At 52.3% G+C, this 139,750-nt stretch overlaps 6 protein-coding genes and 1 long non-coding RNA gene across 12 annotated transcripts; 5 read left to right on the forward strand and 2 right to left on the reverse strand.

Annotated features, from left to right (window-relative positions):
* Window positions 1-16,196: 16,196 nt before the first annotated feature.
* VAV1 (vav guanine nucleotide exchange factor 1) lies at window positions 16,197-57,784 on the reverse strand. 3 transcript variants are annotated; one of them, XM_057489727.1, is made up of 27 exons: window positions 57,251-57,614; window positions 35,674-35,790; window positions 35,129-35,187; window positions 34,954-35,022; window positions 34,691-34,799; window positions 34,508-34,603; window positions 33,962-34,030; window positions 33,704-33,807; window positions 33,190-33,289; window positions 32,478-32,573; window positions 32,170-32,238; window positions 31,808-31,894; window positions 31,622-31,707; window positions 31,118-31,250; window positions 30,771-30,880; window positions 30,093-30,194; window positions 29,751-29,848; window positions 29,646-29,668; window positions 29,439-29,484; window positions 27,713-27,849; window positions 27,320-27,385; window positions 25,391-25,422; window positions 21,925-22,041; window positions 20,523-20,610; window positions 18,417-18,531; window positions 16,922-17,070; window positions 16,197-16,473 (listed from the first exon to the last, which is right to left on the reverse strand). In XM_057489727.1, the coding sequence occupies exons 1-27, from the start codon at window positions 57,452-57,454 to the stop codon at window positions 16,420-16,422; spliced, it is 2,535 nt and encodes an 844-aa protein (XP_057345710.1). In that variant the 5' UTR covers window positions 57,455-57,614; the 3' UTR covers window positions 16,197-16,419. The 3 variants fall into 3 exon arrangements, 2 of the variants coding, with proteins under 2 accessions (XP_057345710.1, XP_057345709.1); XM_057489726.1 differs by having other exon boundaries at window positions 16,922-17,073; window positions 57,251-57,607; XR_008992993.1 differs by lacking the exons at window positions 16,197-16,473; window positions 16,922-17,070; window positions 18,417-18,531; window positions 20,523-20,610 and adding an exon at window positions 24,673-24,832 and having other exon boundaries at window positions 57,251-57,784.
* Window positions 57,785-59,913: 2,129 nt separating this feature from the next.
* LOC118915165 (uncharacterized) lies at window positions 59,914-66,610 on the forward strand. The gene is made up of 3 exons (XR_008992994.1): window positions 59,914-60,095; window positions 64,384-64,518; window positions 65,576-66,610. It is a non-coding gene; the product is annotated as an uncharacterized LOC118915165 (long non-coding RNA).
* Window positions 66,611-67,449: 839 nt separating this feature from the next.
* On the forward strand, window positions 67,450-68,087 carry SH2D3A (SH2 domain containing 3A; the record flags this gene model as incomplete). Its single annotated transcript, XM_057489543.1, is given in 4 exon segments — window positions 67,450-67,801; window positions 67,804-67,842; window positions 67,845-67,869; window positions 67,971-68,087. Coding segments are annotated over 4 exon segments (438 nt in total), but the record flags the coding sequence as incomplete, so codon positions are not given.
* A 2,481-nt stretch (window positions 68,088-70,568) lies between these two features.
* TRIP10 (thyroid hormone receptor interactor 10) lies at window positions 70,569-79,124 on the reverse strand. Of its 4 annotated transcripts, none has more exons than XM_036890641.2 (15): window positions 78,976-79,124; window positions 77,703-77,818; window positions 77,562-77,618; window positions 76,567-76,714; window positions 76,433-76,495; window positions 76,118-76,222; window positions 75,903-76,031; window positions 75,225-75,371; window positions 74,924-75,118; window positions 73,707-73,874; window positions 73,321-73,430; window positions 71,638-71,770; window positions 71,299-71,441; window positions 71,101-71,222; window positions 70,569-70,980 (listed from the first exon to the last, which is right to left on the reverse strand). In XM_036890641.2, exons 1-15 carry the CDS (start codon window positions 78,997-78,999, stop codon window positions 70,832-70,834), a joined length of 1,809 nt encoding a protein of 602 aa, XP_036746536.1. In that variant the 5' UTR covers window positions 79,000-79,124; the 3' UTR covers window positions 70,569-70,831. The 4 variants fall into 4 exon arrangements, with proteins under 4 accessions (XP_036746536.1, XP_036746535.1, XP_036746538.1 ...); XM_036890640.2 differs by having other exon boundaries at window positions 75,207-75,371; XM_036890643.2 differs by lacking the exon at window positions 73,707-73,874.
* A 119-nt stretch (window positions 79,125-79,243) lies between these two features.
* GPR108 (G protein-coupled receptor 108) lies at window positions 79,244-86,396 on the forward strand. The gene is given in 19 exon segments (XM_057489729.1): window positions 79,244-81,252; window positions 81,987-82,091; window positions 82,684-82,734; window positions 82,820-82,902; window positions 83,661-83,731; window positions 83,847-83,908; window positions 83,997-84,065; window positions 84,153-84,270; window positions 84,273-84,357; window positions 84,452-84,527; window positions 84,888-84,961; window positions 85,060-85,174; window positions 85,269-85,344; window positions 85,347-85,398; window positions 85,500-85,543; window positions 85,803-85,852; window positions 85,983-86,093; window positions 86,096-86,196; window positions 86,324-86,396. Coding segments are annotated over 19 exon segments (1,536 nt in total). The 5' UTR covers window positions 79,244-81,132.
* A 5,416-nt stretch (window positions 86,397-91,812) lies between these two features.
* On the forward strand, window positions 91,813-120,471 carry C3 (complement C3). Its single transcript, XM_036890846.2, has 41 exons — window positions 91,813-91,970; window positions 92,596-92,788; window positions 93,120-93,282; window positions 93,383-93,453; window positions 95,093-95,187; window positions 95,265-95,347; window positions 95,435-95,525; window positions 95,645-95,747; window positions 95,833-95,959; window positions 96,161-96,276; window positions 96,377-96,523; window positions 96,776-96,985; window positions 97,113-97,319; window positions 97,470-97,628; window positions 97,949-98,078; window positions 98,280-98,351; window positions 98,487-98,684; window positions 101,521-101,629; window positions 101,876-101,961; window positions 106,106-106,248; window positions 106,337-106,549; window positions 108,628-108,694; window positions 108,778-108,864; window positions 109,493-109,696; window positions 110,254-110,329; window positions 110,566-110,725; window positions 111,746-111,844; window positions 113,366-113,522; window positions 114,873-115,036; window positions 115,944-116,102; window positions 116,232-116,291; window positions 116,414-116,504; window positions 116,610-116,661; window positions 117,105-117,192; window positions 117,299-117,388; window positions 118,897-119,002; window positions 119,197-119,286; window positions 119,418-119,501; window positions 119,860-119,943; window positions 120,061-120,196; window positions 120,296-120,471. Exons 1-41 carry the CDS (start codon window positions 91,900-91,902, stop codon window positions 120,435-120,437), a joined length of 4,983 nt encoding a protein of 1,660 aa, XP_036746741.1. The 5' UTR covers window positions 91,813-91,899; the 3' UTR covers window positions 120,438-120,471.
* Window positions 120,472-124,517: 4,046 nt separating this feature from the next.
* Window positions 124,518-128,766, forward strand: TNFSF14 (TNF superfamily member 14). Its single transcript, XM_036890847.2, has 4 exons — window positions 124,518-125,099; window positions 126,387-126,423; window positions 126,663-126,704; window positions 127,184-128,766. Exons 1-4 carry the CDS (start codon window positions 124,884-124,886, stop codon window positions 127,609-127,611), a joined length of 723 nt encoding a protein of 240 aa, XP_036746742.2. The 5' UTR covers window positions 124,518-124,883; the 3' UTR covers window positions 127,612-128,766.
* Window positions 128,767-139,750: the final 10,984 nt, after the last annotated feature.

Here is a 139,750-nt window from a genome sequence, read left to right on the forward strand (position 1 = left end):
GGAGCTTTCACCACCTGCCCACAGTGAAGCAAGCCCTGGACTCAAAGGTCTCTCCCAAGCTTGCCCCGTAAAAATAACCATCACAGCCACATGGACCAGGCACTATACAGATGCACTGATGACAGCATTTAATTTCAACTCCCACATGTTTTACAAAAAAAGTTAAAGAGGAAATGGAGGCTTGGAGCACGGATGTAACTTGCCCAAGATTACTTGGACCTGAGCTTTGAATCCAGGACCTCCTGACGCCAGGGCTACAGCTTTGTCTGTTCCCTCTTCTGCCTTCGGCTTTCCACTGTATCTGATCACCGCCCTGCAAAACTCCCAGCCATCCCCAGCCCCCAGCCCACCCCAACACACGCACACAGGCCCTCTCAAACACGGAGGCCTCATGATACCTCAGTTAGGGTGCCCCAGAAGCCGACACTGAGACTAGGATGCCAGCAAAACTCATTTATCGGGGAGGTGACCCCAGAAAACTCTCACCTGGGAGGAGGAAGTGAGACAGAATGGAAAGAGCCCACCATGGGTGTGTTATCAAGAAAGTTGAGAAACCAGAGCTTAATCTCACCTGGGACTTCTGGAAAGCAGCCCAGAGCGCACACTCTATGCCAACCGAGGGGCAAGGGACCTGGGGTATTTATCCACCAGCTCCCATCAGTCGTGGATTGAGAACTGCATCAGCCCACGACACCCCGGGCCCGGCCTCAAAGCAGGCAGAATGGCTCCAGAACATACTCTGCCGATGGACACGCGGCGGCCGGCGGAAGTTTCGTCTAGTGTGTCCTGAGGGGTTGACTCGTGGGTGTGAACGGGCAGCAAAGGCATCTGCCACAGGCCAAAAATGACACGCAAAGACCAGACCCAAGTTCTTGGGGAGATCGGCCCCACTTGGTTTTACGCGCCCCTTTTTGCTCCAGGCACAGTGGAATGCTGCTCCCCTTGGGGTTGCGGTTCCTGAAGAAGACTCATCAATGGTTCCCCGTTTGGGCATTAGGGGGCCTGCCCAGTAAGGCTGCGGGCTAGCGCCAGAGTGAAAACACAGCAAATTCCACCAAGGAGGATAAACAGAATTGACCAGAACGCCACGGCTTCAAATCCCATCTCCTCAGCGCTCGGCATGTGTGGTCCCAGGCAAATTCTTGACTTCTCTGTGCCTCAACATTGCCGCATGTAAAATGGGCCGAAGAACAGCAGGATTTACTTCATGGGGCTGATGCGAGCATCCGAGGGGTGGGTGTACGCCACATTCCCAGAACAGGGCCTGGCACCCTGGAAAAACCCCACGGGTTGAGTCTCACAGTGATGGGAACGGAGATCATATCCCGACTCTGGCACGTCTTCCCAAAGTGACCTCGGGAAGTGACTTTCCTCTCTGTGACTCGGTTTCTTCGTCCAGAGAAGGGGGATAGCAACAGACCCTGTCCCAGGGCATCATGGTGGAGGGGCTGTGGTGATGTGGGGTGATATTGCCACCTGCAAGTGACCTCTGGACCTGCCCTTTCTTCTCTAACCCTTGCTCAGAGCATCCAGGAGTGTGGACCCCAGAGCCTGGGGGCAGCAAGACCAAGGTGGTGGCTTTAATATACATCCACACATTCTCTGATACTCCTCCCTTCAAAGAGGGTCCTAATTCCTCTGTCCTTGAGTGTTCGCTGTACTTACTGTCTTCCTTCCAATGTACAGAAAAAGGAGGATGTGACCTTATGTGACATCAGATACTGTGGCATCTGAGACAGCTGAGGCCGAGAGTCACTGTGGCTTCCTCCTCACTCCGTCTATCCAGGATCATTTGCTGGAGAGAAGCCGGTCACCGTGTCACGTGGCAACATGGAGACGTCCCCACCGAGAGGTCAGAAAGTCTCCAGCCCACTTGACTGTGACCTCATATGAGACCCTGATGTATAGAACCACCCAGCCAAGCCACCTGCAGACCCTCAGAAGCCATAAGAAAATAAAAATGTGTTGTTTAAAGCTGTGAATTTTGGGACTCACGTGTTACACAGCAAGCGATAGCTGGTACCTCTGGAAGCAATTTTGCCCATCGGTCAGATCAAGACCGCATCACATCATAGGGTTGGTGGGTTAAGGTAATAAAAATCACAAAATCTTGCCTGGCACAGATTTGGTGCTCCATAATATGAGCCATTATTGTCACATTCTTATTATCCTGCTGGGCTGAATGGTCACGGCTACTCTTCGGAGGTCTGGAACCAGCGATGACTGAATTGGGGAGTCAGCAAAGGTCTTTTCGTGCAGGAGTTTCTAACGTGTGTGAGTGTAGATTTTACCCTCAGGGCAATAGCTAGGATTTCAGCAAGGGAGTAACGGTCAGGCTGGTATTTTACAACATATGCCCCGTGTAGAATGGGTAACAGGATGTGGCTGTGGGTGGGGAGACAGGGAGGAGCTGGGGCCTCATCCAGCACAGAGAAAAGAGTGGATGTCTGGTCTCAGGCAGGGGCTCTGAACACAGAGAGAATTAGGGACAGGATGGAGGGGAAGTGTGGGTGTCGGTCGGCGGCTGGGGGGGGCCTCTCTGAGACAGAAAGAGGAGGTGACCTTTGGAGGCTGAGCTGAGGAGCTGGGAAGTTTTCCCAGCAAGCCCAGATTCCTCCTGGCGATGAGGACAGGATGAGAGGTGTGTGAGCTTCCGGCGGCTGCTGTAACGAACTGCCATGCGCTTAGTGGCTTGAAGTGACACAAATGTTTCCTGGTACAGGTCTGGAAGCAGAGTCCCAGATGAGTCTTATGAGACTGAGTTAAGATGTCAACGGGGCTGCATCCTCCTGGGGGCTGGAGGGCGAAAGCCATACATTCCTTGCCTTTTCCGGCTTCTGGAGGTACCACCTTCCCTGGCGCAAGGCCTCTTCCTTCAACTTCAAGGCCAGGAGGGTAGCATCTTCCATCTTCTGTCTGTCTGTCTCTCTCTCTCAGATGGTACAGGTAGGTAGACAGAGAGAGAGAGAGAGAGAGATGATAGAAAAATCTCAATCTCTCTCCATAGGTAGATTAACCTCAATCTCTCCTTCATATACTCTCTCTCTATATATATATTTGTAATTTTTTTACTTTATTATATGTATATTTATATAATTTTTTGTTCTCTCCCTGACTCTCCTTTCCCCCTCTTAAAAGGACCCCTATGATTACATGAGACCCACCCAGATAATCCAGAATAAACTTCCATCTCAAGATCCTTAACTTAACCACATCTGCAAAGTCCTTTTTGCCAAGTAGGGCCACATATTCACAGGTTCCAGTGACTAAGATGGGGACAACCTGGTGTGTGTGTGTGGTCATGATTCTACCTCCTACAGATGGGGTCTGGGGTCCTGGTCAATGATTGAGTGACTTTTTAAACCCAAAAGAGGTGACCAGGGCTATAAAACCTGAGCTTCAGAGACCCTGCAGGCATGGGGGAGAAGAAGGGGAAGCCCAGCGCAGAGGAAATACACAGTTCTGGTCAAGTGGCTTGCATAAACCTAACTCCTTATGACTTTCCCGGCAAAGGGGAAATCAGGGGACACTCAAGATTAAAGAAATCAGCCTGAAAGTGACCCCCGAGACATCACTTATCCTCACACTGAATGTGGGTGGGGGGCTCTGGTGCAGCCCACCCTACCTTGACCATGTTCCTTCTAGCCTCTAAACCCCCCCATGGCTCCCTATTACCTCCAGGGTAAAGTCCAGGCTCATTGATATGGCACTTAAGCCCCTGTATGGACACAGCTGGCACCCCGCCCAGCCACCCTTTGTAGCTGGAGCACCCATCCCCCAGCTGCTGCAGGGCTGCCTGCTGACAGCTTCCCCTTCCGCAGCGCCTGCACAAACCCTGGCACCCAGCTGGTGGTCAGTGATCGGTAGTCACAGACACGCAAAGGGCCAGCCCTTGCGCCCGGATGACATGGCCCCGTGGTGTTACTCAGGCCCCAGGGACCCCCATGGGATGAGGCTGACACTAGAGTCCAGCTGAGCCACCTCCTTGCCCAGCAATTTCCCTCTTTCCGAACCTGCTTCCCTTGCTCCTCTGCTAACCCCCATCCCTTCATAAACCCAGGATGCAAGAATCCTCGAGGCGGGGGCCTGGCTCCCACACCCCACCCAGGGCCAACTAGTTAACACTTCTCTGCACTTTTCCAGCAACATCCAAAGAATAGGATCCCTGGACTAGCCAATCAGAATGGACACTGACTGTGGGCCTAGGACAAGGTCCCAGGGGCCACCCCTGGCTCCAGCCACAAACCCCTCAGCAGCTGGGCCACGGGACGCCTTATAGTAAAGGCTAGATATGATATGCAGCCGGCTTGGAGTCCTGACTACTACCATCTACAAAGGAAATATTTACCTTTTTTGAAGCTGAAAGTATACAAGGTGTTGATTTGATACTGTTATATCATGAGTTAGAAGAAATGCAGATTTGGTCATTCAGGTGACCAAATACGTATTTCCCAGGTATCTCTGGTCTTCATCCACAGTTCCTGAAAACACTGCAGTCTTAAATGGGAAGCAGGTGTTTTGTGACGTGAATGAGAGACTTTTTGGACCCCACCACCCAAGGGCGGGGGCTGGAGGCTGAATCAGCCAATAATTTAGTCAATCATGACTGTGCAATGAAACCCTCACAAAACCCCTGAGAAGAGCTCACCCCCTTTCTTGCTCTCTCTGCTGGGCCTGCTCTGCTCAGTGGGATCCTGCTCCTTGGAGGGAGAGGGCTTCCACGCTTGGGGAGCCACAACGCCTCCCTGTGCCCCCGAGCCAGGCCCCCAGCTCCACGAGGAGAGAAGCTCCTTTATTTGGGACCTCGCCCTGTGTCTCTCTTCATCTGGCTGTTAACTTGTATCCTTTACGGTATCCTTTGTTAAACTGGTAAACATTAAGTGCCTTCCTGAGTTCTGGGAGCGACGCTAGCAAATTGATGGAACCCAAGGGGGAGGTCGTGGGAACCTCCAACCTGTAACAAATCGATCAGAAGCACAGGGAACAGTCTGGGGCTTGCGACTGGCGTCTGGAGTGGGGGGTGGAGGGCAGTCCTGTAGGACGGAGCCCTTCACCTGGGGATCTGGTGCTGTCTCTGGGCAGAGAGCATCAGAATTGAGTTCTCAGACACCCTGCTGGTGTTTGAGAATTGTTTGGTGTATGTGTGGGAAGACCCCCTCCCACATATTTACACACATCGGAATGGAGTCTGAGTACCTGAATGAAGTTATACGCTATTACTGCTGGGTATACTACTGTTCCTGTTGCACATAGAAATATATACCATGGAATTTGGTGTCAGAGATGTTGCAGATACATTTAATATTATTGCCATATGATCACCTGACACCTCCATCATGTCACATGATTACCATTTCTTTTCCTGCTGAGAACATTTAAGATTTACTCTCTTTGCAACTTTCAAGTATCTGATACAGTATCTGTAATCATGATGCTAAGCTTTAAATCCCCAGAATTTTTACTCACTTCCTAACTGCAAGTTTATGTCCTTTGACCAACATTTTCCCTTTCCCCCAGACCCAAGCCCTGGTGGTCGCATTCTGTTGTCCGTTTCTGCAAGCCCAGTGTTTTTCAATTCCACATACGAAATCATACAGCATTTATCTTTCTCTGTCCAGTTTATATCACTGAGCATAATACCCTCAGGGTCCATCCATGTTGTTGCAAATGGTAGGATTGCCACCTTTCTAGAGGATGAATAGTATTCCATTGTGTGTGTGTATATCTATATATAAGATATATGTATACACATGCACATCACATCTTCTTTATCCATTCATCTGTTGAGACACTTAAGAGTTTCCATGTCTTGACTATCGTAAACAATGCTTCAGTGAGCATGAGAGTACAGCTATCTTTTCAAGACCCTGTTCTGATTTCTTCTGGATATATATATATACCCAGAAGTGGGATTATTGGACCCTATGGTGCTTTTCTAAGAGAAATAAAAATGAATACCCACAGAATGACTCCTACACAGATGTTCACAGCATCTTTATTCACCATTGCCAAACAGTGGAAGAATCCGAACATGCATCGACAGGTGATACACCTACGTGAGATGAACACCTGATAACTCAACATCACGGATGAATCCCAAAGACATTACATCGAGGAAAAGAAGCCAGACATAAACGACACAAAAGAGCACATGCTGAGAGAGTTCTGTATGAATCAGGGCTCTCTAGAGAAACCAAACCATAGGAGAGCGAGAGATTTTAAGGGATTGGTTCAAGTGGTTGTTGAGAAAGGAGTTTGCCAAGACCAAAACCAGCAGGACAAGCCAGCAGTCTGGAGACCCAGGTAAATCTTGAGTCCAGAGGCTGGAAACTTGGGTAGAATTTCCCTACTTCTGTTACGGTATGGAAGCAGAACTCCTTCTTCCTTGGGAAACCCCAGCTTTTGTTCTGGAGGCCTTCAGCTGATCAGATAAGGCCCACCCACTTTACAGAGGGTCACCTGCTTTTCTCAAAAGTCTGTGGATGTAAATGTTAACCGCATCTTAAAAACACCTTTCCAGCAATGTCTAGATGGGTGTTTGACCACTCAGTTGGTCACCGGAGTCCACCCAAGTTGCCCCATAAAACTAACCATCCCGAAGTCCAACAATAGAGATTCCAGAAAATGCAAACCCTATATAGTTGGGGGGAGGGAGACGAATCAGTGGTTGCCTAGGGCCAGAACTGGAGGCAGAGAGGGATGACAAAAGCGCTCAAGGAGGCCCAGGGTGATGATGAAAGAATTCTGTGATGTGCTGGTGGCAGAGGCTGTCAGACTCACCAGATTGTACACTGCGAAAAGAAGTGGCGAGCTGGACATAAACCGCCTTTCATAAAGTTGGTAAGACTGGCTTCAAGATGAAGAGTGCCCACTCTTCTGCCAAATTATTTTCTTGTGCAAGCTATTTAAGTGAGCCAGATTATTTTATGCCATATAAAGGGACCGAAAGACATGCATTCTGAGTCTCTCCAGTGCACTGCAGCCTATTAGATTTGTTTTCATATAGAATTGATCTCATTTCACAATGACAAGCACATGTGACCCTGGAGAACTAAAAATAAACAATCTAAGTCGTTAGTTCCTTAAAAATTAAAATGAAAACAACAAGTACTGGTAGAGTTTCTATTTCCTAACTGCATCTTGCCTGATAAGAAATCTTTCTTAGAAATGCTTCCTCCTTGATTGTCAGGGCTCGGTCACGCCCTGGAGTAACGCACCGGGCCGTTGGGCGAGTGTGGGACCCTTCGCTCTCCCGGTCCTGTTGGGGGGAAGACCTGGTGTGTGCGAGCGTCGCTGTTCACGTCTCTCCCTCTGCGAACCGCAGCAGAATCTCAGGCTGTTAAATGGCTCCAGTCATCCCTCCACCTCGCAAGAGGCAGAAGAGACAGTTAGAGGAAGTGGTCCCGGACCTCCTTCGGACGCTATCAGGAACCGAACCACAAGAGGATGTGGAAACGCAGAGGCTTTGAGGAGAAAATAATAAATCATCAAATTTGCTCCCCGAACACAGGGCCCCCAGAGCCCAGACAAACAGGGGCCAGAATTTGCAGGAAGTAGATACCCAGCAACGTGAGAAGGAAGACCATGGGCCTCCAGGCCTAAGCCCGTGAGAGGCAAGGAAGGTTCTATAAGGACAGAGGCCTCAGAAAAAGTGCAGATAAGGGACGATATATTCTGAGAATTTAGAAGACTGGTTTTCCTGGCAGAAGGAACTAGTTCTGTTGGGGGTTTAGTTTGATCTCCTCGGTTCTTGTCCCCACCGTGGTGAAGAACTGAAGGGCTGAGACACGGTAGAGAAGCAAAAGCAAAAGTTTTATTTGAATCCACTCCAAAAAAAGAGCGGGCCAGAGTCAAGGAAGACAAAGGCAGGTTTTCCTGAGTAGAGCAGAGAGCAGGGCAGGACAGGAGGAGGGAAGGGCAGCTCACTGAACTCCTGCTCGGCACAGGGCAGATCCCCTGCCAACTCCTGAAGCCAGGGGCACCCGGCGTGCAGTGTGTGCTTGCATCTGCACGGCGTGGGGACGAAGCCCCCCACCACCCCAGGACCTGGGGAAGCCGCCGAGCGCTGGATGGAGTGAAGTGATGTTCTGAGAACTTCCCAAAGGCAAAGAAAGGAGAATCTCAGGCAGGTTATTAAAGAGCACCATTACACAGCCGCAATTCTGCAGGGTCACCAAGTCAACGGGAACTTACAACAGAGCCCTCAGCAGCCCCTCCCTACTTACCTGGAGTAGGGCAAAGAGGGGCACGCTCAAAGAAAGGGGGGCGTGGGAAGCCTCAGAGAGGAGGCGCGTAAGGGCGCAGAGTCTGGGGTTTTACAGGTCCTCTGGGGTAAGGGTCAGCATAAGGCATGACGTAGACAGGTGGCCCCTAATTCCTTGGAAGCTTTGTCTTAAGAATAGGGTTATTTATGTGGCTGCGTTGGCCTGGACCTCAGCTTTCTTTGTCCACACAGGTTTATTCACCCTTCTGACATCTGTCTCCTGCCCTCGTTATAAAGTTAACTGATTAAGGGGCTGGAAGAAGAGGGAAAAAACAGCATATAGGTTAATTTAAAGAGTAAGCTGGGTCTCTTTGCAGGCTAAGTAGATTTTACAATGGCGTGATCTAATCGGCACAATGAAGACGGGCTGCGCTCGGATACTTTATCTGGGGACTACCCGGACATTCTAAGCAACTCCCGGCCTTCGGAGCTTCAGCCGATTCACTCATCAACTCTGTGAATCCTTTCGGGCTCCCTGGTTTCATGCGGTTAACTCTTTGAGTCCTTTTAGCGGCTTTACTGCCGTCATTCTCCTGCCACCCCTCTCATGTCCATCTTTCTGCCTAACGGTTTCACTGAACCACGGGTTCTTGGATGATACGGGCTTGAGCTGCGTCGGTCTACTTATAAGCCAGAGTCCCTGAACAACCAGTGGAAGACACCCACCCAACCAAGAATGCCCCGTTTGGCCACTTTTCACCTTTGTCACAGAGAACGGACAGCAAGGGACAGAGCATCAGGACGTGTTAATGCTCTAGAGAACTAGCAGCACAATCAGAACGAAGCTTCGTGGTTCTTTTCAGAGCCCTGGGGGGGGGACAGAAAAGGGGCAGTGCGGGAGTCGAGCTCCAGCCTAGGGGTGGGATGCCCGAAGGTGCAGGACGGAGTCGGCGCGTGGAGAGACAGGACACGGAGTCAGATGCAGGTGGTCTCTCGACGAAGTGCCGATGACGGCTTTATTTATACTATTTTGCACAAGCATATGATTATTTTTTATTATTTTGATGATTAACTAGAATACACAGGTGGTTAATAAGTATAGGCAAGCTTTTTTCTTTCTTTTACTTTCTAATCTATTCATGGTTGGTCAAGCGTTCGACAGGTGATTGTTTTTCTGTTCTTTGACCAAAACTTTTCCCATCAACATGGACTCTATTGTGTTTTACGTTTCTATGCAACACAGTTTCTAAGATGTGCATGTGACCATAGGAGCGTGCAGTATGTAGCAGCGACTATGGAGTCTATCAGCTCAGGGTGTAATACAGGTCACCTAGTGCCACAGTTAGCTAGGATTCTTTCCCACAAAAATATTCTTAGAGGCTTTAATAAATTTATAATCAATCTAAAATCATAAACTCATATCTTCACCTTATATCCCTTTATAGGGCACAGTAGGCAGCAAACTAAATTTCCCCTTCTTATCTACATTTCTCTCTCTCCTGTGTGGATACTAAAATCTCCCTGACATATGCTACCCAGGTCTCCATGACTCCACTACTGCAGGGACTAAACAAGTTCTTACATGGTGAACAATGCAAGGGCATTCATATCATAGAAACTGTTTCTGTTTTAACTACAAACTTTAAACTATAAACAATCACGTCAAATATAATGTATGATTATTCATTTGATTTTTATACTTTATATGTGAATCTAATAAAATGTTAATGTAGTAGGTAAATGCAAGATATAGATAGAAAGCATGATTTAGAACTGTAAGAAGGCAGGTGTAGATGATCAGGTGTGTGCCTACAGACCAGGTCTTCTTAATCCAAGCTGAACAAGGGCAACAAAACATCCACAGGTGTAGAAGATTTCTCTCAAAACAGTGGGGGTGAGGTTCTAAGCCTCACCTCTGTTGGCCCCCTTTTTCTCACCTGATGGCCCCCCTGCGACTGTGCCTGTCTTAGGTTGTTCCTCCCTTGAGCAATCTTACCCGTCTCTGGCTAACCAGCCATCTTACGGGGCCATACAGGGAGATGTAAAGCTGGTAAGTGAGAGAGAAGTAATATTCTTTGAAAAGGTTAGTTTTTCACTTCTTTGCAGATTTATGCTTCATGGCTTCTATGCCCAGTACTTGTTTTTGAGGTATCTTTACTTCCTGGAATATGGTACTTGGTAATTTCACGTATGAGGCACAAATTCTAGTAAAGGGCTGTGATTAGGAAAGAAGAAAAACAAACTATAGAAGTAGTAGAGGGAAGAAAACATGAGATGATTAATTGTCAACAGGGTTACTCTATTCAATATATTCTCATGACTCTATTTCTATAAAACTTCCCATCACTAGTTTCACTAGCATTGTAAACAAGGGGGGCATTCTCAGTGGAAGTGGGGTGGTCAATGTTTGACTAACTAACAGCAGGTTTCAGTACTTTATGCCAAGATCGCCATTTGGCCCCTGCGTGTTCCATTCTCCAGGAGCACCGTCCTGAGAAGCTTTTGGGAAGTTTATGTTCTCCTCCTTTTCACACTGCTCAGCAAAGGTTAGCTTAGCTCTTGGCAATAATGCAAGCAAAAAACAAAACCAACAGTATAATGGAGAAAAACAAAATCAAGGTGGGTGGTAGGGGGAGCCGGCTGCGAAGGCCCCTGCCTGGTGGGGGTCTTCCTCCAGCCTGAGCTTCACTACACAGCTTGAGTAGCATGGCTCCCGGCAGGGCAGGAATCCATGACTGTAAAGACTTGGCCCCCAATCTTCAAAGGTCACCTCTGAAAGCCACAGGCCAGACAGCGGATAGGAATTCCAAACCAACCGCTTTTCTTCTCAAATCTGAATTCTCTCTCAAAAGCCTCCAATCCCCAAAGAGGGGCTCGACATCACCGATCATCAGGGAAAGGCAAATCAAAGCCACACGAGGTGGCATTTCACACCATGGGGGTGGCCATTACTTTTTAAAAAATGACATAAAATAGCAAGTGTTGGTGAGGATGTGGAGAAACTGGAACCCTCCTTGTTGCTGATGGGAATGGAAAACCATACAGCTGCTGTGGAACATACAGAACGGCAGTTCACCAGGAAACCAAGCATAGATTTATCATGTGATTCAGCAATTCCACTTCCGGGTATATACCCAAAAGAATTGAAAACACGTCTCAGACAGAAATCTGTACACCAAGCGTTCAAAGCAGCATTATTCACAATAGCCCAAAGGCAGAAACAACCCAAATGTCCTTCAACAGATGAATGGATAAAGATGTGATATATACATACAGTGGCGTGTATTCAGCCTTAAAAAGGAAGGACGGTCTGACACCTGCTGCAAGGTGGCTGGACCTTGAGGACGTGGTGATCAGTGAAATAAGCCAGACACAGAACGGCTGACCCCATCTGATCCCACTCCTAGGAGGTCCCTAAAGAAGCCATATCCACAGAGACAGAAAGTGGGCGGAGGGGCTGGTGCTGGGGAAGGGGGTGGGGCATAGTGTTCCCAGGGACAGAGCTTCAGTTTGGGAAGATGGAAACTACTGGAGATGAACAGCGGGGCTGGTATAACTTAGCTCAGGATGACTTTCCCCATAGCCATAAGGGTATAAAAACACTGGCTTCCCGTGAAGGTCAGAAAGAAATCCCAAGTTTCACCAAGGTCTGTCTGGGTCAATCTTACCTCTCTCTTTGCTTCTGGCTTTATTGCCATTTTTTTTTTTTTATCTCACCCAGCTCATTCATCAGAACTCAATAAAAAAAAAAAAGGAAGAAAAAAAGAGAATCTGTTCCATACCTAACTTCATTGCCTGAAATTCCACTATTAGAGAGTCATTCCTTTGAATAACGCATTTCTCTTCCAGAAAATACAGGGAACTTACTCAACAGGTTCCTCAGACTTTTTTGCTTGCTGTTCCTGCTCCCGCTTGCCATGGCATTCTCTCCATTCACTGGGGTCTCAGCTCTGCTGTCCGAGAGGCCGTCCCTGGCCAACCCCCCCCACCCCCACCCCCACCCCGCATCATCATCAAGACCGCCTCTGCAGTCTTACTCTCCACGGAGCCGATCCCGAAATAAACTCAAGCTGAGGCTCAGCTTTTTCTTCGGCCCCTCCCTGCTCTCAGAGGTCAGTATGGGCCGAGCAGGAAGGCAGATGCAAATTATATAAAGCCCTGTGGGTTATCCTAAGGATTCGGCCCGGGGCCTTGACTGTCTGATGTTGGTTGTGCTTTTCCTGAGTGTCTTGGAAACGACGGAGGCCCAAGGCCAAGCAGGTGATGCTACTGACTTAAAATCATCCACCGCAGGTGTGTATCTTCATTATAGAAATTGGCAAATGTTGTGCTGACATCCACTGATTAAATCCCCTTCCTCTGTGGCTCCCCACCTCCCGCGCCTTATTAAGCCTGACCTCAAGTCTCTGCGTAAGTGTAAGAACTGGTCTTTTGGGAGCCCTCTAAGCAGAAAGCTTTGGGTGTGGAGGCCACATCAGCGGAGGCCACCAGAGGGCAGCACACAGCTTGAGATTGGTGTGTGGAGACAATAAGGTTAGACCTTTTGGGAGCTGGGACCCCGGATCCCCAACACCAGGGAAACACAGCGTGCTTGGTCCCTGTGGACAGACAGGCTTGCCTCCAGTCAAAGTCCCCGGGGAAAACCACGGGACCCTTCGTGAAAATCTGCCACAGGAGGAAACTTTGAGAGGTAATGGATGTGTTGATGGTTTCATGGGTGGATACGTATCCCCCAACTCATTGTAATGTAGACATTCAATTTGGACAGCTTTTTATATCAATCATACCTCAATAAACTAGTTTTAGAAAGAAAGAAAGAAAATCTGCCCCATGCCTGACTTCAGTGAAATTCCACCATTAGAGAGTCATTCCTTTGACATGACACTTCCAGAAGATACTGAGCACTGACTCAACAGCCCAAGCAGATGCCCCTGGAAGGGACTGAAGAAACGGGAAGAGGCTTCAGACCACAGCAAAAGACTGGGTAGAGCCCTCTCCACCTACAATATGTTTATTTGCTTTCTCAACAGTATCCCTCAAAGACCCAGATCCAACCTCCCCTTCCAGGAAAACTCTTGTTCCCCCTAGGCTCCTCCAACGTGGTGTTTCTCTTACCCCATCCTGGCCTCATGAGGCTGGGAGTGTTTGTATCCAGCAAGATTCTGAAATAAGACCAGTCTGGGTCCCTTTGGGTGGGTCCTTACCTGGGGTTTGAGGTTATCATCTGAAAGTGTGATGACAACCAGTTGCAAAGTCAAAAGCAACAGAAGCCCTTTCTGATGCCAAACCTGGGCTCATATAGGCTGGCTTGTGAATAAATGCATGCACATGTGCATACACACACACACACATCTTTCTCTGTTCTCCTTTCCCCGGGTATCAGCAGAGGGGCACTATTGGTACTGTCACTGGGGTGGGGGAGGGGGGCTTGGCTTTAATCTGGGGCTACCTGCAGTGGGAAGGTCCATGTGTGTGTGTGTGTGTGTGTGTGTCTATTTTGGCGACTGCCTATTGCATGCAGGTTGCATTGCCAGTGTTGGGGGCGTATCTCCGTGCCTGGCTGAGGTGACAGATGTGTGCCTCCATGTCCACTTAACTCAGGTTTACATGTGCACATATGCATGCCACTGCCTGTGGAGACTGTTGGTATTTTTGCATCTGTGTGTGTCTATTTATTTTTCTATCTGTTTTTGATGGTTTTGTGGGGAAGGGGTATTTGGGTCTGGGGTCTGTTAGCCTCTTGCCCCAGGAGGAATATCTGTGTCTTGCATCTCCAGAGCTGCTGGCCTCCGGTTGGATGGGGCAGACACTCCAGTCTGCGTCTGTCTGTACGGCAGCGTGCCAGTCTCAAATCTGTACTTGCCCATTCGTGCGTATTTGGCCTGCTGGGTGTGGGGACATGTGCATGAGGGCCTTTACATACACGTTCATTATGTGTGTGTTATGGATGGAATTGCCTGCCCCCCTTCACCCAATTTGCATGTTGAAGTCCAACCCCCAGGACTTCAGAAAGTGACTTTATTTGGAAATAGGGTCTTTGAGGATATAATGAGGTAAGTTGAGGTCATCCTGGAATTGGGTGAGCCTTAATCCAGTGTGACTGGTGTCCATGTAAGAAGGAGAAACTTGGACACAGACACACACACACACACACACACACACACAGACACACACACACACACACACACACACACACACACACACACACACACACACACACACACACACACACACACACACACACACACACAAACATGGGGGACGCAGTGTGACCAGCATCCCGCTTGTGTTGAGCTCGGACTGACGCCTGGACCAGCTTTTCTCTTGCATCTTCGGAGGAAGCACAGCCCTGCTGACACCTTGATTTGGACCCTCAGCTTCCAGAACTGTGAGACAGCACTTTTCTGTTAAGTAATTAAGTGTTGCTGTACTGCAAAACGAACGCTCCTGGAGATGGGTTGCACAACTGTGTGAATATACGTCACACGACAGAACTGTTCGTGTAACACTGGTTAGCATGGTAAATGTAATGTTATGTGTATTCTGCCACAATTTTTAAAATGAAGCCTATTAACAAGTAGTAATTCTCTAGCAATGCTGATGGACAGTGACTGTAATGGGGTATGTGGGGGGGACTTGATAATGGGGGTAATCTAGTAATCACAATGTTGCTCATGTAAATGTATATTAATGATACCAAAATAAATAAATAAAATTAAGTCTATTAAGTAAAGAAAAAAAAAAACCTGGCTATCTATGTAGAAGAGCATTCATTAGGCTGAGTCAACTTCTCTTGCAATAAGGCGGATCATGGTTCCCTGATGGGAAGGAGAAGAGTTGGGTGGGAAAGAAGAAAGGCAAACTCAGAGATGGGTCTGGGGATACACCCTGTATCCTACCAGCCCACCCCCAGTCTGGATGGCTTCGGGGTGATATGAGAAAAAGAAAGCTCCTTGCATCCCTCAGACGCCAAGCGATAGCAAGTTCTACAGAGCATGCCCACAGCCTGCATATGACAGCATCTATTGGGTAGCCATGGCTGCAAAGGGGTGTGCATGCAGTTTCTCTGCGCTGGGGGGGGAGTGCAGCAGGTCTTGTGGGCACCCACTCAGTGCTCCTCAGTTCCAACAATATCCATTCAGGTCAGTGGCTCCCCAAAACGCCTGTAGTTCTCTGGCCAACAGAGCAGGTACCACCGTGCATAAGCGGCGCTCAAGCAATGGCTGTTGGAGTTGAATACATACTGAGACCCCTTGACCCTAACTCCAAGCCATGGTCTACACTGACTCAGGAACAGGGCTCACGGCCGTCAGCTGCTCGTCAATGCTCCTTGTATTGGATATCCTTCCCCCACTCCCTTCTGGCTGCCTCCTGGGATCACCTCCCAGATACATTCTGCAGGCCCAAACTCTTGTCTCAGGCTCTGGTTCTGAAGAAGCCCAACTTAAGACAGTGACCCTATACTTTATCATCCAAACCAGGACTCCTTGGAGAATGAAAAGGATCATGATTAATAACTAACCAGGGCAAGAGCCAGGCTGGTCCTGGGTCAACTGAGATGTACCGTTATTCCACTTGGCATTTAAGGGGAAAAAAATAAAGCAGCTGTCTCCCCGACACCCCAGGGCCACAGTCCCTGGAATTCAAACATGACCTTTAGGAGAACTGGCTAAGAAGACACATACTCCCCTGAGAAGAAGTTTTGACCGCTTGGCAGAATTGGAATGTGGTGGGGTGGGGGCCCCAAATAGGAATGAAACCCTCTTAAAGAAAAAACGAGTTCCATTTTTGTGATCCGAAATCCGTGACTGTAAAAATCTTGCCTGCTGTTTGGCGGTTGTGCGGTGGCGATGTGCGGGTGGGGGGCATTTCCTTCTTTGGGTCTTATTTCAAATGGCAGAGTAAGGTGGTAAAGCTGGGTGAGGGGGCTTTTGGGTGTGCCTCCGCGCCCTTGCTGCTCTTTCCCCATCCGGGTCCTGCAGAACAACACCAGTCCTTCCATCATTTTATTAAAAGCTGTTGCTTGGGCCCCAGTCTTCTCAAGGGGCCCCAAGAGGAAGTCAGTGTGTCATAAATTAACCGTGGCGGGACGCTGGCCCTCCACAGTCCGTGCTGGATTCTCAGCCCGCTGGGACCTGTCACAGCCCCTGGCCCCGCTGCCTGCCCGTCCTGGGCTCAGAGCCTGGCGTTTCTCGTCTCTCTGCCAGTGCCAAACCTCAGCAGTATTCAGAATAATCCTCCTCCACATAGTTGGAGGGGAACCAACCGACCTGGAAAGAGACAAGGAAGTGACCGGGGCAGCCTCTGCACGTTCTCCCGCGGTTCCCCCACTGCTTGGGGCCTTTGCACCTGCTACACTTTCTACCCCAGAAAGTACATCTTCCAGATACACGCTTGGCTGACCTCAACATTATACCTGCTTGGTTACAGGTCTGCCCTCTTCCCTGGACAATGCGTTTCCTGAGGGCAGTAATTGTACGAAACCCATTTTTGTCTCCTGGGCGCGCAGCAGAATGCCCAGCCCACAGCAGTGCTTGATAAATAAATGCCGGTTGTGTGAATGAGTGAACTCTCTAGGTGTCTTCCTCCCCTCCAACCGGGAAGGACCTCCGCATGAGCCACTCCCACCATCTCCATTCCAGAATCCGGTACAGCCCCAGTACGGCCAGGTCACCCCCTCACCCTCTCCCTGGGCTGCCAACCTCTGCCCCGGCTCACCCGGCCGTAGATCTCTCCCCGCCACCAGCCTTGCTGCCCCTTCTTGTTAAGGATCTTGATGATGTCACCCTCCTTGAGAGAAAGCTCCGATCGGTCCCGAGCGCAGAAGTCGTAACGGGCTTTGGCTGTGCCAAAATATTTGGTGCTTCCTGCTGTGTAGGGAAAGCAGAGGGGCATAAAACGCTTGGAGCAGACACCCGCGCACTGTCTGGGGGCAGAAGGGGCAGCAATACTCTCGGGAAGGTAACACCAGGATGAAGGATCCCTCGGTGCTCCTGTGTGTGACTGGCGGGGGGTGCTCCGTGCTCTGAGCCGACACAGTTCTACCCCCAGAGTCATCCTCCCAGCCCAACTAGCATCCAAATTTAGAAAATAATACCATTTAGGAATTTTTAAAAAATGCTTTGCATATGTTCATAGTAAAAGGAATAGAGGAAAGATGTGGAGAAATTCATTCTAGGCTGTTAATATTAATTATCTTTAGGAGGACCAGAGGTCAAAAAAGAGAGGGAATGGGTGAGAGGTAAACAGAGTAAAAAAAAGATGTGGATAGCTTTTCATAGTACAATATTAAACAACATTGTAGAATAGAAAATTAATGTTCTGCAAATCTGTAGAGATTTGTAGTATTTCTGCCAATAGGCTAAGATTGAATGTCCATATATATATACATACCAGGAAAAATAAGGAATACACACACATTTGTTTGATTGGGTAAAGCGGATAGAGGCAATTTTTGTCTCAGATCCTGATGTTATATTGATAATGCTTTTTCAAAAATGGAGCATTTTAATAATGATTAACTTTTGAATCTCTCTTTAAAATTTTTGGACATTGAAAAATTCAGAAACTACACCACCCGTATGACTTTTCTGAAAAATGTGCTTCAGAACGCACTCCTGCGAAATGAAATCTGAATCAAAATAAGGAATTTTTTTAATATAGAAAAACATGGAAAAACAACAAATACAGATGGAGTCTAAATAATGCTGGATACTGTATTTGATACGTTAAATAGAATTGTTAAGAAAGGATTTCTTCTGTTATATGTCACAATTGTTTTACTTCACAGCAAACTGTACCCAACATTCCAGATTATTTAAACAAACCTGGTGGGTGAGAAATGAAAAGGAAAAGGGAAGTTAAGAGTGCATTAAAGGTCTTGCCTTTCTGTGGGAGAAGGTTATAGGTAATGATTAATCCTTGATATTGATACAAAAATACAGGCTTAAAAGGTGCAGGTGAGGACCTTTCTTGTTCCTGGTGTCCTCACCTTCCCCAGTAAAAAGGTAACCCTTGCCCCACCTCCCAGCCACACAAATGAATATGCAAACCACTCGAGAGCAAAGGGACAGACTGGAGCAAGGAGAAATTCCTGCAGTTTCACAGATGACCTTTGCCTGCCCACTGGAAAGAATGTCCAGGGCAACCCCAAACCTTCTGTCCACAATGGGAAGGGGCTGGGGCTGTATGCTCCCGGCCTGAGACCACCTACCTGGTGGTTTGCTAATGGCTCTCCTCTCGGGCTCCTTGAAGGGGAACTGCAGGGAGGTGTCCAGAGATTTGAAGCAATCCTTTAGGGAGTTCTGCTGGTAAAACTCCACCAGTTCCTGGAAGGACAGTAAGACAGATGCCATCCCAGTGGGCCAGCCTGCCAGGGGGCAGAGCTGGAAGGAGCCATATCCAACTCCTCAAGAGCAAAGCAAGTCCTCCTTCTGGCCTCCCTGGCAAGTGACTCCTTATCCTTGCCCATGACGGGGAGCTCACTTCCTAGGCAGCCAGAACCATATCCTGGGGAAGAGACCATATTGCCTAACGCTGGTTCTCCTAATAGCCAGTTCACTACATGATAAATTTACCCAAATCTACTTGTCTGATAATCAGCTCACCAAAATCAACCCCTGTGTGGGTGTCAAGAGCCTTGCTTTTACAATTAAGTATAATAATAATAAGCGCTGTTTATTAAGCACCAACTATATGCTGGTCACTTTGCAATCATACTTTATCTAAATCTCCCAATAATGCCGATACCTGAATAAATGTATGAGTCCCCCATTTTATAAATTGAGGAACTGAGTCACAGAGAAGCCAAGTTCCTGTTCCTGGATCCCTCAGCTGGAAGAGGGCAGATCTGGGACTCTGCCCCGGGGAGGGGAGTAGAGCGCAGTAGCTAAGAGCTGCCTTCTGTATCTGTGTATTGCACACGGATCTGAATTCGAGCCCTCGATGTGTGGCACCTGGGAATACTTCTACCGCGGATGCTCAGGCTGATTCGAATAGCACGGGAACAATCAGGTGAGTCAAAATTAAGGAACATGCTTCAAAACCCCCAACACCTGTGTTTTGGAGTTCTAGACTCCAAAAGTGCCAGTATCGTGAAAGACCCAGAAAAAGATTTTTAAAAGACTAGAAAATCATTACAAACTGAAAGAGACTGAGATAAAAACCAAACACAATGTGTGATCCTTGAGTATATCGTGGGGGACAAAAATAGCTACATGAGACGGAACTGCAGCAATCGTGCTGAAAATGGACCATATATTAGATAATAATTTTGCATCAGTGTTCAACTTCCTGAGTGTGATAACGATACTGTGGTGAGGTAAAAAAAATGTCTTGGCTTTTTCAATATTCATACCAAAGTATTTTTGGGTGAAGGATCTTAATGTCTGCAACTTCTCTACAGTGCCGATAAATGTGTGCATGTGTGTGTGTGCGTGTGTGTGTGCATGTGTGTGTGCGTGAGGGGTTGAGAGAGTATATGTGTGTGTGCAAAAGAGGCAAAATAGTAACAATTAGTAAATCTACATGAAAGATTTACAGATTTTCAGTACATTATTCCAGTAACTTTTGGAAACTTCAGAAATAGAAAATGAAGGGAACATTTTTCAGAATAAAAACTTTGGGGGAGAAAAATATTTGTGGAATGAATTAACAGTTCCTAATCTTTCAGACAAACAAAGAGGATTTGTTGAAACACTGAGGATTAAGTGAAATCTGACACACTCGCCTTCAAAAAAAATATGCAGCTATGTGCAAAATTCTGGACTTTCTTTTGGAGGGCTCGAAGTTCCTTAAGGAGCCACAGACCGTGGGTAAGCTCCATGTTTAGACCAATGGGTGTAAAATGTCTAGAAGACAGCCCCAAATTACAGGGCACCAAATAGAAGCAAACACCCTTGAAAGGCATTTGGATTCTCAGTGAAATGATCATGACACAGGTTAGGCAGAGTCACGTCTTGAAGTTGGAGAGAAATAGGGTCTCTGCTAACCTGTGATACGGGGTGAGGATTGAACCTCAGTTTACCCACTCTTGAAATGGGAGCTCAGAGAGGGAGCTGAGGGGATTCACTGGAGTCCTATCTCTAACATGTCTCAAGAAATGCTCAGTAAATGCTCACTGCTGTTACTTTATTATACTAATAATTACTGTTATTCTCACTGTTTTGGCCATTAGGGGGATGGGTTTAAGGCCACTTGTTCTGTAGTATTTTTGGAGGGGCCCCTCTGAATGTGGGAAATGGAGGTCTGAACATGGAGCTTCAGGTAGGATCCTGCCTAGGTTCTGGAAGCCTGGGGCTCAGGGTAGAGAGGCGCTTACCGTAAGCCCCCGGAAAGCCTTCTTCTCTGTAATCCGGTACAGTCCTTCTGCAGTCATGATTTTAATGTGCTTGACCTCAACATTATACCTGGAAGCAGCAAGAGAGAGGGACAGGCGGTCACTGGGCCCTGAGCCTGGGGACCGAGGCCCATCCCCCACCATGTGTCTCAGCCCCAGGCTATATATCCACAACCAGGGAAGATGCAATCTCGACTACTTCAGGGAAGCAGTGACCACTAACACCCAAAAAAACTGAACCAGTTGCTTCCTGCTGCCCCAACGGGGTTCCCCTCCCTGGGGCCTTTGCTGCTCGAAGCCTTAATCTCTTCCTCTGTGTAACAGGAATCATCTTCCTTGGTTTACAGGCTTGTTGAAATAAAAAAGACCTTGTAAAGGAAGCCATGTTCTAGGATAGAGAGCATGAGTTCTTCACTCCCACCAATAGGACAGACCACAAGCTGAGAGTCACTTCTAGCAATACAGAGAACTAGGCAACCAAAAAAAATCTCCGGCTACAAAAAAACTCCTAGAGATGCTGAGCCCTCAAAAAAGTAAGAGAAATCCCCAGAGCCCCAAAATGATGATGAAACTCAAAACCAAGCTTGCAGCATGAACTGCTCCCCTACCCAGTCTGCTGATCCTGGTAACCAGGGAGCTCATGTCTTGAAGATGGCACAGAAACAAGAGATGAGCTACTGGTTCCATACACACTGGAGGGTGAGCACAGAGACCCACCCGCACTCCGTACGTCTGGCATGTCAAAAAGCCACCTCCTCTAGGAAAAGAGGTGGTCTAGAAAAACCCCACCCATCCGTGGGAATAATGAAAAAGCTTGTCTGTCTCAGACCCAAAACAGAAAAGTCACCCTTGAGAATGTATAACCTCAGTCGGTTTGGGGTTTGAGCTACCTGGGTAGCCTGGAAAACTAAGGAACTAAGGAATTAAGCAACTGGAATCTGAAAAAAAAAAACAAATGTAACAGGTTGCTGATCCTGGGAGAAGCCAATGCAAAATCTCTGCAGACCCAGGCAGCAACAGATGCACACAGGGGAAGCGCCACTCCGGACCACAAGACAAAATCACAGAACCAACAAGGAAACCAGTCACCATGTGGGAGAAGCTGCGCACAACAAACGAAGAGGCAGGAGAGACAGGTCTGCAAACTGGGTTTGAATTGCACTTTCGCCACTTCGTCGAGGATGCTCGACGCCTTTGGCGCCTTCCTAAGAAGCAGATCTCTTTCTTGGGTGATCAATTAAAAGAAATAAGAAAGACCAAAACGGCTAGGACCCTGAAGGTGGGGCTCGATAAAGGTGGCTGTCACAATTGCATATTCCCTTCCTCCAGACACCTGCCAGCGTCCAGGTCACCCGGGGAGTTGGGTCAGGGAGGGAGGAGTTACTTAATGCTGATGGCAAATTCGGCAGTGTCCTTCACCCTCTGCCGCACCAAGAAAGTGCCGTCCGAGCGGTTGGTGAGGATGCTTTCTGCTCCGCAACGCTCCATGGGGCCAGCGTACCTGTCGAGACACACCAGGGAGAAAGGTCTGCACAGCCCCCGTGCCTGGCCCCCCATACTGCCATTTTGAGGCAGTTTTCCTTCTAATCTCTAATTTTTTTTTTTTTTTTTTTTTGTGGTGGCAGCCTGGGTCCAACAGCCCCTAGACACCAGGGTAAACCCCAGGGAGGTAGGGGCCAGAATCCCAAACTGGGCAGTGGCCACCAGTCTTCTGTAAGTCACACCCAAGGTTTGACAGGTGGTTTGCAGGAGAGAACTCGGTCCTTCGGGTCTGACTGTGTCTGTGTGACACAATAGGAAAGATGTACTTGGTTTCTGTCCCCTTCCCTTCCTTCACTTACTAGAACAGAGGTCCTAAAACCTTGGGTATCTCCACAGCGGTGTACTGATGAGATGGCTGGGGGCTGCGGGCTCCTGGGCAGCCTCAGGATGGAGGCTGGTGGTCACAGAAGCCACGCGAGTGACTAGAGGTCTGGAGCTTCCGGCCCCATCCCCAGACCTCCAGGGAAAAGGGAGGGGGGAGGGGCGGGAGGCTGTTATTGTTAATCACCGATGGCCTATGTCTTGATCCCTGTCAAAAACCCCAAGCCAAGGGGTGGAGAGCTTCTGGGCTGATGAGCGCAGGGAGGTGGAAGGAGGGGCCGCACCTGGAGAGGGTGTGGACGCCCCAGCCCCAGGTCTTGCCCTGTGTGTCTCTCTTCCTTCCACGGTGACCTGAGTTGCATCCATTTTTAGTAAACCAGTGATCTAGTAAGTAAACCGCTTTCCTGAGTTCTGTGAGTTGGTGTTAGCAAATTACCACAACCGAGGAAGGGTTTGTGGGGAACCCCCAATATATAGCCGCTGGTGGGTCAGGGTGACGAGATTGATTGGCACCTGAAGGGGGGGCAGTTCCCTGAGCCTCCTGTAGATGGCGCCATAGGCCACCCAGCCGCTGTCGGGTTGCTGGGGAACTGAAATACACTTGGTTTCAGAAGCTCTGACAGTGATGGACAGCAGCTGGGTTTTTTTTTTTGGCTTTGGCACTGGAGTCCGGCACTGCGTGGCCAGGCTTTCCCTGAGCATCGCTGTCTGCCCGTCTCCTTGGCCACCTGGGCGGGAACTAGGTGAGGAACATGAGGCCTCAAGATGTAAAGGGGGGCCAAACCCCTCTGTTGAATAATAGTAAATAAAATAAGTAGCATTTTCGTGCGAGACTTTTAAAAGTCAAAGCGGCTGGAAAAGCAGCCATGAAAAGGAGCAGAGCCCTCACACATGCTACACGTGAACGGGCCCTGAACACGCGGCGCTCAGTGAGACGTCAGATACGCAAGGCCACAGGGTGTGTGACCCCATTTCTGTGACACGTCCACAACAGGCGGATCCACAGACAGAACGTGGGCGCATGGGTGCCGGGGGCTGGGGTGGGGGTACTGCTCATGCGGTTCTGTTTGAGATGATGGAAGTGTTTCAGAATTAGAGGTGATGGTTGCACAATATTGAGAAGGTACTAAATAGCACTCGATATAAATATATTTATGCTGCAAATGTAAATATGTAACATAAATAATATACATCAACTATAGATGATATAGAAATGTGAATAAGAATATATTCCTTATAAATTTAAACACACATAATTATAGATTACACATAATTATAAGTGATTAATGAGATACAATGTGAATATGAATCTATTCTGTGAATATGAATCTATTGTTATATAAATAATATATAACTTCAGGTAATATATAATTATAGATATAAATGTGAAGAATATATGCTATTGATGTAAATACAGAACATAAATAACATATGCTCATTTTAGATCACATACAATTATATGATCTATGCATGTAAATATGTACTATCAATATGATTAATGTAAATGCCACTGACAATGGTTAATTTTATGGTATGTGAATTTCACCTCAAGTTAAAAATAATGCAGAAAACTTCCACGGTAAATAAAACATCCAGATTTTAAATACAGACAAAATATGAGTCCACCGTTGCCTGATTCGCCGCTTTCCCTTCTGGCTGCCCCAAGCTCTGTCATATCCTGTCTTTATTTATAATTTTGATATTTTGCTCATCACGGATTTTTTTTTTTTTACTTTGTTCTTCACTGTTTTTTTTTAGAATATTGCATTAAAATATTATGGATCTGGATGTCTGAGCATTTTGGCCTCCCGTTAAATTCTGCGCCCCAAAGGAGTGCCCCCCTGTCCTCACCCAGGAACCCCCACACCCCTGTGGCCACACCCCACAGGAGAGGACAGAGTGGGGGCGGCCTCAAGGGACCCCGGTCTGAATCCTGCCTCTGCTGCTTAGTTGCTCTGTGACCTCGGGTTTTGCCACCCTGAGCCCCCATTTCCTCTTCTGGACAGAGGGAGCCGAAACTACCCATCACGGCGGTATTTTTGACTGAGTCGCAGTAGTACACGGTCAGCACTAGGCATCCGTGGGGGTCATTGTGCCCCCAGGGTTACTGTGGCTTTCAAGAGTCCATAAGGTCAGGCACAGTTGGGTTCCAAGCCCGCGAGCCGTCACTTCCTCACTTTGTGACATTAAACAAATCACTTCCCCTCGCTGGGCCTCGGTTTCCTCCTTTGCAAAGGAAGGGCAGCGGCTTCCCCCAAAGGGTCATTACCAGAAGTAAACGAGCTGACACGCAGCCGTAAAAGCAGTACTGCGTGAGGTCAGGCCTAGGATGCCGAGCACTGGGAAATGCTCTGTTCTTTTATGGGCCTTCACGAAATGCAAATTACTACCCAAAACGGTAGGCAGAAGACCCACCGAGATTCCATTGACTGGCAGAGCCGTTCCAACGTCAGAAATGTTGAAACATGAAAAAAAAAGTGCACTTTAGAATGAGGGAAACGTGGTCCTACCAGCTAATGCTAATAATAAAGTGCTTACGTGTGCCGGGCACAGGCCTGAGCTCTGAGCTACGTGTAGTAGTGCAGTACAGCCTTCTAACAACCCTACGAAGGAGACGTTGGTATGAATCTGTGTCCCAGAAAGAACCCCTGAAGCACAGACAGGTTGAGTTCCTGGCCCCAGCTGGGAAACCCGGTCAGTGGGCTCCAGAAGCCCCCCTCCAGCCGTCCCTGCATTACACACAGTGGGGGTCCCACAAAACAGGAGGGGGCTGCCATTACCACCACCACCATCACCTTCCTTCCAGTGACACTAAAGTCACCCGAAGTTGGGAGGCTTCCTTCGTCTGCACGTTCCTCAGAAGCCCCAGTAACGCCCCAGGTTTGAAGAATGAATAACAGACTGACCTGGAGGCCCCTCCCATGCTCAGCCCAGGTCCCCACTCCAGGGGACCCCAAGCTGAAAATAATCAAGGTGGTTCTACTCACCAGAGATGAACAGATAGGTCTTGAGGGGGACCCTGGGGAAAAAGACAGAGACTGAGACTTAGCACAGACAGCCAAGCTTGGCAACAGACTATAGGGCACGTCATTCATTCATTCATTCGTTCGTTCATTCATGCATTCATTCCACCATCGTGTACTGAGCGCCTGTCACGCGCTAGGCCTTGTGCTATTCTCTGGGAACACAGCCCCAGGATCTGGCAGGACAGAGCGGTGCATGATCCAATCAGCAGTTGTCCAGCCACCTGCATTAGCACGAGTCTCAAGCTAAGAATGGTTTTTACATTTTCAAGTGGTTGACAAAAATGCAAGGAAGACTATTTCCTGGCATGCGAAGATTACAGGAAATTCACATGTCGGGGTCCCTAAATTCAGTTTATTGGAACACGGTCACCTCCACTCCCGTACACATTGCCTGTAGCCACTATTGCACTACTATGGCCGTGCTAGGGAGGCTCAAAACAGAGCACCTGACCCGCGAAGCTGAAAAGATTGGCTAGTTAGTTACCAAAAAGTTTGCCAACCCCTGATCGAAATAAAACTGTCAAAGGGATCACTTCCAGCATGTTAGGACGGCTACTGGAAAAAAACGAAAACAGAAAACAAGTGTTGGAAAGGATGTGGAGACATTGGAAATCTTCATGCATTACTGGCAGAATTGAAAAATGGCACAGCTGCCGTGGAGAACAGATGGCGGTTCCTCAAAAAATTAAAAATAGAATTACCATATGACCCAGCAATTCCTCTTCTGGGTCCATACCCAAAAGAATTAAAAACAGCTACTCAACGAGATGTTTGCACACCCACGTTCATAGAGGCGTGATTCACAATAGCCAAAAGGTGAAATCAGCCCAAGTGCCCATGAACAGCTGACTGGATCAACACAATGTGCTGTATACATACGGTGGAATATTATTCAGCCTTTCAAAGAAGAAGAAAATGCATTTTTATTCCCACACCCATTATGTATGACACAGCTGGTCCCCAAGTCCAGGATCTGAAAACCACCCATTTTCTTCCCACCCTTGCAGATTCATTTATTTTAGATATGTCATATCAATGGAAACATTGCAAAATGCACTAAATGCCAAGGAAGTGTACGCTTTATTTTAAATGGTTAATTTTACATTATGCAAAGTTCCCCTCCATTTTTTAAAAAGGGGTAAGAAGAAGGAAATGTTTTCTGTACTGAGATATGGGAAGACCCCCACCCCCCGCCCCAAGATATATTAAGTGGGTGGCGGGGAGGCGAGCTGCAACATAATGAGAGTGAAATCTTTTCCATAAATCACGGGGAAATGGGGATCGGTATTGGTGTCTATTTGTATTCTCATCCAGAAATGCCAGACAGACACATAATAAATGAGTAATAGTAGTTATCTTGTAAGGTAGGTGGCGCCGAGAGATATAGTGTCCTGGAGGACAAACGAGAATTGTCATTTTTTTCTTTCTTTTTCCAGAGCCTTCATTGTCATGAGAGAGGAGGAGGCTAGGATGGGTGGAGCTTCAAAGTGGCAGTTACGTTTGGAGGCAGAAATTGGAGAGATGCCCGGACCTGGCCTCTGAATTCTGCATCCCACTGAAAGGACCAGAGCTCCCTGGGAAAATGATTGATTCCAAGATCAGGGCAGGGCAAGTACAAGATAAGTCTGACATTATGCTGGAAAATAAGGGAAGGTTCAAAGAATGATGGGGACCCGCCAAAGGGAAAGGCCAGCCAGCCTGAAGGGGGCTCCGCTGGCCAAAGCTGGGACAATCGTAGAACAAGAATCCACTAGCCTTTCCCGAGATAGACATATACATACACACAGGATGACTGATGGATACCTGGACACGTAGATGATTGACAGACACATAGATACAGAGATGGGTGGATGACATTAGCTACACCGACGGTTGCCTGATGGCACTCACATGCACGTAGGGCTTGACCCTGTTACAGGGAAACCAGCCAGCTTCATTGGTAGCCGTATTCCTGCCCTAAAAAGCCAGTAGGGAAAGATGTAGACAGAGGTTACGGGCATCTGCGCACTGTGCGTCCATCTTTCTACCCAAAGGCCACTTTGCTGTCCATCTATCGCTCTGTGGCCTGGAGGACCCAGAGACAAACCAAGCAGAATCAACTTCCTGGGCCAGACAGACAAGGCCAGCCCCAAAGATCGGCATTACACCACCATCCCCAGGTGCCGGCTCCAGACGTGCCTCAGGCAAGCCAGGGTCCAGCGGGGCCATGACCCTGCTTCCCAGGGTACCCACACCCATGACCCCACACCCAGGCTCCATCACTCCCACAGCCCCAGGCCGTACCTCCCACCAGTTCTGCTCGGCCTCAGCCTTGGTGAGCTCCACAATGTCTCCGGGGCTGAGCCTTAGAAATGGTCCAAAGGCCCCGGGCGGTGGAGGAAGCCCGTAGTACTCCTGACACACTTCCATCTTGGGCAGCCCTGGATGGGACAAAGCGGGTGGCATGGTGCACTAGGCAGCCGGGGTTTCCAAACCTGGGTCTTGCCACAAGCCGGGATGGCAGCAATTAAGAAGACTGACAATGCCAAGTGGTGGCAAGGATGGGGAGCATCTGGAATGCTCCTACCTCGCTGGTGGGAATCCACTTTGGAAAACCGGCAGTGTTTAGTCAGGCTAAATGGATGTCTGTCTACCTTGCCATCCAGCCGTTTCACTCCAGGATGAGTAACCAGGAGAAATGAAAACACACATCTATGCAAAGCCAAGAGAAGAGTGTTGATAGCAGCTCAATTCACCATAGTCAAGAACTGGCAGCAAAGCAAATATCCTCAACGAAATGGATAAACAGTGTGATGGAGTCATTACAGACAGACAGACGAAAACCCCTTCCATGGAGGAAATTTCCCCAGCTTCAAGTTTTACTATTGCAAATAAAGCTGATACATCTGTGTTGATCTATAGACATCTGTATATTGATAGAGATACAGACAGACACACAGATAGATATGAAATCTCCTCACAGTGATTCTGCATGATTATGAACAAAGGGCTTATTTCTCCCACTGCGCCAAACTGCTTTCGGTTTTCATAATGCCTTCTTTTATATCAATTATTACTATATCATTAGTAATATTTAATGTCATATAATTAATATATTAATGTTAACAACTAATGTAATCATTTGATTTAATTTGACTTAATTTAATTGTAGGGATAGCAGTAATTAATATGTTAATAAAGGGCCCTTCTGCCTCCTAGCCTTTGGACATGCTGTTCCCCTCTGCCTGGAACACTCCTGCCCTCATCCTCACCTAACTGCCCCGCATCCCTCGTGTCCACTTAAATGTTTCCTCCTCTGAGAAAACTTCCCCAAATGCTCCAAGTCACCAGGTTTATGCTCTGGAAAGCCCTCTACTTCGCCCACCACAAATACTGTGACTTCACCACAGTCTGTCTCACGCTCTCAGCCTGGGTGCCTTCGGAGGGTGAGAAGCACCCTGATGTAGCCACCATCTGCCCTAGACGGTATACACACAGTTGATGCTGAATAAAAATCATCCATCCTGCTGTGATTCCACAGAAGCCCTTAACTCGTGGATGAAGCCAGGCTTCTCCCCCTGCCACGGGGCTGAAAAGAATTCCAACTTGGCCAAACTGTGTTCCGCGTTCCCGACCTACAGGTGGGGACCCTTTGGTGAAACCACATGACGTAGTGAGATTTTGTGATGCAGAATCAATAGCACAGGGGGCGAGGACTGGCAGAGGTGTGCCAGGCTGGCTGAGAGTAGAGAAGGGGCTTGTCAGAGAGGAAGAGAAAAGCGGCTGCCCCAAAGGCAGGAGGGTGGTAGAGAAAGAGCATCTTCATGGGAACGCTCCGCTCCGTGCTGACGCCAAGCAAGTGAAAGCGTGAGTTATTTTTCTATTCCCTTTGGGTTTCTAGGACTAAGACAAATGGATCACGGCTTTATAAGAAGGACATTATGTGGTTGTCCATCTAATGGGTTAAGACTGTCACTGAGGCAAAGACCAGATTTCATCCTGCCCCACGCAGCCTCCGCTGCGGACTCACCCAGTTCATTCCTCTTCTTGTCCTGAGCTCGGCGATGGGGCTTATCCTGGAGGGAGAGACCAAGAAAGCAAGCATGGCTAGCTATGCCCACCAGCCCATGGGCTCTTTAGCCCCCATCAGAGCAGCCAGCATTGAGGGGTCTCCTGAACCCACTCCTCCTTACCCGCCATGGTTTGCCATGCACCGAAAGGAACATGAGGGTCTTACCTTCCTCATAGTTCCTGCAAAATCTAAGGGAGGGAAGAAGAAATCCTTAGGATGGGACTCCCCCTTGCAGAACCGCGCGCATCCCACCCTCTCTCTGGCTGGTACCTTGCCCGTGTCGCCCGCACGAGGGAACCCTCCCCAGACACTCCTTGTGCGCAGGCGCCCGGCACCGGTGACAGCGGTAGCCTTGATAGAAGGTGCCTCTGGGGTGCAGCAGGAGATAAAGAGAGTCAGTGATGTCGAACAGACACAGTCAACCATTTTGCCAACAAGGTGAAGGGTCCCCGTGGGTTTTCTTGAGAGCAGGAGAGAGAGAGAGGGAAGTTGAAGCTCATAGGAGAACCTCCCACCTCCCACCTCCCAGCTCAGGGGACAGATGGCTGGAGGAGCCCTTTAAAGAAAAGTCGACCATGCCCAAGACCCCGGCACATCCTCCCAGACCCCCACCTTAGCAGCATCTGGCAAGCCTTGCAGGACGTGGTCTCCTCAAAGGAGAACATCTGGAAATCATGGCCATTGGCAGTGGCGTTCTCTGGGTAGATGTTGGAGCTGAAGAGGGAAGACAATTCCAGGCAATGGAACAGTATTTGGCATCAAAAGAAGGAAGAACGTGCTTTGTTCTTTTTAACAGCTGAATACTATTCCACTGCGTGGATATACTGGCTTGTGTCTGTCCATCCATCCATTGGTGGACACTTGGGTAGTTGTTGCCCTTTGGCTATTGTGAAGAGCGCTGCTCTGAAGAGGGGTGGGCAACTGGGAGCATATAAATGGGCGGTGAGGAATGGGCACAGTCTCCTTCTGGAGGGATGACCGTGTTTTGGAACCAGACAGGGGTGACCCCTGCACCACATGGTGACGTACTGAATGCCACTGCACTGAATTGTACACTTGAAAATGGTGACTTTTTTGTTTTGTGAATTTCACCTCAAAAAGAAGGAGGAGGAGGAAAAGGAAGAGGAGAAGAGAATTCCAGGCTGGTGGCCAAAGCTGATGCAGACAGCCCTCCCATCTCCCAGATGAAGAAACTGAGGTTCAGAGTGGTCCCGCAGAATTGCTTCCCAGCCCCTGCACCTGACTGCAGAGAGCCCTCTGAGGAGGGAGAGATGGAAGAGGGGGTCTCACATGGCCATTTCAAACTGCTCCATCCACTTCTTCTTCAGTTCTCGGGTCTTGAAGAACAGCTCATAGCCCTGAACACCTTGGTCCTCGATCAGGAGAAACATGTGCGTCCACTACAGGGAGACAGGGCTCCGAATGCAGACACCTCGCAGTGGGCGGGACCACACACCCCGACCCCTACCCCTGTTGGAGGGGCGGTCAGCCAAGAATAGCCTCTCTCTGCCCCCAGGACAACCACGCATGGTGCCCTTGCCCAGGAACCAAACACACACACACACACACACACACACACATGCCAAGTGGAGAGCTCGGGCTGCCCTGGGTCCCCAGTTCTGGCCTCAAAGCCCCACCTTCTTGTTTTCTCGCTCTCCAGAGGAGTCGTCTCGAACCTGGAAGCTTTGCAGGTTCACAAAGTCCTTGAGATCGTAGGAGTCCCCGCGTCGCTTACAGATGAGCAGAGCCTTGTCCAGCAGGAAGGCGTATCTGGGAGCAGCGGGGTCACGGGCCCTGTCTGGCTCCTCCCAACAGCCCCCACCAGCTCTCGGCCAGATGCCCTCCAACATCCTGGCCCAGCCCTGCTACCCAGCTAGGACTCCTTGCCTTCCCTGTGGCCGGCTTGGCCACACCCAGCTGCACACTTTGACCTCACCCAGAAGATCCAGACAATCCCTGCCCCAGGTGATCTTGGCTCCGCCCACATGTCGGCCTGTCCATCTATTCTCCACCCACTGGTCCATCTGGAAATCTGGCCCTGCCCCTGCCCAGAGCCGTATTGGCTCCCCAACCTGCTTCTCCAGGAGCCTGGCCCCACCCCTGTCCACGCTCCGCCCCAGGTCTGTGTTGGCCCCGCCCACCTGTCCATCTTGGAGCGCCGCTCCACCGAGGTGATCTTGAGCTCCCCGTCGATCTTTGGCCGGCCGAAGTGGGCCAGAGACTGGTCCTACACAGCAGGCAGGGGGTCTGGCTAGGGGACCGCTAAGGAGGAGAGCAGCTCCCCTCCCCCACGGCAGCACCCCCAGCCTCCCTGGCCCGCCCCTCACCAGGTTCTCAATGGACAGCTGGAAGTTGGTGATCTGCCGCAGCGTCTCGTTGTCCCGCTTGACCTCGTTCACGCACTGCGCCAGGTCCTAGGGGTGTGCAGGGGTGAGCCTGGAACTCCCACCCGGCCCAGACCCCTATCTGGCCAGGGATGGGGGTCCGCCCCCACCAGGGTCTGGCAGGAGGCTGGAGGGGGGTGTCCACAGCACGTCCTGTCCCCAAGGGCTCACTCATCCTATGTCGCTGAGTGCTGAGAGGAGGGGTTGCCTGTGGGAGTGACGTGTGCTTGGGTGGCACCTCGTGGCCCTGCTTTGGACGTGTATGTGCCCGTGTGTGACCATCTCCCTGGTGTGTGACCACTCACGCGCATGGCATCCAGGGCCAGCCGCAGGTTCTCCTTGTCCATGGCGTCTTGCGTGTGTTTCACCAGCTCCTGCGTGACCCACAGGGACAGACGTCAGCCAGGCCTCATTCTCCTCCTGGGGGGCCTTTCAAAGAAGCCTGGCCCGCCAGCTCCTTCCTCCTCTTCCTGCTGTCCCCAGAGCCTGGGGCCTGGCCCCAAGGACCCCTCCCACAGGCTCCTAGAGCCCAGCCCCCAGAAGCCAGCTCTGCGCCCTCCGGTGACCCAGGAGGTAGCCGTGCCACGCCCGGGCCTGGAGCCCCCGTGTGCACCTGGAGAAGGAGGTGGTACTTGAGCACCCGTTGCATAGGCACCATCAGCAGGTCCCGCAAGGTGAACCTGCCATTGTTCGCTCGCTGAGAACACTCCTGCAGAGGGGAAGAGCGGGGGGCCAGTGAGGGGGTGGCAGGTGTGCGTTCTCCCACAGCCCCGAGCGTCAATCTCCCCAGGGCGAATAAGGAGAAAGAAGGTCCTGGGGTGCAGGGTGGCTGGAGACCCAGATGGAAGGCAGGCAAACACTGCCCAGGTGGCGCCCCGGACTCTGCCATCCGGGGTGCGGCTGCGGAAGGAGAGAGCGACACGTCTGCAGGGTCCCCTCCATGGAGAACAAAGAGGCCGGGTGCACACTGCACCAAGGTGGCTCCTCATCATCTCCACCCCATCTGTGCTTCCACCAGACACACAGGTTGGGGTTCAGTCCAGGGTCAGGACTCAGTGTTGGAGCTCAGCCCAGACTTGGGGCACAGCCAGGGCTGCAGTTCAGTTTGGAGTGAGGGTTCAGTTCAGCATCAGGACCTCAGCCTGGCATCTGGGCTCCAGCCCATCGCCCCTGCTGTTTCTCCCTCCCCAAACCTCCAGCGGGTAGGTCCCTGGCTGGGCTGCAGCAGTGAGCGGTGCCGTGTCCAGCTCGGCCCCCTCCCTGCCCCCCAGGGGGCCTGGGAAGGAGGGACAGAGCCCCCCGCCTTGCTGTGGCCTGGCCCCCACCTCCAGCTTCATCTGCACGTCCTCTCGGGCTGTGGCTACACGGTCCAGGTGCTTGCTGGCCGACTCCACCTGGCTACAGTAGCGGCCGTAGACGAGGAACCTGCAGGGGACACAGGCAGCCAGGTTATGGAGGTTGGCACCATGGTCAGGTGGACCTGGGCATCAGTCCTGGCACTGCCTCGCCTCTGCCCGGCTGGGTGATGCTGAGCCTCAGTCTCCCCGTCTGTAAAATGGGTGTAAAGACAAGCCTCCCACATGGAATCATACATTAAACGAGATAATGCTCGAGAAGCTCTTAGCGCACAGGGTGTATCGCCTCTGCTCAGTGTCACATTTCCCAGTGCCCGAAAGAGGCAGAGCTTGGGAGGGAGCCAGAGATGGGAGCCCCTTGCCCACAAGCAAAGAAGGAACAGCTGTCCCTGTGTGGTGGCCTCCAAGGGCAAGGACGGCCCAACGCCCAGCCTGGGCAGGGCAGGGGGCCTGGAGGGCTCCAGGCTGCCCAGGTGGGTCTCACCTCTCCTTGTATTTGATGAAGACCTGGTAGAGGGTGGGAGCGCTGGGGGTGGCCAGGGCTTCCTTCATGTCCTTCAGGAAGTGGGTGTGCACACGTAGCAGGTCCTACTCGGAGGGAGGGGGGGCTGGGGCTGCAGCCTGGGGCTCAGGAGGCCGGGGCAGGAGACTGGTTATCTGCACCCCCCCAACACACACCCACACACACTCCAAGGGCAGCCGACTGTCCCCACAGGGCAGAGGCCCAGGAGGGCTGGCTCACCTCGATGTTGATGAAGATGATCTCTATGTCTTGAGGCTTCAGGAACCGCTGCAGGGGCTTCATGAAATGCTGTGGGAGTGGGGGAAGGATGAAAGAGGACAGCCTGGGGACGTGGGGCCGGGGTGACGGCTAAGGGGTGCAGGGTTCCTCCAGGGGATGCCTAAAATTAAACAGGTGATGGCTGCGCCATCTCGCCAACACAGAGAAAGCCTTCGAATTGTCTACGTTAAACAGATACATTGCCTGGTAGAGTAATTAAATCTCAATGAAGCCGTTAAAAATGCAATGGCCAAAGGAAAGAGAGACTAGAACGTCAGAGAGACAATAGTAGAGAGACCACGATAGAGAAAAGATATAAAAATACAGGGATAAAGGGACAGAGGGAGGGACATGGGGAAAGGCAGGTAAAGAGCGAGATAAAGCGAGGAGATAGGACGAGCTACAGAGAATCGGAGACCAAGAAACACAAAGCCGAGGACAAAGAAGAGCCCCAGGCCCGCCCCCGCCCGCCCCCTGCATCTCGGGGATGCCGTCGGGGCCTCGCACCTGCTGGACAGAGCCCAGCGTGTCCGTGTACTTCTCCTCCGTCTGCTGGATCTCCCGCAGGCAGCAGCACCGCTTGTCATACTCGGTCATCTTGGGCTGCCAGCGGGGAGGAGAGGCCGGTGCTGGGGGTCCGGGGCTGCCCCTCCCTGTGCCCGCCCAGGCCCGCCACCCCGCGCCACGCACCGGCATGGGCCCGGGCTCTGTGCGCATGAGGTCCTCGTAGATCTCATCGCCCTCGGCCTCTTCGTTCTCCACACAGTCATACAGGTCCTCGTCCTCGTCCACTGTGTCGCTGTGGGGCACGGAGTCAGGGAGGGCCGCTGGGGCCCCCAGGCCAGGGACCCCTCAGACCCAGGGCAGGGCCATGTCCCCTCAGACGCACCCCCAGGGCATGGCGCTGTGCCCCTTAGATCCCCCAGGGCAGGACTGTGACCCCAGACACTCACTCTATCTGGTCGGACAGGCCACTGTAGATGTCTTCATCACCCACACTCTCCTCCTCAGTGGGGAAGGGCCTGGGGGAGCAGCGATGGCGTGAGCTTGGTGGCCAGGTGGGGCGGGGACTTCGAGGAGGGAAAGGAGACACGCTGGACAGCCCAAGGCTTCTGCTCAGTTACTCACATGATCCCCTTGTTCTGGGCAATCGGGGTCCAGGACAGAGCGGACAGGGTGTAGATGACCTGTGCGAGGGTCGTGGCTGCTCAGCGGGCCCCTTCCCCACCCACGGCACCAGAATGCAGCCTCAGATCCCAGGCACCTGAGGCTAGATCTTGAGGTTAGATCCCATGCTCCTGGGAGCAGAACCCAGGATTTTCTCCGCCTTCCCGTGCCCTGGCATCAGCCGAGCACCCACCACCTGATCTCCTTGTTCTATTTCATAACCACTCAGAAAGGATGGGATGATACTGATATTATCCCTCTGCTACAAAGGAGGGACCTAGGACTCAGAGGTACAGATGCAAATCCGAGGTCACACAGCAAGTGGCAGAGCAGGGACTGCACCCCAGTTCTGCATGTCCTAACCATGCTCTTTGTAGCTGGTGTACCCTGATCTGACTCATCTGTCCTTCTGCTGACAGCCCCTAGCTCTCCCGGTGCAGAGATTCACAGAAGTGGATTGCAATCCCATCTTCTGGCTCTATGTGCCCAGCGGCCAGGCAGCTCACCTTCCCGAAATCCTGCACATCAAAGAGATCAAAGGCCTCAAAGAGCTCACTCCTCTTGAGGCCAAACTTCTCACAGCAGGTAGATAAGAAGGTGCGGATGTTCTTAAGGCACAGGAACTGTGGAGAGAAAGGGAAACGAGAGTGGAGAAAACACAGTGGGACGGGGGAGAAGCTGAGCCCCAGGCAGTCTCACTTGGGCGCTGGCATGGGAGGGGAAAAAGAGGGCACAGCCCCCCTCTCAGTAAACCACACCGTCTTCCGATAAAGATCGAGCTGTACCTGAAGCTAGATCTACCCCTGGATTTTTTTAATTGTTATATACACATAGCAGAATACTACGCTGCCATAAATAGGAATGAAATTTTGATTGATGTTGCAACATGAATGAACCTTGAAAACAGCATGCCAAGTGAAATAAGCCAGACTCAGAAGTAGAAATATTGTCTGATTCTGCTCATAAAAGGTCCCTAGAGGAGTCCCATCCATAGAGACAGAAAGTGGATGGTGGGGGCCCGGGGCTCGGGGAGGAGATGGGGAGTTAGTGCTGAATGCGGGCAGCGTTTCTGTGGGGGATGATGAGAAAGCTTTGGATATTGCAGTAATGGACACACAATGTTGTGAGTGTACTTAGTGCCACTAAATTCTATATTTACAAATGGTTAAAATGGTATCACTCATTTATTTATATATGTGATTCATGCATTTTATATAAATTATATTTATAAAGTATATGTATGTCACTATACTTATATATAAAATGATAAATATTATGTCTATTTGACTGTAATAAAAAAATTAACCATTAGCCGTTTTAAAGTGCACCCTTCAGGGACATTTAGTACATGCATGATGCTGTGCAACCATCATATCATCTCATTGTAAGGCTTTTTTTTCACCCCAAAAGGGGATCCCGTACCCACTCAGGCAGTAACCATTCCTCACTGTCCTCACTTCCCCTTGGGGGCCACTGCCTGCTTCTGGTCTCTCTGCATCTACCTACATCCATCGCAATGAATGGACGAACACAGTGAGATCTAGGCACGCAGTGAAATACTATTAAGCCCTCAAAAGGAGGGAAGTCCGGATCCCTGCTGCAAAGTGGATAATCCTCAGGAACAGGATGCTAAGTGAACAAAGTCAGACACAATGGTCACATATTGCATGGTTCCACTCATACGAAATATCCCTGCACTTTTCAATTTCATGAGCCGCCAACACATAAGCCAGTTTGGGTTGGGTGGGCTATAACTTTGCAACCAGAAGATAGTAACTGACGCAGCCATCAGACATACAAGATGTCACTCTGGGTATTTGGCTCTGCCATAAACAAGCCCTCACGGCCTCGTACATGCCCAGTACCAGCTCATCCGAGCATCCCAATGGGCTCAGCTCTCTCTCAGGTCCTTCAAAGCCTTAAGAAGTCTAGCCAAGCCCTCAATCTGGGAGACAACACATTCCTGGTATTTCAGCCCCTGGTCTGTGAAGCTTTGTTACGGCGGCAATGGGTAAACTCATACGCCTGGTGTCCACAGGTTTTTACTATACCGTCTCCAGGAATCTTTCCAAGGAACACCTTCTCAATGAGGCCTCCTCTGACCACCCTGTTCTAAATTGCAACCTTACTACTGCCATTTTCTATCTCCCCAACTGTGCTTCACTTGCTTCTTTACTGCTCGTCTCCTCCAAATAACAAGTCAGTTTCAGCAGGGTGGGGCCGTGGCTTTGTGGATGTCCAGCCTCTAAATTAGTGCACTTGACCCTCCCGTACATGCAGTTGACCCTTGAACAGCATGGGTTGGAGCCCACACAGGTCAATTTACATGAATAGTTATTTCAATAAATACACTGGAAAACTTTTTGGAGATTTGCAGCCATCTGGAGATTTGCAACAATTTTCTCTAACTTACTTTGTCAGAACACAGTACCTAATACTGAGAACATACTAAATATGTGTTCCTCAGCTGTTTATATTATCGGTGAGCTTCCGGTCAGCAGTAGGCTAGTAGTAGTTAAGTTTGGGGGAGTCAAAAGTTATATGTGGGTTTTTGTGCAGGGGGTTGAAGCCCCTGAACCCCACATTGCTCAAGGGTCAGCTGTATTTATTGAATGGGTGTGGATGGTGAAGAAGTCTGGGGATCTGCATTTTTACTGAGCTCTCCAAGTGATTCCTATGTAGTTGCTGACCCCTGTGATTCTATAATGACAGTATTTGCATGTAGGAGGTGCCCACTGCACACGGTAGGTCACTCAGATTGAGTGCATTCTCATGAGAACCCTGTGAGTTCGTAACAGCTATTTTCCCTACAGGGAAGCAGGCTCAGGGACAGAAAAAGGCCGCCAAAGGTCATTAACTCCAGGATGGTGCGACTCTATGGCCGACTCCCATGACCCTGGCTTCACCTTCTTGCCTTGTGTGAGTGCCCGGTCATCAGCATTCCCTCTTACTAATGCATACATACATTTAAAACAGTATTTATTTAAGGTGTAGTGGACGATGATTTGATATACATATTCATAGCGAAAATGATGACTACAGTCACGCTCACGGATCATGTCACATAGTCACCATTCGTGCGTTGTGATGAATGCATCTGAAATCTGCTCTCCCAGTGTATTCCAGGGTTCGATGCAAGATTATTAAGGAGGGCTGCCATGCCTGTACATTAGACTCTGGCAGACTTACCCTACCTGACTGCAGTTTTGGACCCTTTGACAACCATCTCCCCATTTCCTCCATCTGCCAGCTCCTGGCAGTCACCTTTCTACTCTCTGCTCTGTGAGTTTCTCTCTCTCTCAGATTCCTCACAATAATTCCACAAGGTAGGTACTATTATTATCCACATTTTACAGATAAGGAAACTGAGGCAGGGGTGGCCAGCTGGAAATACCAGCCCTGGCAGCAGCGTTTTGAGCACTTTGCCAGCACAGCAAATATGAATCAATTCAATAAGCAGTTCAATACACAAGGCCACTCATTGTATCCGTGGGTCTCACGTTCCCATCTTCAGATTGTATCTTCATTATTGCCACATCCACCGTCCCCTAACCCGTTACATGTGGAACACGGACTTTGAATTCACTTTAACTCAAATAAATGTATTTAAGAAGAGAACTTTACATCCTACTATCAATGGAACACTAGGATCATTTGCTATACACAGAAACCGGTGTAAAATAACCAGGGTATAAACCACATCATTAAATTCTAGCTGGATCCTGACACCTGCCCAAGGCTTGCTGTCTCCCTCTGTCCAGTTAGAGATGCACGGAAGCCTCGGTAGCAATCTCAACACGCATCTGTGATAAAAGAGGGAGAGGAAAAGAAGAAACCCTTGGCAGAGCAGGGACGGAAAGGCATTTCTGAAACCTGATGACCAGCATCTTCAAAAAACCTTGAATCTTTGTTTTAAATAAGAAGCAAGACGTTATAGTTAACGGTGAAATGTTTAAATGACTCCCTTTGAAATCAGAAGACAAGAGTGCCCACTATTACGGTTTCTTTCAACACCTTAACAAAGATCTTAGCTTGTACCGCAAGGAAAGACAAAGAAATAAAAGGGAAGAGAGAAATACCACCCATTATCAACACTGAAAGCCCAAGGAATATACAGATAAACAGCTAGAATTAACACAACATAGCAATGGTAGTGAGCCCGGAATCAATATGCAAAGATTGCTGCGAGTTGGTGCGGTGGCAGCCATCAATCAGAAAATGTTATTTTTTTGTAAAAAGATAACGTTTGTGAAATCCTAGAATAAGCAAAACTAACCTATGGCGATAGAAATCTGATCAGTGGTGGTTACGGGGCGGGGAGGGCGGTGGAGATTGATTCAGAAAGCCCACAAGCGATGGAACTGTTCTGGGTCTTGATAAGGGTGTGGATTGCGCAGCGGGCTTGTTTCCCACACCAAGTGAATGTACACTGAAGAATGGAGTGTTTCATCAGATGAAAACTGGACTTTGATTTTCAAAGGAAACCATATACCATAGCCTAAAAGACGTAAAACAAACATACAGAGAGGCTGGTAATAGAATCAATAGGTTGCGGCCATGGCACCCAGCGGAGTACTATACAGCGTTACAGAAGGAAAAACCACAGCCACGTATGTAGACATGGATAGATTTCAAAACCATAATGTTGGATAAAAAAAGTGACTCATACGGATATTCTAATTCCATTTATATCAAGTATAGAAATTGGCAATAGTTAAGCAACACAATACTTAGGAATACGTATCTAGCAAAGCTCCAGAGAATATAGAATATTACCAAAAAGTTCAAGATAGTGGCTGCCTCTGGGAGGCTGGGGAAGGGGAGGCTGGGTGATCCCAGGGGCACTCAGAGAGGGCTGCTAAGTCTATGTTTTCCAAACTGTGGGGAGTGACCCATTAGTAGGTCATGGATCAGCTTAGCAGATTCCACTGGAATGGAATAAAATGCATTGCGATGTTTCCGATATCGAAAAGTAGAAATGAATCCATAAAAGTTTCAGTTACATGAGTCCACATGCTACTGTGGAGGTGGGCTGGGGATTTGTGTAAAAAACATGTATCTTATCACGCTTAGGGTCAAAAAACCTTGAGAAACACTGTTTTAAGCATTCCTAAGAAATGGGAATGTTTTCATTCTTAACCTGTGTATTAGGTACACTGTTCATTTTATTATTCTTTCTAGGTTTCATATAATATGCTTTAAACACCTTTGCGCATATGATATACTTCACATTAGGAGAAGTATCTATATAAGATAATAGACTTACACAGAGACTCTGGTGAAACTGGAGGCCCTGAGAACGAATCAAGGAGAGAATAACCTTTATCACTGTGTGATTTGATGCTCTTTGTGGCGGATTCCATCTGCCTAAAACCATCTCATGTGCCACCTCTAGTAATTTGTGCCACATTGTGATTAGAATTACATGCATGACACTCCATTCATTCTTTATCTAATAGGTTACAATTGTCTGGGGTATTTCTTCTGTTAAAAACTGAGCAGCATAGTAAGATTGGATCCGCATTTAGGATTGGGTCCCTGGAAGCAGCCCCTTCAGAAAAGGATTTGGGTAAAAGGAGTTGATCTGGGAGGTGGTCCCAAGGAGTACTCATAGGGCAGCAGGGAAGAGAAGGAGGTCAGTGCCAGAAGTCTTCATCAGGACCTGCTGAGTGACCTGGGGCACAACCTCCCGGGGACCCCTGAAAGGCCGGGGGGACACTGCCCAGAGTTGTCCCATCTGAGAAATGGGCAACTGAGAATGCTGTATATTTATCCATCAACTTCCATCCATCGATGAGCGTGGCTGCCTCCAAGGGCATTAACTTTCAAGCACCTCCAGGCTGTGCTATGCGAAACGAGCACTTCCTACAACCAAGCAGACATTCTCAGCCAGATATTCAAGGAGCAACTGGGAATCTGTAGGGAACTCCAGCCCCCCACCCTCTAACCTTCCAGGGCTCCCCATTATGTTCCCTGCAGGAACAACTGCCACGCAGATGCTGGAAGACAGGAAATTTCAGCCAGAGTCCCGGTGAGGAACGTGGGATCAGGAAGAAGCTCCCAGAGGCGCTGGGTCGGGCCGGCAAGGGGGAGGAGATGCAAACGCCTCTCTCTCCTTGGCAAACTCACTCCTGAGCAAGGTCGGAGCACCTTCGGTGGGGACAGCACTGAACTCCAGGGCTTTCTCTCGGACCAACTATCCTCCCGGCCCCAGGAGTTGGGAGGCTGAGCCTGGGATGGTCAGCTACGAAACGTGGGGAATAAATGCCCACCTCCAAATCCAGAAGGATTTGGGAAGAGCCTCCTACCTGTAACGTGTCTTTGGGCAAGTCACCTCCGCTCTCTGGACTCGTCTGATCACCTACAAAACGGGGACCCTCATCGTGCCCACTGCGCCATGCTGTGGCAGTTCAGTGAGATAGTACACAGAGAGGGCTTGGCATGCTGTGCAGCCTCAATACCTGGAAATGGTCATTATCATCATCACCAGCACCATAACTATCAACACCAGCAGCAGCACCAATAATGCCATTGTAGTCACCACCCCCACCCCCACCCCCACCCCCACCACCACCACCATCACCATCACCGCCATCACCACCAGCAGCAGCAGCACCACCACTACCATCACCACCACCACCACCACCATCACCACTATCACCTCCACCACCACTGTCACCACCACCACTACCAAACTCCCCTCCTACTCAGATTCAAACCCAAGTCCTCCCGGCTCACCACACCCCACACAAGCCACCCCTCCCACCCTGCCGTGCCCCCTCCCCCCCACTCTGCTCCCTGCCGTTCCACCCACATGCCAAACGCGTGAGGCCAAGCCCTTCCCTTCTACCTAATATCCATCCCCCAAGTAACCCGGAGCCTCGCTTCCTTATTTCTCTCAGGCCTTTGATGAAATGAAACCTCTCAGTAAGACCTTCTCAACCACTGTACTTAAAATTACAACACACTCCCACTCACACCTAGCGCTCACACTCACACACACACACTCACGCCCATCACTCCCTGTCTTCCCTTCCTGATTTTTTTTCCCATAGAACTTATTACCTGGGGCACTGTGTAGTTCGCTCCCTGATCTTGTTTGTCTGTCTTCCCCCCGCCGCCCTGACACACTAGAATATCAGCCCCCCAAAGGCAAGATTCCCCCTGTATTCTGTTCACTGCGGTGGACCCAACACCTCGTACAATGCCTGTCACAGAGGAGATACTCAATGAAAGTTGGTAAATGAATGAATCCCCATTTTACAGATGGGACACCTGCAGCTCAGAGAGCAGCTACCACCTGCCCGAGGCCACACAGGAAGGAATGGAGAGGCAGATACCCTAACCACTGCCCCACCCTACCTGTCTGAGCCACACCAGGCAGTCTCCTGGTGCCCCGTAGCAGGTGACATAATGGGGGCTTCCGCACATGCCAGGAACCACATGTACCACGCTCCGGCCCAGAAGTCTTTGCGGGGTTGTGGGCTGCCTCCACATGACGCTCAGAGGTCACCAGGGCAACAGAACAGATGGCCGCATCTAGCCTGTGGGAGGAAGTTCCATCTTGACCTCAGAGAGATCAGCTGAGCCTTGGAATTGCTTCTCCCCCAGTCATGTGATGCCTCAAAGGGGGAAAGGTGATGTGACTCATCAGACCTCCAGGCAGAAGTAGGGCCAGCTGAGGAAAGGGGCTCCCTCAGACAGCAGGAGTGACTGCGGTCAGGCCACCAGGAGGACTTCCCGGTAGCCGGAGGTGTGGGAGAGGGTGGCCAAGGACAGGAGGCCCTTTAAATAAGTGTAGGAGGGGCGTGTGAGAACATCTCCTTCCTGCTGGGGGACTAACGCTGAGCCCTCCTCTTTCCACCAGAATATCAGAGTCAGGCTGGCATCTTTCCTGTATGCAAAGCAGCGCCCAGAGCCCTCCCCATGCATCTCTGCCCAAGACAAAAGGCCAGAAAGGCTGGCTACCTCACCACCCTCCTCCAGGGGTGCAGGCACAGAGGCCCCTTCTGGTGGCTGGGGACCAGGAGCAGAGAGGGGGCTGCACAGCTGCACAAGACTGCTGCAGTCATCCCCCCACCCGAGCCCCAGCCCAGGGAGCAGCCGGAAACAGGAAACGCCTGTTACCAGGGCTTGATCAGAGAGACAAAGAGCAGGGAGGGCCCTCTGCGTTCAGCCCTGTAGCCCCTTAATCATGGGGCTGTGAGAAGTCATCTTGCAGGCCAGAGAGGGTGGGCATGCTGTGCACCCTTTCTGAAGCCTGGAAGCAGAGGCGCAGAGCACAAACTCCCCACCCTGGCCTGCAGACCCTCCCCGCGCCAGCCTGTCTCTCCTCTCTCCTCTGGCCCCCTATCCCAGCACACACTCAACAGCTCAGAGCCCGGTCAAAGGGGGCCAGACGAACATGGTCCGGCTCCCAGCCCATGCACTGAAAGCTGAGGGACCTTGGGTGGCTCACAGCATCTTCTGCTACCTCGGTTTTCTCATCTTCACATTGGGATTGAAAACACTAACCGGATCTGCACTGTGGCACCTGGCCTGCCAGGCAGGGTCATCCATCCATTCAGGGAGCATATATTGAATGCCTGTTGGACGCCAAGGCCTGGGACCTGGTGGTGGCCAAGAAAGACAGAACCCTGTGCCCAGAGCCGAGCGGGGACAGGCACCGAGCAGACAGGAGTGTCGATAATTGATTGATTACATTCTGTGGGGACAGGATCGCCAATAATTGATCAATTACAACGTGGTAAGCGAGTGTGGGTGAAAGCAGGGGCTGGTTACATGGGGCAGGTGTCTGATAACAAGGACCAAGAGAGGGAGAAGCCATGAGGAGAGGTGTTCCAGGCGAGCCTCGCACCCTGCAGGTGGGGATGGCCAGCAGTGCCACCCCTTTGGATAAAACAGTTTGGCAGTTTCTTAAAAAGTTAAGCATGCGCCTGCCACAGAATGTCTTCCACCCGCAGGAGTTTACACAAGGAAATGAAAGCAAATGCTCACCAGGAGACTTGCAGACAAATGTTCATGGCAGCTTTATCTGCAATAGCCGAACACGGCCACAGCTCCAATGGACAAGCACACTGAGGTCCGTCCCTACCACGGACTACTACTCAGTAATGAGGTGTGAAGGGCTGATACACACAGCAGGATGAATCACAAAATAATTACGCAGAATGAACAAACCATAGCGTATGACCCCATTTACATAAAACTCTAGAAGATGCAAACTGATGTACAGCGACCAAAGGCAGATCTGCGGTTGTCTAAGGACAGGGAGGATTCGCAGCAGAGATTACAGAAGGGTAAGCAGGAAACTTTGGGGTAGGAGATAGGTCTCGATGGTGGGCTGGTTTCATAGGTCACGTAGGTCAACATTGTTCAAATCATGTGTTTTAAATATGTCATTTCTTGTAAAAGATCCTGTAACTGTTTTGGAAAGTGCCAGAATTCTACCAGCTATTAACTGTCTCTCCTAACGCTGTGATCTTTAGGGCAGCTAGCTGGGGGGCGGGGAGGTGGAGAGAAGGAAATGATGGAAGCCGTCGCTGGTCAATATTGTAAAACATGCTCCCCTGTCACATTTGTGTCCTACCCTGGACAAAACATAATAAAAATGAGACACAAATCGTTGCTATTTCTGTCTGCATAAATATTACTTTGGAGTGTAAGGGGGCAAAAAAAGTGTTCCAGGCAGAGGGAACAGCATGTAAGAGGGCCACGGTCCTTCAACCACCCCTCCACTGATTCCATAAACATTTATTGAGCAGCTGCTATGCTCCGAGTTCTGATCCACGAATGAGGACCCTGCCTAAACGAGGCTAACATTCTGGCAAAAGAAGACAAACACCAAATGCGTTACGTGACTATGTATATAGCTCATTAGAGGGTAGTACATATTAAGGCAGAAGTAGGTCAAGGGGATGGGAGTCCCAGGAGGGGGTGCAATTTTAAATAAGGAATCAGGGAAGCCTCATTGAGAAAGTGACATTTGAGTAAAAGCTTGAAGGAGGGAATGACCCAGGTGGGTGCCTGGAGGAAAAGTATTCCAGGCAGAGGAAACAGCCAGTGCAAAGGCCCTGAGGCTGGACCCTGCCTGGTGCTGTTAGAGGAAGAGGCTGGCGGTCAGTGTGGCTGGAGCGTAACGCGGAGTTGGAGGGAGTGAACCATGGGTGGTATCAGACGCTGATTGACCGACCGGGGCCATGTGGTCAAAACGGGGCAAGTGGTTGTCACAGGAGCATCCCATCATCCCACTGTATCTCCCAGAGTCCCCGAGAGGGAAGCACAAATGCTTGATGCCTTTCGAAGTATTGTCCCCAAGTGCCCCCGCACCGACGCTCAACCACAGCTCAGGCTGAAGGCAGCAGTCCCACATCCTTGAGGTGCTCGGGTGTTGTACCCATCTGCGGGCCCTTCAGGGTCTCCCAGGCAGACAGGCAGAGGACAGACACCCCAAGGTGGAGCTCCGGAAATGCTGCCCGTGGAGGGGCCATGAAGTGGCCATCATGTTCCACCTGGAAGGGGTAACTTTGGAGAAGTCGGGGACAGAATCACGCTAGGCAGATCTGACGGGCTGTCTGCAGGAAGGCTGATTAGCTGTGTGCTAGTGGCCTGTGACAAGAACACTCATAATAAAGATATGGGTTTGACTGAAAAGTGGTCAAAACGCCAAAGCCAGCAGAGCCATTAGAGCCGAGGACAGCCCTGCCACAGGAAGTGAAACCATTGCCTGTCACTGATTCTTAAACAGCAGCAACTGCTGCTCCCGTTAATTGAGATAATACCCAGAGCTCACAGAAGCAGTTGCTTGCTCAAGGTCTACGAGGGTCATGGGCCTGCTCTCGGATACATTCCCTGCCCTTCCTTTGCTTTGCTCTATATCCAAGGGAACTGCATTTCCCAGGCTCCTTTGCACGCTGGCTCCCAGGTAGGTAGAGCCAATGGGGAGCCCAGGCAGGAGACCAGAGGGCGGGAGGAAGAGAGAAGCCAGGGTATTTCCCCCTCTCTTGCTCTGCCTCTCGAACAGCATCTACGCCTCCTCTGTGGTCTCAGCAACCTGAAGGCAGCTCCTGCCCAAGTTTCTAGTCTCAGTGAATGGTTCTGGCCACTGGGGCCTGGTGACACCACCTCCTCCTGCTGTTTCTCCAGCCTAGTGGTTACTCTCTGGTTCTCTCTGGCAACCCCCCTCTGTCTGCTCAGCAACCCCATCACCCATTCGCCAGTTCTCTGAATTAAATTCTCTGTTTGAAAGACCTAAGAGGATTGCTGCTTTCCTGGCTAAACCCTGACTGAAAAAAAAAACAGACATTTGAATCTAACCACCTAAAGGCTCATACACCCCCTCAAAGAGGCACTATTCATAGAGTGCAAATGGTCACAGGTTTGGGGGCCTGGCCAGGCGGGTTCAAATCCCAGCCTCGCTATTTGTTCACTTGGGCAACTTATTTAAACTTTCCGTGCTTCTGTTTCCTCATCTGTGGAATTAGGATAATAACAGGTAACAAGTCGTGCTTTCCAAAGATGGTCACAAACACATCACCCATCCCGTGAGCTCTTCTCTGTCACACCCTCATCGAGGAGTGGAGTCTGCTTCCCCTCCCTGGAATCTAGGCTGGTCTTAGTGACTCGTGTGTCACTAAGAATGCAGCAAAGTGATACCACATAATCTCTAAGTAGGCCAGAAGCAGTCTTGCAGCCTCTGCCTCGGTCTCTTGAGGAATACTTGCTTTCTCTCTGCATCCTTCTCAAAACCCAGCCACCACATTGTGAGGAAGCCCAAGCCACACGGAGAGGCCACGTGCCACTGCCCCAGTCAGTAGCCCCCACTGAGCACAGCCCAGAGTCACGCCAGCCCAGATTCCCACCACGCAAGTGAAGAACCCTCCAGGGGATTCCCACCCCTGGCTAGCCAAGGCTCCTCCTCACGGAGCTCACAAACCATCCCCTCCATGCCCCTTCTGAATTCCTGACTCAGAGAATCTGTGAAGATTATAAAACGGTGGTTGTCTTAAGTCACTGAGTTTCGGGTGGTTCAGTTCACAGTGAAAGATAACCTACACTTACCGGCACCTGCTCCAGGGGTTTGTCAGGAACATCAAATGAGTTAATAAGTGCTAAGTGCATAGAACAACACTTGCACATAGTAGGTGCTCAATAAAGGGGACCTGGTTCTGTTGTCATATTCGCTGCGCTTTCTGAACCGATTCCCATCCACTTCGGGAAACTTGTTCATTTCGAAGGACCCACACTTCCGTGGGGACATGGACACACTCTCTTTGGCCTCTGGACACTACCCACTTCTGGTTTTCTTCCTGAGTCACTGGGTTCTCTTCTGCCTTCTTTGCCCTCCCTCCTCCTCTTCCTGACCTCTCCATGTGGCTCAACCCTCAACCTTTCCATTCTCTCTCCTCCCTCCCAAAATGATGTCACGTACCCCCACGGAGCTGCTCACCATGGCTGACACATACTGCTCACAGCACTTGACAACTATTAAGTCATCCGATTCTTCTAACAGCCCTATAAGGTGGGGACTACCCTTGCCCACACTTGAAAGATGGGGAAACTGAGTCACAGACCAATCAAGAGTAACTCGTCCAAGATCCCACAGTCAGGACTGGAACCGAACCCACACTCCCATGCAAGCAGAGTCTGTGGCCCTCACACGGGGTTTCCCAGCCCCAGCTCTATGGATATCTGGGCAGCTGTCCTGGGCAGGATGGGACATTTAGCAGCATCCCTGGTCTCTACCCGCTGGATGCTTCTAGCACATTCCCTCGCAGTAGTGACAACCAAAAATATCTCCAGGCATTGCCAAATGTCCCCTGGGAGGACAGTCACTCCCCCCACCCCAGCTTGAGACCCAGCGCACTAACTGCTATGTAGTGTGGCCTTCCACCCCAAGGGTAATGGGGCCCAATCAAGACTTCCCAAAATCTGTTTGACGGCAGCTTTGCTTTCCTGTCTTAGCAAATAATACCTCCACTCGCACAGGTCTCTAACCCACCAATCTGCTTAAACCCTGCAAGGACTTGCCATCCTGTTTAAATTCTGCACGCATCCCCACAGCCGGTCTAGCGAAGTACCTGCTTCCCAAACCCCCTTCCCCACCACACTCCCTTCACGCACTCACTTTCTGCCAGCACATCCTCCATTTGATCCTGCAGGCCACAAGCCCTTTGCACGCCTTTGCTCCCTGCCTCACTCCTCCCAGAGCTAGCTCCTCATCAGCTTTCCTTGCCCACCCTCGAGAAGCATGCTCCTTGTCGTCTTCCCCATCTCGACCCCTGGTTTATTTTATCCGCAGCATTCATTATAATGTCTCCTTGACTCTCCTGTTGACTGTCTGCGGTGGTCCCCCAAAAAAGATATGATGACACTGGATCGTTAGAATTCGTGAATGGGAAGTTATTTTGTGGGGTGCGGACTTTGCAAGATGTCATTAAGGATCTTGAGATCATTCTGAGTGACCCACGGGGGCCCCAAGGACAAGTGTCCCTGTGAGACACACACACAGAAAAAACAGCACATGAAGATGGAGACAGAGGCTGAAGTGACACAGGCACAAGCCAAGGACTGCCTGGACCCACAGGAGCGGGAAGAGGCAGAAAATGGATTCTCTCCAGAGCTTCCAGGTGGAGCGCAGCCCCACCCTGACCTCACCCCTCTGGCCTCCAGAACCGTAAGCAGATGTGTTTCCATTGTTTTAAGCCACCTGGTTGGTGGTGCTTCGTTACCGCTGCCCCAGGAGACAAACACGGCCCTCTCCCCCCCATAAGACCATGGACTCGGAACAGCAAAGACTATCTGTTGTGTTCCTTCCCGTGAGCCTGGCAATCGGTGCAGCTGCTGCCGATGACATTAGTGAATATTTTAACTCGGAGAAGCTCTTGTTCACCGTCCCCAGCCAGTAAATGTTCATTTCTCTTTGGATCATCCCCAAGATAGGAAGTTCACTCCCTCCAAAACAGGGGTTCCCTCACCCAGGAGTGATTCTGCACCCCCGGGGACCTTGGCAATGTCCAGAGACAGTTTGTCGTCACAATTCCTGGGAAGGTGGGTGCCACCAGCATCGAGTGGGTGAAGGTCAGAGAGGCCACCGAACACCCTCTGGGTACAGAGGACAGAGAAACACGCAGCTCCAAATGTTAACAGTGCTGACGTTGAGAGGATGCACTACATTTAGTTCTTGATGCCAAGATAAACCCCGATTGCACCCTGACATCTATCGCCCCTTCATCTGATAACAGTGCCTCAGTCTCCCCTGTGGAACCGCCCCTCCCTCACTATCAGTCCAGCTCCTTTGCGCTGAGTACACTTGAACTCCAGGAATGGGTATGTGACTTCCACCTGGCCAATCCAAGCACTGTATTCTCCTGCCCACAACAACTGGCTCAGGAATTGACACATGACCCAATATAATCATGTCCACTGAAAGACAGATTTTGGCTTGGGTGGCCATTTTCTACTGGACACAGAATTGTGGGAATATAAATTCAGAGCAGCTGGGCCCCTTGTCTGCCCCTGTAAGGGGAAAGAATGCCTGAGAACAGAGGAAAGCGCTCAAAAGAAAACAGTTAAGAGATGGAGGGTGGTGGGGATGCAGGAGGAGAGGTTTCTAAAATGTCTGAGCCCCTAGATCCAGCCAGACCTGAAGGCATTTTCTCCTAAGCTTTTCTGTTTTGTGAGCTAATAAATATCATTTTTAACTCAGCCGCTTTTGATTGGATTTCTGTCATGAGATCTAAGAATCTTGGTTGGAATTTCTGCAGACTGAGCTCAGAATTTCCTCTCACCTTGAACTTCTCCAACTGAATATCCCTTATGTCTTCCCCAAGGGACTTGACCTCCAAATTCCTCCTAAAGCCCAGATCTCAAATCACCATCCTTGATATCAAAGGGGGACAGCCCATCTCTGCAATGTGGTGACATTTTAAGAAGCCCAGCTATGCCCATGCAACACAACCTAGGGTCCGCCCATCTCCTGGCAGCATTTGTATTAGCAGGGAAGACAAACAGTGCTTTTGGATCCTCAAATATGCCCCAACCTCCAGGCTCAACTGGCATGTCGCCTCCTCCAGGAAGCCTGCCCTGATTGCCTTCTGGAGGTTCCCTCCTCTCTGCTCCCACAATGCCCTGGGCTCCGCCCTCCCATCACCGATGCGTCCTGCTGTGCTGTAACTGCCGATTTCCGCATCTGTTTCCCTGAGCCGCAGGGGGGGTCTCTCTCATTCACCGTGGAAGTCTCCTCCACCCAGTCCCCAGCCCAGGACAAAGAAATATCCCCGAACTGAGTGGCATTGCGTCACTATTAGTACTATAAGCATCGTCATCTCCCCCGTTTTACAAAAGAGAAAACCAAAGGTGAGAAAGCCTAGCCACTTGCCCCCAAATCACATAACTAGCAACTAGTAGAGGCAGGCAGTCCATATTCAACCACCACTAACCGGTGACCGCTAACCAATAATAAATAAGCACTTGACAAATATCCACTGGATCAGGGATCGATGAGCAAATTCTTTCTCTAAAGAACTAGATAGTAATTGTTGTTTGTTTGTTTGGCTTTTCAGGTCCTGGGGTCTCTGTCCTGACTGGTCCTGCCGGGAAAGAAGCTCTGGGCAATGTATCAACAAATGGGTATGACTGTGTATCAGTTATGTTTTGCTCACAAAAAGAGGCAGCCACCCCACGAGGTACAGTTTGCTGACTCCTGTGTTAAATGAATAATGAATGAATGAATGAAGTGCATATTTCACAAATTCTTACGGAGCATCTACTCTGTGCTGGGTGCTGTTCTAGGTACTGGGATGCCATTATGAGCCAAAGAGATAAAAAGCCTTGCCCTGATGCTCCAGTGGGAAAGCAAATAATAAACAAATAAGTAAAACAAATATAGTAGATCAGTAGTGATAAGTGCAATGGAGAAAAATAAAATAGGAGGAGAATGGAAAATGAGTGGGAGAGGGTGACTTTACAGAAACCAGGGTAGGTCTCTAATAAGAAACCTACAGGAGACAAGAGAATGCTGGGAGAAGTGAGATCCTTGGAGAACCAGCAGCATATGCAAAGGCCCTTCACAGCTGGTGCATTGTAGGAACAGCAAGGGAGCTCCTGCAGCTGGAGTAGAGTGAGTGAGCGGGAGAGGGAGGTGGGGAGGGCAGGGAGGTGAGCAGAGGCCGAATGAATAGGCTTTCCTGCACCATGACGAGGATTCCATCTTCTGCTGCAAAGGCAATAGGGAGCCATGGGAGGAAAGCTAGGAGGAAGGGAGGGGCAGGACTGTGCAGCATCCTCTGTGAAACCTCTGAAGAGTGATATTTCCCAACACTGGGACCAGAGAGGTCAGTGGACAGAACAGAATGTAATGGGGAAAAAAAGGCAGAGCTCAAATGTTGGTTCCCCCAGACTTCTGTCCCCATCAGCTGTAGTGGACATGTTGAGATGAGGTCTTCCAATGAACCCAACCCAACCCACTTCAGCCATTCGCACCCCTCCCAGGCACCCCCCCCCAGGCACCCCCATGGCTTTGGTTCAAGCCCCCCTCTAGCCTTACCTCACCGAGGCTTCCTCCAAGCCAGCCCCCTGCAGACCTGTACCTCTAAAGCCAGCTAGGCATCATGCTGGCGTCCTCAGGCACTGACTTGTCTGTGTCCACCCAACCCATTTTTTTTGCCCTCTCTGGCTCCCAGTAAATGACACTCCAAGTCTCTCTTGCAGTTGGATGGGACCGTGTGACCAAGTTCTGGCCAATGGAACCAGAATGGAGGTGACGGTACCACTTCCAGGCCAAGGAAGCCTCCCATGCCCTTCCCCCTCACGCTTCTTTCCCACCTTCTGGGTGAACGCAGAGGACTCCAAGGGCTTTAGGGAGGGTGGGGCCACGGGATGGAGGAAGCCTGGGTCCTGTAGGGACTTTGCAAAGAAGGGCCACCCCCTTAACCGTCAGTTGACTCAAACAGAATTGCAATGTGAGCAAGGAGTAAACTCTTATTGTCCCTGAAGCAATGCAGGTTGTTAGAGAGGCTGACATTGCACACTCTGACTTATACCATGTCCTATAGCCACCGGGCACCAACTGAAATCAAGGTAACAAAAAGAGTGCCTCCCGTATTATGCTCAGTGAAATAAGCCAGGCGGAGAAAGACAAGCACCAAATGAGTTCCCTCATTTGTGGAGTGTAACAACGAAGTAAAACTGAAGGAACAAACAGCAGCAGACTCACAGACTCCAAGAAGGAACTAGCGGTTACCAAAGGGGAGGGGTGGGGGAGGGTAGGTGGGGAGGGAGGGACAAGGGGATTGTGGGGTATCATGATTAGTACACATGGTGTTGGGGGGTCACAGGGAAGACAGTGTAGCACAGAGAAGACAAGTAGTGACTGTGGCATCTTACTACACTAATGGATTGTGACTGCAATGGGGTATGGGGGGGACTTGATAATATGGGTGAATGTAGTAACCACAGTGTTTTTCATGTGAAACCTTCGTAAGAGTGTATATCAATGATACCTTAATAAAAAGAAAAAAAAAAGTCTTCCCATTAATTTAGCACTTGCTATATGTCATTCATCATGACAGGAATTTAACTTACTGATCAGGTTTAACCCTCCCATAATCCTGAGAGAAGGGGTGTTATCCACACCCCCATTTTATAGATAAGACAACCAGGACTCAGATAGGAAATATAAGGGGAATAATCCATATGGGACATTCCCATGTGTGGAGAACGGTTTGGCAACATCTGTCAAAAACACAAGGCTCGTACACTGCAAGCCAGCAAACCCATCTGAGAATTAATCCCGTGGATATACTTGCTCATGTGAATAGCAGTGATGGCAACATTTCTGTGTGGCCAGGGACTCCTCTAGGTTCTTTGTCGCGAACTCATATATCCCTTATAACAATGCTTTAAAGATAGGGATTTATTATCGCTATTTTTATAGTTGAAGAAACTGAAGCACAGAGTGGGTAAGTAACGTGACCAAGGTCACACAGCGGAGGAGCCAAAATCTCATAGACAAGGTTATTTGTTGCTATTAACGCGTCACAACAAAAACCTGGCACAATACAAGCATCCGTGGGTGGGGCAATGGTAAAATAAATGATCATCTAGCTGTGCAATGGAATAGTTAGTTTAGAGGAACTGTTCAGAATAAGGCTCCTGGGACCAGGCTGCCTGGGTTCAAACCCCCAACTCTGTAGTGCACACCTGAAATTAATTCAATAGTGCATGTCAACTATACTTAAATTTTTGTAAAAATACTTGCAACTCTGCCACTTCCAAATTGGGTGCCCTGGGCAAATTCGGTGTCTCTGTGTCTCTGTTTCCCCACATGAAAAATTAGGATAATGGTACTGCCTACCTTATAGATTGCTACAGGGGTTAAACGAGTTCATGTATAGAAAGCATTTAGACCAGGGATCCGTTTTTCTACAAATATCTCCAGCTCTACCGGCCAGACAGTCTCTGTGGCGATCACAATTCTATCGCTGTCCCTGGAAGGCAGCCGTAGACAAGTAGAAAAGAGTGGGCATGGCTGCGTGCCAATAAAGCTTTATTAAAACATGCTTTGGTCCAGATTCGGCCCTTGGACTGTAGCTTCCCGGTCCTTGGTTTAGACTAATGCCTGGCACACGGTACCGTATAAGCATATTGTTAAACGAATGGGCTACCTGGGCTACCATGCTGCCGTTTAAAAAAAAAATGAGGCCAATCTCTATGTATTGATTTGGAAAGACTCCCAAGACGGTTATTAAAATGAGGAAGGACGAAGGCAACATAGAAAGCAGCTGGTTTCACATTAAGGGAAGAGCGTAGGAAATAGGAACCTTAATCCCTATTTGCTTATGTTTGCATGAAGAAACCCCGGAAGGATAGTCAACTTATAAAAACAAAAAAGTAGTTACTCATGGCGGCCGGTGGGAACTGGGTTATCCGAGGGACAGGATCAGAGGTTAAATTTCCCCCATGTGTACTTTGCCATGTCCTTTAATATCTGAGCCCTACGAATGTACGATTTAACCAAATGGTTACATATTTTTTAATTCTTTCAGGCTCCCTCTGCCTCCTGCAGGGTTCCTCACCCTCAGCAGCGAGGTTGAGCTGTCTGGGGCAGGACGATTCTCCGCTGCACGAGGCATTGCAGCATTTGAGCAGCATCTCTGGTGTTGTTGCTAGATGCTGGTGGCATCTCCCAGACGTGATAAAACCAAAACTGTCTCTAGACTTTGCCAGCTGTCCCCTGAGGGGCAGTATCTCCCCAGGTGAGAACTACAGCCCTAACCTAAACTCTTACCAGCTGTGCTATGCTGCCCACCCTCCCACTACCCCACATCCTCCCACTACCCCACATCCTCCCTAAGAAGACTTTTTCGGAAGGGAGACTTTTTTCCTAGCTGCTGATGGCACCAGCATACAGGGGTGGGGACCCTGACATCGTCTGGGCCCCAGCGTCTGCCCCCACCCCTGGTCTAATCAGCTCCGGCGTCCTGATGGCTCTTCCCACAATGACTCACATTCGTCCCTTCCTCTCCACTCCCTTGGCCTTCAAGTTTCATCGCTGCACCCGGAATTTGGACTCCCAGAGGGAGTGGGGGAGAGTGAGGGTGTGTGGTCATCACTGTGGTGCCTGTGATGACATCATCCTATCTCTGGGCCTCAGATCTCCAAGAGACGGTCCAGCTTGGAGACTGGCTCCTATCTGACCTCACGCACGAACCATTCCCACCAGCCGGGCTGTGTGGTGTAGACGCCATGCGCACCAACCTGCCTGCACCCCAGGGTGTTTGCACTGGCGGTACCCTCTGCCAAGGCACCGTTTCCCCAGATTCCTGCAGCTCCTTCCCTCACCTTCTCAAGGTCTCTGTTCAAACATCAAAGAAGACTTCCAGACCCCCTATTCAAAGGCGCCCCCCCACACTCCTGAGCTCCTTCCCTGCTTCGTTTCGTCCAGAGCTTGCGCCACCACCTGCTGACACATTTCCTTAGCGCATACGCCCCCTCCCATCCCCAATAACAGGAGTTTGCGTGCGTCTTGTTCCCACTGTCTCAGGACAAAGAAGAGGCCTGGCGCACATCGTCATTGCTGATGGATGGGTGGATTCCTGTCCTCCTCCTTGGAAGCGCTTGAGCAGAAGCAGGCAAACCGTGCAGAGGAAATGAGAGAAGCATTCTGATCCCAGCCTCCATACCTTCACTGATGCCTTTCCCCGCACCAGGAGCACCCTCCCTTTCCTCTCTGCCCTTCCACACCCCATTTTGCTCTGCTCAAAGCTCAGCTTTGTGCCCTGCTCACAGGGGGATGTGTACAAAAAGCTGAGAGGTTGTCGCATTGAACCAGAGGGTGGTGCCACCAAGCGACCTCTCCAGGCTTGCAGGTCCCTGTCTGCCAGCAGATTGAAGCCAGAGCAGGAAGGGGCTGTGCTCTCAGATGGGGAAGATCGGGGAACACCCCTGCCCAGCCAGGCGCCTGATGCAACTGCACACAGGAAGCCAAAGCAATGAGAAAGCTCCTCCTCACCCGTCAAAACCCAGGACAAATGTCCCTTCTTGCATAAAGTCCCATTCCCCCAGGCAATGTCTTGCCTTTGCTCCAGGGCACCCAGCGCAGGGGTTTCTTCTTCTGCCCTAGTCCTGACAGCACAGGGCTAGGGGGTGTCTGTCTCCCCAAGTCTGGGGCACCTTGGGGACCAGGTCTGGGCCTGGCACAGAGAATTAGGACACATCCCTGTAGGCCCTGTCTCTGTCCCCTAGAGGGTAGGACCAGGCCCCCTTGCCCCTCATCAGAGAAGCAGCTGCAGGCAGGGTGCAGGTGCGGATGGAAGTTTGTCCTTAGCCGGCCCACTTTCCCGTTAGCTGCAGTTGAAGCCTCCCTAGGACCCGTGGCTGCCTGCGGGTCTGGGGCCGCCCAGGACCGTGGCTACTTCCCCATGTGCTGGAATCCAGAAGGCAAGCAAACGCAGGCAAACGTAGGGTGCCTGCAGCCAGAAGGCCCGGCCATGGAGGAAGGGGGCCTCTGGGGTTCCCTTATCTTTCCAGGAAGCCCTGCCTGGAGTAGGGAGGTGGGCCCCACACCTCCCCGGGTCCACCTCCCGCACCCACGGCCAAATCCCCGGGAAACGCCCCCAGGGGCTCCCGCGGGCCCGCCCTTGAGCCGTTTCCTCCCCTCCCCCACCCTCACGTGGCACCTCCGAGAGGAGAGGAGGTGCTCCAAAACCCCCCCGCTCCTGGGGACCAGACTTTCATTCCAGAGCGCGGCGACCGGCCCCCCAGGCCCCCAGGACGCAGCCGGCAGCATCCGTCGCCTCTACCCAGCACCCAGGAGGCTGTGGGGAAGCAGAGACGGTGCCGCCGAGAGGACCCTGGCACGTTACCTCCCCGCCCCGACCGCATTCAAATACAGATTTGAATACGTTTCCTGAGCTGGGGGCGGTCACGGTCAAATCTACCAGGAGCAGCTATTTCTAGGCTCCAAAACGCCAGGACTCGCTCTCTCGGCTCAGCACCAAGTCATTCCTCAGTGTCCCCCATGGGATAAAGGAGCAAGAGGGACCGGAGTCCCGGACCGCGGCTCCCCACCCACCCCATGCCGACCCAGGCCCAGGCAGGAAGCCAAGGGGAAGATGTGAGGGGAAGGAAGGGGCCCCGGGCCCTGGAGGAGGAGGCACATGTGGGGGAAGAAGTCAGTGGAGGCCCCTCCCCCACAGCCAGAATCTAGGGGGGCGGGAGTCAAAGGAATCAAAACCCTCAGGCACCCAGTCGGCCACCCAAGGGGTTCAAGAACCCCCCACCAAGGTCTCGTTTTGGAGCTTGAACCCCAGCGGAGTCGGCTGGAGCTTGGAAGCGTTAACCCCAGATTTGCCAGTTCGCCTAGATGTGGGTTCACCCAGAGCCTATTCACCCATTCCTGTTAGCTTTGAGTAGGCCACCCCAGAATCTAAGTGTCACCCCACCCACATCCCCTGTCCCAGACCCGCCTGCCAGCCCCAGAGGGGAGAACGCTCTCCTCCGCACTGTGGACCCAGAGATGAAGTGCCAGCCCAGGGCGCCCCCCACCTCCCGCCCCGGCATGCCAGCCAGTGGCAGGCTCACCTGGGACATCTGGGGGCGCAGGTTGACCTCACGCAGGTTGATGGCATGCGGCAGCAGGTTGTTGAGCAGCTGGCACAGAAGGACGCCATCCCGGAGGGCCTGCGCCAGCTCGCACACCTGGGCCCCATCCCAGGTGACACGGTGGCTGGGCGGCAGGACCCGGCACTGGATAAGCCAGTGGGTACACTGTCGCCACAGCTCCATGGCTGCGGCCTTCCCGGGGGGCCCGCACACCCTCGCGGCCTCTACAGCCCGCCGCCCGCCCTCTGCCGCCTGTGCTAGCTGGCTACCACTTCCTCTTCTTTGCCTGTAACTGTCGCTCTGAGAGGGGGTGGAGGAGGAGGAGCATGGGGGGCGGGGGGAGCACCTGCTGCCCAGCCCAGCCCAGCCAGCCCAGCCCCTTCCATGCAGGACCCAGCCTCTCTTTCCCCCACCGATTCATAATAGGCTGCGCACCTGGGCAAGGGGAGTGCTGGGGAAGTCAGGCTAACTGGGCCTGAGGCCTGCTGCCTCCCTACATATCCAAACCCTGAGCAGTAGCGCCTCTGAAACATCCTCAGAATCCGCCCCTTCTCATCTCACCCCTCCCTCCTCTGCCTCCACCCTCGTCCTGCCCTGCCAGGGCTAGCCTGGACCAACACCGGTTGCTCCGCCCTGGCTCCCAGGCTCCTGTCCTCACCCCTCCGTCCCAGCAGAGGGCACCTGTGAGCACCTGAGCAAGTCATGATATCTCCTCTTCTTACAGCCCATTCTTCAGAGGGGTACAAACCCTCCCTGCAGCCCACAAGGCTCTATGTGACAAGTCCCTGTCCTCCCCCTGACCTGACCTCTCTCACTCTCCCCCTTGCTCACCCTGCTCCAGCCACACGAGCCTCCGCACTGTTCCTCTCACACATCAGGCCACCCCAACCTCTTGCCCCAGAAAGCTGCCACAGGGCCTTTGCACAAACCATCCCCCTGCATTCACCAACCTTGCGGCAAGCTCCCTCACCTCCTACAGATCTTTGCTCGATGTCACCTTCTCAGGAAGTCTTCCCACACCTCCTCATTTCAAATCACAGCCTTTTCCCCACCCCATTATTCTCTACTTGACTTCCCCTGCACAGAGCGCTGACCACTGTCTGACAAACCTGATATTCTACTATACTTATTTCTTTATTGTCTATTTAGAAATTAGTCTCTTATGTTCCCTGTTACTCCCCCACCCCCGCCATAAATATTTGTTGAATGCACGAATGAATAAATGATTGAAAGCTCTTTCAGATCTGCCTCTGACATGTATCCCAAGTACATCCATTTATCTCCATAGCACTGGCCACCACCACCTCTCCCCTAATGGACTTCCATAGTGTCACTCATGAATCCATCTGTTTAGCAAACATGTACAATTTTGGTAGCCCTCGTCACTACCTGAAATCGTCTTGTCTGTGCAGGTTTCCCTCCTCCTAGGTCCAGAGACGGCCAGTAGCCATCCGGTTTCCCTTTTTAATTCCTTAACCACTAGGGGGCGCAAGACACCTACATACCCTACCCACCAAACTAAGAGGGAGGGGCTCAAAGCGAAGACATTCCCCCAGCCCCTCCGGAGCCCGGAGTCTCATCCTCATTATTGGGGGGGAGGGGAGGAAGCCCAGCCTGGAAGTTTTGATCCCCAAGCATCCTTGACTCTCCATGCGTCAAGGTTCTCATCTGTAAAATGCCCGACAGTAAGCTTCGCCGTTTAGAATTCCAGTAGCGATGGAGGGACTGAAAAGGGGACAGCGGCAGACAGGAGGGTGCTCCGGGGCTCCGGGTTTGAATGTCAACTGGGCCAGTCAAAAGCCGGGTCAACCTAGGCAACCGGCTTAGCTGTCCCTATGCCTCAATTTCTGCGTCTGGAAAATGGGGGTGAAGAAAATAGGATACAACCTACCTCACGGAGAGGTGCTCTATGTAAAAATGAAATGCATTGAGGCAGGTCAAGCAAGCAGAACAATCCTGGCATTACAGTATGCGCTCAAGAAATGTTAGCCGCTGAGACGGCTTTCAGTAATGATCATGCGCCCTCAGTAACGTGGCCAGAGCGTCCTCCCTCGTTCCAGGTCCCCCCACCTTTCTCATGCTTGTCGCCAGCATTATGATGGAGCCCTCCTCACTTCCCTCTTCCCACCTGGGAAACCACTTGAACGTCCCCCCTCCTCGTGTCCCCCCAGAGTCCAGGTTATCCCCACCGTGCTGTCACTGTGGGAGGCTGTCGTGTTTTCCCGCATCGCTATCCACAAGACGCGACACCCACTGGGTTCCTTTCCGGGAAACCCAGGGGGGCGGTCTGAAGGAAGCACACCCCTCTTACGTCACGGCCGCAGCCATCCCCCGCCCAGCGAGAGAGCCGGTAGGGGCCTCCCCGGCCGCGCCCGGAACCCCGTGAGCAAAGGAGAGGGACACACCCTCTCGACCCTAGGGGGCGGGGGTGCTTAGGGCCAACCTGAGGGGCGGGACCCAGAAGAGGCGGGGAGCGTAGTGGGCGTGGCCAGTCGGCGGAGGGCGTTTCTAAAGGGGTGGGGCTCGCTGGAAGGGGACCCTGGGGGCGTGGTCTGCGGGGAGGGAAAGTTAATCCAAAGGGAGTGGTTAGAGAGAGGACGGGCTCTAAGGGGGCGGAGCGAGAGACTGAGGTGTTCTGGTAGGGGCGGGATCTTATGGGGTCGTGGTCTTTCAGGGGCGGGGCCAGGTGGCTGGGCTCTGTTCCCATCAGGCGGGCCGCGCGACCTCGGCACCCAGATGGAGCCCGGAGGGAGGGGCGCAGAGCCTTAGAGCCTCAAGCTCCGACCTGGTGCCGACCTTAGGAGCTCTGCGAGTCCCGAACCAGGTGAGTGAGGGCCCCGGGCAGATCCAGGACCAGGGGATGCTTGGGGTGGGGAGTCCTCGCTTTTCCAGGTGGGGCCACCGGTTCTCAGCGGGGATCGGGGTGACTATCCGCGCGCAGGTGCCTGATTGGGGAGCTGTGCGTTTCCCGTGTCCATGTTACCTGGGCTTCCCTGGGCGTGTGCCTTTAACACGTGTTTTCCTGTGCAAGGCGGAAAGTCTCCCTGCTTCCATTTTTGCCTGAGCGATCTGTTTAAACCACAAGCAAGATCGCATCCCTCCCTCACTTAAAACCCGTCTTTGGAAGAATAAGCGGGGGGAATTACGCTCCCTGATTTCAAGCTCTACTACAAAGCCACAGTAATCAAGACTATTTGGTACTAGCACAAGAACAGATCCATAGACCAATGGAACAGACTAAGAGCCCTGATATAAACCTAAGCATATATGGTCATTTAATATACGATAAAGGAGCCATGGACATACAATGGGGAAATGACAGCCTCTTCAACAGCTGGTGTTGGCAAAACCGGACAGCTACACGCAAGAGAATGAAACTGGATTATTGTCTAACCCATAAACTCAAAGTGGATCAAAGACTAAATGTAAGTCATGAAACCATAAAACTCTTAGAAAAAAAATTGGCAAAAATCTCTTGAATATAAACATGAGCAATTTCTTCATGAACATATCTCCCCAGGCAAGGGAAATAAAAGCAAAAATTAACAAGTGGGACTATATCAAACTAAAAAGCTTCTGTGCAGCAAAGGACACCATCAGTAGAACAAACAGGCATCCTACAGTATGGGAGAATATATTCATAAATGACAGATCCGATAAGGGGTTGAAATCCAAATTATATAAAGAGCTCACACACATCATCAAACAAAAAGCAAATAAGCCAATTAAAAAATGGGCAGAGGATCTGAACAGACAGTTCTCCAAAGAATAAATCCAGAAGGATAACAGGCACGTGAAAAGATCCTCCACATCCCTAATCATCAGAGAAATGCAAATTAAAACCACAATGATACATCACCTCACACCAGTTGGATGGCCAGCATCCAAAAGACAAACAACGGACGTCCACCATCCAAAAGACAAACAACAACAAATGTTGGTGAGGATGCAGAGAAAGGGGAACCCTCCTACACTGCTGGTGGGAATGTAAAATAGTTCAACCATTGTGGAAAGCAGTATGGAGGTTCTTCAAAAAACTCAAAATAGAAATACCATTTGACCCAGGAGTTCCACTCCTAGGAATTTACCCTAAGAATGCAGCAGCCCAGTTTGAAAAAGACAGATGCACCCCTGTGTTTATTGCAGCACTATTTACAATAGCCAAGAATTGGAAGCAACCTAAGTGTCCATCAGTAGATGAATGGATAAAGAAGATGTGGTACATATACACAATGGAATATTATTCAGCCATAAGAAGAAAACAAATCCTACCATTTACAACAACATGGATGGAGCTAGAGGGTATTATGCTCAGTGAAATAAGGCAGGCGGAGAAAGACAAGTACCAAATGATTTCACTCATATGTGGAGCATAAGAACAAAGCAAAAACTGAAGGAACAAAAACAGCAGCAGACTCACAGAACCCAAGAATGGACTGACAGTTACCAAAGGGAAAGGGACTCGGGAGGGTGGGTGGGGAGGGAGGGATAAGGGGGAAAAGGGGGCATTACGATTAGCACATATAATGTGGTGGTGGGGACACAGGGAAGGCAGTATAACACAGAGAAGACGAGTAGTGACTCTATAGCCTCTTACTATGCTGATGGACAGTGACTGTAATGGGGCATGTGGGGGGGACTTGATAATAGGGGAAGTCTAGTAACCATAATGTTGTTCATGTAACTGTAAGTTAATTATAGCAAAATAAAAAAATTTTTAAGAACCATACACCCCAAAATATTTGCTAACTGGATAGCAAAATATATATCTAATTTTAATATGCAAAAAAAAACCCTTCTGTGGATCCCATGCCATCCCACTGAGATGAAAAACTGCCCCACCGCCCTGAGTTCGGCATGGTCTCAGCGCTGCCCACCCCACCGCTCTCCACTTAGCTTCTGCTCACTGCATTCCACCCACACCGGCCTCTTAATGATGTGAAATGTGAAAAACAAGCTCCCTGTTTCACCCTCCAGGCCTTTGCACTTGCTGGGCCCACCCACACCCACCCACCCGCACCCACCACCGCACCCACCACCTACCTGCACTGCTCTCTCTTCAAGTGTTTCTATAACTGTCTCCTTCCCTTTACTGATATCTCAGCTCCAATGTCCCCTGGTGGGACAGCCTATTTCAAGTAGCCTGTCCCCTGCAGCCTTCCTTTATCACACCCACCTGTATTATCACCTTCACTGATTACCCTTAGACATGACCTTCTTCATTCCCTGTGTGCCCACCAGACCAGCGCAGAGCAGGGCCTTGGTCTCATGAATCACCCTACCTCCACGCCTCCGGGGTCTAGAACGGGGCCTGGCACACGGTAAATGCTCAACCAGTTTGCTCAATGTCAGTCGCTCTGTGCCCATGAGGCACTCAATGTCTGTGTGTGGGTGGCTGCCCCCCACCCCTGCATATGTCTGCACGTGTATATGGTGTACAGAGCACCAATAATCCCCTCCTTCCTTTCCCCCTGCCTGCCCCTACCCCACCCCTCTCCGGATATTGTCCCCTCCCTCCTGCCCCTGTCCAAATATCCAGAAATCCTTCCAAAGGGCACCAGGCAGGAGCATGATTTAGCTGGCCTGTGTCTGACCTGTACGCACCCTGAGCAGCCCCCACTCTGAGCTCACCCCTCTCCACCCCACTAAAGGAACCAAAGCCTTGTCACATAACCTTGTCAGTGGCCTCAGACAAAGGAATGTGGGGTGGGGGGGGGACTCCTAAGACAGAGGCCTGGCCTGGCCCAGCTGACAAACAGGAAGTGTGCAGGCATCCCCAGACACACCTGGCCTTCAGGTATGCAGCGCCTGGGGCCAGCTCCCTGCCCCTAAAGCCACCGAGGGCCTGTCTGGGAACGTCCTGCCCCTTGCAGGCCCTCAGCCGGCTGACTCAGGACAGAAGAATCCTGCTGCTATTTCCTGCTAGGCCCAGAAGCCGGTGGGGCTCGGGGGCAGGGAGAAGGAGACCCTGGCTTCCCTCCCATCCAGGACGGGTTTCTCCACCCAACACTGAGACCCAGATGATCAAGGGAGCCCCAAAGTGTCCGAGACCCAATTCAAGGGCAATAATAATGAAGTGTAACAGCTCCAAAATATAACAATGTATAAATACAAAACTGCTGTTTGCTGACAGTTCTACAAAAAATGTAATCTTTTCACGTCCTTAAAATGCCGTTACATTGGAAAACCATGTATGGGTTAGATTTTCTTACATCCTGAGGATCCTGGGTATGTACATACATTGCTAAGAAGCTGTGGACATTAGTAAATGAAATTCCCTCCTTCCTGGAAGGTTCTTTCACCTTGAGAGCCACCTGGCTCTCTCCCTCAAAATCAAAATCCTTCCCGTCATGACTGTCTGAGACCTTCCCGAGCCGCTCTATGGAAAATCTTAACTCCACCCCTTGAATTTTCACATCCCATCCCTGGGTTTATTTTTCCCCTTAGCTCTTTCTGATCTATCTACATATTTGTTTTCTTAACTTCTGTCTTTAGCACAGCATCTCCCTGGAAGGTAGGAGTTGTGGTCTGTTTTGTGCCCAAAACAGTGCCTGGCACATGGTGGGTGCCCCATAAATATTGGTTTGAGTAAATTAGTTAATGAAACTTCTAGAAAATATAGCGTATGTCATCTGCATAGAAACTGCAGCTACATTTGGTAGCAGTGCACGGGTCTTCTGCTTTTTCAAGAATCCCAGTGAATCCATGATCCCACACAATGCTGCCCAATCCTAAATTAAAGTCACTCATTGCCAGATTTCATATATATATGTAAACACACATATACATATAAAACATATACATATAAATATAAAAACATATAAAACCTGGCATATATATATATAGATAATATTAGATAAATATTTATAAAATCTGACTAACTTGTTTAATTTAGAATATAACATATATTTTGTTAGAATATAAAACACATCTGTATGCATGTGTGTGTGTGTATATATATATATATATACACACACACACACACAGAGGAAGAGGTGCATTTGAAGACTTGATGGGACGTGGGTTGCTGTCTACGAAACCAAGAGGAACATGGAAAGGCCGACCCAGCCACTCAAGAAGCTTATCAAGCAATAACTATTCCCATTTTGCAGATCTAGAAGAGTGAGGCCTGTTGACAGCACACAGAGCTCAGACCCTGCACTCTCTGCCTCCAAGAGGTCCATGAGTCACAAGATGGAGAGGACTTTGCCAGCCAACCCTGGTACCACGGTCCCCTGTCCCACCAGGTACCTCTGCATCCTGCTGAGCATCCCCACCGTCTGATGGGAGCCTTTTCTGCCCCTGACCTGCTGGGGACTCCTGAGTCTTGGATGAGGGACTTAGGGTCAGGGTCTGTTGGAAGGGGTGGCTGGAGGCCTGGGGACTGTTTTGAAGCTCATGGAATATCACTCTTTATATTTCAATGATCACTTTTTTTGTTGAGTGTTGAGGATGGTGATAAGAATAAGAAGGTCCTAAAGCCCCACCCCCACCAAATCACCCCATGGTTCTGCCTGTCTCTCCCTCTGGGTCCCAGGCACCTGTGGCCATGGGGGCCCCATTCCCTTTTGGCATCTCCCTCTCAATCCAAGGCTTACTCCCTCGTCTCCAACTCATTGGTCACATTAGGAGTCCTGTGGCCCTCAGCGTCCAGCCAAATCATGAGAGGCAGTATAGCTTAGTGCTTAAAATCCTTCACCCTGGACAAAGATATTCTGGGTTCAAATCCCAGCTCTACCACATACATTCTGTGTGGTCTTGTTAAGGTATTTGACCTTCATGGGCCTCAGTTTCACCATCTTTAAAATGGGAATAATGCTACCTAGTGCTTAATTTTGGTAAAGGATTCAATGTGTTCATATGTTTTATACCTGAAACAGTGCCCAGAATGCAGTAAGGGGTATACGTGTGTCCACTGTGTGCATTGTTCAGTCCCCAGTCCCCATCGCCAGCTCTGCTTTACTTCTCTCTGGTGTCAGGACCCCTGTTTTAACACCATGGCTGGCGTGACTGCTTAAAAATTTTTATAAAGGAGCCACAGTGTTTTTGGAAATATCCAGTTAATGGCATTTCTTGAAGTCACATTTGAATCACAAGCCCAGTGCATTTCCCCAGGTTGGAAGTCACATTAGTCAGTGTTGGCTAGTGGCTGTAACAGTGAGTCCCAAGATGTCGCCAGCTAAGCACAATAAATATTTATGGGCTTATTCAAGTCACCATCCAAGGTGGTTGAGGAATGGGGATGCAGAGCTCCAGAAATCAGGACCCAAGCCCTTTCCATCTTGTGGCTCCACTTTCCCCCAGGGTTTTGGAGAATGTCAGCGACAGAAGACAGAACCTGTAGGACCGTGCAGGAGGGTCTCGTGGTCCGCGTCTGGCCGTTTCCCACAGTCCTCCTACCCTCATCCTATTGACCAGATCCTATCATGTGATGACTCGACCGCAAGGGAGCCTGGGAAATGTAGTCCAGAGGTGCATCCATAGGAAACGGGGGAATAGTGTGGTGCAAAACTACCCAGTCTCTAGGGTGGTTTTTCTCGGGTGGAGATTCATGGAATCACAATTAACTGCTAATCTGGGCTCAGGCCTAACCCCCCACCCCTTGTCCTCCATCCCCAAAAGGCTGAGGAAGCCAAATGACAGTCACTGCAGGCTTGGGACATATGGGGCAGTTTAACAGACCACTGTGGACCAGGTGAGGGTCTACAAGGGCAGCACATGACTCAGGGATTGCCACTTACTGCTTGATCGATCTCGTGCAGGAGACTTAACCTTTCGGAAAATGGGGATGATAATGCTTTTAAAGTTTTCATGGTGGTGAAAAAATACACAGGAACTTTGTAGGTGCTTTTTAAAAGGTGGGTTTACTATAATCCATGAAATCTTATGTGTTCTGACCATGGCTGACCTCTCTAATAATTCCTGCCACATTCCTTTCTTACTCGTCACAGGGTCTTCCTTCCAGTTGCTGGAACCTTCCAAATCTGTTCCTGCCTCAGGGCCTTGGCACTTGCTGTTCTTGCCATTGGAAAACTCATTTCCTAATCTGTTCTTAACTGGCTGCTTGTCATCCAATGTAAGTTAATCACAGCAGCTGACCCTGAGCATCCTAGGAAAAGAGGCCACCGCCTCATGCCCTGTCTGCCCCATCTGCCTCCCTATCTACCCCCATTCAGCCAGAGCCCTCCCTGTAACTAAGTGCTGAGACACATCCATGAACAAGAAACACAAAAATCCCTGCCTGAGTGAGACAACATCCTATTAGAGGAAGATGGACTGTGAACAACAAAAATATGCCCATCATGTATGCTTTGGGTGAAAATTAAAACTAGAACAGAGTAGGAGAGATTGGGAGCACGGGTATGGAAGTGTATTTCAATTTTAAGCGGTAGTCAGGAAAGGCCCCAGGGAGAAAGGTTTGACAGAGGTGAAGGAGGTACCAGTGGGAATAACTGGGGCTAAGAGTGGCCCAGGCAGAAGAAATACCCAGTGCAAAGGTCCTGGGGCCAGAACAAGAATTTGAACTGTTCATTCAACCCAAGAAAAGGTAAGTGTAGCAGAAGCAGTGAGAGTAATTCAGAAGTCAGAGAGTGATCCGGGGTTCAGATCCACAGGCATTTTCTGGATACTGTGAGCACCTTGGCCCCTGCTCAGAGTGAGCTGGGAGCCATGAGGTGTTCAGCCTCTGTAACAGGGTCTATTGAAATGCTTGATAAATGCAGAGTCTCCCAAAAGTCTGGGTGGTTTTAAGTTCTAATGACCTCGGAAGTAGCCATGCCACAAAATTAACAAAAGACATCACTGGAAGTTTGATAACTTCTGTTCCTTGGACGCTTTTGTAGTCTTGTGAATTTGGAATGATGTATTTCCCACTTTAGTTTTGTCGGGTCAGTGCTTACCATCTTCAATCAGAGGGGTCAAAGCAAAGATCCCCATTTAAAATGTAGTACTCAGAAATCACAAAGCAACATAAGTATCCAAGAAAGCTCATATTCAACCCAGTGGTAAGCATGTAGCATTTATGCTGGTGAAGTTCAGAGTTCAAAGCCACACCACCTTAGGCTGGGACCCAGTTACTGGCCCAGAGTGGCTGAACTAGGAGCGTGGTAACCAGTGAAGTCCCCCAACCCCCCAGCTATCTTCTCTGTGTACCTTCTTCACCCCCTCTGGTTTGACCCCTACAAGTCTCCATTGTGCCCACATCTGCCCTGCTTCAGATGGGCAGTGACCCCGTGCTGGTGAAGACCCCGGCTCCCCTGGGGTCCACTGCTGACAGCCTCAGGGTCTTGGATGGGCAGCTTCGTGCCAAGGCGCCAATCAAGCCAGCTCGAACACCTTCACTTGTGCTGGACGGTCCCCAACATAAGGGAGCACCCACTGGCCACAGGTGCCCAGAACTGGGGCCCCCATGGTGGGGGTTCCATGAGGAGGAGGACAGACGTTTTGCAAGACCACAGGCCGAGGTCTCTTTCTGGCCCCTTGACACCCTTTCCTGCCTGCTGGGCCCCCAGAATCGGCCTCTGGAACCCGAATCCTCAGAGGCCTGTTTCTAGGGCACCATCCTGGGAGCACTGCCTCCACCTGCTGTTGGTGGCCAGGTAGGTCACCTACCAGGTCCCTCCTTTCCAGGACGCCAGGGCAAAGCCCAGCCACATCCCACACCCACATACCCACTTGCCCCCACCCACCCTGCCTCCAGGCCACGGGCCGCCTGGGAGTGACCAGGGCTCAGCGTGGTGCCGTGGGTCGCCTCTGTCCTGGAGCTGCTCACACCTCCCCACGGGCACTGCTTGAGGTTGGAACTGCTGGAGAGGTGAGCCAGCCACCTAGAATCTGAGGTCCCCAAACCTCCCCCACGCCATTCATATCCCCCCCAGGGAGGGTGGGGAGAGGGGCAATGCCTCTCCCATTCGGCCCCCTCGCCCCCGCGTTGCAGACCTCCCCTCTGCCCCCAGACCCTTGCGCTCCGCCTCCACAAGCAGAGGCGCTGGCGGGGCGCGCGGCCGCCCTGTGGGGCCTGGTGGAGGTGGCGCTCGTGCTGGCGCTGCGGCCAAGGGCGGCGGGGTATCTGCCGTACTGGCCGCGGTCATGCGCGCCCTGCTCATGTGCCCCAGGTGCGCGGGGAGTGGGAATGAGGCAGCCCGAGCGCAGGAGAGCGGGAAGAGGACAGAGGAGGCATGCTCGGGTCCCTTCCCCTAGGTGTCCGGGTTGGCGCGCGCGTGGCGCCAAGCTCCGAAGGAGTCGCACGGAGGCTTCGAGCAGGAGCTGAAGCCGCTGGCGCGGGCGCTGAGCGAGAACACTGGCGAGCGGCATCGCTTGGGGTTCCGCACCAACACCAGCCGGAAGCCTAATCCAGCCCCAGGTCCCTCCCCCGCGCGGTCTAGGTCCAGGACCCAATCCTGAGGCCCCGCCCCCATTGTATCCTAGGCTCCGCCCTCAGCCCGGTCCAACTGTCCTGGGCTCAAACCCCTGGGTCCCTCCAAGCCCCTGGGGCCCGCCTCGGCCCAAGCCCCAGCCTCCTCGCCCTAGGCCCCGCCCTGTGCCCCGAACCGGGGCCAGACCCTCCCCGCCACAGGCCCCGGCGAGGTGGCAGTGCCGCACGTGGCCCCCACCGTGCGCCTGCTGGAGAGGAGCAACGGCCGGGGCCTCTAGACGAGAGCTGAGAGCAGCTGCTGCGCACCCGGCACGCGGCGCGGCGCATGACCCGTGACGCGCCCCACTTCCACCAGGCGGCGGCCCCCGCGCCTGAGAGGTGAGCGCCCCTCCTGCACTCGGCTGCCCTAACTAGAGGGTCCCCGCATGCTCTCACCGGGCCGGAGACCAGAGCCTCCCGCCACGCCCCCCAGAGTCTCACCCAAACTGTGACGGCCCTGCGCCCAAAGGGCTCACACCCCGAGCCCGCCAGCAGGAACAGTGCCCTCCACCCCAAAGGGTCAGCCCCGCCCCTGAACCCCGCCCACGGGGTCCCACTCTGACTCTGCCCCCACGAGGAGCTCGAGCCCCCCAAGAACGCCCAGCTCCCTCCAAAACGACTCAGTCCTCAGCCTGGTAGAGCAGTACCCCCACTGCGTTCCCAGCCACACTCCTGGTCCTGGGGCCCCAGACCTCCAGCCCAACTCGAGAATCTGCCCCCGGGGTCCTTCCAGCCGAGTGACCTTAACAGTCCTCTACCTCCAGCAGGGCCTAGCCCCCCCCAAGTCTACCTTGCAGGGCAGCTGCATCCCCAAGAACCGCCCCTAAAGCAGGGCCCCCCCGCAGATCCCACCTGGGACAGCTGCCCCCCACGCATCCTGGCAGAGCCCCTCAGCCACCCACACCCACCTCCTGCAGAGACCCAGGCGCCTCCTCCCCATTAACCCTCCCCAATTGTCCAGCGGGCAGGGGCAGTGTCCCTCCAGGCCCCTTCAGGGTCAAAGTACCCAGGGGACAAGGCAGGTGCAGGAAGGGGGAGGGGCAAGGCCAGCACCTGAGCCCCACTCCTAGCGCGCCTGGCCCCACCCCCGGGATTCAGGAGAACCCGGAGGTGAGGCACAGGCTTCCGGAATGCAGAGGCTGCTCTGGGGCAGCCCCGATGCGGGGGACCACGTGGTCCACGCCGTACACACGTCTGGAGAAGCTCCAGCGCGTCCTCAGCATCCTTTCCCAGCGCCTGGAGCCTGACAACTGAAAGCACAGACCCCCTTCTTCACACTGGGACACCCAGGCTTTGGGAGAACCCTGGACGGAAACCAAGAAGTTGCCCCAGGTTGCCATTTGCGTGGAGACCCTCATCCTGCTTCACAGAAGGGGGCCAGGTTTGCAAGAACTAAGCCTGCCCCCTAAATATCTACACAGGTCCTGGGATGGGGGGCAGCCTCCTCTCCCTGCACCCTAGAAGACCCAAGTGTCTGGAGGCCAAGATGCCATCTCCCATGTCCCACCCACTCACATATAGCCCCCAAATGGTGAACAGGAGGCTGTGAGTGGTAAGCGCGACTGCAGACCTATAAGAGGCCAGAGGTCACATGCCTTCTGGAGGCTATTTGACTTCTTGACCTCTCTGTGCCTGCTTTCAACATAAAAAGCGAGATGGTATTTTCTAGAGGTTGGCGTGGGGATTAAAGCTCAACGCTTAAACGAGATCATGGGTGGAAAACGAATGCCTGGTGCACAGCAGGCGCTCAATCAATGCTACCTGTTCTCAGTAAAGCTGTAATGAACACAGATGGGGCGTTTGGTGCTCTTCTCATACTGGAGTCACGGGAGTGTTTGCTTTTCCACCCGTAGCACCTAAATCTAATAAGGCACAGGCTCCAAGAGCTTTATATAATTTTTTATATATATAAAACGAAATGGCCCTAGCCGAATGGCAGGAAGAAAAGATTTGAAACATGAGTATGTACATCAATGGTGGAAGGCACAGCGGGTCCATTTGGAGGGAGGAGTTGGGGGGTGGGGGCAGCAGGTTACACAGGTCTCAGCCGAAGCCGCGGGGGCAGAAATAAAGTGCGTAGGTCCTGGGGCCCCCCGTGGCCCAGAAGCAGCAGCCGACAGCCCCCCTCTTCCCGTCTCTGGCTGGGTTCAGTTGAGCGTGACACGGAGGTAGGAGGTGGGCACGTAACCCTCACCTCCCTGTTTCCGCCTGACCCGGGTCCAGCCGTCACCTTTGTCCTCCTCCATGAGACTAAGGTCCTCGCCCTCGGCCATGGAGATGGTGCCCTCGCTGGACCCTGTTATGGGGGCGGTGGTGGGCTCAGCTCTGCTTTTGTGAATTCAGGCAGAGCCTCGACAGACACAACTCCCCCTGTTACCACCACGGCAGCTGATGGGGCCCCCCGAGCTGTGCTCACCTTCAAAGTGGTAGATGGCTACGCAGTGGCCTATGGGGGATGCGGGTTCCTCTTCAAAATCCTCATCAAACTCCGTGTAGATGGGGGCCTCCTGACCCTCCTCTGAGGGAGGCCCTTCAGAGCTGGTTGGGGAGAGCAAAGCAGCTGAGGGCAGGCCTTGTGGTCCCGGGCCAGGCCCACACTGACCTCCCCACTCACCTCTCCTTGTTATCCTGAGACCCGCTATTGCTGCTGCTGCTGTCTGGCGGGGCACTGGATGGGGGATCCGGAGGCCTGCTATGCCGGCCCAGGCTGTCACCCCGGTTGCTCAGGACGCGGCTCTCGGCTTCTGCCAGCCAAGCCTGAGAAGAGGGACCGCACGGTGAGTCCCGTGGCAACGCTCCGGAGTTGGCCCGCTCCAGGCCCGGAGGTTTCCTGAGATCACCCATGCACACCCAAGGCTGTGATGAGAAACAGCTGGGGCACCCTCCCACCCCCCACCAGGCAGTGACTCAGCCAGGCCCAGGGCCCCCGCCCCTCCCCAGGGTCTGCCCTGACCTCATACTTCTGCACTTCCAACTTCAGCCGTTCAATGTTGTTCAGGGTTTCTGTGATCTGGGGCTCCAGGCTAGTGGGGTCCCCCATTTGGGGTGTCTTCTCATATACATCCTTCATTTTCTTCAGGGCTTCCCTAGGACAAGACGGACAGAAGAGAAAGAACAGTCCCATGTGATTTAACAAGCAAAAAAATCTCGGCTTTGCCTCGAGAAGCAAATGGCAATGTAAGAGACGTAAGAGAGTGGCTGAAGCTCCACTAAGGGTTGGAGGCCCAGTGGCATTTCCTAGTTGCATGAGTTTGGGTTAAATTACTGAACTTTTGGCTCAGTAGGCTAATCTTAAAAATGGGGATAATGATACACATCTCACATGAGCGGCAGTCAAGATGAGAACAGTGCCTTTATTTATTCAGAAACACAGAGTGCCTGCTGCACACCCGTCACTGTTGCAGGCATCAGAGATAGGGGACTAAACGAGACAGTGAGTCTCAGGAAAACTTGGGAATTCCAGTGAATCCATGCAAAAGGTTGGTAAGACTGCCTGGCACACAGTAAGTGCTCTATAAATGTTAAGTGCTATTATCATCATCAGGGCCCAGTCCCTATTTCCTATGACTATACATACAGGCAGTAATGGTAATAAACACAGACTTTAGTTATAAGTCAAACCTGGGTTCCATTTCTTTCCAGTCCTAATACGTGATCCATGTCACAGGTAAGGAAACAGAGGTATGGCAAGGTGAGAAGCTGCAATTCAAGGCCAGTCTGTCTTGACTCCGGGGCATGCACCCTTAATTCCCACACTGTAAAAACTCAGGAACTATAAAGTTCCAAATGGCACTTTACACCAGTAAAAGCCTTGGGCAGTAAAAGTTTTATACAAGAGGTTCTGTGCAAATGGCAAAATGTAATTTGGCGGCCTGTCCACAAGTGGCAGACGTCATTTCTATTATGTAAGAGGACTGGAAAGATCTTGTTGCTTGGAAGAAGTGAGTAAAGATTTTCTTTTTTCAATCTGGCACACTTTCTATTGCTAATATTTCAAGTGTTTGAGTTATTAAATAGATATCCATATGTGGGCTCTTTTTTTTTTCTTTTAGCCCATTAATATGATTAATGAGGTGGACAGACTTTTTTTTATATCAAACCATCTTTGCATTACTGGAGTAACACCCAAATGATCATGGGTTGTTGTTTTTTTCACATCTTTTTCTTAGTTATTTTTTTATTATGGTAAAATATACATACCATCAAATTTCCCACTCAAACCACTGTTAAGTGCACAGTTTCAATGGCATTAAGTACATTCAGGCTGTTACACAACTATCCCCACGATAACACATTATTTTTCAGATATACCATTGAATTGGTTTGGCTAAGATTTTACATTTAAGATCATAAGTGAATTAAAATGAGCCTGTAATGATAATTTCTTGAATTCCTGCTAAATGACCTGGGAATTGCGATTCCACCGTACTCCTAAATAAATTGGCAGCTTTCACGCTTTTTCCATTTGCTGAAATGGCTTGTATAAGATGCAAAGCACATGTTTCTGTTTCTTGTAAGTGTGGTAGAAATCACCTATAATACCATCGGGGCCTGGAGCTTGTAAGGGAGGAGATCTTTGAGTACCATTTCATTTATTATTTTACTTTGTTCCCTGCCTGTCTCCCCCAAATCTTACCTCTGGTCGACCTCCTTCTGTAATTCACGATTACGTTCTTCCAGCTGCTGCTGAAGCCGCTTTCTCTGCTGCTCTGGGGGCAGGTGGCTGAAATCCTCGGTCACCACTGTCTGCAAGGTGGGAAGAGGACTGAGATTAGGATCGTGGGGTCTGAGCTTTCAAGCTCTAAGTCACTCCTAAGACAGAGCAACTCCACCTTCCTCCCCACACAAGGTTCTCGGGGGGTGGGGGGGGCCAAGGCCATGCACAGAGCAAAGCAGGTCCATGTTCAGGCAGTGGGAGGAGAGGGCCCAGCCAGCGGCAGGAAGCGAGCCCAGGGTACCGCCACCCGGCCACTGGGGCGGGCTACGGCGGCCCCTTCCTCCTCCCCCAGAGGCCTCACTTACCCCACGGCTGCCTCGAAGGCTGCGGAAGGATGCTAGCCGCGGTTTGACTGACTTACTGATCTCGCTCAGTATGGCCAAGGGGTCGAGGCCGGAGCGGGGGGATGGGGGTCCATTAGGCAATGCCGAGGGCAGGGGGCCCCCCAGCGGGGAGAGGGGTGGGAGGCGCAACTACCCATGGGGGCCAGGGGAGGGGATGGGTCAGGAGGGGTGGGAAGATAGAAGGATGGATGGATGGATGGATGGATGGATGGATGAATGGATGGATGGACGGACAGACACAATAAAGAAAAATGGAAAAACAAAATGGAGAAAAGAAAAAAAAAAACGGTAAGAAAACCACAACTCAAGATGCACAATCACACACACAGAAAACACATGCAAAGAGCAACACAAAAATCTGGGAGGTGGCAGGGAGGGCATTAGACTGTGAGCCAGAAGACCGGACCCCTCCCGATCCACCCTCAATCCCCACGTCCCTTGCATCCTACGTCCAGTACCTAGCATGGGACCTGGGACGCAGGGAGGCCTGTTTCTGTCCACCCAGCTTTCTGGGCTCACAGTCTAGAGGGTGGAGTGAGAGACATGCGGGAATCAAGTTCTCAGACAGGTATGTGGCCACAGAGGTCAAGGGCAAGCTGAGAGAAGGGTCAAAGGCATGAAATATCACAAGGGTTACAGTGGGGTTTAAGATGGGAGGTTGCACCTATCAGCTGAAGGGGGTGTCTGAGTATGTGTCAGCACAGATGGAGAGTATAAAACGGGGATCAAACGTATAAACTCAGGGAGGGGGTGTCAAAGGTATAAACTAGGGGATGTCCAGATATGTGCTTGACATGGAAAGCTAAACACCCAAGAAAATACAGCCTGGGGTCGGCAGCCCGTTGGAGAGACCCAGGGTATGGAGAGACTCAGGGGTCGTCCCCGGGGCCGGCATCTCGAGGCCTCACCTGACCCTGAACCTCATATGCAGGTTCCCCAGCATCCTGAGAAGCAGCAGACAGACGCCACAGGCCCCCTCCCTGCACCACCCTCAGCCTCGGGGGACGTCCAGGCCAATGGCCCAGCCGCCTTCCTTCCCTCCAGACCGGGCCTGCAGCCAAGAGGAAAATTCCTGCCCGGGACTCAGCGTCCCAGAGGCTGGGGCTGAGTCAGGGGGGGCCCTGCTGTCCCAGCTCACACACACATACACACCCCCACCCAAGGGCCCCGGCCCCCACCTTGTTCTTCTTGCCAAAGGGCCAACGCTTGGCACGGGTGCGGCCAGGGCCTCGGAGCTCGGCCCGTCCCTCTGAGGGGGTACCCAGGCTGCTGTCCGAGGGCGCACGGTTCATGGGCTCACTGAAGTCTTCGAATTCCACGTCGCCCGGGCGGGCAAAGCCTGACTTGTACAGCTCAATTAAAACCTGGGAGTCCTGGAGGAGGTGGCAGGGGGCAGTCAGGGGCAAGACAAGGTGCCTAGCCTTGGGGGCCCTCCCGCTGCCCACCCGTCTGCCCACTGGCCTGGGGCCAGGCACCCACATTCTTGGCATTCACGGCATCCGCGGCAACCTTCATGCCCTCCAAGCACTTGGCAACAATGGGTACCACCTGCAGCTCGGCCTCTGACAGGAGCCCGTACCCAGCCCCCAGGTGGGTGGCCCGGCGCTCATCCATGTCCTGCAGCTTCTGCTGGGACAGGGGCAGGGGTACTCAAGGAGGGGCTGGCAGCAGCGTGATTCACCATGGGGCGACACGCTGGCCCCAGCCCACCTCCAGGCTGGTGGCGAAATGAATGCAACAGAGACTTCCAGCCCAGTGTGGTTGGAGGAGACAGTGGGGTGGGGAGTAGCCAGAATGATTTCAGAGGAGACTTTAAGGACCCCCGACACTCCCTGCTCAATAGAGGTAACAGAGGAGCCGGGGCTTTGAAGAAAGAGCAGACCCAGCACTGCCAGTCCCAGACAGAGAGCAGGGTATGAGGCTAAAAGAGAAGAAGGGATATATAAGGCCTTGCAGAGGGGTTGTTAAAGCTGGGTCTCATAAGTGTGAACAGGAATCTTGACAGGAAAGAAAGACATGCCTGGCAGATTAAAGGATGTTCCTAAGCCCCTTTCAGTTTAGAGAATGGGACATTACATCTGCGGTTTTGACAAATGTGTAGGAGTTGGTTAACTAGGGTTTTCGAGGAAGGTGAGGCTGGGGGCTTAGAGCACTCACATCAAATATCTGGGGCATCTGGGAAAAATAGAAGTGCGCCTGGTCTCGGTTGAAGCGCTGCAGTTGGGCAGCATACTCATTTTTGCTCTCTTCTGCCATGTGACTTCGGAGGTGGGCCTGTTGCTTGGCCTGAAGAATATCGAGGCAAGGGCTGCTGCCAGGTTCTGGCCTCATCCCACTTGGACCCCCGAGCCTGCCCCAAACCCCACAGGCACCTTCTCCACGTCGGCCTTGGTGGCGTTGATATCCTGGTCTAGCCGCTCAGCAGTCTGCGCTGCCTTCTCAGCCTCCCGGCAGTCCCGTTCAAATTTACGCTTACTCTGTGGCAGGGACACAACCAGAATGAAGCGGGCACCTTCCCCGAGGAACGGGGCAGGAAAGCAAAGTTTCAGGGCCTGGTGGGAGGCCACCCAGCAAACAAAAACCCATGGTGGGGAGGGCATCCAGGCCAGACAAAGCAAGCACGGCGGTGGGTCAGCCACCCTCACCCTGCTCCTCACGAGCCCCCTTCTCCAGACCCACTAACTCACACTCTCCAGCTGTTTGAAGCCACTTTCCAGCTGCTGTTGGGCCCGACGGCCTTCTTGGAAGTGCTGTGGAAAGAGACACGGTCAGGCTCGCCCGGGGCAGGGGCAGGTGCAGACCCGGAGAAGGGACTGCTCACCATCTTCCGCTCCTGTTTCATCTCCTGCGAGTACTTGGCCAGCTCAAGACACACACGGACGCTGAGGTTCTCGGCCACGAGCTCCCGCTGGCCAGCAAAATCATTCACCTCTTGGAGAATCTGCATGAAGGCCTGTTGCTGGCTGAACCTGGGGCAGAGTCGGGGGAGGCAGGCAGCCGGGGTCAGGCCCCCCAGGAGCCAGAAGCCCTGGAACTCACCTCCATATGGAGATAGGTAAGCTCCAAAACACCCATCCCAGAAGCAATGATAAATTCTGGTCCATATCCGCGGCCCCCGACCCTTGAGTTGGGTGTATTTCAGAATGCAGAATCTTTCGGGTTTGCGACAGGGGAATACAGTGTTTACACCATCTTTCAGGCATCACCCCAGTGGGGTCCAGGACAGCTTCCTGGAATAAACGCCATAAGTATATTTGCAATAAGAGGTATTAACAGTCATACTAAGTGAGATTAAAAACCAAAACCGTAATTAACAGCCAGTCAATGCAGGTCAGAGGTTGCTGCCAAACAAGTTAACCAGTTAAAAGAAAAAAAGCTTGGTTTCTAGAGCTTTTTTGGATTCTGGAACTCTGGATCTAGAATAAAGTGAAATGCTCGTGGGACATTAACTGTTTTAACACATCATCTTAGTTAATCCTCATCTGAGCCCCACAGGGTCCTCACCGTCCCCATTTCACAGATGAGGTAAACAGAGGCACAAAACGGGAGTCACTTGCCCAGAGTCACTCATTTAATAACTGCTGGAGCCTCACCCGTTTAGTAGGCAAGGAAAGTGGAAGCCCAGAGGCTAGGAAGTAATGGGTTGAGGATCCCTGGTAATCTAGATCCCGCAGGCATGCTCTTACCTCTAGGTGGGAAGTGAGGCGAGAGGTCAGGGACCTGCTTGGGAAGCCCCGCTGAGGGAGAGGAAGGGGGACCCACTGCCCACACCTCCCACACCCCAGATGTGGCCCTGCATCTTCTCTCCATCCTTACTTGGATTCAGGGTCATCTTTGGCAGGTCTCTTAGGCAGGTATTTTTTCACCAGGCTCCTACAGAGAGAGAGGCAGGAAGGCTGAGCACCCCCAGCCCTCCCCCGTCTCCCAGTCTCCGGGGCTCCCAACCCCGGGTCTCACCGCAGTTGCTTGGCATAAGCCTGCTCCACCTCGGTCCGCTCCTTCACGAACTTCACGTATCTGTCCAACAAGTCCAGCCCCCACTGCGTATGCCTCTCAAGCACCTCAAACTGGTCCTGGTTAGGGGGTAGGAGAGGCCGGGGTCAGGACCTCGGAACCCCGTACAGCCTGCAGACCCGGCGCCAGGAGAGCCTCCAGGCTCTGAGCTCGGAGGAGGAGGGGCTTCCCGGCCCCGCCCCGGCTCGGCGCCCGGGGAGGCAGGAAACCGGCGGAACCCCCCTCCCCTTCCCGGGAAGGGCCAGGGAACAGAGGCGGGGCCCCAGACGGCAGACAGGGTCCCCGATTCCAAAGACCAAGAGGGGTGTGGAATGGGGTAGGGCCACTCCCCCTCTCCCGGTTCCCCTAATCCCCCCAGATTCCGGAAAATCCGGCGGGCCCGGCGTGAGTCAAGGCCAGAGGGCAGGGTTCCCTGCAGTCTGAGGGGCCCAGAAAGGCCAGGGATAGGCACCGTGCTTCCTAGGTCTCCATGCTTCCCGGGGTTCCCCGATGGGTGACTCAGTTACCCCCACGGACTCCATTGCGCCTCCAAAATAAATCCCAGAGTTGGGGGTGGAGGGGGCGTTCTAGTTACCCTGCTACACCCAGGAACCCAGGGATGCCACCGCCCCAGAAGGAGGAGGGGTCAGAGATCCGCGCTAGGATGGGGGAAATTTCTGGGGCTTCCAGAGGTGAGGTTAGAGGCGGTCTGGGGGCGGCCCCTCCCGGTGCCTAGGGCGGGCCCAGCCTCGCAGCCCCTTCGCCCCCAGAGTGTCCCAAGTCCCTAGGTGTTAATTAGAGGCGACTTAAAGGGCGGTCAGGACTTCTATGTCCCACGTGGGGTTGAAAGTGGCCAGAGGGTCCCCTCCCCCGCCCCAGCCGGACAGGCGGGCGGCGGGCAAGGACCCAGGGGCCGTAAGATAAGCCGCCGGCCCAGCCTGGGCGCTCAAAATAGGTGACCTCTCCCGGCCGCCCAGGCCTGGTCCCAAGACTTCTGCCTCCTCACTCTAAGCGCCGTGCCTCAGTTTCCCTACGCCGATCCCGCAAGGTCGCTCTTCGCTCCCGGGCATCCTGAAACGCCCTGGGAAACTCCGAGAGAGAGCGGAGAGAGGGGGACTCCAGGGGTCGGAGGAGGGGGAGGCGCAGAGCTTCCGCGGAGGTCCCGCTGGGGCAAAGGGGGCTGGGGAGTCCGGATCCCAAGAAGTAAGGAACTTGGAGCCGGGCCGAGCGGACTCACCCACAGCTCGGTGCCCCAGTCCATGCTGCTCCCGCCGAAGCCGCCGCCGCCGCCGCCGCACCCGGCCCCCGCCGCCCGCCGCCGGGAGACTCGGCCCAGGGCTGCGCGCCCGGCCCCGCCCCGCCGCGGCCCAGCCTACTCCTGGGAAGGCCACGCCCACGATATTCCATCACGCCCCTCTCCCGCGCGGAGCCCTCCCCCCGCACGGTGCCTTAAAGACGGGGTCTTGTGGGCGTGGCCAAACGGCTGCCACGCCCCTCTCCAAGGAACTGGGCCATCCGACGCCACTGAGCCCTTAAAGGACCCCCACCCATTTTCCAAATCTCCCGGGATCCTCTTATCCTCCCCATCCCTGCCCCTCCTCGGACTGTTATTCCTTTCCTCTTTCCCTTCAACCATTCCTTAAAGGGCCAAGACACTAAAACCCCAACCCAAGAAGTCCTTCCCCCACCCATGGTAGGGAGAACCTGAGGTCACCCCGCTCTTGCGGGCCGGCCCGGCTCCAGACGTCTACGCTCGTCTTTCTAATGGTCCGGTCTCTCCGACCACAGTGCGGATGGAAGGATTTCGATCCTGCCCCGGACGCGCCTCCGCCAAGGTCGGGTCCATTAGCACCCCCACCGCATCCTGCCTCTCCCCCTCCAAAGTCTGCGCCGGGATACTGAGGACGGTCCGTCCTTGCGGTGCAGGGCCCAGATCTTCCCCGGCTGCCGTCCAGTTCGTGCTTGCACCTGCCCATTTTCCAGTAGTGTCCATTAAGGCCCAATCGGGTTGATTCGTCTGTACCCACTCTGGTATTCTGACCCCGCCCGGGGGTTTGGAAATCCGTCGTCTCTCACAAAAGGCTGTTCACACTTTGTTAATCCCTTTTGACGCACTGGGATGAAAGGGGAGAGATCTCAGCGGCTCCAACCCCTTCCTCTCCCGCCTTTGGTGCTTTCCCTGTGCTACAAAGGTGACAGACGCCCTGCTGGGGTTGGGCGCTCCAGCAGGTTCTGAGCCCCCAGGTTCCCTGCACAAATACTAGCGAATCCCCGGAGGGTAGATCCGGAACGCGCACTAGGACAGACGGCTCTGCGGAAACCTAGCCCCCCCTGCTGGTGGCTTCTGAGCTAGAAAACCTCAAGTTGCAAAGTCGGCTGTGCTCCAGAGGTTGCGGAACCAGAAGAGTCAAGGGCTCAGCCTGGAATCTGGACTCTGGCTCAACCTGGGATTAGGGTCTCGGTCTCAAACTGAAATTGGAATTGGGATTCATCCCAGTTGGAATGGGATCGCAGAAGGGTCAGAGGCTTAGCAGAGTGGTCAGCAACCTATTTGGGGTCTAGGACTCATACAGGGTCCGGGTCAGGGCTCAGTTCAGGTGTGAGGCTCAACCAGAGATTAAGACCCAGTGTAGGTCGAGGGTCAGAAGCGGGTGAAGGGGTCTGGATTTCAGACTGATGTCGGGGCTCAGCTGCAGGTAGTGTGTTCAGCCTGGGCTCAGGGTTCAGCCCATAGTAGTCCAGCCTGGGATCTGGGTGTGGGCCTTCAATTGCCTAACTCTGGGATAGGAGACGCCAAAGGCTTGGACTCAGCTCGGGGTCATAGGTCATCCAAGGATAAAGAATTAGCCTGGGGCCAGGTTTTGCCCTCTCGGAGGATCAGTAAGATTAGGAAAATAAGACAGGCCTCAAGAGATGCGTGTATTTACTAAAAGTCTGTGCTCTGGCTGGGAGCCAAGTTCCCTGGATAAGAAGGGGAAGTCCGTCCTTAGCGATACTGGGAGATGTAGTTTATTAAGCGCCCCGCTGCGCTGTCTGCTCCCGCTGCTTTCTGGGTAATGTACACTGGTCAGTTAAAAGCGGGTAACGGAATTCCGCTTCAAAGGCCAGCTATCAGATCCAACACAATTGGTTAGGTGCACTGTTTATCAAATACATCCACACACTCTTTCCAGTGACTGGTGACAGTGGAGGCGGGGTTCAACGGCATCAGCACTCCCATTCGTAGCCGGTGACGTCTATTTGGTGGCGTGTTAGGGCGGGTTTGCGAGGAGCGATCGCTGATTGGTCAAGCGAACTGGAAGAGCCTGAGGGTCGGTCCCCACCTTGCGGCGATTGGCTCACCTGTAGGCGGTCGGGCGTCAGAGGCGGTGTCAGAGAGGCGGTAGCTCCAGAGATGGCAGTGAGCGAGAGGAGGGGGCTCGCCCGCTGGAGCCCCGCGGAGTGGGGTCCTCGGCTGCTCTTGCTGCTGCGGTTGGGCGGCTGCTCTGGGCGTATCCACCGGCTGGTGCTGACGGTGAATTCCGCCGCGCGACGATCTGGGGCGGGCGCCGCAGCTCTGTCCCGGAGAAGCCCCTGGCTTAGAGTGGTCTTGGCCTGCCTCCCCCGCTCCTTACGCGAGACGGAGCAGCCCGGCGCCCCCGCTTTCAGGCCCGGAGTTGTCTCGCCCGAGGATCCCCCTCAGGCCTCCGGATGGAGTTGCCCGGCCGGCAGCGCTGGGGTCGCGTCCTGCCCATCGGGGGCGGGACTTCCTCTCCGAGGACCCCCTCCCCACCCCCTCCACCCCGCATCCCGAGTCTTAGTTCTCTAAATTATTGGGGGCTCCAGGGGGAATCCCTGAGAGTTCTAGAATGGGGCCCTCTGGGTCCTCATTGGGATCTTGAGGGGCTCAGTTGGAACCTAAAAGTTTCCCGGGAGGTGAGGGCCAGGCACACCACGATGAGGAACTGATCTCGGGGTGGTACTCACCCGGCGGGGGGCTCCAACAGGTGCCCCAGGCTCTCCTTTCCTGGACTCTCAGAACTGTAGCCTGAGGATCCGAAGCTGCCCTGTCCCTACCTGGTACTGGGCTGGTGTCACTGCCTGCAGGGAGGCCCTCTTGGCCTCTTCTGTCACCCTCTGGACCCGTCCTAAATATAGGGGTACCAGGAGGGGGCCATGGCCCGTGGGGAGCCTCGGGCCAGACCCCCAGGCCTGGGCTGGTGGGAAGAAGTCTGTCTGAGCTGCCTCTGCCTCCTTGGCCTCCGGCAGGGGGAGAAGCGAGCAGACACCCAGTTGAACAGTTTCGGCTTCTACACCGACGGCTCCCTGGAGGTGGACGTGAGCCTTCAGGAGACGGAAGAGAGGACCCCTCAGGTGAGGGGCTTTGAGGGGTTGACTGGAAGAGGGCAGGTGCCCAAGTTCCAGTGCCCCTCTCCCCCGGGTTCTGAATTCGCATCCTAGCTCTGCCTTTCATCCTTGATCTTGGGCAAGGCCCCTGGCCTCTCTGAGCCTCAGTTTCCTCATCTGTAACATGGAGGGAATATCTCCTGCAATATGTCCTAGACTCTGAACAAGACAGCCTCAGTTCCTGCAGTCGAAATGAGTCGCTAGCGATTTTTGAATGGCTGCCATATACCAGGTACCCTGCAAAACAGGTACCACTCCTCAGGGATGCTGTGAAAATGTAAACCCACTTTTCCAGGTGTTCGCACAGGCCCAGAGGGATGTGGTTTGCTCTAAGTCACAGAGTCCAGATGTAAACCCAAGCGTGCTAAATTCCAGAGCCCAAGATAGGAAATCAACACTTTATCTTACTGCTTTTTAATTTTCTTACATCAACAATTTAATTGGGATAAACAAGTGGGCTAGGTCCACAAGACCAGCAAAGGTCTTGCTGAGAAAGTGACATCCACGCTGAGTGGCATAGGATAGTTAGGAGTTAAGTTCTCCCTGTTTCACCTGCCAGGTGGGGTTCAGTCTGAGCCGGGTTCGATCCGGCGGCATTCAGTCCTACCCAGTGAGTGGAGGGGGGCGGTGGGGAGGGAGGAGGGGTGTTAGGCCAGTGGAAGGCAGGGACCAAAGCTCCCTCTATCCCCCCCCAGACCCGGGACCCCCAGGACTGCCCTCTCCTGAAAAACAGTAGCCACCTACTGGTTCTCTTCCTCATCAACACCAAGGATGTGCAGTGAGTTGGGGGCCCCAAGTTCCCTACAGTCCCTCCGTTGTGTTTCCTGGGGTATGTATGACAGCCATAGGAGTGGATCAGGTAAAACAAACCAGCCGGAAAAACCTTGGAAGAAGGACCTTAGGAAGAAAGTCACTGGCTTTTTTGTTTCACCTTCCAGACTTCTGATTCTGGGAAGGGGAGAAGGGAGGGGTGCCCCGGCGGTGTTGGGGTCTCAAGGCAGAAGACCCAGACGTGGAGGGGAGCTGTGAGAATAGCCGTCGTTCATACCTGTTGAGGGCTTCCTATGGGCCAGCCGTGTCCTTCAAGCTTTGCACATGTCAGCTCTTCGGTCCTTACTGCTCTGGTCCCATCTGAAGACGAGAAATCTGAGGCCCAAAAACTGGGATCTGGACCGAGGCAGACGAACAGCAAGGTCCAGCAATACTGTGTTGCCTCTCTAGATACACGGTGTTTGCTTTTTCAATAATGTACTTCAGTAGATGAGCGAGTTAATGTCATTTGAAATGACAGTGGCTGGTGCAGGCAGCACGTGGGCGAGGCAGCTATGGATCTTGGTGACCACAGATTCGGCGCGATGCCGGCCCCCAGAGAGGAGACAGACCCAGAGAGCCCAAGAGGCCATTGAGTCGCTCGGCACAACTTGTGTGCGTGAACCGCACGTCCAGCCTCCTGGCCTCATGCCCTGCCCCCCGCCCCGACCCGAGGGTCCAAGTTCGAAAGTATGGGAAGCAGAAGAACTTGTTCATCTCTCCCAGGCTTCTCCCCAAAGCGCCCCCAGAACCAGGGCTCCCGAAGCCAGAGCACACAGCCAGCCCCAAGGGCCGTGGTGAGTCAGGCCTGCCATGCAGCTGGGGAGGGTCGGACGGGCAGGTCTGCTCCGTGTGTCCCCCCATTTTTCTGCTGTCCGTCCATCACTAAACTCGTTCATTCGCCCCCAACAGGCATCACCACTATGCCCAACAAGGCCAGGCCAAAACACACAGTGTCTCCTGGTGACCTGCAGGTTTGGTGGGGAAGCCTGGGCAGGAGGGAGCATACGGGGAGCCAGCCCAGGGCAGCTGACGCTGCAAGGATGCCCTCTGTCCCCTCAGGCAGCCGGAGGGAAGGACAAGGAGCTGGTGTTGGACCTGGGCCATCGCAATAATTTCTACAATTTCAGCGTGAGTGTCTGTGAGAGCCTGCAGCAGCCCCTCCCGGGAGTGGAGACCCCCAACTGAGGCCCCTGCCCCCTGTGTGCCCCACCCCAGTTCCACGTGGTGACTGGCTCCAGGGCCAAGGAAGGCCTGTACACCCTGAGCTTTTACAACTGCTACAACTTGATGCCGCGTCGGGAGCAGCCATTAGACATCACGGTGAGTGCAGGGGAGGGCGGTGGTCCAAGCTCTACATGGTCATGTCTACCTGCTTCCTGGCCGTCGGCATCTACTGGGTGTCTGTCCTCTGCAAGAACACGTAATGCCCCTGCCCCTGGGGGGTCCCCCACCTGCCCTCATCCCTGCACCTGACTGATGGCCCTCCCACCCCTTCTGTCCAATCCCCCCACCAGGTACAAGGTCTTCAGGATCCACTGGCTCATGGCAGCCCTGGTCTTCACCAAGAGCATTTCTCTCCTCTTCCACAGTGTGAGCGCCTTGGTGGGGAGCAGGGGCGGGCTGGCGTCTCAGGGCCCCCTGATAAGGCTGTGCAGGCCACTCTCCAGTCTCTGCAGACCCTGGGCTTGGGCGCTGTGTTCAGCCAACCATCTGCTTGGCCTCCTGTCTGGCTGTGACTGTCTTACTGGCCATCCTTCCAACTATGACTTCCCTCACTGTCCTCATGGCTGTCCATTTCTCAGAACGCCCACCTCCGTGCTGATCATCACTATCAGTTCCATGAACTTCCCGACCACCCATGCGACAGTGACCATCCATGTTCTTAAACCACCACATCCATCCACCCCCCCGTCCATCTGTCTGACTGTCCATCCACCTGTCCACCGCCAGATCAACTACGACTTCATCAACAGCCAAAGCCACCCCATCGAAGGCCTCGCTGTCATGCACTACATTACACACCTGTGAGTGCCTTTCTCTGCCGGGCAGGTGGCCGGGGGTGGGAGGGGGGGCGTGGGAGAGCTGGCCCCCTGCATTCACCACGCACGCCCCCCACCCCCAGGCTGAAGGGCGCCCTCCTCTTCATCACCATTGCCTTGATTGGCTCTGGCCTGGCCTTCATCAAGTACGTGCTGTCGGACAAGGAGAACATCTTTGGGATCATAATCCCGCTGCAGGTGTGTTTGGGGGCCAGGAGTGGGCGCGTGGATGCAGGTGTGGGGGGGCCCCTGCGCACATGGGGCGCTCCCACCCACCCACCCCTCCGCGCAGGTTCTGGCCAACGTGGCCTACATCGTTACCGAGACCCGTGCGGAGGGTGCCAGTGACCACAGGCCCTGGAGGGAGATCCTTTCCTGGTGGACCTCATCTGCTGTGGTGCCATCCTCCTTCCCGTGGTCTGGTGAGGACTCCGCCTCGGCACCCGCCGGAGGCCAAAACCCCGCCCCTGAGGACCTGCGCAGCCGCAGTGCTGACCACCCCGTGTCCCCCACCCTGTTCCAGGTCCATCCGGCACCTCCAGGACGCGTCTGGCACTGACGGAAAGGGTGAGGCCTGCTCCCGGCACCCGCCGTGTCCCCAGCCCGTCCTGCACCAGGCCCCTCATGCCGACCCCGGGCTGTCCCTTCCCGCCCACCTCTGTGCCCACCTCGCTGGCCCCTAGACAGCCCCCTCCAGGCTCTCTGCCTCTCGGACACTCCCTGAAATGTCCTCCCCTGTCCCCAGCTCGGCTTCACGCCTCTCCCCCTCCTCCTGCCCCCAGACTCCTTGCCCTGACCCCCATTGTCTGTGCTTTCCCCCCCGCAGTGGCAGTGAACCTGGACAAGCTGAAGCTGTTTTGGCACTACTATGTCATGGTGGGACCCCGACTCTCATTGGCACACCCAGCCTAAACCCTCCGGCAGTCATCCCTCTGCCCACGATCTGGGCCCCCACCCCAGGCGTCCCCAGGTGTTGCCCGGCCTCATGCCCACCCGCATCCCCCAGGTCATCTGTTACATGTACTTCACGCGGATCATTGCCATCCTACTTCGGGTGGCGGTGCCCTTCCAGTGGCAGTGGCTGCACCAAGTGAGCACGGAGGCCCCAGGGCGGGCCGGACAGTGAAGGCGGGGACGGGGTGTGCCTGACGCCCCGCAGGGGACAACCCCTGCCTGCAGCTGCCCCAGGAGAAGGAGGAGGACGTGCAGACCGAGCGAGTGTGAGCCTCAGGACCGGCGGGGCGTGGGCAGCTGCGGGAGTCGGCGGGCGGGGGCGGGGCCCGCGCGGCGGGGGGACGGGAGACCGCGGTAGGCCTGCTGGACCGCCTCCTTGCCGTCTGTCTCTAGAATGACCGATTCTGGATTCCGGGAAAGCCTCTCCAAAGTCAACAAAACCGCCAGCGGGCGGGAGCTTTTGTGACCCCCGCATCTCAGACGGCCCCCCACACCCTCAGACAGCCCTCGGCCCAGCCTCTCTCCAGGGGCGCGTGGAGAGGAGGAGGGGCCCCGTGCCTGCTGTGCTCAGCTCCCGGTGCCCCAGTTCCCGGAGCCCACTCAGAAGAAGATGGCCCCTTCTTCCCCCAGGGAGTGGGCATTCTTCCCCCACCCAGGGACCACCCCCCACTCGCAGCTGGACAGTAATGACCAATCAGTGTTGCCACCCTGGAGGCTGTTTACAGTTGAGAAACCCGTATTCCCCCGGGTTTGTGTCTGTGTGTGTGTTTATGCAGTTTGCACTGCTTTACACATTCAATAAATACGAATGGAGCAACTTCTGTGTGCCGGGTCCTGTGCGGCAGGCTGGACAGAGTAATGACCGAGACCCCCCGAGCCCTCCAGGGCTCACAGTGCCGGGGAGGACAGGGAGAGGGACCTGTCATCAGGGCCCGGACCCAACCTGGGAAGTCTGGGAGGTGTACAGAGAACACAGGGGGCTAGGGGTGCTCAGGGTCGGATGAGGCGACTGTGCACAGGCCGGAGCTGAGAAAAGGCTGGTGATTGGAAGACCCATCAGTGGCTCAGGCTGAAGAGTCTTGAGTAATGGTAACTGGCACAAGGGGACTGCAGTATGCCACACCCTGCGCTAAGGCCTCGTGGACCTTTACTCAGCATGAAGCCTGGGAGGCACAGAGAGGCTAAGTGACTTGCCCGAGGTCACACAGCTGACAAGTTGGTGGGAGACAGGACTCACAAACGGGCAGTGTGCCACGCCTCTGCACCTGGACTAATTGACCTTGCCCCTATTTTGCTGTGTGGCCCTGCACAAGTCGTTCGGTCTCTGCATTTCCTAGCCTATGAAATGGGGACCCATAAGGCCACTGAGTACCACAAATGGTAACAGGTGACAGGGGCTCCACACAGTGCAGGGACACAGCCCGGCGGCTCAGGGAACACCCTGAACCTGGAGGAATGACAGCAGGTTAGATGCGCACCTGCACTCACACCTGCAGCTCCCAAGATGCATTTCTCACCGCCCCCTGCCATCCCCCCCACCTCCCCCCCACCCCCCCACCCCCGACCCCTGTCCTGCCCCACCCTTCAGCTGCAGTGCCCAGGACCCCTCTGGAAGCCCTGAGAGGCATTCCTCAGTGGGGGCCACAGGCATGGGACAGGGGTCAGCAATCAGGCTGGGGTCAAGGCTTCCTGCAAACGAAAACGTGGGCCCAGATGAATAAATAGCTCAGCCAGACAAAGAAGGAAGTGGGAAGGTACTACAGACTGAGGAAGTTCTGTGAGCCAGGCTGAGAAGCCCGGAATAGCCTGCGGGTCCCACAGCGGGGCTGGCTGGAGCCAGCAGGCTGGGGCCAGCAGGCGGGCCAGGGCAGCTGCAAGCAGCCTAAAGACACAAACTTGGACTTCAGGTTGGGGCCCCCGGGGGCCAAGGATGAGTTTAAAGCAGGGAGGGGCACAACCCCACAGGCTGATGTTTTCCTCTGTGGGCACCCCGGGGTAGGCAAGAGTCATGCCTTCCCAAACATGTCCTGACCCCCAGAACCCAAGAGTATGGGACTTCACGCGACAAAAGGCACTTTGCAGGTGGGATTAAGTTAAGGACCCTGACATGGGAGATGATCCTGGATTCCCCAATTTGGGGAAGGGGCAATGTCATCCCAGGGATCCTTAGAAGAGGGAGACAGGAGGGTCGGTCGGAGGAGACAGACAGGGAAACACAGGTCAAGGCTTTAAAGAGGGGGAGGCAGGAGCCCCAAATCACATCATGCAGTGGCCTCAAAACTGGAACAGGCAAGGAATGGACTCCCCTGCCACAGCCTCCAGGAGGATGGCAGCTCTGCTGGCACCCTGACATCACACCTCTGCCCTCCAGAACTGCAAGATATAAATGGGTCTTGTTTTAAGCCCCTGGGGTTTGTGGTCACTTGTTACAGCCGCAGTTAGAAACTCATACCGTTTAGGAGCATGAAGGTTTGGAGCCAGCTGTCTGGGTTCAAATCCCAGGTTACCAGCTAGAGGATCTCAAGCAAGTGGCCAGCAGCGTCAGTTTTGGGGGTTTTCTGGTCTGTAAAATGGGGGTCATAATAGTGCCCCGGCAAGGGGGAGAAATGAGTCTAGACACGTGAACAAGATAAAACGGTGCCACCGAGCCTTGTGGAGATATTCTCTGCCACAGCACCTATCTCATTTGCTGCATCATAATTTTGTGGAAGGATAACAGAGATTTTGGAAAAGTCCCCAGTTTCCTTGGGGCTGGAAGAAGTGAGTCTACGGGTAGGAGACCAAGGATCACCGGGGTGGAGAGAAAGGCTGGGCCGGGAGAGAGAGTCCAGGCACTTGGCGAGGACTGGCCACGGGCTGAGAGAGGGGGAGGAAGGCCTGGTGGCCAGTGGGCGGGGGAGTGGGGGTGCACAAAAGCGAACACGCCGTTCAAGCTCACTGAGCGCTCCCTGCACGCGGGGCCCAGGGCTGTGAATGTCTAGTTTACAGATTAGGAGCAGGCTGGGAGAAGGCGGAACGAGCATCAAAGTTCTGCCTGCTGCATCCCCCGGGGTGGGGGGGTCCTGGTACCCGGTCTCTGCTGAGTGTGAGTGACAGGGAGGTGGGGGGAGCCAGGGAGCAGATGCTCCACTCAGCCAGGTCAAGGTTACCTGTGGGTTAATGAGTAATGAGCAGGGAGCGCGGAGGAAGCCCAGGCTGCGTAGTGGGGGGAGAGGGGGCCTAGCTGTAGGTCCTGGAGGGACATTTTCAGGAAGCAGTGTAGCAAGGTCACCATCCTGGAAGCCGGGTGCAGAGGGAGCTGGGGGAGTCCCTGCTGTGCCCAGGCCTGGCAGCGCCTCTGTGGGGAAAGAGTGAGGGTGGGGACTGCAGCAGGGAGACCACCTCACCGGCCTGGGCTCCCAGAAATCACCCCCACTTCCTTCATCTTCCTTCCTTGCCCCCCAGCTAGGGTGGCTGGACAAAATACAGGACGCCCAGTTAAATTTGAATTTCAGATAAATAACAAGGACTTTGTGAGTATGAGTATGTCCCAAATAGCCCGCTCAGCACCAGCCTGGCAGCCCCTCTCCCTTGCTGCAGGCCCTGTGCTGGGCAGGGGGCTCCTGCTAACCGAGGCCCCATCCCCCAGGCCGCCTCCTCTGTCTCCCCAGCTGCTGAATCTTGCCAGCCATCCTCCTCCCAAACTCCCAGGGACCAAAGTACATCCCCCAGGAAAAAGCCTCGGGGAATTCCTTCCCTCCAGTAAACCTCGCCCATTATTGCCTCTGTCCTTTTGTGACTTTCTGGAAATCAGGGTCAGGACCCTTCCCAGGCCTCCACCACCATTGTTAAAACGGCAGGACCCGTCACTGGTCCCACTGTTCGGATGGGTGAACTGAGGCGTGCAGGGAGACAGAGGCCAGCAGGAATTCCTCATTCAAGTTGTCAGGCCTTGCTTAAGGCTGTAATTAAACCAGGAAATAGGCTAGGGTTTTTTTTGGGGTGGGGTGGGGTGGGGGGAGGGCAGGGGATGAGGAAGCATTGGGGGATTCTAGCAGGACCCCCACTCCCATTTCAGAAGTCAGACCTGACTCTGGACAGTAAGCAGATGTTTGCACTCTCTGTCCCCCTCTTCCAAAGAAAGGGTGTCGCAATCAAAGCAGACAGAGGCCAGGTTTGTTCTTTGCTCCACGCCTCCCCCCACTCCTGGCACTTGGGCACGGCCAGGAAAAAAGTGTGGTTTACAGGAAATCAGGGCGAGTTCCCCGTTAACCCCTTCAGTGGGGCTTCGGAGTCCAGCCCTTCCGAAGCCAGGATCCCCGACCCACACACGGTCCGCCCCCCCGCGCACGGACTTCACACCTGCCCGCCTCCTCCAGAGGCTCAGCCTTGCTGGGAATCAGAGATGCGCCTTAAAATGACACCTCGGCAAAAATTCAAACCTTTCCCAGTGTGCTTCCCTGGCGAGGCCAGGGGGAACGGGGCGGGGCGGGGCAGGGCGGGCGAATATGTAAGTTAGTGCAGCTGCGGAGGGGAATTCGGATCTCTATCTAGCGAGATCACTCACGCCCGCGGACTTGGATCCTTGATCCGGGGTTATCTCCCTTAGTGGCCATAACAACCCCACAAAGCGTGTGCTGCTCCAACTCCTCGTTTCACATGGGGAAACTGAGGCTCAGAGTGGTTATCGGTGACGTGCCCACTGTGTATCACTAATTAAGTGTCGGAGCTGGAAAGTGACACGAGCACAACATTGCTCGGCAGAGAAAGCGCGGTCTGCAAACCGCGGGCGTCGGCAGCCCCCGCCGAGAGGCCGGCCTCCCTCCCAGAACGTGATAGGAGGCAGTTGCCAGAACAAGGAAGTTCTCCCAGCACTGATAGGAGGCAATTGCTAAGGTGTATTGTTCCGGCAAAAGCCAGGTGTAGCCCCAGGGGGACCAGGAAGAATAGTGTGTAGAGCATAATGATATATATATATTTTTTTTAATGTGCCAACGTTTGTAAGGGTGTGAACGGTATCTCGGGAAAGAAACGGGAGATTTCGGTTTACACAGCCGGTTTCATTTGACGCTTGAATGGCTGGCAACGGGGCCGAGAGGAAGATGACCATTTCCCTGGATATCTACTTGTATCTTCTAGATGTTGAGCCGTATGAATGTATTATCTGTCAACACACACACAAATTAAATATGATTTAATAATAGTAATATCCTAAGCCAGTGTTGATGTAAGACAGATACAGAAGCTAGCAATGGGCATAGCAATGGGACAGGGCAGGTGAAGGGGGCCCCAGGCTCCCCTTGTCCTAGCAGATGCGCTTAACTGGCTGGTGAACTTCTACACATATTTCAAAGCCCAGCTGAAATGTGCCTCCTCCAAGAAGCCTTCCCTGACTCTCCAGGAAGCAGTGTTCTCCCGTAGGGAAGACAACCCATGGAACTAAGAGTGTCTGTGTTGTTTCCTGTCCCCCACTCCCACTCCAGCCTGGAAGACTCTGGAAGTAGGACTGCAGCTACCAGCACAGAGATGGACCCATAGGAAGGGCTTGGTTAATAAATGCATGGCCAACAGTGGACTGGGGGCCAAGTCCAGATAACCTGGTGTGGGGGGGGCCCTCTGGCCCTCAGCGTTCCCCCACTACAAAGTGGGTGTAAAAGGAGGGACAGGTCCCCGTTGACCAGCTGGCCTTGACCCTGAGGGAGGCCAGGGCAGGGGGCTGAAGTGTTCATGCTCACTAGGACATGCCCTCAGGTTACTTACCCAGGACGTGCTAAGCCCCAGGGGCTGAAAAACTTAGGAAATGCTATTGAGAAATCTGGGGCCGCCCCAGGGAGGAGAGAGGCTGCGGGGAGCGAAGGGCTGGGCTGCGGTGGGGGAGAAGGGGGGAGTCAAATAAGAGGCAGCCTCCAGCAGCCCCTGCTCACTCCGCCCTGTCCTCTCCCTCTGTCCCTCCGGCCGGCTGCCCTCGGGCCCCTGGCTGCCCCTGCACCATGGGGCCTGCCCCAGGAATCAGCCTGCTGTTGCTGATGACCAGCATTCCCCTGGCCCTGGGGAATCCCATGTGAGTAGCCAAGACACCCCCACTTCTGAGGCAGGGGCGGGCGTCTCTGGGTGCGGGTCCCTGCAGAATTTGGGGTGCCCTTGAGTGTCTGTGGTTCAGGAGTTGGAATGTTCCTAAATTTGGGCCGCCTGTGAGTTCAAGCGTTTCTGAGTTGGGCGTTAGTGGAGTTTACGACGTGCCATGGGGCTGGTGTTTATGGAAGTGGGGATGGTCTGTAGCCCCCCCACCCCCGTGCATGTGGTGTTCGGTGATTCTGGCAACGGGGTGACCCGCAGCCTTGGAAATTTGAACCTTATGGGTTTGGGAGTTTGTGGTTTCAGGATTTGTGGGTTTCCACATTCGCACATTTAGAGATTTGGCGCGGGTTTATGCCAGCTGGGGGGTTGGCTGTGCTCGTGCTATAGGCCTGGGGTGCTGGAGGGTTAGGACCAGGGGATTTGGGGTTTAGAGGTTGGCTCACGTGTGAATATGTATCCTTTGAGTTTGGCTTTGAGTTTCGGGGTCGACGCCATCGGGTTCCTCGATCACTCCAGGACCAGGGGCTGGGGCGCAGCGCTGCCCCAGGGGAGGGCTGGAATCTGGGGTTCCCGGGATGACAGCTCCACCCCCGTACCCCTGCGGGCAGGTACTCCATGATCACCCCCAACATCCTGCGCCTGGAGAACGAGGAGGTGCTGCTGCTCGAGGCCCATGATGTGCAACAGAACATTCGCGTCACCGTCACCATCTACGACTTCCCCGCCAAGAGGCAAGTGCTGGCCAGCGAGAGCACCGACCTGACCGGCGCCAACGGGTACCTCGGCACCGTCACCATCAAGGTGCGCGCACACCGGGGCGGCCCCGCCCCGCCCCTCCCCGTGCCGAGCCTCCGCCCCGCCCCCATGGGCCTGAAGCACCTTCCCATCCCCCTCCCCGCCCCCGAGAACCCGCCCCCATGGGCCTGAGGCCCCTTCCCATCCCCTCCCTGCCACCCTCCCCCCTCCTCCCTTCCCCCTCTCCAGGTACCCCCTCCTCTCCCCAAACCTGGCACGCCGGGGAGACCACGAATAACGGGCAGGCGCTGTGAGGAGGGTCATGGGTGGACCCAGGGCCGGCTGTGGGCGAGGGGCCCTGGCACAGACCCCAGTAATGCCCCGGGGCCATGCCTAGATCCCAGCCAGCAAGGAGTTAAGATCCGAGAAGGGGAACAAGTTCGTGACCGTGCAAGCGGCCTTTGGGAACACCCAGGTGGAGAAGGTGGTGCTGGTCAGCCTCCAGAGCGGGTACCTCTTCATCCAGACGGACAAGACCATCTACACCCCAGGCTCCACCGGTAGGCGCCCCGGGGTGGCCGGAGCGCGCCCGAGCGGGGCTGCAGGGTCGGAAGGCCGAGGCCTCACCCAGCGCCCCCTTTCTCTCCGGCCACCTGCCAGTCCTCTACCGGCTCTTCACCGTGGACGACAAGCTGCTGCCTGTGGGCCGGACCGTTATCGTCAGCATTGAGGTACCACCCGGCTGGGGCCCCAGCGAGATAGAGACAGAGAAGGAGATAGTGCCCCCGAAAAGGCACTATCGGCAGAGGCCCGCAGTGAAAGGAACCCATAGGGGCACAAACACAGAGAGGGGCTCGGAGAGACCCCGGAAGTCATGGGGAGTGAGGCTATTGCCCGTGGACTCGGGCTCCAGGTAATCCCCCATCGCTGTGTGACTCTGGATGGGCCACTCCCATCCTGAGCCTCAGTTTCTTCTGATGGGGTTAACAGGTAATTCTCCGCAGTCTGCTCCGCCTGCTGCCGCCAGAGGGCGCCTGGGAGTCCCTGGGTCAGGTCCCCCTCCTGTGCTCACAGCCCTCCAGGCCTCCCACCTCCCTGCGGTCAAAGCCCAAGTTCTCCGCTAGGTCCCCAAGGCCCTGCGCGACCTGCCCTGTCCCCTCCCTGCCCTCCCGCCACCATCAGCTGCCTCTGCACCAGCCACAAGGGCCTCCTTATGTTCCTCCTACATGCCAGGCCCAGTGTCACCCCAGGGCCTTTGCACATGCTGTGCCCCAACCCAGAAGACCTCAGGTCTTCCTCTCCAAATACCCACACAGCTTGCCCCCTCGCCTCCTTCAGATCTATGCCCAAGTGTTACCAATGTCCCAATTTTACAGTGAAGCCTCTTTGCACACTCTGTAAAATTGCAACCCCTCAACACGTATGTGCGTGCACACATGCACACACACATGCACACACATTCACTCACTCCATTCTCCTCCCTGCCTGCCATCTCGTTTGGCATCGTCATAAACTGGATGTATTCATTTGTTCATTGCCGGCCTCCCCAGCCTCTGTTGAACCTAAGCGCCACAGAGAAATGGATTTTTACCTGTTTGCTCAGGGCCTTATTTCCTGAACCCAGCACAGTGCTGACCTACATAGGGCATCCTAAAAACTTATTAGAAGAATGGAGAGTGCGGGGAGGGAAAGAAGTGAAGGAAGGAGGTGTGACCTCCATAGGACCTCCATGAGTATTTGTTGAAATCATGCAAAGGTAATAGGGACCATGTACTGATGGCCGCAGGTTGGCTTTTAGGACTGGTGGGGTCTGTGGGAAACAAGCTGCACACGGCCCCTGGCCAGCTCCAATCAAACGCCACCTTGTGCCAACAGAAACACATTACCTGCACTTACCCCAATTGTCAAGAGAAGCCAGAAAACCAGATTTTTCCATGATATCTCCTGATGTTCAACCATGGGCAACAAATACATGTATTAGGTCAAACCACACGAAATTGCTATCCTTGTAGGTCAAAAGTTGAGCAGAGCCCCACACAAAAGTAGGTAATAAATGCTAGATATTGAGTATTCAGAGAGACACTCATAATATGAGCTTTTGCTCACATTAACTGTCTCATGCTAACAAGGTAGGGGCCATGTTTATCTCCTTTTTCTAGATGTGCACATTAAGCACAGAGAGGTTAAATAACTTGCCACACAGCACGTGAGCGGCACAGTGGGGATTTAAATCTGGGCTAACTGACTCAGGTCTGTGTTCTTAACCGCTGCCCGTGTAGACATGACACACAGAGAGGGTCCAGGCACGGGGTGGGAGAGGAGAGCTCAGCCTGGTGTCTGAAAGGCTGCACCCCTCCTGTCTGCCCACAGACCCCCGAGGGCATTCCCATCAAGAGGGACTCCCTGTCTTCTCAAAACCAGTTTGGCATCTTGCCTTTGTCTTGGAACATCCCAGAGCTGGTCAAGTATGTTGGCCCCCATCCCAGGGGAGGGTGTGGGGGCTGCCAGGCCTGGCCAGGTCACTCATGGGCCTTCCCCACAGCTTGGGGCAATGGAAGATTCAAGCCCACTACGAAGATTCTCCCCAGAAGGTATTCTCCGCAGAGTTTGAGGTGAAGGAATACGGTAAGAGGAGGAGGGAGATGGGGGGTGGGGGTACCCACAGTGCTGGCCCCGCACTGGCCCCCGACCAGCACCGTCTCTCTCCACCAGTGCTGCCCAGCTTCGAGGTCCAAGTGGAGCCCACAGAGAAATTCTACTACATCGATGACCCAAAGGGCCTGGAGGTCACCATCATAGCCAGGTGAGGGGCTGGAGGGGGCCAGGGGAGCGTGAGGGGAGGGCCCGAGGGGCTCTGGGCCCGTGGAAGTGGCGGGGCACACTCGGCTTTCATGGGAGAATCTGAGACTCCTTGCCATGCAGGTTCTTATACGGAAAGAATGTGGATGGAACAGCCTTCGTCATCTTTGGGGTCCAGGACGGTGATCAGAGGATCTCGCTGGCCCAGTCCCTCACCCGTGTTGTGGTACTCAGCCCCCTCCAAGCCTCCTCCCCCTCGTGGGTGCCTCCACAGCTGCCCTCCACCTCTGAGCCCTGGTTCCCTCCCCCAGATCGAGGATGGCACTGGGGAGGCCACGCTGAGCAGGGAGGCCCTGCTGGGAGGGGTGCAGCCCTCCCGCGCCGATGCCCTGGTGGGGAAGTCCTTGTACGTGTCTGTCACCGTCATCCTGCACTCAGGTGAGGCCTGGTCTGAGGGCGGAGGCCCAGTGCCCACACAGTCTAGTCTGAGGGGGGAGGCCCACCCGAGGCGGAGGCCAGTCTGAGGAGGGAGGCCCGGTCTGAGGAGGAGGTCCAGTATGCAGTGACGTCCAGTCTGGGGTGGAGGCCTTGACCTGAGGGGTAGCCCAGGAGCCCACCCTCACGTCTGGCAACCCTCAGGTAGCGACATGGTGGAGGCAGAGCGCAGCGGGATCCCCATTGTGACCTCCCCCTACCAGATCCATTTCACCAAGACGCCCAAGTTCTTCAAACCTGCCATGCCCTTCGACCTCATGGTGAGACTCACGCTGGGGCTGCACCCCCCACCGTGCTCCCGAGCATGGGCCACGCCTCTGAGCCCACCTGAACCCCCTCCTCCTGTCCCTGCACCCATAGGTATTTGTGACGAACCCCGATGGCTCCCCGGCCCACCGTGTCCCAGTGGTGACTCAGGGCTCCAACGTGCAGTCCTTAACCCAGAATGACGGTGTGGCCAAGCTGAGCATCAACACCCCCAACAGCCGGCAGCCCCTGAGCATCACCGTGAGTCTGCGCCAGCCTCCAGGCCCCACCCACGGAGACAGGGATGTTATTTCCCCCTCGGGGTCCTGCTGTCTGCATAGCTGTCTTAGAGGGACCCTAGTGATAGCACTGGGTAATCCCCAGCAATCTCGTCCCCAAGTCCTTAACTCAGTGCCATCTGCAAAGCCCTCTGGCCACAGAAAGTACCACCTTCCAGGGCCCCAGGGAGTCTGATGTCTTTGGGGCCCAGCGTGCACCCTCCTTCCCTGCCAGGTACGCACAAACAAGGAGGGCATCCCTGAGGCGCGACAGGCCACCAAGACCATGCAGGCTCAGCCCTACAGCACGCTGAGCAACTCCAACAACTACCTGCACCTCTCCGTGCCTCGCGTGGAGCTCAAGCCCGGGGAGACCCTCAACATCAACTTCCACCTGCGCTCGGATGCCGGCCAGGACGCTAAGATCCGCTACTACACCTACCTGGTCCGCCGCCTCCGGGAGCCCCCGCCCCGCCTCCCCGCCTCTCCCGCGCCCCCAGCAGCCCTCCCCACCCCGGTCCCCCCATCCTCCCTCTTAACTTGTCAATCCTCGTGCCTCCCTGTCCCCCCAGATCATGAACAAAGGCAAGCTGCTGAAGGTGGGGCGGCAGGTGCGGGAGCCCGGCCAGGACCTGGTGGTGCTGCCCTTGACCGTCACCACGGACTTCATTCCTTCCTTCCGCGTGGTGGCTTATTACACGCTCGTGGGCGCCAGCGGCAAGCGGGAGGTGGTGGCCGACTCCGTGTGGGTGGACGTCAAGGACTCGTGCATGGGCACGGTGAGCCCCCCCCCGAGTCGGGGCGCGTCCTGGACTCTCCGCGCACCCGCCTCTCTCTGCCTCCACCGGGCTCTCCTTTCCCACCAGCCCAGGCCTGCCCTGCCCTCCCCGCGCCCGGGTCCTCACGGGGCTCCCTTCTGCCTCCTGCAGCTGGTGGTGAAAAGCGGTGGAAAGGAAGACAAACAGCACCTGCCGGGGCAGCAGATGACCCTCAAGATCGAGGGTAACAAGGGGGCCCGCGTGGGGCTGGTGGCGGTGGACAAGGGCGTTTTCGTGCTCAATAAGAAGAATCGGCTGACTCAGAGTAAGGTGCGCGCTGCGCCGCTGGGGTCAGGTGGGAGACCGCGGAGGCGGAGGGGGTGTTGGGTGCACACTGGGGGTGCAGTGAAGCGGGGTTCGGCTGGGTTGAAAGGAGAGGTCAGGATGGACGGGTCACAGTAAGGTTTCAGGGGTGACAGTGGGTGGACCTGAGTCCAAGTTGGGGTGGCCACGGGGCACAGCTGTAAGGGCCCAACAGCAGCGTCCCTCTGGAGTCATCCACCGAGGACGCCTGGGGACTGGGGTGCGGATGGGGGTGGTGGATGGACTGCCGACGTGGCCTCTCCCCACCTTGTGCCCGCCACCCCCAGATCTGGGACATCGTGGAGAAGGCCGACATTGGCTGCACGCCGGGCAGTGGACAGGACTATGCCGGCGTCTTCACGGATGCAGGGCTGGCCCTCAAGACCAACACCGACCTCCAGACTGCCCAGCGGTCAGGTAAGGGCGCAGCCAGCTGCCGGCTTGCGGAGGGGCGGTGCCCCCACTCCCAGATGCTGTGGGCAAGAGGCGGGCAGGGGCCCTGGGAGCAGAAGCCACTTCTCCCTGAGCCTCGGTCTCCTCACCTGCCAAACGGGAGCAGTGACACGCCTAGCTCACGCGTGGGTGCTTAACCCCTGTTCCTGTCCACCCGCCCCTCAGACCTGGGGTGCCCGAAGCCCCCCACCCGCCGCCGCCGCTCTGTGCAGCTCATGGAGAAGCGGATGGACAAAGGTGGGAGCCCCCACCCGCCCCTTGCTGGGACCCCCGCTGGAGGGAGGTGGGAGCCTGCGCGGGGGGGGGGGGGGAGCCCTCCCTGGGGTTTGGCCCCAGCCGGCTGAGGCCTGACGCGGGGCCTGGCCTGCGCAGCCGGGCAGTACCAGAAGGAGCTCCGCAAGTGCTGCGAGGACGGCATGCGGGACAACCCCATGAAGTTCTCCTGCCAGAGAAGGGCCCGCTTCATCCTCCAGGGCCAGCCGTGCGTGAAGGCCTTCCTGGACTGCTGCGACTACATCACCCGCCTGCGGCAGGAGCACAGCCGCAACGTGCACCTGGGGCTGGCCCGCAGTGAGTCTGGGGGCGGGGCCTGCTGGGGACGGGGCGGGGCCGAGCGGAGGGGGGCTGTCGAGGGGGCGGGGCCTGATGGGGAAGGTGGGGCTTGTTCGGGGGCGGGGCCTGTTGAGGGGGAGGGGGAGGAGCCTGTCTGAGGAGGGTAGGTGTTAGGCTGTCCAGGTCTGAGAGGCTAAGAGTTCTCCCCCGAGGGCAAAGGAATTTACTGCCTGGAAGGATCATTCTAGCCCTGTACCCCCATCCCCCATCCTCCCACCCCCTGCCCCATCCCCCCCATTCCCCCATCCCCCACCAGCCCGAAGTCTGACGTTGCCTGTGCCCCTGACATCCACAGCCTGAGGGAAGGTTCTGGATGCCGGGTAGTCCCACTCGTGGCCAATGGGAAGACTAAGATGGGTTCCAAGCTTGCTTTTAGCAAAGAAAATGAATTCACGTTGCCTCCCACTTTGGAAGGCATCTAACTTGATGCCTAAGGAGGTCCACTCAGCCATTCATTCATTCCTTCCTTCAGTTCTGGATGAGACAAAGCACGCACACACCTGAAACTTCACATCTCGGGGGACAAATATCTCAGCAAAGCCAAGAGAAATTGCTCTTATTCTAAGCCCATTTTAAGCAAAACCGGAATGGTCTCCACCAGAATGCACCGTTTGCTGAACTGACCAGAGTCCTAACTGCCATTTGCTAAGGCTTTAAGCCCCCTGTGGCCTGATCCCCCCTTTTCTTAAGGACCTTTTCATATGTCTTAATTAGAGAAAGACCTTTCTGCTGGGATGGGCATTGTCCAAGCTTAATATACGGCAAGTGCGCTTCTGGCAGCCGGGACCTGATGTAAGGATGACCTTGGCAAATTTGGAGTCCATGCGAATGTGTCCAGATTTCTGTTTGCAACCATTTCTGCAGAGCGGTCCTGGTGACGGCTGTCATCAGCCGTTGGCAGGTTTCTTTTGCATATCCTCCCATTTTCATGGAGGACTGGACTGGAAATTGTGTCAATCAGATTGGGTCCTAAGAGCAAAGGCGAGTGAGTGGCTCTTGAATTGAGGACAGTTATGTCATCGATCACAGGACAAAAAGTATCGAAAGAGAGAATACCTTTGCTTAAAAACTAAGGAACTTTGGGAAATTTTCACAGTGGCAGGCTGGCAGACCAAAGCAAAAATAATCACCTCCTTTTTCTTTCAACCGTCTCAGACTTACAGAAAAGAAATTGGAAATGTAGAAAATGCAGGGAAAACGCCCTCCTCCCCAAACTGATGCCCCAACAGCCCCAAATAATTCACTGTGGATTTTCTAGAAACAAAACCGCAGCAGAGTCATTAGAATTAGGACACTAATGTTGATTCATTACCATCATCAAATCTTCCGACCCATTCAAGTTTTGCCAGGATTGTTTTTTTGGTCTTGTGTAAGACAAGGATCCAGTCTAGACCCAGTTCTTGACATGTACGAAGTAGACAGGTCAGATATTTTAGGGATTTTCCCACAGTTTGGGTCTGTCTGATGTTTTTCATGATCACATTCAGGTTGTGCATTTCTGGCAGGACTATCACAGAAGAGACCTTGTGTCCTCGGTGCATTTTATCGAGTCACGTGACACTAATTTGTCCCATTATTGGTGATGTGAACCTTGATCACTTGATTAAAGCAGTGACCATCAGGTTCTCCCTTGCCAAAGTTCCTCTTTATTCCTTTATAGTTTTTTTTTTTTTTTTATTTCTTTGAACTATCAGATCCTGGCAAAATTGAAGCCGGGGAGGTTTTCCAAAAAACCAATTTTTGTGTAGTCTTTAAGACAATAGGTGTGGAATCTGTCTATGTAATGCATGATTTTTGTGCACATATGTATTTTTATATTTTGGCTCAAAAATAAGCAGCCACCTCTCAAAGGCAGCCATTGCCAAGATGGACAAATATTTATAAATACTTTTAGCTGGAATACACACACACACACACACACACACACAAAGACACAAAGATTCCCAACACACATGGGCAAATGATTATACCTTCAGTCTCTTTGAAAATTACACTAATTAGACACCCTGCTTTCTACTGCAGTAACCTGGGGACTTTCTTCCCCAAAGAGGAAAGTTAGATCAAACCTCTGACCTACTGGGATTATGGTTTACACACACATGGTAGTTTTTTTCTCTAGGATTTTGTGATTTCTTTAGACAGTTGGGGGTAAGACAGAGGGTTGCTTACAAGTTAGTACCCCAAAGGCACTTTGATGGATTATTCCAGAGTACTTGGATTTACGCATCTATGGAATTCCACATATGGAATTCCAGACCCAGAGACCAGTCAAAGTCTGTCCATCATTTTCTGAGGAAAGCCAGCCAATAGGTTAGATAGGTTAAACCCAATTGCAGCCCAAATTTGTTTACTTGCTGATGAAGTCAGGCTGGGTTTTGAAGGCCACCACCTCTTCCGTTGTCTCCGCCATGTCCGGGGAATCCTGAGGTGACCTGGTCGCTCTCAGGACGGACCACGGTGACCATCAGTCACAGCAGGCTTGGCACCTGCAGCCTCGATGTTTGCAGAGGCTCATGCAAATGCTTTCACTTCTATGGAAATCAAGAGGATGGAGAATTAATATACCCAGCCTGGATTATTTTGCCTTCACACCAGTCCAGCTGAACAAAACAATTTTTATACTTTTTAGGGAGGAAGGGGCTCCCAAAGAAAATGTACCAGGCCCCTAAAAGTCTTCCTGCAGCTGTAGGTGGGTTCCTCTCCTAGGAATCCATCTGGAGCTGGAAAGATGAGTATCTGAGGGGACAGCAAGGGAAGTGGGTCTGTTCTACACCCTGACTGTACCTCTTCCCAGGTGACCTGGATGAGGAAATCATCCCGGAAGAAGACATCATTTCCCGAAGCCAGTTTCCTGAGAGCTGGCTGTGGACCATCGAGGAATTCAAAGAGCCAGAGAAAAATGGGTAATGCTGGGCCACCCCCGAGGCCAGCCCCTGTGGCCACCCCAGACTGGACCATGGATTGTCAATGCCCTGCCAGTTTCCCCTCTTCCCTGACATCACAGTGGAACCCCAGAATCCAGCCTACAAAAATCATGACTTGGTCTACCTGCGTGTGCTACAGCAGCCCCTCCAGGACGCCCCCCGAGACCCCCCTACAGTGCCCTTGCTGGACGTCTCCTCCTAAAGCCCCTCTTCTCCTCCATCCAGAATCTCCACGAAGATCATGAACGTGTTTTTGAAAGACTCCATCACCACTTGGGAGATTCTGGCTGTGAGCTTGTCAGACAAGAAAGGTGAGAGATGGCGGCCCGGTCCTCGGGAGGTGGGGCCCCTGGGGCCCCTGGACATTTTCTCAGCACTTCCCGACAGACCCTCTGCTTCTTGGCAGCTGACACTCTGCCCCCTGGTTACTGGAGGAGTGTTGGAATGTAGACTGTGGGTGACATAGTGCTTTTTGCAAATGGATTTTATTTTTAGAGCAGTTGTAGGTTCACAGCAACATGGGGTGGAAAGTACAGGGATTCCTGTGTACCCCCTGCCTTCCCCCCATACACCGTCTCCCCCCGCATCCCACACCAGCACAGTGCACTTGTACCATTGAATAACCCACACAGAGAAGGCGTTATCACTCAAGCTCACAGTTGGCATTAGGGGGTCACTCTAGGTGTTGTACTTCTATAGGTTTGGACAGATGCATGACACCCGTGTAGTGTCTTACAGAATAATTTGCAACAGCAAAACATACGTGTAAGAGGTGATGTCGATAGTGGGAAAGAGGTTAAGAAAAACATAAAAGAGGAAGTTGGATGAAATGGGAGATTGAAACATCGGTGGTCAGATTGTGAAGCCAGGGAGAAAAAAAGGTGTACTTGTCCCCTGCCACCGAGAGCTGGCGGTGAGGCCCTGATGGGCCCTAGACAGACAGGGATGGCTTGCGGCAGGGCCAGGAGCTGCGAGGCACTGGCTTGGAGTGCACAATATCCAGATTCTTAAATAAGGGCCAGTACGAAGCCAAGCCACAGTGGAGTTTGAGGCAAGAGGAAAAATGTGTACCCCAGATGCATGTTTGATGTCTATTTGAAAGGTTAATTTCCCCCTCGAAAACTTAACATATTTAAAATACATTTGTTTTATGTGCATTTGAAAAGTTAATTCCCCCCCATAAAATATTGAACATATTTAAAAATTTGAAAAAACACTGAAACACTAAAAAGTAGGTGTATTAAAACTCACAATAATGATTGTAACTATTTTATTTATACCTAAACCAGAATTTATTCTAATTTTGTTTTTGTATGACTCATAATAAAGTATATTTTATTAGCATTTTACTTTCCTGGTTTCAGGATTTAAGAAATCTGCTTCTATGCTTATCTTGTTTTTAACTGTAGGAATTGAAATTGGCAATTTCTCTTTTACAAGTGGTCTCAAAGGAAATCATGAACACACGGGTACATGTTTTTCCTTTAGCCTGAAAGCCCAGTCTGACTCAGTGGGGTCCTAGTTTGTGGCCCCATTCCTATTTCTAATCAGAGCATCTTCATAGTTACCTGTTGTCCATTCTCATATCTTGAGGGTCTGTAGTGAGGTTTCCTTTAAATGAAAAAAGTTCTCGCAACTTAAATAAAGGAAATCAAAAGGCATAGTTTAGATGCTTGCACCTTAAATTGCGTTCCCCGGGGTCAGTAGGGAGCTGGCACATACCTGGGTGTTGTTGGCAATGCTGAGCCTTGAATGCGGCCGCTCCTGACCTGCTGAGTCAGGGCCTGTGTTTTAACAGGATTTAAATTTGTGTTTGCCATGAAGCTAGGAAAGGTCTGTCCTGCACGCGTTTCTCAACCTCATCACTGATGTCTGTCAGGGATGGGCCATTCTTTGCGGTAGGGCGCTGGCCTAAGCAATACGGGATATTGAGCTGCATTCACGGCCTCAACCTGCTAGATTCCTGTAGCACCCCCCCACAGTTGTGACATCCCAAAATGTCCCCAGACATTGCCAAACATCCCCTGAGGGTTGGGGATGTTTTACCTCTCTACATATTGTCTCATTTAATGCTCACACCCACCCTATGAGATTGGTACTTCTTTCCACAAATAAGGACACTGAAGCCAGGGAGGGAAGGTGACTGTCCCCAAATCACCAGTGGATGAACTTTTCAAGAATCCCATCTCTGAGCTTCAGAATAAACATTGTAGCATCATAACTATGGGGCTTGGACATTTCAGACCAGTGAGCTATTAGGAATCAAAGAGTCAGTAGGGTTAAAAGCGGGGAGCTTCTCAAGCCCAGGTGCCTGGGTCCAAATCCCAAGTCCTACCCTGGGCAGCTGTGGGGCCTGAGACAAGTTACTCAACCTCTCTGTGCTCATCCATAAAATGGGCACAATAGAAAGAGTACCTACTCAAGTCGTTGGGAGGATTTTGTGAGGTAATGCATAAAGACCTTATGATAGTGCCTGGCACATTATAAACGTTTGATGAATGTGAGTTATTATTATTAGATTTAAGCCTGTTTTTTTTAGATCAAACAGTAAACGCCTTTTAGAGATGCACAGACACATCCTTATCAACACAAAGCTTGAATTGGATGTCATTCTCTCTTTTCGAATGAACGGATTTTAAAAATCTATTAATTTCTATAGACAGTTTTAGGTCTACAGAAACAACTGAGTATGAAGTACAGAGAGTTGCCGTATACCCCTGACTCCCCCCGAGTCCTCCTGTTGTAAACCCCTATTTGTATCCCAGTGGTACGGTCCTTACAGTCCTGAGGCCACTGTGGATACATTTTTATTAACGGAAGCCCAGAGTTCAGGGGGCACCTCGGTTCTGTGCACCCCGTGGGTCTGCACAGAAGCATGCTGACATGTCGCCTCTGGCTCAATATCACAGAGTAGTTTCACTGCCTTAAAAGTGACACAAATGTTGTGTCAAAAGCCACTCCTTTCTCAGTTCTCTTTCTGTCCTTCGGTCTCATTCAAGGAGAAAGGCTAAGTCTGGTGGAAGGGGGACTTCTCCTCCCCTCCACTTCTGTTTTGACTTCTTTTTTCAGCAAAGAGCGACAGGAGGTCCAGCTTTCTGCAGGCAACACAAACTAACCAGCATTTAACAAAGCCGCTTTGTTTTCCTGGAGGAACTGACTGTTTACAGGACAAGGAGCTGATTTTTCACGCACCTTAGTCAATTCAAGTAAATCTGGGTTTAAAAAATGTAAAATCGAGTAGCAGATGAGAAATGGTAATTGGCACCAGCAACCACAGCAGAGTGCAGACTGGGAAATAAGGATTCTGTTCAAGCCTCTATTATTAGTTCTTTGCCATTGGAGAATAAGGCAAAAAAAAAAAAGAAATCTTAATAGATTTCTTGTAACATCATCACATTATTTTTAATGTGTAAAATTTAACATGTAAAAAAATGTGTTTTGCATATTTTGCTTGCATAGACATTTGCTCTAATTTGATCTCGTAACTGTTGCGTCACAAGTAACTATTGCTTTTAACATCATTTTCATGCCGGGTAGATGGACCCTGCCCATTAGAAATAGAATGCAATCCATATATGTCATTTAAAATTTTCTGGAGTAGATGAAATCAACTTTAGCAATACCTTTTATTTAACCCAACTATATCCACAATACTATCATCTCAATGTTCTGTAAAAATGTGCAAAACCAGCTGCCCTAATAATAAAGTCACAACTACAAATCTATTAACATTTAAGAATAACCCATTCCTATCTCAAAATCATGAGTGACCTGTTGTACTTCTAGTTCTACCAAGCCTTCAAAACCTGGCACGTATTTTAAACTCACGGCGCATCTCCATCAGAATGCTAGCTTTTCATTGCAAATCCTTTGGCCTGTGTTTAAGGATCTGTGCAAGACTCAGAGCTCAAAGGTAGATGGGCGTACCGTTGTCCCAAACATCCTTTCAAAAGTTTTCCGATTACTGAATCAAGCATCATTTTTTTAAGCTGAGATGTCCTTCACCCACCGTCAAAGTCCCCCTTAGATGGAGGTGTACCATTGAATGGGCTTTAGTACAGTCACAACGAGCAACGTTTTTTAAGTTTCCATCTGACTTAAAGGAAAATGAAACCAAAGAGACAGTTCACGTTTCCAGTGCTCAGTGACCACGTGGGGTTGCGACCCCCGTTTTGCAGAGCGCAGCTCTGGCCTGCAGTTCTGCTTCCCTTCTGCACACCTACCTATGAGTAAAGCTACAAAGAAAATATCAATCGTAAGGGTATGACAACTCCCAGCGGCCACCATCCATGATAATTTATCACCATTAACATTGTTTAGTTTCCGGGCTTCTGCAAATGCAGGCTTAACTTGGGACGGCTGCGGTGGTCAGGGGTGAGCCCTGAGCCCCGGGGGCTTGCAGGAGCTTGCACCCGGTCCACCCTCTACCGCCCCTGACACCCCACTCCCCGGCAGGGATCTGCGTGGCCGACCCCTATGAGGTCACAGTGATGCAAGACTTCTTCATTGACCTGCGGCTGCCTTACTCTGTCGTGCGCAATGAGCAAGTGGAGATTCGGGCCGTTCTGTACAATTACCGGGAGATGGAAGAGCTCAAGGTGGGCCCCTGGGGCAGCAGAGGCATGATGGGGGGCATGAGGGGTCCACGGCACACACCCCGACTCGATACTCTCTCCCCCTCTGCAGGTGAGGGTGGAGTTGCTCTACAATCCAGCCTTCTGCAGCCTGGCCACCGCCAAGAGGCGCCACCAGCAGACCCTGGTTATCCCGCCCAAATCCTCCGTGGCCGTGCCTTATGTCATTGTGCCGCTGAAGATCGGCCTCCAGGAGGTGGAGGTCAAGGCGGCCGTCTACAATCACTTCATCAGCGACGGTGTCAAGAAGACCCTGAAGGTCGTGGTGAGTCCCGGGGGCACCTGCTGCCTCTTGTCCTTTAGGACACGCTCCTATTTCCCCCGTGCTGTCAGGCCAAGCTGGACACCCAGGCTCTGAGGCACTAGAAATGCAGCGTCCACCTCAGGAGCCTTAGCAGTCCTGGAAGTTCGGAAGTAGGACCCGGATCAGGGTGGGACATGGGAGGCTCTGATCTCAGGCACGGAATTTTAGGGGGCACCAAAAAGCTCAGGAGTAAAGGCCAATAGTGTGTGTTCTCATTAAAGTATAGTTTAATATCAAATATATTTATAACATTTCAGTAGAGGAGTTTTCTTATGACTTAAAATCTTCGGAGAACTTGTTTCATGGAACAGATTTTATAAAGCAATGATCTTCAATGAGAAAATGGACAAAGCTTGTATTTCTGCCTATGTTTTTTTTCCCTTAAAATATACATTATTATATTTCTACTGTTTCCTATGGTGTTGAACATCCTCAAATATAATAAGCGATAAAATTGGTAAGAATAGGTTATCATCTCTTATTAATATTTTAAAGCAAGACGAGATCATGAGCAAGATCAACAGTATTTTAATGGGATATTTTAAGAAACCAAAATCAGTGCCCCCCAAATCCATGATGAACAGAATAGCAAAATCTAAAATGACAGGACCTGACAGTGTCAACCATATCGGAACCTGAAGCAAAAGGAAAAATGAGTTCTCCATTCATATGTCTGTGTGTATTTTTTTATGGCCAAAATGGTTTAATGGTTAAATCCTCCCAAAATGTTTAAGTAGTTCAAAAAATATTGAAACATAGAAGAGTAGATATATTAAAACTGATACTGTTATCTTATACTGCAATGGTTTAACACCCAAACCAGAATTTATTACATTTTTTACCCTCACTTTAATGAGAAAACTCACTTTACATATTCAATTTTTTTCCAGCTTCTTTAATGTTGTGGAATAAAACTAACCATTCAAAATACAAAACATGAATACTTAGGGGCACCTGTTCCCACTTTGCCTTGGGCCTCAGTATGGTTCCATGTGGCACTGGTGGGGTATTTGCACCACAGAAATTGGCAGTGCCACAGATCAGGTGTTTTCTGGAGAGCTGCATGTTACATACTTACCAGCACTTCACTGTTGGACACTCAGTCGGTAAAGGAAAGTCCAGGCGTGATTACCATGTAAAAGAAGCACGTGTCCTGGGAAGGCACAAACAGCACCTCCCACCACGCAGGGCTTCCTGTAAACATACGAGAGCCTGAGTTAGGACTTGGGCACTACCTTACATAGCCCTATTTTAACTGAGCTCTTACTATGTGCCAGGCATTGTGCACATTCTTTTCTTTTAGAGACATTTAAGAGGCAACAGGCTAAAAACACAGACTCTCTAGGGTCACATAGCCTGCTTGCCCTACCCCCTCCAACACAAAGACACACACAGACTCTGGAGCCGGACTATTAGGTTCTGCTCTACTAGCTGTGTGACCTTGGGCAAGTTACTTTACCTCTCTGGACCCCCATTTCCTATCTTTGGAACAACAGTGATAATAGCAGTGCCCAGTCCGTGCTTGTGGTGAAGATTAAAAGTAAAGAAAGTGTCTAGGCACATGGGAATATTTGGAAATGTTTTGTTATTTTGGTATTTATAATTTGGGGGGGTTGTTTAGTTTTTGTTGAACAATAGTTGATATATAACATTACATTGGTTTCAGGTGTAGCACACAGTGTGATTCAACTATTATATACTTTGCAAAATGCTCACCCCGATAAGTGGTTAGCATCTGTCGCCACAACATTACTGACTACATCCCTATGCTGTACTTTCTGTGCCAATGACTTTGTGATTTTGTTACTAATTCACGCAAGATCAGCATGAAGAAGGTGTTGGCATTGCTTCTTCTGTAGAAGGGAGGAAGCTGAGGCACAGACAAGTTAAGTAGTTGCCTCCCAGGCACCCGGCTAGGATGGGCAGAGGTCGCCTTGTCTATGCTGCAGTAATCCCAGAACAACAGTGCCCTGCTGACCAGCTCTGTCTGTCTGTCCTTTAATCCGCCGGACCTCCCCACCACCCCCAACCCCGTGTAGCCGGAAGGAATCAGAGTCAACAAGACTGTGGCCATTCGCACACTGGACCCGGAACACCTAGGCCAAAGTGAGTCAGCGGCATGAGGCGGGGAGGTGCGCAGTGCCCTGCGGGGGGTTCCGGTGCCATTGCTGTGCTCCTCCCGTCCGCAGACGGAGTGCAGCGCGAGGAGGTCCACGCCGCAGACATCAGCGACCAGGTTCCGGGCACGGAGTCAGAGACCAAGATCCTTCTGCAGGGTGAGACCCGCTGGGGCCTGGGGGGCGTCGGAGGGGCCCGGAACGCAGTTCCGCCTGATTCTGGTCCCCCCTCCTCCACTTGAGCTACAATAGCCACCTCCTTGATGTGTTCCATAGACGGTTCCAGGCAGTATTTGTTTGGGCAAATAGCTTTTGCCTGTAAATTTTAAGTGAGAAACAAGAGTTCAACAGCCCCAATGGCCTAGGGATGGAGGGTTCAGGCAAGAAGAGACAAGATGTGGCTGGAAAGCGCCTTGCAAAGTGTGCGCTGCAAGGTTCCGGGGAGACCCTTGGTTTCCTGATCTGCGAAGGGGCCAGAACAGAGCTCCATGCGGCTGTGGGGAGGGTGAGGCAGCTGCGCAGGGTGCTGTGCGGCGCAGGGCCTGGCCAAAAGCGCGCGGCTGGGTCTATGCCTTCAGGACGACTTTTGCTGGAACTGTTTCCCAAGGGAGTAACAGGAGGGCGCAGGGACAAGTCCCCTGGTGACGCACAGCCCTCACCCCCAAGGCAGACCCCCCAGCTCCGGCCACCAGGCCGCGCAGCGCCCCTCCAGCACAGTCCGGCGCCCTCGGGCCCGGGCCGGTCGGTGGCCCGCCTGCCTGAGCGCAGCCCTTCCGCCCGGCCGCAGGAACCCCGGTGGCCCAGCTGGCGGAGGACGCCATCGACGGCGAGCGGCTGAAGCATCTCATCGTGACGCCGTCGGGCTGCGGCGAGCAGAACATGATCGGCATGACGCCCACCGTCATCGCCGTGCACTACCTGGACCACACCGAGCAGTGGGAGAAGTTCGGCCTGGAGAAGCGCCAGGAGGCCCTGGAGCTCATCAAGAAGGGTGCGCGCCTTCGCCCCGCCCACCAGAGGCCCCGCCCGCCCTCAGACCCCTCTCCTCTCTGAATCCCTTCTCTTCAGGAACCTCCTCCAAATCTGCCCGAGACCCCGCCCCCCGCCGAGGCCCCGCCCTCCATCCAAGACCCGCGTCTTTCTGTGAATCCCTCCTCCTCAGGGCCTTCCCCGCAAAATCCTGACCTTTTCCTGAGACCCTGGGCGGCTTTGGGCCCCCTCTCTGAGCTCCCTCCCTCACTAAGGTCCCCTGGCCCCAACCCCGCTTGAGACCCTCCCCGCTCTGAACGCCCTCGCCTGTGAGAACTTCCCCGTGTCTCTGACCCCCGCCACTCACTCTTAAGACCTTCTCCCTAAAAGTCCTCCCCATTCTTCGTCAGACAACCCTCTCCGCTGCCCCGAGGCCCCTCTCTCCTCTCCGAACCCCCGTCCTGCCCTTCACAGAATCCTTGTCCCCTTCCTAAGCCCTCCCCTCCCTGGGGTACCCACACCAGCCTCCCCCTCCATGCAGCCCCTGCTTCCATAGCGACACTTGTCCCTTCCCTGCAGGGTACACCCAGCAGCTGGCATTCAGACAGCCCAACTCGGCCTTCGCGGCCTTCCAGAACCGGCCGTCCAGCACGTGGTGAGTGTCCCGGTCACTTGCCTGTCCCCGGCCTTGACCGCTCCAGCCGCAGAGTCCAGGCGCTGGCCGCAGTGACCGGCCGGCCGTCCTTAAGCACTGCCTACACGCAATCCTGGATCCCGAGTCTTCGGCAGGGAAACCAGGCCCAGCCCTGCCGCTCCCTGCTCATTGGTTGGCTGGGATGGCAGTCTCTGGATCCCAGAGCGCATTGGCTTATGCTCTGTGTCCACCCCAAGGCTGACAGCCTACGTGGTCAAGGTCTTCTCTCTGGCAGCCAACCTCATCGCCATCGACTCCCAAGTTCTCTGCGGGGCTGTCAAATGGCTGATCCTGGAGAAGCAGAAGCCGGATGGAGTCTTCCAGGAGGATGGGCCCGTAATACACCAAGAAATGATTGTAAGAGCCAAGCATTCAGGGCAGGCTGGGGGACAGGTGCACCTGAGCGTCGCAGGAGAAAGAACCCCCGTCCATGCACTCACTGCCCAGTTCGATGAGCAGAGGTGGGGATCCCGGGCACAGAAATAAAGGAGCGCATGTCACTCCTCCGTTGCAGAAGCCAGAGACCTGCAGGGCCCAGTGCAAAATGGAAGTCCCTCCCCATTCCCTCTTGGAATAAATACACAACTCCTTAGAACTGGGGTTCTGATAATATGGTCCTCAGGCCACCAGCCTGAGCGTCACCTGCAAACATGTTAGAAATGCACGTTCTCAGGCTGGACTCCAGATGCACAGAATCAGAAACTTTAGGGTCAGGGCCTCGGAACAGGAGTTTTAACAACCCCTTCCAACCTCACCCCACCCAGGGGATGCAGATGTGTGCTTAAGCTGGAGGATCATTGCCTTAACCCAACATTTCAGGCTCCCAGCCTCACAACCTCCCTACTCTCCACACTCCATCTCTACTTGTTCTATCCAGCCACAGGGTCTTTGTACATGCTGTTCCCCCTGCCTGGCATGCCAATCCCACCTTCTTTGAGAGCTGACTCCTACTCACTCTTCAGATGGGGGCTCCGTCCGTCATCCATCAGGGATTCCTTTCATAAGCTTCCCAACCGAGTCGTGCCCACTGTCCGTGCTCACTGCCATGTCCGCTTCCCCTGCGTAGCATTCATCAGTGCGTAGCTGTGTATCTGTTCATGAGCTGGGTGGCTCGTGTCTATCTTCCCTATTAGATGCAGGAGCTCTGTGAGAGCTGGGGCTGGGGCTGGTTTTCATCCACCATCTTATCCACAGAACCAGTAACATAGGCAGAGTGAATGAATGGATGTATGAATGAATACTAAAGAGTCTGGCCCTTCTTGGGAGACACCGGGGAGAGTCCCAGACCTGCCTTGACCTGTTGATCCTGTAAGGGGCCCGGCTGGCATACAGGGACACACTTGTGACCCAATCCTTGTCTCCTGCTCCCCACTGTAGGGTGGCTTCCGGAATGCCGAGGAGAAAGACATGTCCCTCACAGCCTTCGTTCTCATCGCGCTGCAAGAGGCTAAAGATATTTGCGAGGGACAAGTCAATGTAAGTGCCCCCATCTCTCCCTTTCTCCCTCCGCCTCCCCAGGGCACAGCCACCTTGGAGGGTGAGATGTAACTTCCACTCCACCATTGTAGAGCCGCAATAATACCTAACATTTATCAGGCAGTCAACTAAGACATTTATCTGAGAGCTTCACATGTGAATCCTGTAATCTTTGGAACAGCCCAAGAGGTAGGCAACCCTTTAGGTGAGTGGCTTTCCCTGCCACCTAGCCTGCCTGGCAGAACATGGCTGCCTTTCTTGGGGAAATGGCCAGGCCAAGGCTGGAGCATCCTGATTCCCAGGGAAGGACTCTGATTGGTCAGGCTGGGTCAGGTGATTGGTCAAACTGGACTAATCCGCTCAGGCCAGGAAGTAGGTCTTACTGGACAAATATGGTTGCTTCCACTGTGGCCACGGGAATGAAAGGGAGAGAAGGTCGTACAGAATTCAAGGGCAGATGGAGGAGAGAGAGCTGGGCAGGGAAAAGGATTAGTTTCTACGGCAACATTAGAAAAGTGAAGAGCATAGGCTGTGAAATCAGATGGCTGGACTTCAAAACCAGTTTGTGAAAGCCAGTTGTTAAATCTCCCGGAATTTTGCAAGCTGGTTGTTAAACACAATCATTATTAAAAATAAAAGTATATGAATTTACATTTAAGTGAGACTAAGCATTAAATATTAAAAGCAAAGGTAAGAAACACTCAAAACTCATCATTTCCTTATTATTTTATAACCTGCATCATTATCTATGCTCTTGAGGTTGTCCAGGTCTATTGAACCTGTATGGTGGAATTACTATATAATACTTTGTTACCTCCCATCTCTTCCTAACACTACATTCATTCAGTGAGGCCACCTTCATAGGTCGAAGTCGACCATAGCAGTATTTACACCGTGGAAATCAACAAACACTGCAAATGATGTCTTCCTCCATCCCTTACCTCCCTAGGTCTCAGTATTCTCATCTTTGAAGTAGGGATGATGCTGGTAGGATTTGGAGGTTAAATGAGGGGCTATTTGACTGGCATAGAGTAAGCATAGCTATGATTGATGATGATGTTGAAGATGGTGATGAGATGATGACAATATTGTTAAGATAAGAGGTATACCCAGTGGAGTGCTGAGCCTGGCTCATGCTAGCTCATGAGTGCCTACTTGGGGCATCTCTTCCCCACTCCGTGTTCAGGGAGGTCATGTTGGTAGCTTGAAATTGGCATTGGTGGGAGAATTTACACCAGAGTAATTATCAATCTGTAAGCCACTCTCCCCAACACACTGGAGAGCTGGTTGTGAAACGTTTACCACTGAATATATAGATTGCTGCGGGCACATACAGGTACTCAGCAACAACGCAGCTCACAGTGGCTAAAATGTCTGGAAAACCCTAAAAAATATATCTGACAGATGTCCCAAGGACAGAAATCATCCTGGTACCCTTGAAGTGGTGCTTGTGTGATCCTGACTGGCTTGCTGTGGCAACAATGCCCGCCTCACCGAAGTACCCAATCCTTTTTCTCATAGAGCCTGCCAGGCAGCATCAATAAGGCAAGAGACTTCCTTGAAGCCCACTACAGGAACCTGCGGAGGCCATATTCTGTGGCCATTGCTGGCTATGCCCTGGCCCTGTTGGACAGGCTGGAGGGCCCTCTCCTTGACAAATTCCTGAGCACAGCCACAGGTGAGGGGCAGCCTGGTGGGGTAAGACGGAGTACATGACTGGGGTCCAAGGGGGGCTTCTGGAGCTGGAATGCATGGCTCTAAGCTGCACTGGGATGGGTGGTGCTAAGCCACGCTGGGGTGGAGGAGCTGAAGGTGTGAGAAGTCCTCTTTGTAAGCCACACAAGAAGGCCCATTACAACAAGATGAACTCTGACATCAGACAGACCCTAGATCAAGTCCCACTCTGCCACATCCTCACTGCGTAAACTTGTACAAGTCACTTCACCTCTCTGGACATCCTATTAAAATGAAACCTACATGACAGGGTGGTCATAAAGATTAAATGAGAAATGCAGGTAGAAGAGGGTCTGGCACACAGTAAGAGCTCTATTCCTGAGCTTGTCATTGCCTTTAGTATTGTTAATTAACATTATCATTATCTCAAGGGTAATTAGGATTGGATAAGATAATGCCCCAGGGGACTTAGCACAGCACCTCGCACTTAATCACTGGTTCTAGTGATGATGCTGTATCAGTTTTGTACTCACTCATGGAACGTACCCCAAGTAACATGATGTAACATACACTGACGGGGTTTAACACAGCAGAAGTCTGTTGGTGGTGAACAGAGGGATCCAGGCCTCTGCCTTTCCGTGGCTCTGCCACCCTGGAACCTTGGAGTCCATTCCATCCAAGCAGAAGGGGAAAGAGTCAGGAGGATTTACAAGGGATGTATAAGGCATGTAGTAAGGGGCCCCCATCATTGCTGCACACATTCCATTGGTCAGAGCTCAGTCATGTGTCTGTACTTACCAGCAGAGGCAGCTGGGAGATGTAGTCCAACTGTGTGCCCAGGAAGACGAGGGAATGGGTCTTGGTGACAGTCTCTGCCATGAATACTTTCTTAGGCACTTGGAACATCACAGTGAACATGGCACGGCCCCTGCCATCATGGCCTCATACTCCAGTTGAGAAAAGAAATGAGTAAACAGATAGCTAGGGCATCATGGGACAGGATCCTTTGAGGCACAGAGCGAAGGGCCTTGGGGTACCACTGAAGCTGAACTGTGCACCATAGGCTGAACAAGGAGTAGGTGGAGGAAAGGTGCTGCAGAGGAAACAGAATATGAAAAGGCTCAGAGGTTAAGAACGATCATGGCAAATTTAGGGAATGTGCTGTAGGTCAGTGGGGCTGCAACTCAGAATTCAAATGAAGGACTAAAAGCAGATTCAGGAAGAGGGTGAGGCAGGAGCCAGCAGGTTGGATGTCAACCAGAAAGTCTAGCCCGGGTCTGTTTCCAAGCTTTCTCTGAGCTTTCTCCAGGCTGGACAGAGCAGTGAGCACAGCGTGCGTGCGTTCTCTCTGTAGACAGGAACCGCTGGGAGGAGCCTGGTCAGAAGCTCTACAATGTGGAGGCCACATCCTACGCCCTCCTGGCCCTGCTGGTGCTCAAAGACTTTGACTCTGTGCCTCCCGTCGTGCGCTGGCTCAACGAACAGAGATACTACGGCGGTGGCTACGGCTCCACCCAGGCAAGCGGCCCCTCATCCCCGGGCTCCTGAAGCCCTCCCTCCTCTGGCCACCCGGTGGCCTCCCAGAGAAGACGCTGAGCCCAAGGGGGGCGGTCTTCTCTTCTGTGAGCCAGGGTGCCTGCTGTGGAGTTGAGAAGTCAGGTTTTTTCAGTTGCCAACGCGTCTATGGATTCTGACCTGTGTTCTGAAGGCCCCTAGCTGTGTCTGAGCCTCCCTCTCCCTCCTGGTGTCTAGACCGTGTTCCCAGCTCCACCTGGCTCCACATCTTAACCCATCTTCCTGCTGGGTTATAGACTATGCTCTTCCTCCCACCGGGTTCCCGGGGTCACCTTGTCTTACTGTGAGTTCTAGACCAGGTTCTTAGGGCGTTATCTAAGTCCCTGTCTCCTTCGTGGTTTCTAGGCCATAGTTTCAGCAACCTCAGGCTCCACGTTGACCCCCTTCATTTTTTGGTGGGTCCTCAGTTCTGCTGTGCCACTTGTAGATTCTAGATCCTGTACTCAGTGTGCCCCAGCCCCACATGTATTCTTTTTTCACAAGTGGGTTCCAGATACGTTCTCTGTGCCTCAAAATCTTTGTTCCAGACTCCCCTCTGGATGGGTCAAGACCACATCTCAGTGTTGCTAGACCTTCAGTCTTAGGTCTGCACTTTCTGGTGTAATATAGACTTGTTCTAAATGTCTTGAAGCCCTGGTCTAAACTTCTCCCCCTTGGAGAATTCGAGAACGTGTCCCCAGCACCCAACAAGCCCAGGTCTTACCCTGAGCCTCTCTGGGCTCTTCTAGCTCTCACTGCCAGTGCTCCAGCTGTGACCTGAGCCTCTGCACCCCCCAGTGGGCTCCAACCACCTTCCCAGTCTCCTGCTCACTTTCTCTCTCTCTCTCTCTGTCTTTCTCATGGGCTCTAGGCCACCTTCATGGTGTTCCAAGCCTTGGCCCAATACCAGAGGGACGTTCCTGACCACAAGGACCTGAACCTGGATGTGTCCATCCACTTGCCCAGCCGCAGCTCTCCGGTCACACACCGCATCCACTGGGAATCCGCTAGCCTCCTGCGGTCAGAGGAGGTATAGCCGCTCCCCAAACCCTCTCGCCAGCCAGGGTTTGCCAGGAGGCAGGGAGGAGGGCAGATGGGCATCGCGGCCAGGGGAAGGTTTGGTTCCCCATGCCCTCTCTTCTCTCTCTGCTCCCTGCAGACCAAGGAAAATGAAAATTTCGCCTTAACAGCTAAAGGGAAGGGACAAGGCACCTTGTCGGTAAGACAAGAGCCCACACCTGCGTGGCCCTCCACCTCCCCTCGGCCCCTGGGCCCTGGAGGAACCCTCTTTCCCAAGTCACATGGGCTGACACCTCATCTCCCCGCCTCCCCGGTCGCCAGGTGGTGACAGTGTACCATGCCAAGATCAAAGGCAAAACCACCTGCAAGAAGTTTGACCTCAGGGTTTCCATACGCCGAGCCCCTGAAACAGGTAAAAGGGGTGAAGACCCGTCACCCTTCTCCCTCTCCCACTCCAACGTCCCATGTTGAGACCCAGGCACCCCTGCCCATCCATCCTTCTGTTTTCTGTTTCTAGTCAAGAAGCCTCAGGATGCCAAGAGCACCACGATCCTTGACATCTGCACCAGGTAAGAGATGGGTCCCAGGTTCATTTTGGCCGTCCCTCTGTCACCAACAAGACTTCTTACAAATAATGTCCGTGGTACCCAATCCTTTCCTGGCATGCGCTGTGGGTCTAGTACCGCCCTAAGTACCCACTGGGAGGTAGATACCACAGGCGTCCTGGCCGTGCACGGTGGTGTGAGACTAGCAATAATAATTTGAGCTGAGACTTGGCAAGGCAATCTCAGTAATCAAGGGGACGATTATAATTGTTTCCACGATCTTTGCGATGTTCATCACAATGTCAAAAACTCTCATACTGCCAGGCACAGAGGTATAGATCAATGAAACATATAGGAAGGTGAGTATTCATTTAACGCACTGTCATTGAAGACCCCCTTGTCTAGGCTCCATCTCCGAGGGATGACCCTACCCTGGCACCCAATCCTTCTCTCCCTGCCCCACTCAGGTACCTGGGAAACCAGGATGCCACTATGTCCATTCTGGATATATCCATGATGACTGGCTTCGCTCCTGACACTGGTGACCTCGAGCTGGTATGAAGGGCTTGGGCCCGGGAGGACTGGGATAGCTGGGGAGAACCCTGGGGTCTGGAAGAAGCTGGTGGAGGAGGGATATTTCACAAACCCTGCCCTTCCCCAGCTGAGCAGTGGTGTGGACAGATACATTTCTAAGTATGAGCTGAACAAGGCCTTTTCCAACAAAAACACCCTCATCATCTACCTGGACAAGGTAAGACTTCCATTGGGATCTTGATCCCTAATTTGGCTTCCCTTTCCTTTCCCATTGGCCTTGGCCTCCGCGTCAGGCCAGCCCCAGGCTAGGCAAGACAGGGTCTGTGCTGCTGGGTGGTAGGGGGAGGGGCACATAAAACGAGGTGGTTGATAAGGGGGTCAACCCAGGTCAAGAAGGAGGTCAGTGCAGGTCAACCAGTGGTCAACCCAGGTCAGCCCACCTACTCTAAGCATCTCACCTTTTGACACTTGATGTTCCAACCTCATTTTTTACTTGCTTCTTCCAACTTCTCATCAGAGTCTTAACCATTGAAAAACAACTACTTTTTTTTTTTTAAAAAAAGGAAAAATAAGTGCTCAGTGGCAAGAAAGGCCTTCCTGGCTCCCCATCCCCTAAGCATTTATTTCTCTCTGGCTTTCTCTTGCTCTCTTCATCTCTAACATGATCTGGGCTTCCACCTCACCTCTGCTTCTTTCTTCCCAGTTCCCCTATCCTGTTACCCTCCCTGCTAACTCCTGATACCCCTCAGTGCCCCTCACTCCATGTTCATCAGCTTAAGTAATAGTAGTTTCTATAGTAAACCCCTAAGAATCAAGCCCCAACACAAAAGACTATATTTCTCACTCATGTGAAGTCCAGTTGGTACAGGACGTAACAAAGGGGCCTTCTGCTCCATGCGGTCACTCAGGGGTCTAGGACCTTCCATCTGGTGGTTCTGCAATCCTTAGGATTTTGGAGTCCTCTGCTGGGTCCATTCTTTCTGGAATAAAAGAGTTTGTGCATAAGATGGGTTTTTAAAAATTGTTGTATCTCTTTGTACTTTTAGATTTGTATATAATTTCAACCCTACAGAGGAATACAGAGCAGTATAAAGAAGTTCCATATATTCTTCACCCAAATTCATTAATTATTGGCATTTTCCTCCAAATATACATCTACCACAGATACATACATTTGTCTAGATCTATTTTTTTCGAGCTTTACTGAGATAATTGACATATAACATTGTGTAAGCTTAAGGTGTACAGTGTAATGATTGGATATACATATATATTGGGAAATGACCACTGTGATAAGGTTAGGTAACACATCCATTCCCTCATGCAGATAAAATGTGCGTGTGTGTGTGTGTGTGTGTGTGTGTGTGTGTGTGTGCTGAGAACTTTAAGGTAACCTTCTTAGCAACTTTCAAATATTCAATGCAGTATTACCCACCATGGGGTATTTTTATGCATATACATAGCAATTCGTTGGCCAGAACTCGATCACATGGCCACCGGAGCTGAAAGGAGGTTATCTGTAATCTAGCCGTGAGCCCCGGAGAAAAAGACAATGGATTTGTTGAAGTGCTCATTAATATTTTGGCAGAGATTCCCACCACCCATCATCCTCACCCACATCCTTCCTTGATTTTTGAGTTTCTCCAACCCCCACCCTGCACCCCTATCCTATGCTGGCCTCCCCACCCATGTTGCCCCACTGACCAACCTCTTCTTTCTTCCCAGATCTCGCACAACCTGGAGGACTGTTTGTCCTTCAAAGTTCACCAGTTCTTTAATGTGGGGCTCATCCAGCCTGGGGCCGTCAAGGTGTACTCCTATTACAACCTGGGTAAGCAGCTGGCCAGGGCACCCAAGGTCCCAGGGGTCTGTGCCAAGGGGGGTCTGAGGGCCCCAGGGATGGGGACTTAGTGCCTCCAGGTCTGCAGGACCAGAGTTGGGCATCTGAGCCTCCTCCCATCCAAGGCACGGTCTCTGGGGTGGAGACCCTAATCCTCTGCACCTTTCTCTCCCCTCGGCACACAGATGAGTCTTGCACTCGGTTCTACCACCTGGACAAGGAGGATGGATTGCTGAGCAAGCTCTGCCACAATGACATGTGCCGCTGTGCTGAGGGTGGGTGCATGGGGGCCACGCCCGCCGGACCCCCACTCCCATGGGGGTGACCCAAGGGGCCCAGAATCCCACACCCCGTGGACACCAGGGGACGAGCTGTGGGACCTAACGGTGTCCCTCCCACCCTGCAGAGAACTGCTTCATGCATCAGGTAGACGAAAAGGTCACCCTGGACGAGCGGCTGGACAAGGCCTGCGAGCCTGGAGTGGACTATGGTGAGGGGGGCGGGAGCGCGTGCACGTGGGATCGTGCGTGGGCCACGGTGTGGGAGCCTGTGCTTGTGGGTGAGCGGGGTGTGTGTGTGTGCGTGCGATGAGGGGACCCTGGGTAGGAGAGGGCTGGGTTTGTGTGAGTGGCTTCAGGGGACAGGACGAGGAGTAGCTGTCCTGCGTAATGACCAGTTGCGGGCGGCTGTAAGTTTGTGCGTGGCTGCCGTGTGACTGGGTGTGTAACGGGGGAAGGGGGAACTACAGCACGACCGGCTGAGACCGCGCTCGGATGTGCGCGGGGGGCGCCGTGCGCCAGGTGCGCCCAGGTGCGGCTGACGCGCGCGGCCCCCCGCCTGCCCCGCAGTGTACAAGACCAGGCTGCGGTCGAAGGAGCTGTCGGACGACTTTGACGACTACATCATGGTCATTGAGCAGATAATCAAATCCGGTCAGCCCCCGCCCCCCGCCTTCCGCCCCTCGGCCTCCGCCCGTCCCCCCCTCCGCACCAGCCCGCCCGCTCCGCTTCTCCCACCCCCGAGCTCAGCTTCCCTCGCTCCTCGCCCAGGCTCCGACGAGGTGCAGGTGGGAAAGGAGCGCAGGTTCATCAGCCACATCAAGTGCAGAGAGGCCCTGAAGCTCCAGGAGGGGGCGCACTACCTCATGTGGGGCGTGTCCTCCGACCTGTGGGGGGAGAAACCCAAGTGAGTGGCCCCTCCGGCCCCGCCCCCGCCCTCGAGCGCGCCGCGGGCTCCCCACCCGCCCGCCAGCCCCGCCCTTCCTGACCTGCCGCCCCTCCCCAGTATCAGCTACATCATCGGGAAGGACACCTGGGTGGAGCAGTGGCCAGAGGCCGACGAATGCCAGGACGAGGAGAACCAGAAGCAGTGCCAGGACCTGGCCAACTTCACCGAGAACATGGTGGTCTTTGGCTGCCCCAACTGACCCCTACGGTCCCCCCAATAAAGCTTCAGTGGTATTAACATGTGTCTCTCGAAGTCCCTGAGAGAGCTGTCCCACCTGCAACCCGGCCCCACCCTGCGGGGACGCCACCTGGTTCCCACCTCAGGGCTGCTCACTTGCGCCCAGCCTGAGGCACACCCACGGATCCTCACTGCATTCCGCTGAATTTTGGGGCATCCTCCCCTCCCCGCCTACATCTTTATCCGTAAATTTACCGGGATCTGCACCCACACCCACTCTTACCTATATTCTCAACTGTCCGCCACCTGCCGCCTCCTCACCTGTTCTCACCTGGCTCCATTTGCCCCCCTGAGCAGACTAGCCCACGCCTCTCGGGGACCGAGGGTGGCAGCTGTGCCCGGGAGGGGGCGGTAAGGGGCTGCGGGGCGCTGCTTCCGGCTGGAGCTCCGAGCTTGCAGTGAGGGGAAGGCATGAGTCAGCAGCCCCCAGGGAGTGCGGGGGCCGCCGCGGTCACAGCACCACCAGAAATGCGTGGGGTTGGCAGCCACAGGCCGTCACTGGGGACCCGGGGGCACTGGGGCCCCAGGTACCTTTTCTGACTCTGTCTGCGGACCCTGGAAGATTGTGGAGAGTGGCTCCAAGCTCCCCACTGCGGATCAGGTCATCAGGGAAATCGCCTGAGCCTGGAAGTCGCCTCTAAGGAAGCCCTTTTCCCCTAAGACCCCCAAGCCCTGGAAACCCCCACTCCCCAACTCCAGGAATATGGGGGCAGTAGATTCACAGTCCAGCCCGCTCTGTCTCCAGCCCCGCCCGGGCCGCCAGAGACCCTTGTCAATCAAAGACCCTCAGCCCTCACTAGGCGTCCCGCCGACACCTGCCAGCCCCGCCCCTGCCCTCCTTTATGTCCATCCCATTTCTTTTTCACTTATTTCCCCTTCCTCTTGCCCAGGGATTCTCTCTCTTCATTTCTTTAACTTACTGGGTGTTTTGTTTGACCACCTGTGGTTCTTGGCTGTGAACAGCACAGACAGGATCTTATGAAACTCACATTCTAAAGGCAGCACGGAGTTGATTTCAGACAGTGAGATGTTCAGAGCGGAGGCACGAGGCTTGCCTGCCCTGGGGCAGCCTGTAAAGGCCATTTTGATTGAGTGACAGTTCATTTCATGCGTCAACTTAGTGAGGCTACAGTGACCAGTCGTTTGGGCAAAAGGCAATCCAAACGCTGCAATCAAGGTATTTTTTAGAGGCAATTCTCACCTAGCCAGTTGATTTTAAAAGCTGGTTACCCTGCATAATGTGGGTGGGCTTCATCTAATCAGTTGAAGGGCCGGAGAGCAAAAGATCGGGTTTTCTGAGGAAGAAAGAATTAGAGATGGCGGTGTAGAAATTCTGCCTGAATTTCTAGCCTTCAGACTCCAGCCATCATCATCATTTGGCTTGACCAGCCTTCTTGGATTAAGTACATGACAAAGAGGAGCCAGCCTGGGGATCTGGGAAAGACTGTTTGGGCAGAAGGACCAGGGAAAAGGCCCCGAGATGCCTGGGCAACGTTAATAAGGGTGCACCGGCTTCAAGATAGGGAAGACTGCTTAGTGTCTCTGTTCTAAGCTTGGGATAGCAGACTTTTCCATAAAGGGCCAGATAGTCAATGTTTGAGGCTTGCAGGGCCAAGAGATAAAATCAAGGATATTAGGAAGGTCAAGAGAGGACACTTCTGCCCTGCTGTGCCCAGTTCGCTTGGGACTGGCCATCCCGGGGGTTGGGTGTGCTTCGTGCCCAGCTGCCAGAGACATTCTCTGGATGGACAGTGATCCACCTGACGGGGAGGGGCTTGAAGTCCAGGCAGGTGGAGGGGGTGAGGGGTGATACCCAGATCCCAGCCAGCAGTTCTCCCCCGAGCCCCAGCTGTCTTACCTGGATTAGCTGGCCAGAGGCAAGGCTACTGGCTGAGTCACCAACCCTCCGAAGGAGAATCATCCACCCAGTGGCCTGGCAGTAGCCAGCAGAGGACACTGCAATGTGTAGGTAGCGGCCAGCGTGATCAGCACAGGGCATGGACAGCAATGAGGCATTGACTGTGGTCACTGGGAGGTGGACACTGGGAGCCAGTGGGGAACAAGGACAGAGGAGGATGCCCCAGCTGGCTCCCCACAGCCCACTAAAGGGCTAGCCCCTGAGGGCGGTTTCCGTGGCTCTGCAATTATTTGACTCACAGTCCATAATCTGCTGACCCTTGCAAGGTCAGTGGCAAGCCACCGCACGGTTTTAAGCAGGGAAGCATTGACACTGACTTACATGTTTAAAAAGCTGACACCAGCAATTACAATCCTAGGCATATGCCCAAAGGAATTGAAACCTGGTACCCAGACAAGTATATGTGCACACATGCTCATAGCAGCATTTTTCACCATAACCAAAGGGGGCAAACAACTTAAATATCCATCAGTGTGTAAGTGGAAAAGCAAAATGTGGTCTAACCCAAATGGGACGTTTCCCTCAGCCACAGAAAGGAATGATGCCCAGACATACAAGGTGAATGAACCCTGAAAACAATGCTCAGTGAGGGAAGCCGGACACAAAGGCCACACAGAGTGTGATTCCAGTTTTATGAAATATCCAGGACATGTAAATCCACAGAGCTGACTGGTGGTTGCTGGTGGCTGGGGGCAACTGGGGAATGGGAAGTGACCACTTAATGGCTATGGAGTCTTTTGGGGAGCATTGAAAGTGTTTTGGAATTAGATGGAACTGCACAACATTGTAAATGTACCAAATGCCTCTGAGTTGCTCACTTTATAATGGTTGGCTTTCTGGTGTATGAGTTTTGAATCAATAAAATAAATATAAATAAATAAGCGAGCTCAGGCCAGCGAGAGGCTACAGCATGAATTACAAGGTGGCAAGAGGTTAACGCAGGATGTTGAGGTGGGAAGCTACTGCAGTAGTCCAAGTAAGAACGGTTAGTCTGTTTGGGCTGCTATAACAAGATGCCCTCGACAGGGTGGCTTAAATAACAAGCCATTCATTTCTCTCCGTTCTGGAGGCTGGAAAGGCCAGCTTGGTCAGGTTCTGGTGAGAGCCCCCTTCCTCTGGTGATAGCTTGCGGACAGCTACCTTCTCAATGTGGCCTCAGATGGCAGAGAGGTCATTTCATTCATGACTCATCTTAGAAAGACACTTACCCCGTCTGTGAGGGCTCCACCCTGATGGCCCAGTCACCCACCAAAACTTCGCCTCCGAATACCACCACCGCGGGGATGAGGGCCTCAGCACACGGCCTGGGGGTGGGGCACAGACATGCGGTCCACGGCGCTTAGCTAGACGGTTACGGTGGGATGGAAACAGGTGGCTGGATCTGAGGTCTGGATTGGAGGGTGAACTGACCAGGCTTCCTGAAGAGTGGAACGTGGGGGACGAGACAGACTGGGGATCCAGGGTGACTCTCAGGCTTGGGCTTAGTTAACCAGCTGGACAGCGTTCCAGTTAAAACTTGAATGCATGCACACACACGTATGTACGTATACACATACACGTGTACACATATGCACATGCCTACACGTGCGCACACACACACGTATACACATACATGCACACACAGTCACATGCACACACCCGAAAACCATTCTTGTATTTCCCACTACTCTTCTCTAAAACACTATACAATTGGCCCTTGAACAACACAGGCTGAACCGCATAGGTCCACTTACACACCAATTTTTTTTCAATAAATATATATTAGACATTTTTTTGGAGATTTTTAACAATTGGAAAAACATTTTCTTTTTGCTAGCTTACTTTATCGTAGGAATACAGTAAATAATGCACTGAACACACAAAATATGACTGTTTTTGGTAAGGTTTCCGGTCAACAGTATACAATTACCTGTTAAGTTCTGGGTGGAGTTAAAAGTTACATGTGGATTTTCAATTGCGCCGGGGGTCAGTGCCCCTAACTCCTGTGTGGTTCAGGGTCAAGAGTACATTATTTTCTTGTCTATTAGGCTCACTGTGTTTCTCACCCCGCTAGAATAGGCGCTCCATGAGACCAGGGACCTTTGTCTCCCTTGTTCATGGCTGTGCCCTCAAACCCAGAACGGTGCCCTGCACACAGGAGATGCTCCATGAATATTTGGCCACCGAGTGAACAAAGTGGCAACAGCAGAAAGCTGGGGCCTCCCCCTCCAATCCCCGTCTGAGCCATTCCTTCAGATGCCCCTGGAAAGTGGGACAGGCTGAAGGAGTGAGAGTGATATGGGGCTGGGCTGCGGGTGCGGTGGGGGGGGGACAGGAAGAAGAGGAGGGTGCGTGGGGAAAGGGGAGGGGCTGAACCCCAGCTCTAAAGGCAGCCCAGCTGCGGGTGCCTGTCTGCAGTGTGTGAAGCCCGGCAGCATTGGGCAATTCTGGCTTCCTCCCTACCGGGTGCCAGCCCAGTCCCACGCGTCCTAGGGTTTCGTCCACACAGACATGGAGGAGACGGTCGTGCGGCCCTCGGTGTTCGTGGTGGATGGACAGACAGACATCCCGTTCACCCGGCTGGGTCGCCACCGCCGGAGACAGCCCTGCAGCGCCGCCCGGCTGGGCCTGGGTCTCCTACTGCTGCTGGCGGCTGGGCTGGCCGTCCAGGGCTGGTTCCTGCTGAGGCTGCACTGGCGCCTGGGGGAGATAGTGGCCCCCCTGCCGGTGAGTAGGGCCCAGGACTCCTGGAGTGGGGGGGGTCTCCTGCGTGACCGTGTGTCTCTCTGTGCCTGTGTGCGCAGAACAGGGGAGGGACTCAGAGCAGCCCAGGCCAAGTTACTGCAGTTTCCCTATCTGTAAAATGGGCATAATAATAAAGAGTGCCCGCCTCACAGGGAATAAAACAATACCATGTGTGGGGTGCACAGCGGTGGCTGGCCCAAGACAAGCATTCGAGAAGTTGAAGTCAACCTTATCTTCTTTTAATTGAGGTGTAATTGATTTATAACACTGTGTAGGCTTAAGGTGTACAGCACATTGATTCGCCAGGTTTATTGCCATACACTTGCCACGCCATTGTAGCGTTAGTGAACACCTCCACAGTGTCACATAATTATCACTTCTTCTAGTGGTGGGAACAATAAAATGTAGTCTCTAAATTTAATGGTTATATTGCAGTTTGTGACACCACAACCACCGTTCTGACGCTGCCGATTGTTATTAGCTGTACCCTGGTCTCCACTATCGGGATTATCACTTACCTACTTTGAGCCCTCAAGAGTGTCTCTCTGTATCCGTTTCCCATTGTCCATGGATATGTGTGTCTGTCTGTCACATCTGTTGGTCTGTGGGTCCCATGCCACGCCCATGTGCTCTTGGCCTTTCATGTCCTGTATGTCCAGGTCCCTTCTCCTCGTGTCTGGATCTCACAGCCACATGTGCGTGGCCACATGTCTGCGTGGGCCTGCTGGCCTGCCCTGCTGCCCTGGGTACATGCATTCCCATGGCCACATACCTGTCTGCAGCCTGTGGGCTGATGTTGCATATCTGTTTCAGGGTCTCTGTCTGCAGACCCACATGGTTCCACAAATCCTGCATCCATGTGTCTGCATCCATGTGTGTCTTGTCAGTGTCCAGGCCTGTGCCCCACGTCACATGTCCATATCCATGTATTGGCATTTATGACCACATGTCCAGCTGTCCAAATATCTGTGTATCTTTAATATCCCTTATTTAATGAATGCTTATATAATGCTTACAATGTACCAGGCACCGTGATACACTTTTCACATAGGAGCTCGCTGAGACCTGAGCAGGTACTATTCATATGCCCATTTACGGAGGGTGGAACTGAGGCAGTGGGTGGTTATGAGGATGCTGCGTGAGGGTGGGGCATGCGCATGTGGCCCTGGGTTCATGCCCATGGGCTGTGTGTGCCTCACAGTCATGCATCTGAGTCATGCAGGGCGTGGGCCCTGCAGGTTCTCACCGTGGGTAACACTGCATTTTCAGGAACGAGATGCGACATCCTGGGAGCAGCTGGTGCAAGGTGAGTCAGGGTCCCGGTCCCTAGGAGGGGTGGCATGGTTCCCACGCTACCTGCGCTCCTTCAGCCCATTGCCCAATGCGGTTTGCACAATGGCCCGGAGTCCTGCAGATGCCCCTCCCTCCTGGGCCTGAGAAGCAGAAGTTTGGGCCACTCCGGAAAGGGCTGGGCGGATGCCCCCTCGGGAGGCTGGCTCTTGCCCGCACTGCCTTCCCTCCTTACCTGTGGCCCTCTCTCTCCAGGGTGGAGGTCCCACCAAGTCAACCCAGCAGCACACCTCACAGGTGAGGGGGACCCAGGGACCTGGCACGGGGTGGGGGTCAGGGCGTCCTGGCGAGACCAGGCAGGCGCCTGCATGTCAGAGTATTCATGGCAGATGCGGAGTGCCCAGAATGCAGGCACTGCCAGGGTCGCTTCATACATATGAATTCATTTGATCCTAAACAGGGGCTATTTGTATGTCCATTTTACAGACAGGGAAACTGAGGCACACGGAGGTTCTAAGGTGGCTGGACCAGGGTGTGTTCCTCCTACGTGGCTTGGTTCCGCCATTTGCATGTTTTGATGCTTTTTGGCAAGTCCGTTAATAGCCCCATGGCTCCATTTTCCCACCTGCAAAGTGAAGATAAAGTGAATTCATACATATAAAACTCACAGACAGCCTAGCACAGTTTGGGGGCCCAGAGCAGGTTGGTGACTGGCCTAGGGTCACACAGCAAGAGAAGGACCTGCACTGACTAGCCCCCTTTGTCTTCCTCCCCAGGGGCCAACTCCAGCCTGACGGGCAGCGGGGGCCCCCTGCTCTGGGAGACGAAGCTGGGCCTGGCCTTCCTGAGGGGCCTCAGCTACCAAAACGGCGCTCTCGTGATCTCTAGGACCGGCTACTATTACATCTATTCCAAGGTGCAGCTAGGCGGCATGGGCTGCCCACAGGGGCTGACGGGAGGCCTGCCCATCACCCACGGTCTCTACAAGCGCACACCCCGCTACCCGGAGGAGCTAGAGCTGCTGGTCAGCCGGCGGTCGCCCTGCGGGCGGGCGGCCAGCCCCCGCGTCTGGTGGGACAGCAGTTTCCTGGGCGGGGTGGTCCACCTGGATGCCGGAGAGGAGGTGGTGGTCCGCGTGCCGGATGAGCGCCTGGTCCGACTCCGGGATGGCACGCGGTCCTACTTTGGGGCCTTCATGGTGTAGAGGACAGAGTGATGGCGAATTGCATGTGGGTCTGGCAGAAAGAAACCTCACAGGATGCCTCAAGAGACCGGACGCCACAGAAACAAACACCTTGGAGGATGTCTCCGAAGCCAGCAGGCAGAGCCCAGCGGGCACCCGTGGGGAAAAGGAGACTGCAGACCCTGCCATGGACAACACTGAACATGCAGACCTGGAGACTTGGGGGTCTGTAGGGCCCCTGAGCAGAGGGTAGCGCTGATCTGCCTGATATTCAGGATAAGGGGTTGGGGTGGGTATTTATGCTTTTGAGTCAAAGGAAAGGGGGACTTTGGGGTCCAGACACTTGGCTGAGGACTGGAAACATCCCTCTCCCTGAGTGTGGGGTGTGGGAGACTCATTATCAGGACTCGTGGGTGCGGAAAGCCCAGCCCAGCCACACCCATGGTCAGAGCCACATACTCAAGTCCCACTGAGGGACTTGTGGCCACACCTCAGCCTGCTGTGAAACGTTGGAGTTAGAGACGCAGGTTCAGGAATGTGCTGGTAAACGTTTAACAGCCAGCTCCCCCAGGAGGGGGGAGGCATTCAAACGTCTGCCCATTTCCCTGGTGCAAATCCTCCCCGCCAGGGCTGGCCGCCGTCTCCCGCCCTGGGGAACACTCACATCCCGCTGAGGACGCAACTAAGGCCAGACCGTGGCACCAGCTGGCACTTGGAAAAGACAAAGAGAAGGAAGGAAGGGAAAAAAAGGAGAAAGAAAGAAAGCCAGGCATGCCTGCAGCATCACGGAGATCGCACCGCTCCGCGATCTCACTCTTCACCCACCGCAGACTCACACACGTGAAGCACTGGCTTCTCGAACAAGCACACACAAGTTGTAGGCAGCATCACGAGCGCTCAGTCACAGACACCGCATGACAGCCACAGGCGACACAATCACACACAAGTCATCATCCCCGCCACACCCACAGCGGCCGTACAGTCACCCCAGGTGTGACACATAGGCTGTGACGTTTGTCACATCAGGCTTCTCCATGTGGCCTGACAGACCCATCACACATGGACGCTCCCGGTTTGAGGTCCCTCCCAGCCAAGACAAACACATCCTGGGGTTAGGGCAAGACCGTCTGTAGCCCTGGGTGTCCTGACCACTGGGGAAATAAATGGTAAAGGTTGCACCTGGGTCCACCTAGTTCTTAGAGAAGGGTGGCTTGGAGGCAGAGGGACAGACAGAATGACCCGTGGAGGACACTTTTCAGATGAGAAACTGAGCCCCACTGGCCCAGCTCCATGAAGGAAGCTTGGGGGAAAGCCAGGCACCTCATGCCCATGTCTGCATCCCCCTCAAACCCCAGATTCCTGAGTAAGTGGAGCCTACATCCTGCCAAGCACCCTTCTTGCAGGCGTCCTGGATAGAGGGGCGGTCAACCCAGCCAGCTGGAAGCTTGGAGGAAGTGGGGGCACTGGAAGAGTGAGGGGAAGGGCAGGTAACAATATGCATACAAATCAGGTGGTCTGTGCAAATGCCCATGTGCCCTGGTGTGGCTGGAGGGAGCTTTGGTTCCCAGAACCCTAGGATGAGGGCTCAGACCCCGGAGGGGCATGAATTTTTATTGTAATTGTTGGTCATGTAGCTGTCATTATCGCTACCATCGGGGAGGAAACGGGCTTTGCGATCAGACAGTCCTGGGTTCCAATCCCACCCTGCCACGTACTGGCTGTGGGACCTTGAGCAAGCCTCATCGCCTCTCAGTGCCTCAGTTGCCTCACATGTAAAATGGGAGGTAACACCACTTTTTACCTCTTAGGTTTGTTTTGAGGATTAAACCACACTGAGCACAGAAAAAGCTGTTTGGTACACAGTAAGAGCTCCATAAGTGTGTGAGTGCCAAAAGTGATGAAAAAATATTAAGAATAGCATTTGTCAGGGACTTGCCCTAAGCCAGGCATCTCGTGTGAGTCACATCTTTATATACATACCTAGGCAGGAGTCATTGTTGGCCCCAGCTTCAGATGTAGGTACCAAGGCAGGGATGTTGGCCTCCCCCTCCCGCCTACTGCAGGCACACCTTGCTTGCTGGGCTGGTGGAAGGTGGGACAGCCCCAAATGCCCTGCCCCAGCTCCCACCGGAGTTTCCTTTACTCTGATCACTGTCTTTCTGTTTCTGTGGCTTTGAGGGGGAGGCCGAGGTATGGGGACCAAGTATTTTAAAAAGCTACGAGTAGCCACCAACTTCCGCCTGGGGATGGAACCTCTTGCTAAGTTTAGCCTCCAAGGAATATTCTTGGGGTGGGCCTCCTGGCCTTGAGGTGGAGGGGAGACAGGAAGAAGGGAGGGAGGGTAGGAGTAGCAGGAAGGAAAGACAGGGAGGGGAGAGAGAGACGGAGGGGAAGGGGAGGCAGACAGAACCCTGCAGGCTTAGAGGTGGTTCAGCAGGAGAGCTAGACCCACCTTGATTTCAGATAAAAGTGGAGGAGCAGGAAGCCCCTAGCCCAGGCCACTGACCTACTTTACAACTTCTGAGAATTTTATCTACTCAATTTCCGCTTTTACCTTCTGTGCTCTGACATCTTTTCAGACTTTGCCCTCCCTGAAATTATCTCTTCCTCAAGATCTGAAGTCGGCCATCCTCTCCCTCCCCCAGCCCCTGGAAAGCTACCCCGTTTCTCTTCACCTCTTGCTGAGATGCAGATGTGTTAGAAGGAAAAACAACGATGAATTATTTTTGAATTTCATATGCTGTGTGCCTCCTGCTACATATCATCGTATTCAAACAGTGAAATGCATCATCTCACAGGAACAGAATGGGTCTTACACAGGAGCCAGCCCATCAGGGTTCAAATCCCCACTCTGCCACTTCCCAGCTGAGTGATCTTGGGATCCATACTTGGCTTCTCTGGGCCTCAGTTTCTTCATCTGTAAAACAAGACGGATAGTGGCTTCTACCTTACCCTGATTATTGTGAGGCAAAACGACTTGGGTGTTTCAGTACTTTGTCAGAGCTTGGCCCACAGTGAGCTCTTCAGTCTTTAATAGGTATTCTTTTTGTAAGCATAGCTGTAATCACATACACATTTAAATTTCAGATTCTTTTTAATTACTACATTGAAGATGACCTTACATCTATAGGCCATAGCTAGCCACTGGAGGCGTTTTTGAAGTGGAAATTAGCAGCAAATACTTAAACATTACAAAAATCTTTGCATGTGGACAAAATCCAGATTTTTTTTCCTTGTGAGGTTGGAAACTGTGACCATAACCCAGGCTAGGTAGTGGCTCACCAGCTCACCATCATCTCCACTACTCCTGGAGGTGGCTGAGATGACTGCAGGTTGCAAGAAAATGGGATTTCAGACTCGTATTCATTTCCTATTGCTGCTTAAAATAATACTAATTTATTATTTTACAGTTTTGGAAGTCAGAAGTCATCTACTTATATGAGTCTTATGGGACTAAAATCAAAGTGTCAGCAGGGCTGCATTCCTTCTGGGGGGTCTGTCCCCAAATCCGGTTCTTGGGGTCAACCTCTGTGGGAATCCAAACTAAGATTCATGAGCATAAACTAAGCCCCAAAGTAAGACAAACTAGGCATATGTGAATCTCAGCTCACCAGGAGTGCAAATATTTTAAACTTTCCTTCATTTCATAATGTAACATAATTTTGCAAAGATCCCTTTGCACCAGGATGCTTAAGAACTTGCTATCAGTCAATTGGAAACCATCCCTCCCCACAAGCTCCTTTCCCAAGACTGTCAAAATTCCAGAAAGTTTAGGACACGCTGAGGCGTTAAGGGTGAGCGAGGGATCTGTCTGATTCTCAAGCTCCACGTCCATGTGGATGCCCATCATTGGTCTGCTTCTTATTCATCATCCTTCATTTTTTGTACTTGGGACCTATCAGGAGTGGTGCATTCTCTGCACCAGTGAGCCTTGCTTATGAGGCTGATATTCAGCCAGGTTAAGGCACCGGAAACTCTTTGAAGCTATCTGTGGCTTCAACTGCCCAGAGACACCACTGAGTCATTTCCTTTCGGGGGACCTGCAGCCTCTCTCTCTCTGGGCTCTGCAATGGAGACAGGACTCAAGCCTCTTCTAGTTTTCAGTCCTCCCAGAAATTCTCTGGGGAACATTCCGTGTTTTCAGGATTCTTTTTTCCAAAAATTGGGGCCCAGGAACTTTCCCCCATTATGGATACTGAATTGAATCACCCCCTGCAAAATCATATGTTGAAGTACTAGCCCCCAAGACCTCAGAATGGAGTTGTATGTGGAAATAGAGAATTTAAAGAGGAAATTAAGGTAAAATGAGGTCATTAGGGTGCCCCCTAATTCAATATATCTGGTGTCCCTATAAAAAGAGGCAATTAGGACACAGACACACACAGAGGGACAAGATGGCCATGTACACACTCAGGGGAGAGGCTGCAGAAGGAGCTGGCCCTGCCAGCACCTGGGCCTCAGTCCAGTGAAACTGACTGGGGACTCGATCCTCCAGAACTGTAAGCTGATAGACTTCTGCTGTCGTAAGCCTCTACGTCTGCAGTGATTTGTTACAGCAGCAAGAACTAACGCTTACGGGTGGGGACCTGGGGGGTGCTGCACGGCAGCCAGAACAGTCTGCCCCTTATGCCTCTAGGTTTTCTCTTCTTTATAAAGAGGTTCGCTGCATTTGGGGACAGCTACTGCAGGAGTCTTGTTGATCTCTATTCTAACCAGAAAAAGAAAGTGGATGGCGTAAACCACAGCTTCCCCTGCTGGTGCTGAATCCATCCCCTCAACGGGCGCTCACCACCTTCTGCTCCCCCACTGTCCATCTGAGCTTCCCGTCCCCCAGCCGGCACTCTGTTGGTTTAGATTGCTCACCCAGTGGGCGACCCAGTTCCTCATCCCTGAGGAGTCCAAGACCCTGGTCACCATGCCCTTGGACCTTCAAGAGTAGCCCTAACTTCTGCCATTCCACTCTGAGACAACACTGCATTCGGTTTGCTACCTTGCTCGGTGAGGGCTGTGGAGGGGATCGATGTCAGAGGCTTCCACTCATCCTTATCCACAGAAAAAGCTTACAGACACCTGACATTCTCAGCAATTGCCAAGTGCCAAGTGCTAGACATGTGTCATCTCTCTAAATCCTCACAACCCCCCTATGATGTCAAACCTGTCAGTGTCCTGTGACTACAGAAGAGGAAACTGAGGCACGGGGAAGTGAAGCACCTGGCCCAAGGTCCCTTACCAAGGAAGGGATGGAGCCTTCCGTTCCCAGAGCCCATACTCTCAGTCATTCTCCTAAATTTACCAGGGAGTACTGAAGCTCTGTGCATAGATACCATTGTATTACGCACTTCCCTACCAATGGACACATAGGTTTTATCATGCACGATGCTGTGAGGAATATCCTCACGCATGTCTTTTTGTGCAGGGGGACCCCTCTCTCAGGTCCTGGGTGCCCTCATAGGAGATTTGGAAGGAAGCTTCTGAGCCTGTGGGTGCTGACCTCCGTCTCAGGACCTCAAATCCGAGACTTCCAACTGGATCTGGATGGCTCACCCAGTGGGTGGCCCAGCTCCTTGTCCCTGAGGAGAGTCTGTACCCCCGGACTTTCTCCTCCATGCTCCACCCTCCCTGCCACTTCAGGACGTTTTCACCCAAAACTTGGCCCTGAGGACTGACTTACCACCCCAGGGCTCTCCTATGGCATCTTGGTCAAATCCCTTTACCTCACTGAGTCTTTTTCCCCAGCTGTACAATACAGAGGAAAAAACTAGTTCCTCTCTTTCTAAGTTGTTGGGAAGAGTCGATGATAGGCAAGGAGGGATAATAATTTTGAAATAATAATATAAGATCTTTTGCCTTCCCTTCTTCTGATCTGCATCTCCACTCTGGCCATTAATGACTTTAGACACTGACTTAACCTCTCTGCCTCAGTTTCCTCATCTGTAAAATAGGGATACTAATATCCCTACTACCTCTCCTTCATAAGACAACCCCCCTCCCAATAGTTGGGCTTGGTTAAAACATGCCAAGTGCTTAGGTGAGCAATTCCTGGGTGTTCAATAAATATTGGCCATTGTTGTGGATATTATTATTATTTATGCTCCCTGTCCACTTACCTGTTCAAATAGTTAGTTGGCTTGGTATGTTCATTCCTTCCCAAGAGAGATGGTAGAAAGCAGGAATGACCAGTGAATGTGCTCCTGGCATTGATCTCCAAAGCCAAAAGTGATGAAGAGGTTTGCAGTTTGGAGTTTGGCCAACAGCAGGGGAATCACACAGGGATAATTCTGAAGAACCACTCCAGCCTCAGAACTTCCCATAAGACCCTCTGAAGCTGCTACTGTTACATATCAATTCCAAACCCTCCCTCAGCCCCTTTCTGCTGAGCCTGACAGCATTTCCCATGAACATGCAGCACACACAACTCCGTCACAGAACCTGCTCCCTGGAAACCCAATCTGATGAGGTCTCAACTGGCCCAGAGAACTTTCTCCTACTACAAACACATACGTGTGCTGCATGCAGTACAATAAAATATTTTAGCCATATAGACAAGCTTGAAAGGAAGAAAGAAAAACCCTTAGATGCCCAAAGTCCCCAATGAAGACCCAATGGGGCAAAGAAAATGGGCATCTAACAGCCTCTAGGGACAGAGATGTGGCTCAGATCTGTGAGGAGCAGAGGAGGTGGAATTGAGGCCCCCCACCTGGAAACTGCATCCTGGAAAAGTAGCCTGTCATGATTAAGGGGATCTAGAAAAGCCCTACCTATTATGGGTGGGGAGAAAAGTCACCCCAAAAAAGTCAAGACCTCAAACTTGATTCACATGTGAGCGAATATAGTCTCCACGTAACACAAAGTGCACAAAACAGAAAGCAAGCTACGTGGTGGGCAGAGGATTCATCTGTTTTGTTCGTCAGAACCCAGAACCATGCCTGACACACAACAGGTTCTCAAACAAGAATGACTGAACTAAATTAACTGTGACTTCCTTTGACCAATAAAGTGGGACGGAAGTGACATCACATAAATTCTAGAATCGAGGCTTTAGGAAGCCCGGTCACTTCCATTTTTGCCTTCTTGGAGCCCTGAGTGGCCTGGAAGAGAAGGCGGTGGACAGAGGCCCTATAAAATGAGACTTGAGAGTGAGCACACAGTAGGTCCACCAGCCCCGGAGGAGCTGCCCGGCCTGTGGAGCTGAGACTAAACATCGCCGCCGAGCCCTGCTGGGCCACTGCACAGAACCTTAGACAAATTAAACAGTTATTTTGTACCACCAAGTTTTGGGGTGGTTTTTAATGCATCAGTGGGTGACTGATTGGCCTTGCAAGTTCTTTTCTATAACCATACAGATAGATAGGAAGGCAGCAGACTGAAATGGACAGATGGACCGATATTTGGATGGTTGGACCAGTTGGGGAGGTGTGTGGGTGGACAGATGGCTGGATGAGTAAAAGTGTGGATAGGTGGGTGGGAAAATGTACGGGCAGATGAGTGGATGGATGGATGAATGGGTTCATGTGTGGGCAATGGACAGGTAGGTGAGTGGATGGGTGGGTAGGTGGAAGATCAACTGGATGGATGGATGGGTGTTTAGATAAAATGGTGAATGGACGGATGGATGGATACACATATATATTCTAAATCAAACTCTAAACTTACTAACAGTCTATTTTGGCATAAATATAGAAACATTAACTCATATAATGTTAGCATCCACTGGAGGATACCCCCCAATTTTAGGTTAAAATATGTGTAACTAAGAGGCAAAAATAAGAGGCCAACATGTGTTCCAGATTTATATCTAACTTAGAAGAAGCAGTAAGTTGTCATGTTGCCATCATCCTGATGACATGGAAGACCTCAGAGAGCGTCCTTCATTTCCTAAGGGCAAGCCAGGCAAACCAACTGTCTATACCTACACCAGTCCATTAACTTAATTAAGCCCTTCACTAATAAAATAAGTCCTGCTATCTGGGAGGAAAATGCCCTTCTTAATCTTCATCTTCAGGGTTATCTTGCTTATGTGGGATCCTCTAAGAGTAAAGGTAGTAAAGGGTAAAGCTTGTCAAGTTCCCTGAAAAGACATGTTAGATTTTTATTCAAACTTCATTATTGAATCTGTAGATCAAATTAGAGGGTATAAACATCTTTATAGCATGGAGCATTCCAAACAATTAACATGGCATAACTCTCCTTTTGGTTGGGTTTTCTTTAATGTTTCTCAATAACATTTCATTATTTTCTCCATAAATAATTGCAGCATTTTTAGATTTATTTGTAAGGCCTTTCCATTTGTTGGTGCTATTGTAAATGGCATGTTTTTGAAATATTTTCTAACATTTGTTGCGGGTATATACAATGCAATAGATGTGTAGAGTTATCACAATAACATGAAAAAAATAGACCTCCTTGTCTTCTTTCTGATAAGTGAAGGCTTTTCATGTTGTACCCTTAGTGATGAATCTGTTGTAGGATGTTTTAGGTAGACCTTAGCAGATTAAGGAAGTTCCCTTCTATTCCGAGTTTGCTAAGAGATTTTAAAAAAATCATGAGTAGATGTTCAGACCTATTAAATATTTTCTCTGCATCTCTTAAAAGCATCACATCTTAAGTCCAGTCTGTGTGATAACAGTCATTAAGTCCAGTCTGTCTGATAACAGCATCAGACAACTTTCTTTCTGGCTATTTAACTGACAGCTGGTTTTACCTTCTCTGTTTAAATGTAAACCACAGGTTGCTGGAACTTAATTTTTCTTAGCCAGTTTGACAATATTTGTCTTTTAACTCACATATGTAGACCAATGCAAATGTAACGTGAACCATCTCAGGAATTTGAAATTTTCCAGAGCCATGATGAAGAGGTTAAAAATGGGGAGATACATTTTACCAAGATATTTTTCCTAACAATATATCCGGAATGTTATAATTTCAAGGTGTTATCAGTAAAAAATAGTGAGCTACTTCACATGCTTTTTTACTACAGGCCTTCCAGTTCTGGGGTGCATTTCATACTAAGAGCAGGCCTCAAACAGACCCCCATATTTCAAGTGCTCCATGGTGATATAGAGCTTGCGGCCATTGTGTCGAATAACACAGACTTAGACCATCAATATGAATCCAAGTACGGATATGTTTGAATTTATTTTGCACTTTCTGACTGTCCCTTTTTCTATATTTCTTGTACTCTCCTTCCGTGCCTTATTGTGTTTCTTTGCTTTTTTTCTCTCTCATTCCAGTTTTTTCTTCTACTTAGTTCGGAAATGACACGTTCTAGTCCTCTCTTCTGGACATTTCCATAGAAACTTTATAAATTTTAATCTACCGAAGTCTGATGCTATTCAGCCTCTTGCATCTCCAACAGCCTCTTCATTGGTGAAGAGCCACTCCCACCCCCTACAGGTCATTCTCTGCATAGCGGTCAAAGTGAGATTTTTAGTAACCTTAAAAAAAAAAGTGTCCTATTTATATAAAACCATACATAATCTCATGTAAAGACACCTGTTTGACCAAATACATTTTTAGAATATCCTTTCGTAAAGAAAACCTTTTTTCTATTCCTACAAAAATGAAAATTACTAATCTAAACGGAAAAAAACAACTCAAGCACCACAAGGGGCTAAGAGGATTGAGAATTGTTATGTTCATTTGTTTGGGTGGTTTAAAACATCCAACATTTTGATGGACGCTGACTGTAATGGGACATGTGGTGCGGCCTTGATAATGGGGGGAATCTAGTAACCACAATGTTGCTCATGTGATTGTATATTAATGATAACCAAAAGAAAAAATAGTAATAAATAAGTAAAACATCCAACATTTATTTTTCTTATTGAGGTATAATGGCCATACAAGAATGCTGTAAATATATAATGTTATATTTCTTGATGACTTTAAAGGTTGGTAAACACCTGTGTAACTGACCATCTCGTCTAAAAATTTCCTCCTTCCGGCTTTTTTTTTTGGAGGGGGGGTGATAAGGATATTGAACATAAGATCTATACCCTCATTAAAAATGTTAATGGCCTCAAAAATCCATCAACATCATCCACCACATCAACAAAAAGAACAAAAACCACATGATCATCTCCATAGATGATGAGAAAGCATTTGACAAAATTCAACATCCATTCATGATAAAAACTCCCAACAAAATGGGTATAGAGGGCAAGTACCTCGACATTATAAAGGCCATATCTGACAAACCACAGTTAACATTATACTTAATAGCAAGAAGCTGAAAGCTTTTCCTTGAAGATCAGGAACAAGACAAGGATGCCCACTCTCCCCACTTTCATCCAACATACTTCTGGAATTGATTATTTAGGAGCATGTTGTTAAGCCTCCATGCGTTTGTGAGCCTTTTTGTTTTCTTTGTATAATTTATTTCTAGTTTTATACCTTTGTGGTCTGAAAAGATGGTTGGTAGAATTTCAATCTTTTGGAATTTACTGAGGCTCTTTTTGTGGCCTAGTATGTGGTCTATTCTGGAGAATGTTCCATGTGCACTTGAGAAGAAAGTGCATTCTATTGCTTTTGGATGTAGAGTTCTGTAGATGTCTATTAGGTCCATCTGTTCTAGTGTGTTGTTCAGCGCCTCTGTGTCCTTACTTATTTTCTGTCTGGTGGATCTATCCTTTGGAGTGAGTGCTGTGTTGAAGTCTCCTAAAATTAATGCATTCCATTCTATTTCCTTCTTTAATTCTGTTAGTATTTGTTTCACATATGCTGGTGCTCCTGTATTGGGTGCATATATATTTCTAATGGTTATATCCTCTTGTTGGACTGACCCCTTTATCATTATGTAATGTCCTTCTTTATCTCTTGTTACTTTTCAGGGGCCTTCGTCTTCGAGAAGTCTCTAGAAGTCTATCGTGTGGGCATGCCTAGCTCTCCTAAGATGATGAATGAGGTGCTGTACCTGGACCCTCCTCCACCCCCCACACACAAAGGGCACAGCAGCCGGGTGGACCACCTCGGATTTCAGAGGCAGCACAGACCTCATTTCCAGTGAGCTACTCTGACCCATTCACTGATTGGTCTGAAAAGCACCTAGTTTGAGAGCAGCCTGGACCTCTGGAAGGTGGATGCCAGTAGGTGACACCACCTGGATCTCCTCTCATTACCATCCCTTCAAGGTGCACACCTGAAATTGGCCTAGAGGGGAAGTGACTTGCCCAAGATCACAAGGCCTGAACCCAGGCCTGACTTGCGTGGTGTTCCACGCTCCATGCCAAGCCTGGTTGGCATTCTGCCATCTCTGAGTCTACGCATCAGACACACGTGACACCAGCCCGCAGGAGTTGGAGGGGTCATCCATGTATCCCTGGGAATGTCCCTAGGGAGGAATGTCTGGCATGACCCTGCCTGTGCAGGTTGGGACGTTGGGCAGCTACTGGGAGGTACCGTGGCCTCAGCGGGACACGAAACCGGTAAGAAAAAGAGGCCTGAGCTTATCTCTTGTCTCCTCATAGCTGGGACCCTGGTGACGTTGCCAAAGAGCGAGGGGAGGGCTCTGCTGGAGATCTGTGTAGTCGTGCAGGGCAAAGGCCAGGAGGGTGGGCGGTCAGCAGCCCCAGAGGGGCATGTGGGCGTGTCTGAATGCAGGGAGGGGCCCCAGAAATGGACCCTTGAAGAAGTGATGTCACTGAAGACACGCCCAGTAGAACCTGAATTGTGACCCGGACGGAACCCAGACCCTGGCCGCAGACCCCGGTCCTGCTCACTTGACCGGAGGCGCTCGACAGAGCAACATGCGGTCTTGTTGTGCGGAGCCTTCTGAAGGCGTGGGAGTCAGGGAAGCCGAGACGGAGAGTCCTGCTGCTCGCTGTGGGCGCTGGCTCAGTGACCTCCTCCACCGCCTCTGTCCGTGTCTCCCGAGGAGCCCTGAGGTAACACAGGGCAGCCCAGAGCGGGCCACTCCAGGGCCAGGCCACAGTGTGACCCATCCCAGGCTGATCTTCCCACGGCCCTTCCTGTGTGTGTGCGGTGGGCGTGGGGCATGGGTGGGACTGGAGGCTGGGGAGGAGGGGGGCCGTTCCTGGGTGGCAGCATGTTGTGAGGTGGTGGCCCCCTTGCGGGGCAGTCAGTGCCACAGCTCTGGTCGCAGCATTCAGGACGTGGAGGTGAGGGTTGGGACCATGTACTTCCACCCGCATGTTAGTCCTGA

The sequence above is a fragment of the Manis pentadactyla genome, chromosome 12, assembly GCF_030020395.1.
Source record: "Manis pentadactyla isolate mManPen7 chromosome 12, mManPen7.hap1, whole genome shotgun sequence".
Taxonomy (NCBI): Eukaryota; Metazoa; Chordata; class Mammalia; order Pholidota; family Manidae; genus Manis; species Manis pentadactyla.

Excerpts from the sequence above, each read along its gene's own strand:
- VAV1 (XM_057489726.1), bottom strand. The coding sequence starts at position 57,454 with ATGGAGCTGTGGCGACAGTGTACCCACTGGCTTATCCAGTGCCGGGTC. Across the intron at positions 34,031-34,507 it reads CGCTGGGCTCTGTCCAGCAG|CATTTCATGAAGCCCCTGCA; the intron begins GTGCGAGGCCCC and ends CCACTCCCACAG. Across the intron at positions 16,474-16,921 it reads GGGGAGAGATCTACGGCCGG|GTCGGTTGGTTCCCCTCCAA; the intron begins GTGAGCCGGGGC and ends GTCTCTTTCCAG.
- TNFSF14 (XM_036890847.2), top strand. The coding sequence starts at position 124,884 with ATGGAGGAGACGGTCGTGCGGCCCTCGGTGTTCGTGGTGGATGGACAG. Across the intron at positions 125,100-126,386 it reads AGATAGTGGCCCCCCTGCCG|GAACGAGATGCGACATCCTG; the intron begins GTGAGTAGGGCC and ends CTGCATTTTCAG. Across the intron at positions 126,705-127,183 it reads CCCAGCAGCACACCTCACAG|GGGCCAACTCCAGCCTGACG; the intron begins GTGAGGGGGACC and ends CTTCCTCCCCAG.
- C3 (XM_036890846.2), top strand. The coding sequence starts at position 91,900 with ATGGGGCCTGCCCCAGGAATCAGCCTGCTGTTGCTGATGACCAGCATT. Across the intron at positions 95,188-95,264 it reads AACATCCCAGAGCTGGTCAA|CTTGGGGCAATGGAAGATTC; the intron begins GTATGTTGGCCC and ends CCTTCCCCACAG. Across the intron at positions 119,287-119,417 it reads CATGTGCCGCTGTGCTGAGG|AGAACTGCTTCATGCATCAG; the intron begins GTGGGTGCATGG and ends CCCACCCTGCAG.
- TRIP10 (XM_036890640.2), bottom strand. The coding sequence starts at position 78,999 with ATGGACTGGGGCACCGAGCTGTGG. Across the intron at positions 77,819-78,975 it reads ACTGGGGCACCGAGCTGTGG|GACCAGTTTGAGGTGCTTGA; the intron begins GTGAGTCCGCTC and ends CCCCCTAACCAG. Across the intron at positions 73,431-73,706 it reads GCCTTCGAGGCAGCCGTGGG|ACAGTGGTGACCGAGGATTT; the intron begins GTAAGTGAGGCC and ends CCCACCTTGCAG.